General features: G+C 36.4%; 2 protein-coding genes across 3 annotated transcripts in view; both read right to left on the bottom strand.

Moving 5' to 3' along the window:
- The window catches only part of LOC113521068 (apolipophorins), a 49,287-nt gene extending 30,840 nt beyond the window's left edge, over positions 1 to 18,447 (bottom strand). For both annotated transcript variants that reach the window (XM_026906503.3, XM_026906504.3), the window contains exons 1-10: positions 18,262 to 18,447; positions 6,375 to 6,401; positions 5,140 to 5,336; positions 4,621 to 4,785; positions 4,018 to 4,167; positions 2,441 to 2,633; positions 1,204 to 1,364; positions 710 to 780; positions 186 to 351; positions 1 to 103 (exon numbers count right to left, since the gene is read on the bottom strand). The exon at positions 1 to 103 is cut by the window's left edge and continues 80 nt beyond it. In XM_026906503.3, the coding sequence (XP_026762304.2) occupies positions 1 to 103; positions 186 to 351; positions 710 to 780; positions 1,204 to 1,364; positions 2,441 to 2,633; positions 4,018 to 4,167; positions 4,621 to 4,785; positions 5,140 to 5,336; positions 6,375 to 6,401; positions 18,262 to 18,340 (1,312 nt within the window). In that variant the 5' untranslated portion in view covers positions 18,341 to 18,447. The remainder of the gene's footprint in view (positions 104 to 185; positions 352 to 709; positions 781 to 1,203; positions 1,365 to 2,440; positions 2,634 to 4,017; positions 4,168 to 4,620; positions 4,786 to 5,139; positions 5,337 to 6,374; positions 6,402 to 18,261) is intronic.
- Positions 18,448 to 38,198: 19,751 nt separating this feature from the next.
- Positions 38,199 to 142,828, bottom strand: LOC128201243 (uncharacterized). Its single transcript, XM_052897627.1, has 7 exons — positions 142,642 to 142,828; positions 67,231 to 67,417; positions 65,227 to 65,386; positions 62,524 to 62,563; positions 61,936 to 62,033; positions 41,260 to 41,321; positions 38,199 to 38,374 (listed from the first exon to the last, which is right to left on the bottom strand). The coding sequence occupies exons 2-5, from the start codon at positions 67,348 to 67,350 to the stop codon at positions 62,024 to 62,026; spliced, it is 330 nt and encodes a 109-aa protein (XP_052753587.1). The 5' UTR covers positions 67,351 to 67,417; positions 142,642 to 142,828; the 3' UTR covers positions 38,199 to 38,374; positions 41,260 to 41,321; positions 61,936 to 62,023.
- Positions 142,829 to 144,179: the final 1,351 nt, after the last annotated feature.

The raw sequence follows: 144,179 nt of genomic DNA, 5'->3' as shown, positions 1-144,179 counted from the left end.
CAGACTTTACTGTATGGCAGTTGTGTTCCCTGCAGTACGCACCAGCAAGTGCACCAATTCCAAGATAGACTTCTTTAGGAATACGTGGATTGTCCAATAAACCCTACAAGAGAAAAATGTCATTAATTGCAACAATATGGTGACAAAATAGTAGAATTTAAAACATTAATGGGATTTATACTAACAGTGGCGGCTTTAATAGCTTCGCTATTGACGTGTCTGGCGTTTCCTAGAGAGAGATACACCAATTGTTCAGCCACAGGACTTAGCTCTTTGCTCTTGAGGATAGACACGGAGGCCTCAATGCTGTAGCCAGTGCCAGCTCGTAATAGAGCATCCAAATATACTTGTCTGAAAAAGTGAAATAAGTCATCTGTTACGCATCTTTTTGAGTTGCAATTTTAAAATGTTCAATAATTTCTGTTGCTAGAGTTTAATCATGCCATATTTTCTCTATTATATCTATTAATATAATTGAGGAAATATGGCATGTACAAATATACTCTTTTAATAATAATCCATTTAATACAGGTTTGAATCTGTCTATAGTATCGTAGTTTTCAACAAAATGATCAATTTCAATGAAGCTGTTTAAATTGGATATTTAATGATTATAGTTTAAAATTATATTTCATCAAGTTGTATTATTCTCCGATGGGGTTTTTTCTGATTAAATATTAATTTGTTGAATAAAAAATTGCATACTCACTTCTCCAAATTGTTGCCCTTGACTTGATTGTATACCTTCAGTAAATCTTCTTTGTTCGTGTTGCGGAAAATCTAAAATAAAATAAAAAATTAATATTAGTGTGCAATTTATTAAAATTCATTTTTCCAGCATATTAAATCAAATTAATATGTTTCGCTATTATAAGTGCCTTCACAAGTTTTCTCCAAATTTTTTTTTTTATTTAGTTATCTAAATATCTAATTTAATAAAAATCTTAATAGTTTAATACATTTATTTTTAATGTAAAACTTACAAAATGTTATTATTTTGCTTTAGATACTAGTAATCTACTTTTACAATGAGATACAATATGCAGTTTTAAATTTTTAATTTGGAAATTAAAATATTATAACAATTTTAATTGAATCATTACGTATTGATTTCACTTGAATCATTACTTATATTTTAAGAGATACACATAAAATTATTAACAATAAAATGTTATACGTTAAAAATATTATATTTATGCATACCCTGACTAGTTGAGCGAACAGTCCAGCTGATTTGGAGTTAGCCTCATTGGCGAGGTTCTTAGCTGTTTCCTTGACGCCAGCCACGGCGGCATCGGCATTACTGTCTACGGCAGCACCATGGGGATTCTCGAAGATGATAGTTCGACTACGTGTGCATTTGTCTACAAAAGTAAATTTTATAAATTTACAACTAATATTTGTTTTACTAGTTGTTTTCTCCAACTTTGTATGCATAATGTTGTGTTTCCCCTTTGTACTAAATTTTTAAAATCCCTCATTAGCAGATACTTACCTTATGAAATAGATTTATGTTCAAAATTTTAACTTTCTAGATTTAGTAGTTTTGGTTGATAATTTAATTTAATGATTTGGTTTTAATTCTGATTGTAAACAATTTTGTAAGTATAAATTTAAAAATATCAAGTAGTTTGATAAAAGATAAAGTTGAAAGAAAGTTGCAAATAGCATAAACGTCTCTGACACGAGAGTGGCTCTTAAATATTGAACGAAAAATAATGAATGAAAGAAAGGATATAATTAAGAAATTTGTTTTATACAAATTTCCAATGAACAGTCGACAACATTTTTTACTAACAAAGATAATCACAAACAAAGACGTACAAGATTTGTACGAGCGGTCATGTAATATTCAATAAAAATTTATTAATACGACCACGCTTACTGATAAACTGGAGATAGTATAGAATACTGCTTTCTATTGCTTTTAGCCCCTTATCGTTTTCAGCGATAGCGTCCATATTTTTTACTATTCTAATGTAATCTTTTGGAGGAAACATAATGTATCCTGTCTGTCTGTTGTGTTCTGACTCATGACATTTATTATTCATTCTATTATGAAAAATGTGTACAAACGCCGAGCTCAGTTCCTTATGGCATATCGTAATCGATGCCATGTTGCATTATGGTAGTATTAACATTTTGGTTAGAGAACTATCAGCTAATTACAATAACAACATTTTTACTGCAGTAGTCTGTTACTACTATATGCTTATTATATTTTTTAAATTCGTAATATAATATTATCATTGTTTATATAGATATAAAGCAAACCATATGATGGTTTATACATGTTTTTAAGGTCATTACAATATTGAGAGAGGAAAAGTGTCTTCGAAACTGGTGTTTAAAATAATACGATATTTTAGCAGAATTGACACTGTTCTCTCTACCCACGCTGTAAAGAACAGTGATGAATATATAGAAGAATAATACATACTGGATGCACCGCCAGCCTTAGTTTTGCCAGTCAGTGTCAGTTTGGTGAACACCTTCGCTTTAGCACCATTGTCGCCAACCGAAAATGGTCTGTACAGGTACTCCTCAGTTGCGGCCACTTTTTCTGGGACACCATGGTTCACCTTCGATTCCACGTTCAATATGGAGCGGAGGACTTGACTGTTCTTGATTTCCTGCCATAAAATATGGTACACTAAAGTTTTACTCTACATAAATTAAAATAAAATAAAAATATTTCAATGAACGGAAAAAACAACATTGTACCTATAGTTGAAATTCCAATATTTTAGTAAATTATAATATAGAATTTACGAGTACTAAACCAAATAATAATTCAAAATTGTGGCCCACAAAAACCAATTGCAATTGTGACAAAATCGGTTTTTTTTTTTATCAAAAAACTAAACTATTAAACTGATTTTAGTAAAATTTCTACGCAACCAATATATAAATACATACTTTCAGATAAAGAAAGAATTTTCCAAATTAATTTAAAACTGACAGAGTTATTAAGTAAAAAACATAAAATAATACAATAAAATTGAAAACTTTCTTCTTTTTTGAAAATTTTTTCTTTGAAAATAGTTTTAATGTAGTATTTTTATTAAAATTAATAAAATTAACAAATAAATAACTGACTCAGGCATAAGACAGTCTACTATTTGTACTATTATTGCATTTGAATAATAGTAACAACAATTGATTAATTAAATGCGTATTTTCATTTATTGCTACTCGTAATTTGATTTACAGATCATTTCTTTCATAATTTCAACAAAACTTGGTTACTGCAGTTCTTTTTTTAAACTACAAACATGCATGCAGCCCGTCTGATGGTAAACGATCACTGTTGCCTATAGACGCCTGCAATACTAGGAGTGTCACGTGCGCGCCGACCTAGTTCCAATCTATTTTGATCGGGGGGAAAAGAGATTATTAGGAATGGGATTAGCAATTATTACTAGCAATATACCCTATCAGGTCGACCTCCTCGCGGTTTCTCTAGGAAACGTGATTGATTCATTGATGAATTTATTCCGACGAGCTAACTGACCTGCTTTATTTTCACTTATCATCCCTCACTGGTGCCCCGCCAGCGTATACCGATAGCGCAGGCGGGGTAACCATTCCATTATCATTCTTTAAAAAAATCTATTTTGATCACGTTCTTTATACCAGTAAAATGTGATTGGTTGAAAAACGTACAATGAAGGACTATGTTAAGGAGTACCAGAGGGAGACTTTGTACAAAAGTCATTTGCTTGGGTTGTCCCATTCGTGTTTCAACCGTGAAGCAGTTGTGTTTGGAGGGCTTTGTTTCGGTTTGAAGGGTGAGATATGGCGTGAGTTTACTGGGTACAGAGGAATAACACCCGAGTCCTCAGGAATGGCAACGCATGGGGGGTATCATGGGCGAAACTGTATACTCTGTTATGTCCATGGTACTGCTCATGTCTATACGCGACGGTTACCACTTTCCATCAGGTGGGCCGTCAGCTTGTTTGCCATTCTAAGTTGTATAAAAAAAAAGAATAGATTAGTTTTTACTGTACTTACAGCGGTAGGGTTGTAGACAGCTGTGATAAGTTCATTCTTGCCCTGTTCACGGTATGCACATCGAGACAGATCCCTGTTTCTGTGAAGAAGTACGGAACCGCCTTCTTGCGATGACACGGCCTCCGTGGGGCATGTACCGAAGATGTCCGTCTGGAAGCCAAGGGACATTTCATTGTAATTATACTTTGTAAACCTGGTAATAGAGTCAGAAAACCTGTTATTATTCCTTTCTACTCTTATCCGCAGAATGTCATACAAATCGGGACTGTTAGATGCAATTTTTGATCTCCGCACAAATTTAAAAATATTTATTTCTTCAAAAAGAAATGACATTTAAACAAAGAAGTAAATACTATTACCGATGACGAATAAATATCTCTAGGAGATAGATTTTTATCTGGAATTGTAAAAAAATGGTCCATCTGCAATCGATAATGGCGCTACATACTCGTACAGGAAAATGTATTTTCCAGTTTTTTTCTTTTACAATAGTGTATTCGTATTGTGCTTTATTATTTTAGTCAATGACCAATATTGTAAAGTATGACTAATAGTCAACTAGGAATGAAAATGCCAGATTATGGGATTTTAAGAATATATTACCTGAACCGAAGCTTTGTTTTCTGTCTGCAGCAGAGAAATAATAGCCCTCTTGATGTTCAGAGCTCGACGGCTGTCGTCTTCCTCTACACAGATCTCAGGGCCAACTCTGCCATCCTGAATGGTGAAACGGACTGGTTTCTCTATGCCAGTGGGGCATGGATATTTCTGTAACAAAATTGTAAGATTTTAGATATTGTCGACTCTTCTGAAACTGCACTGTATGCGACCATTTAGGTTCCAGCGCATGAGAACAAATTTCCTGTAATAAAAGGTAGCTGTGGTATCATTTCGAACATTTTCTCAAAACACAATTTATTATACAAGCGATAGAATATACAAAGGAACACAAAGTTTCGCCTTAAACTTAAAGATCCGATATTGGCTGTGATTTTAGAATGGTCGACGGATTGCTTCTCACAGAAATATTTTTGAGATTATTTTTTTTTACTTGAAAATAACTTCTTAAATTATAAAGAGTTTCCAAAGAAAAATAATGAAATACTTCTAAATTATACTGACCTTGCCGTTAGGACCGGAAATTGCCAAGTTCTGTACAGTGAGCTCATTGACGCAGTTGCCGATGGCAGTGACAGAGACCTGTCCCAGGAGCCTCACGCTAGTTTCCTGTTTGTCAGCGCCAGAGAGGAATATGGAGACTGTACCCTCCACGCCATAGTTGTATTTATGTCCATTCAGAAATGTCGGTGCCGTAGCAGCTGTTGGGAAATTATGAGCTGCTAAATTATTCATAAACATTTTATCTTACTATACAAAAAAACATTGATTTATTTAACTCCTTATTGCACCAAAAACACAAATAAACGATGTAATATAAACAATTTAACAGTAGGAAAGGCGGTCTTATCGCTAGGGGAGCTATCTCTTACAGACAACCTTTGGTTAAAGGAGAACATATAGAAATCGCTATAAGATCTCGGTATAAAGTGAATCACCCCTTTCTTTTCTGTAGGTGTTTGAAAAGACGGTTAAGGGAACTTAATCAAAGAATGGGTAACAGCGTCTCTGTTAAAACATCACTAAAGCTTAACTGCGGTTGCAAACTCGCCTGCCAAGCATGGCAACTACTGGCGAAACTTCCCAAGGGGAGACCTATGTTCAGCAGTGGACAGTTAACGGTCAATATGATGGTATGCTGCCCAGTCTTTATAAATTATGAAACTAATTAGTATTTCATGGAATTTGTAACATGATAGTTCTCATTTCCATACATTTACTATTACAGAAATGGGGCTCTTTAAATGGGGTGTAAATAGATATATTCGGGGGGAAAGGGATTGTTAGTAATGGAGACTGAGAATCCTATTGCTAGCAATATACCCAACCAGGTCGACCTCCACGCGGTTCCCCCGGAAACTATCTTGATTTATTCCAGATGAATTCATCATGATGGGCTAACTGGCCTGTTTTCATCCTCATCGATCACCATTCACTGGTGCCCCGCCAGCGTATCCCGTTAGCGCAGGCAGGGTTACCATTCCATTTCCATCCAATAAAAAAAAAGTTATAGTCAGGGTCGGCAACGCGCGCGTAACACCTATGGTATTTCAGGCGTTTATAGCCTACGGTAACTACTTACCATCAGGTGGGCCGTATGCTTGTTTGCCACCTCAGCGGTATAAAAAAATATATAAGTTTATTTATGGTTATAAAAATTCATGACTTCTTGACTATCGATTCGCGGAGAGAAAACACAGGAGCTATTAAAGGAGAACGAACGTCTTTATGATACTTACATCCTTTGCATCCTATCGAACACTTATCTGTAACAAACAAAGTAATTATGTTAATTAATTAAGTAAACAATTAAGGCATTAATAATACTGAGTGCATCGCGTACAATAAACAAGTGAGTTGGCCACACGTAGTATCAGATAATAAATAAGTCATGTTATACAAGAGACATATCAATTGACACAAATAATAAACTAATTTATTATTAAATTAAAACTTGTATTAATTTTTAGGGTCCCGTACGTACAAAGGTAAAAACGGAACCTTTATGGGATTACTTTATTTAATTATTACTGCTACCCTACTAATATTATAAATTTAAAAGTTTGTAAATTGAAATTTAAAAAAAAAAAAACGACTGTACAGTACAAAATGTGTGGGCGGAAAGGGATTGTTAGCAATGGAGTTTGACAGCCCCATTGCTAGCAATATGCCTTATTAGGTCGACCTCTACGTGGTTCCCCCTAGAAACCATCGTGAACAATTCCTGTTGAATTCGTCACGATGAGTTAACTGATCTGCTTCATCCTCACCTATCATACAACGTTATAATTTTATTTTCTCATTGCTTTCTTGATTTAATTGATTAATTTTAGAAATATGAAAGCGTAGCGGTTTTTTGTATTAATTGCCGCATGCATTCTTATGTAAAATGTGAATACTATAACTATCAGATGGCAATTGTGAGTAGCTTTGACGTGGTCTAGTGTTTTGAGTAGTCATGCTCACTAAAATGTCCAGACTTGTGGCGGCGTGGTGGGCCGGGTCATTGGGCTCCAAAATATGGTCGAGCGCAGTGATGGCTGGCTCATCCGTCATACTCGTGAACGGGTGCTGCTTGTAGGGACTGGTCTGCTCTAATCACTATGACTGATTTCCTCTTATTAATTGTTTAACCAGTTGGTTATGTATTCAATTTTTTTTTTCTTTTTGAGTATTTAATTGAATTAGTGCTAATTGGTGGTTTGTATTCACACAATTAAACTTAAAAATGTAAAATAATAATAAAATTATTTAAAAGAGCATCACGCAAGTTTCTTGCTCGTTCTTCTTGTGATGAGACAGCTTTCCGAACGAGCGGTAAATTAAAAAAAATGTAATGACTTTTCAAAAGTGCTTCAATGTAAGTTTATTTGAATAAATGATTTCTATTCTATTCTATTCTATTCTATCATCCTTCACTGGTGCCCCGCCGGTGTATACCGATAGCGCGGGCGGGGTTACTATTCCATTATCATCCATTAAAAAAAAAGTGCAAAATGTGTTTGTGTTTGTTTAGATTCAACACGTGTGTGTGTGTGCGTGTGTGTGTATTTGTATGAGTGTGTGTGTGTGTGTGCGGTCGCTTGCATGTGTGTGTGTGTTTTGTGTATATTGTTGTAAACAATATACAAGTGCATATTTAGGTTAATTATCATTTTATTTCCATAATATTTTCCATTTATTGATAACTAAGAGAACTCAAACATTGGAATAACTTTCTCTTAAATACATATTTATTGGTATTGTATGTGTTAATTATTTTATTTATATTATTATATATTTTACCTGTATAGTAATATAATAATTTTTGAGCAAAAGTTGTCTTCATCGAGATAGACTCACCTTTTCCACATGTGTGTATACGTAATCTTGTATGATTTTTTTTGTATGAAATATTTACACGCAAACTTTTTATCCTAATTTAACATATAAAGTACTTTATATACTAATTCAGGCGGACAAAGAAGCGGGAAACTGCTATTTGTTTATATTTGAAAAGAGCTCAGATTTTCGAGAGATTTATTATAAATATTTGAAAAATGATGACGGATAATATATACGAGATTAGTTACCACAAATGATTGTTATGGCTTAATTTGCGTCATTTAAAGCAGAATTTTTAATCTATACCAATAATTACCAATAATTTTAAAACCGCCATTAAGAAATAATTATAACTAAAATAAACTAAATGACTAGTTAGATGACAAACGTCCATAATGTTACGCATGGACTTTAATTTTTTTTTTTTTTTATTTATTTAACACAAAAATCCACAGCTCTCACAAAACAACTTACATGCTATGTCTCTTATGAATACAGCCAATAACGGATTTTATTTATACAAACAAAAATTATAATTCCAAAGCGAGGCAGGCAAGTAGAGTGGGTGTATGCAAGTAATATAAGTGCATGTATGAAAGATACCATTTATAATAATGAGTGTCCATAAAGACAGGTAAATACCAGAGGGAGACTTTATACAAAAGTCGATTGCCTGGGTACCTCTGTCCCATTCGTGTTTCTACCGTGAAGCAGTTGTGTTTGCATGGCTGTGTTTCGGTTTGAAGGGTGGGATATGGCGTGAATTTACTGGGTACACAGGAATAACACCTGAGTCCTCAGGAATGGCAACGCATGGGGGGTATCATGGGCGAAACAGTACACTCTGTTATGTCCATGGTACTGCTCATGTCTATAGGCGACGGTTACCACTTTTCATCAGGCGGACCGTCAGGTTGTTTGCCATTCTATGTTGTATAAAAAAAAATACAAAATAATTAAAATCCATGCTGCTACAGTTCAGATATTGATAGCAATGATTAAGTAATACAATTTCATTGTAACCAATTGTAAAAAGGTATAAATGTATAAGTGGTATTAATGTATGAGAGGTACAAATGTATGATCATGTTATAGAGATAGTACATTTAAATAAATACCCATAATGTTAACAGAGATTTAAAAGAGTAACTGTTAATTTACAGGTTCTTCTTAAAAAATAACAGCTTTCCGAACTCTGGAGTAGAATTATAAAGCGACGACTTTGAAGAGTCAATAAACAAGACTATTTTGAATAAAGATGATTATTCTATCTCATTCTATTAAAAAAAAAAGTTATAATTTTGTCATCACGAGACTTTAAAAAAAATACTTAAGGTATGAAACAGAAAATTATCAGATACGAACTAGAAACATTACACTAAAATTAAAAAGAGTTTTGGATAAATCCAAGAAGAACTATGGACGAAGCCACGGAAATTAGCTAGTGACGATATAAGTCTCGAATCTAGGTACAGTTGAACGAGTTATCGGTAAGGTCAAAAAGATGTTAATTATTTCACCAGTATAAGTATTGAGACCTAAAAATACTTAGAAAATTATCAAACGTGATTACAGTTCAAGGCGCAATATTATCGCGTTAGTTACATACACACACACACACAATATTGTGGATCCGGATCGACCCGGGTCAAATGATTCCTAACATTATCAAATAGATGTGCAAACACTATGAATCAGCTGTTGTTATCAATTATAGGCCATTTGATTGTTTGGAATTCTAAATGCATCAATAGTCAATTATTATTCGACGAATGGAAAATTTATTCGACGAAACGGATGGAGATGTCGGTGGGGGCAGCCCTAGATGGATGTATGTCGACCAAATAGGTGAAGTACTGAAAAAAGGCCAAATTAAAAGTACCCGTAATCGGCGAGCAATGTATGCAAAGATTGATGAATGTGGAGGAAGCGAAGAAGGTTTGTTTGAATCGAAGCATTTGGCGTTCCATTGTTTTTGTCTACCCTAATGAGAGATAACCGTGACAGATATGTATGTATGTAAATATGTATGTATGGAAAATTTGAAAGATAATATCCAATTAAATTACATTATCTACCATTACCTACCACAATTACCATCCCCAGTAAAATAATTAAACAATCACAATACCTAATTTAGATCATATTTTTCTTGGATCGCATAAATTTTATGACACGAATTTTAAAGTTCTCTCTAGTTATGAGGGACATGAAAATGAAAATAACAATCATTGTGATGATGACAGTATAATTCTGGATCTAGCTCGTGCATTTAGATGAAAAATCATTCCAGTGGGAGACGAATTCAGGAACTCTGTATAACTTGTTTGGATACCGTACAATAGAGGTGTATTATACAGTATTTCATAAAGAATTAAAAGGTTAAGAGAAGTTTAACATATTTAAAATTGTTGTTCTAGATTTAATTATTTGTTTTAGGTAGTCTGTAAAGTTTTCCGAGCAAAGGTTTCCTACATTCAGTTAGTTGCACTGACGGATAAAAATCTACTAGATCTAAGTCGAAATTAAAAATACGAGTAAACCAGTTTAAAAGAGTTTTACTGAACTATATGTTATTTTGCAGAATTCCATATCAATGGATATATTATTGTTTTATTAGTTTAAAAGAAAACAGAAGGAAACCAAGATATATTTAATGCACTTATGTTTAAACATCTTTTAAAGACATAACATTGTCATGTGCCCATTATTTCATAACTTTTAACTCAGGGTGATCTGTCTCAAAGATCAGATGATTGATAGGATTATGTGATATTTACTATTATGAATTAGGTCAATTAAAAAAATTTGATTTTTTTTAAAGGAATTCTTGAAAAAACGTTTTAATTATATATTGTAAGAAATTTAGCTCAAATGCTTCAAAGAAAGCGTACCCATCTATCAAAAACTGATGTCAAATTGAATAATCGCCATTTCTTTCCCTTCTCATCGGGCATCATGTGGCCGGTACCTCCGGTCGTATCAAACGACAATTACCCAATTTGTCTAAAGGGGACTCTTGTGTCTTTGGGGTCCCTTTGTCTGTAGCTGTCTGACAAACTACGCTTTTCATATATGAGATTTCAATTCTGGGATATTATAAAAATGATAATCTTTCTATTTAGACAAATAGTACTGTCTAATATTTTTTATATAGATTTTTAGTTTATCTGTTTCTAATATTTCGTAGTAGATAAATCAAAGTGGCAGCTACTCCTTCTTATCGAGTTAATGATTTTTTTTAAAGAAATGCATTTTAAAACCTTATCTGATGGAGCGAGTAAAATAATAAGATGGTTTGTGCGGTATATAAGGACCTGCATAATTTTACAAACTTTTAAAATCAAATTCATATTTTTTTTTTAAGAAAATGCGATGCATGCTTTAGATATTATTTTACTATAGAATAGTACATTATAGACGATCATAATGATTGCACTGACGTTCAGATCATCAATTAGAGTGCGACAGCATCCCGCTGTGTACGGATGTATCTGTTAGTGGGATGATGCTGCATCATTCATGAAATAAATTACACGGTTTGTAGAGTTGTTGGGTTTTAAGAGTTCACTTATACTAGCGGTGTCCTGCAGCTTCGTTTGTGATCGTATTGTGATGTTAAATTGCATATAACCTTTCTTTAGTCCCAGGCTATCAAATGTATAAAGATATTTTTCAAAAGGGGTCTGGTAGTTCTAAATGTTGGCACATTCAATTTCCTTCTTTATTATATTAGTACAGATTAAGTATACCGTGGGTCCCCGCATAGAATCCCCACCTTTTCCTGTGTGACAGAGACTGCTATTATATAAGCCACAATTTTAATTTCATATAGAACACTATTCTCACTTGTAGGTGAGAATTCCTCGATAATAGCTTTTGATTCAGAGGCGTGCTGCGAGAATTATTGACCTCAAGTTACAAGTGAAACTCCTTAAAGCACTTCCTTAAGACGAGTATTTGTTTCTCTTTGCATCTTCTACCGCCTGTATAACGGATTGTGTTCTAAAGTACTCTTCGATATGCTGCTTACATTCACCTTTATCATTGCACCGCTCGCCATCGGCAAAGAATCCATCCTTACACCCCAGAACTAGCATTGTCACGTACAGTGCGATTTTAGAAGAGCTTCCTCCGCAAATATTCAGGAGGTGGATTTCTTTTCCTGTCGAGGATTTTCCTGGATACTACAGCATGTGGTTCTTCAAAAAGGGCATATTAAAAAGTTTGTTAAGTGCCGGAAATGCGCGCGTGACATCTCTAGTGTTAAGGGCGTTCTAAAGCTACCGTAACTTTGTTTACGATCACACGGGTTGTATTCTTATTTGCTACTATAATAGTTTTAAAAAAAAATCTGCATCACTGTAAACCTATGTATTTAACAACACACAATTTCATAGAAGTTTTTATAATCTAAACATTACGATGTGTTACAGGATTTTCGTCTAAGTTCATGTTATCAATTTTAATCAGTAGTTTTTCCATGTTGTTTTGTTAAATTTCTATCTACCGTCCAATTTATAGTGGTAACAATTGACGTTTTGTGAGCAAGTAAATGCAAACATTTGTTGATAACAGGGTCATAGTTCAACTACGCTGATAACAGCATTATCGTGTTTTCTACGACTGTTATCTTGCGAGTTCATTAACAAATTCCATTGTCTCCGGCTGGTCACTGTCAAGGCGACATGAATTGGGTTTGTTTGATAGAATCGTTTTCTTTATTGAGAATAACATTAATAAATAACAGTATTGTGCCTTTTTTATTATTTATTTCTAATCAGCAACCCATGCCGGATCCGCAGTTTCTTTTTTTTTTATATAAAATATAGTTCGTGTCGCCTTCTGATAAGGCAGCTTTCTATAAGTGAAATAATTTTTAAATTCCTTTAAGTATTTTTTAAGTTTATCAATTACAAATAAAAGTTTAAAACCTTCTTCTGAATAATATTAATTTAAAGCAAGCAACTGAATTGGCTCCCAATAATGTACTGATGTAATATGCACATCTTGTCCTTCTGTACAGGATTTTGTTTTACCATTATTGATGGCCCCAGATTACCTCCATAAGAAATTTTCCTTTAGAATCCCTGATCCCCATGAACGTTGTCTAAAACAGTTTACAGTGGGATTACCTATCCACAACTCTCACATCTACACCAAATTTTTTACAGTGCAAGCTGCTGGACTTTGGAATTTTCTCCCAAATGATACCAAAATGGCGCGGACCATTTATGTCTTCAAAGCTCAAACAAAAAGATTTTGCAATACAATTGACAGTTGAGTTACTTATATGTATAATAGTTATTGTATGTCTATACGTATAATGATTTATATTTAAAATAAAAAAAAATAAGCAATAAACTAAAAAAGAGCATTTTCCGAATTCTACGTATAAGAGATTGCTCTCTGATGACAAATGTGAAAGTGAGTTTGTTTATTTGTTATTTCTTGGCGCCTGAACGGCTCGACCGATCGTCATAAATTTTGGTGTATAACATAGTATTTGAAATGAAAATAAACAGACTACTTTTTATAATAGTCAGTCAACATATTCCGCTTGAACGGATCAAGTTGTAAATAGGTGATTTGTATATAAATGAGAAATTGCGTTAAATAAATCATTTAATGAAATTTCCTCAGGGGCCATTATGAGAAATTTCATTAAATTTCATTAAATTCGGGGTTTATTTATTTATGTGTTTGGATTGACTTTTAGATAAAGGATTCAGTGCTTTGCAATCATTATACTATTACCATTGCTTTCCATGGGTTTTCTTCATATAATTGTATTAAATATCTTATATGTTAAGTTCCCATGTGGTCCCGGCATATAATAGTCCGTAATAACCGTCGCCTATAGACATGAGCAGTACCATGGACATAACAGAGTATACTGTTTCGCCCATGTGACCCCCCATGCGTTGCCATTCCTGAGGACTCAGGTGTTATTCCTCTGTATCCAGTAAATTCACTGTCATACCTCACCCTTCAAACCGCAACACAGCCATGCAAACACAACCGCTTCACGCTTTAAATACGAATGGGCTTTCAGCTTGTTTGCCATTCAAATGCATTAAAAAAAAACAAATATTTTTTTAACCTATTAATTATTAAAGGAAACTATATCTTTATTATTATTCAAGTATTACAAATTATGTAACTGTGTTATGTATTTTTATTTTAAAAGGAAAATAGGTATCTAATTAATTGATTTTTTATTATTATGCATGGCGACAGAACGATAGTACACTATCAAAAAGGGCAGAGTTGAGAAATTATCAGTGATTGTTGCAAGCTATAAATATACACCTACAGTTACATTCTTCGCTCCCTCCAATTTTAAACATATAGCCGATTGTGAGGTCTCGTGTTTTGTGACCTCCCTGCGTGATAAGTGTTAAAAAATACGACGACTTCGTCTTGTTGACAATAGCGTGAAAAATTCCTGTTTTGTAATATTAGCTTATCAACAGTTCAATGGAACTGGTAGTCGTTATTTGGACCAGAATTATTTAAGATACGGTAGTGGCAAATACGTATACGACCCGCCTGATGGTGTCACTACGGATGTTGGATTTTTTTAACATAATAATTTTATAGTTAGACCATTCCTTTACATCAGGTATATAGTATGCTAACGTAACTGCGTGGGTAATGGTAAACTATTTCTGAACCCATGTTTTTTCTTGAAAGCCTATTTCCAGAGCTCACAATTGTCCTGATATCATATTAAAAACAAAAAAAAAAGCAGTGAATAAGGTTATATTTTCTATTACATATCAAAAATTATATTAACACCATAGGGGGAGAAGTGATTGTTAGTAATGCGGATAATCAGTTCCATTGCTAATAATATACCCTAACAGGTCGACCTCCCCGTGGTTTCCCCTGGAAACCATCGTGCTGAATTCCAAGAGTATTCATCACGGTGGGCTAACTGACCTGCCTTTTCATCCTCACCTATCATCTATCACTGGTGCCCCGCCAGCGTATACCGTTAGCGCATGCGGGGTTATCATACCATTATTATCCATTAAAAATTATATTAACACCACAGCAATCATACAAAGTCTCCCTCTGGTGAGTTAAGTAAGCTAAAAGATCACCGGCCAAACGTTCCTGTTGAAAGCGATCACAGATCAGCCGGTGCTCTTCTAGGTACCAGAGCAGTTAACGGTTAATAATGGATTACATAACCTTTGAGAATAAGGAAGTGATAGCTATGGGCCTATAGTAAGCTAGATCTGAGCGATCTCCCTTTTTAAGGATCGGATGTACTAGAGCAGTCTTCCAAAACTTTGGGACTATACCTGATGAGTAACACAGCCGAAATAGACGCAGGGGGAATCTGTTTGTTAGTGATGGGAATCTAACAGCTCCATTGCTGGCAATATACTTTATCAGAGTAACCTCCAAAAGGTTTCCCCTGGAAACCATCATAGTTACTCCTTTATGGATTTGTCATTATGGGCCAACAAGCCGTTTCATCATCACCTATCATCCCTCACTGGTGCCCTGTCAGCGAATACCAATAGCGCAGGATTACCATCCATTACCACTCATTAAATTACCAGAGGGAGACTTTGTACAAAAGTCGATTGCTTGGACACCTCTGTCCCTGTGTTGTGTTTGCATGGCTGTGTTTCGGTTTGAAGGGTGGGATATGGCGTGAATTTACTGGGTACAGAGGAATAACATCCGAGTCCTCAGGAATGGCAACGCATGGGGGTATCATGGGCGAAACAGTATACTCTGTTATGTCCATGGTACTGCTCATGTCTGTAGGTGACGGTTACCACTTTCCATCAGGTGGGCCGTCAGCTTGTATGCCATTCTAAGTTGCATAAAAAAAAATTAATAAAGAAAAGATCATAGACTCAGATACAAAGTTACACGAACGTTTAATAACTAACTGGAAGCGCTTCTATAACAAATTTATCATTGCAAGTGAATGAATGAATGAATTCGCTTCTTTGTTCCCTTCAAAGAATGATACAGATTATAAAGATTGTCAAGAGAGTTTGTAACAAGTCCCTCTATTCTCAACTTTTATTGTGGTCTCTGACACTTTTCGGTTGCTATCTTCGTTGCCAGATATGCTTTATTAGATTAGACGTTTCATTTGTTCAAGTTATTTACAGACAGTACTGATTCCGGATGTTTTGGACAACATTTGACAATTAATTTTATGCATCAAATAGAATTAAATTACTATTTATGTTAATTTTTTTGTAAAAATTATTCTTCGGTGCAGAATATTATATAGTTATTTTTTCTTGCACTTGAAAGCAAGATACAGCGATTAGTTTAACAACTTGTTAGCAACGGAGGGCTTATCTATAAAAGAGATCTCTTCCAGCCAACCCAGTGCAGTTAGAGAGAAAAAAAATAGTTAGCTGGTAATCTTTTGCAGGAAAGGTACAGGTACAAAAATAATACAACTAAAACAAACATATACGAATTGTAAATATACGAATTGTAAAAAAATATTCAGATAAAATCAAGAATTTTTAAAAAAATACAAAAAAAAAGTACAACCAAATTGACAATCTCCTTCTTTTTAAAATAGATTAGAAATAATAAAAAAAATGTGGATTTTCAGTCAAATTGACTTAAAAATTGCAAAATAAAATGTATGCCTTAATAAACTCTGTTGATAATAAACCTAAAGCATATACTTCTCGATCGGTCATACACATTTTAAACATACCATAGTTTTGATGTAACTGTATAAGTAAGTCTTATCTACTCATTTTTCAGAGTGTAATTGTTAAGTATTACATTTAAAAAGTCTCTGAGTAAATTGAAGCACGGAATAAATCTGTGAATTGTATTTTAATTCATAATAATAATATCATTAAATTACAATTTATTTAATTTTTGTATGAATACAGGGTACCTGTAATTATTATGTAAAATATCGTATGGGTAGTTCGAAAAATAAACTACTTCAATTATAGATAATATTTTATGACAGTTATGAAAATGTCTTATTTGCAAATTAATTTAAGAATTAATAATGTTACATTTTTTTTAATCAATCACTTTATATAAAACATTATAACAATTAATATTCCCAATTATTTTGTATATTTTGTTTAAATGTCGTTTCGGTTTAAATTAATATTTATTTTCTCAAGCAGTTCTTGATATTTAATTAAGATAAAATTCGGTGTACCGATGTGTTATGTTTTAAGTATACTGGCAAGAAAAATCCTAAAATAAATTGTAAATAATGTATTTGTATGATGACAAACGATGTGTCCTGGGTCCCGACAATTCTCTCAGGATGCGTAAGAGGCGACTAAATAAAATATAACACCATAAACCGCTGTACGAGAAAGAATTAACCAAATACATATAGCTTTATACTGAGCCGCGTTGAAATAGGAGATTTAGACAGAATATTGGGACATCAATGGGTTGTAAAATGCTTGTTGTTGTAATATACCATACATATATGGTATATTACAACAACAAGCATATGCAATGACCATAATCATTCCAGGATATATTTAGGAAAAAATAGTATTGACTTTCAACTGTTTAAAATTTTTGGCAATTTCTATTCTAATATATTTTTATAGATGACTATAATATAATTTATTTATATATTTATACTTTATTGTATACACTAATAATAGATAAAAATAGGACAGTGGTAAGTAAATGTACAAAGGCGAGCCTAAGCTCTGAAGAGAACTCTTTTAGAGCTAACTCTAAAAGAGTTCTCTTCCAGCAACATCCAAAATGGAAAGGAGCATTAATGTCAATAAATTTAAATATTTAATCTACCAATATAATAAAATATTTATATAAATGATATCACAAAGTCCTTTTGTTGATTTAAGAACAATATCTACAATAAATACAAACTATTAATATTATAAGTGTAAATACGTTGCATGAGAATAGTGTTATATGTAATAATGTACACAATACAGCCAAATTTGTCGTATTTATTCGTATGTTTATTTATATAAAATATTTTTATATTTAATTAGTTCCTGGCTTCACTAATGGTCACTCACATTAATTTAATTTGTGTTATAATTTACGTTATCAGATACAAAAATAAACATTACATTAAATATTGTAAAATTCTTGATATATCACATTAAATTAAATTTGTCTAGTAATATGTTTAAAAAAAACAATACATAAAAAAAAAAACATTTCAATTAAATTATCAATAATATTAAAGACAATACGATAATATATTAAATGAATTAAATAAACAAAAAATAAAAATTATTATTTTGAGCAAAATAAACAAAAAATAAAATAAAACGAACTCACCATCTGTATAGGCTGGTTTCCATAAAACGGAAATTAATAAAACACTAAAAAATGTTAACCTAATACTACTCGTCCCCATTTTGACAGGGGCTAAAGTAACACTAATTCAGTCTGTTTATATGTACTTAATGCTACAATACTATGACGTGTTGCTTGTACCTCCCCAAGAAGGCAAATGCGAAACGAATCCGTGCGCACTCCCTTATATGCATGCTGTCCGGACAATCAACCAATAAAATTCGAGCTATATAAAATTTAATAAGACCGTTTGTCAGTTGATAATGTTTGCTTTTGTAGAAACAAAGGTTGTGGAATTTGTTTCTTGAATTGAAAAGTTTGCTGTTGCAACAATGGTCTGTACAGAGTTAGCGATAGACTTGAGAGTTAGCGATAGTAAATTCATTTCAGCTGTAACCGATCCATACTTTTTACAGGTTTTCAATTGATCGATTAATGTCTAAACTAAGAAAGGAAAATAATAGTAGCGTAGATCTAGTAATGTCAGTTGATTCGAATATATATATATATATATATATATATATATATATATATATATATATATATATATATATATATATATATATATATATATATATATATATATATATATATATATATATATATATCCATCATATCTATTGGGGGTTCTACCACTGGTTGCCATACTTGGCAGGCGTTTTGGCAATTGCTATTATATTTTGGTGATGTTTTAAGAGATTTAAATAAGAGAAGTGAGAGAGATTCTTTTTATTAAGTTCCCTTAGTCACCTCTTATGACACCCAGAGTGAAAAAGGGGTGGCCCATTCTATGCCGGGACCACACAGAAATAAGTCAAGACATTTTTATATGTATATACCTTTATATGCTCACGACTATAATTCTTGAAGGGGTAGTCAGAGGTATTAGTCGAATGTTGCCATTATAACGATATATTTCGTTACATTTGTGCTTTTATTAGCTAATAGTTTTTTTCTATTATTTACTTGTAAAAGGTGCAATTTTAATAAATTAAAATGAAACAACAATATCAGAGACAGATTATAGGTGAAGGTGAAGTCACATCAGCCTGTTTAATGCCATGAATCCACGAGAAATTAACCGCGATGGTGGAAAAGGGGGACGAGGAAGTATGTAGACGTCGATCTAGTAAGATTGTTAGCAGTGGAGACATTAGTCCCCATTTCTAACTATCCTCTCTATTTTCACAAAAGGTATTAGAAAATTTATTAGAAAAAAAAACACTCGACTGTGAGACGATTCAGTGGCAAATCAATAGTTTAAATGACAACAATATAAGTACATTAATATGGACTAAGTTACATCAAGTTACGCTATGTACAACTAAGTTATTATTGTCATTATCTTATCCAATGTAGTGCTTTTTTTGGTTTTATTTTGTTATCAGTTTGTTTTTACCTAATTTAGAAGTAGGTTGTCCATGTCTCTGCTAAAACAAAGGAAAATTTTGTTATGAAATATTCCATTCTACTCTCCTATCATAATGGCATACAGCGAATGGACAGGCTTGGAGATATAGCAAACTAAGGAAGCACTCGGTTGATGAGTTCATAGTTAGCAGTTTATTTGATGACTAGCCTATGCCTGCGGACTCATTCGCGTGGAATTCAGTAGTCTTTATTTGAATTTGTAAATATACTTAGGGTAAATCATAATTTCTATATAGCATTTTTATTTTTAAATAACAATTTAATCCACTTGAAAAGGTTTGCTGGAAGAAATCTCTTATTAGAGGTAAAGCTCGCCTTTGTACATTACGTTTAAAATTAACTGTTCTTAACATTATGTTGGGACACTTGATACGACACGACGAACTTATGAACATTATAATAGAAGGTAAGATAGAAGGAAGAAGGGGAAGAGGGAGACCGAGACATAGTTACATCAGGCAGGTCAAGGAAGGAGTTGGCGTCGTGTCGTATCAAGAGGTGAAGAGACTCGCTGTAAATCGTAGCGAGTGGCAAGAGCTCCACCGACAAGAACGCAACTCTTATAAAGGATAGATAGAACATTATGTTTGTGTACAATAAAGAATGAAGAAAGAAAGAAAGTATTATAAATTCCATTTAAAAAATACGCCGGTTTTTAATTTTTACCTTACCTTACCTTTTAACTTTACTTGTATTAATACAAATGTACAGAAATACAAAATCCCTCTGTTTTTTGTCCAATAACTATGTACAAAAGTCATCTGCTTCTCAACCGTCTTTAAAGAAAGGAGGAGATCTTCAATTTGTTGTGTTTTTTATGTTTTTCTGTTTGTTACCTCACTACTTCGTCATTTATAAATCAATTTGGAAAATTCAATTTTCTTCTGAAAGGATATATTTTCAAACAAATAAACGCAATTTCACAATTATGATATTAATAAGGATTTGTATTCTTTCAGATTAGTATCATAAAATTTTTATCAAAATCGGTCCAGTAGTTTATTTTTTAAACCAAAATAATAGTTTTACCATAAATAAAGTCGATGTTACTTTTGTGAAACAAAATCTTAAATTATACAATATGTGGGTATATATCTGTTCCACTCGTGTTTTTTCCATCAAGAAGCTGTACTCGTGTCTATTTTTAGGCCAGTTCCACATGCCCCTACCAACTATCTCCCTTGTATTTTTTTTTGATGGGTGAAAATGGTATGGTTACCCCGCCTGCGCTAACGGGATAAGCTGGCGGAGTACCACTGAAAGGTGATAGATGAGGGTGATAATAGGTCAGTTAGCCCATCATGATGAATCCATCAGGAATTAACCATGATACTTTCCAGGGGGAACCATAAGGAGGTAGACCTGTTTAGGTATATTGCTAGCAATAGAATTCTCAGTCTCCATTACTAACAATCCCTTTAATTCCTAATAAACTGTAATTCCTAATAAGTTGTTTTTTAAGCAATGAAAATGGTATGGTAACCCCGTTTGCGTTATCGGTACACGTAAGCAACAGTGAATTATGATATGCGAGTATAAAATCGTGAAGTGAATGGTGAATGTGAAGAAATAACCGCGATGATTACCAGGGAGGAAGACGAGGAGATCGATCTAACAGAGTTTATAAAAAAAAAATGCTAAAAATACCCCTTTAAACTCCCTAACTAGTAATCTACGATAAGGTGGCCAGTGGCATTTACTTTGTCGACAATTTCCGTTGTGGTAAACGTGACATTCGACATGTCCACCCACAATTCGTCGAATATTTGATATTTTTATGGATGTACTACTCAAATTACTCTAGTACTTTCTGTATTCAAATTCAAATCATGTTTATAAGCACTTTAAAATCGTCAATTATTTTACAATCTACTGCAGGCTTCGGAAAATTGTTATCTGCCTGCAAGAAACTCAATTACTCTTTTACAACTACTTAACAATTACTGTTTGTATAAGCTCTTACGAAAGACCAATTTGTTAGTGAGCCGTAAAGACTCCCGAGACATGCTGAATAAGAGCTTTTTTAGAGACAAAACTTTGTTTTTATCGTAAACTTTTGTAATGTCTATATAAAATATGTTAGTAAATATAGTATTTTTATTTCTTTCAAATTTACACTTTCCAGGCCTGTTTTTTTATACAACTTAGAATGGCAAACAAGCTGACGGCCCACCTGATTGAAAGTGGTAATTGTCGCCTATAGACATGAGCAGTGTCATGTACATAACAGAGTATACTGTTTCGCCCACGACACGCCCCATGCGTTGCCATTCCTGAGGACTCAGGTGTTATTCCTCTGTACCCTGTAAATTCACGCCATATCCCACCCTTCAAACCGAAACACAGCCATGCAAACACAACTGCTTCACGGTAGAAACACGAATGGGACAGAGGTACCCAAGCAATCGACTTTTGTACAAAGTCTCCATCTGGTAAAATTATTATTAGTTTTATTACGAGTACGTATATTATGTTGTGTGTAGAAATATTATATATATATATATATTATATATATATATATATATATATATATATATATATATATATATATATATTTTTTAGATAACCCCAGCGCTTTTGGGTGGAAAGAAACAATAGTAATAAGTAATTGTCTTATCATTTGTCCATGCTGATTTATTATATGTTTATAACAACAGTAATAATGTAGATGAAAGGTCGCAGGAGAAATGTTATATAGAATAAATAGAGGAAGGAATACACGTGTTAATTGATAAGGAGGCGATTTTGTTGGTCAGGTAATGATAATAGGTATTTTGAATCTACCTTTTAATAAGTTTAAAACTGGTAAAAAACATTTATTGAACAAAGCTTATTACACACTAAACGATTACTTGAATGACAAGCGTGCATGGGGTTGATTGATCATGCAAGAGCTTTCAACGACCATGTAATTTTAGACATAGTACATTTAAATAAATACACATAATGTTAACAGTGATTTAAAAGAGTAACTGTTGAGTTTCTTGCGGGCTCTTCCCAACAGAACTTTACGAAGCCTGCAGTAAATTAAAAAAAATATTAACGATTTAAAAGTCTATTTGAATAAAGATTATTTACCAGAGTTTGCTTGGTTACCTTTGTCCCATTCGTGTTTCTACCGTGAAGCAGTTGTGTTTGCATGGCTGTGTTTTGGTTTGAAGGGTGCGATATGGCAGTGAATTTACAGGATATAGTGGAATAACACCTGAGTCCTCAGGAATGGCAACGCATGGGGGGTATCATGGGCGAAACGGTATACTCTATTATGTCCATGGTATTGCTCATGTCTATAGGCGACTGTTACCACTTTCCATCAGGTGGACAATCAACTTGTTTGCCATTCTAAGTTGCATAAAAAAAAGACGATTTGAAATTGAAATGAATGGTCACGTGAGCAGGTGCTTTGCCTTTGCGAATTTTTCGTTGTATTATTTAAAAAATAAAGAAGAGATTTTGTTAGTCAGGTACGAGAATGATAATAAATGACAAGCTTGTTTTACAATAACGTGTTATCTTTAAAGATTTCCTATTAGTGGGGTTTAAAAGATTGCTTATTACTTTAGTCATGTATCTAGCTCGGGCCGTCCAGATAACCCTCTTTATTTCATATTTTATTTACCTCAATACTTATTGCATAGATAAACACTTAGTCATCAACTACCTACCTTTATCCTAATTTTTTATTCAGGGTCGGTGCGGTGTAATATTTATTTTAAAAGGTACATATAAATAAAATAAACACAGATTTTTTTTTACACCACTGAGGTGGCAAACAAGCATACGGCTCACCTGATGGTAAGCGGTTACCATAGCCTATGAACGCCTGCAATACCAGAGGTATTACGCGTGCGTTGCCGACCCTGAAGAAACCTCTTTACTCCCCCTTTTGAAGATTTTATTTTATTAATATTAATTTATATATAAGCCTTTAATTCTTGCATTTAGACCAATTGTTGTTGTGGGTGATCATGGGCGGCGGTAGTCACTTACCATCAGGTGAGCCGCATGCTCGTTTGCCCCCTGTGTTGTAAAAACAAATTACAGGCGCACACAACATTCTCTTAAGACATCGATATGATAACATTAGAATAGTAAGGAGTAGATTTTTTTTTATACAACTTAGAATGGCAAACAAGCTGACGGCCCACCTGATGGAAAGTGGTAACCGTCGCCTATAAACATGAGCAGTACCATGGACATAACAGAGTATACTGTTTCGCCCATGATACCCCCATGCGTTGCCATTTCTGAGGACTCAGGTGTAATTCCTCTGTACCCAGTAAATTCACGCCATATCCCACCCTTCAAACCGAAACACAGCCATGCAAACACAACTGCTTCACGGTTGAATCAGGTAAATATTGTATTAATTATAAAATTAATGGTAAATATTACGGTAGATATTCCACTAGATGGAGTGACGACCTCAAATGTGTCCTCAATATATATATATATATATATATATATATATATATATATATATATCATCATTTCAGCCACTATCCGTCCACTGCTGGACACAAGCCTCCCCATAGACTGCCATAAAGAACGGTCCTGAGCCACCTGCATCCACTGACTCCCTGCAACGCATTTGAGGTCGTCACTCCATCTAGTAGAATATCTACCGTAATATTTACCATTAATTTTATAATTAATACAATATTTACCTGATTCAACCGTGAAGCAGATGTGTTTGCATGGCTGTGTTTCAGTTTGAAGGGTAGGATATGACGTGAATTTATTGGGTACAGAGGAATAACACCTGAGTCCTCAGGAATGGCAACGCAGGGGGGATATGAGGGGCGAAACAGTATACTCTGTTATGTCCATGATACTGCTCATGTCTATAGGCGACGGTTACCACTTTCCATCGGGTGGACATTTTTACAACATTTTAAAAAGTGGTTATTGTGACATAACAATAACAGTTGGACATATAGTATCGGGAAGTGTTTTGTAGATATTGATATTTTCTTCAATATTGTAGAACAAACTTTTGTCCTATCACCAATAGTTTCCGCAGCGCACGCGACCAAAGATATTTTATAGCATTTTTTTTACACCTTGAGTTACGTTACTAAAATTTTAGTAAGGATCCCTAATCTTTTCTAGCAATAAATGTAGCCTGTTACTCAGAGTGAATATAGCTTTCTAATAGTGAAAGAATTTTTGAAATTGGCAAAGTAGTTTTTGAGTTTATTCATTACAAACATATATACACACAAAAATACAAATCTTTCCTCATAATATAATATTAGTGTAGATTTCGAAGTATTATTATTATTATTATATTTTGTAAGAGATTTACTATATATTTTTTTGTACCAGTGTGGTGGTGGAGTGGTTATTCATTATGGGGTGTTTTTATTTTTTGTTCTCAATAAGTAGTTTTTTGCTCCGTAAAAAAGTGGCAACAGTCGCATTGTCGCATTGTGCACGTAGTCTATTGTCTATCTCTCGAACATTGCTGTATCTGAGAGCAAGGTGATTTTTAATGGAATGGAAATAACCAGCATTGTTTCACTACAGGCTATGGGTGGTGACGACGATAAGACGCTGTACTCGTATTTATTTCACTGCCATGTGCCATCCTTCGCACCAAAATCAAAGTGGCCGAAGGCAAAGCAACCTGTAGTGGTTACGAGCTGGTCATATAACTCGAAAAAATGAGAATTGATGGGGAAGAAAAGTTCTTGAGTGGCGATCCCGTAGAGGCAAACGTAGTGTTTTGTTTTATACAACTTAGAATAGCAAAACAAGCTGACAATGAATTCAATAAATGGCGGATCATTTTGTTAATGGGGATTTTTGTGTCAAATTCAAACTCTTTTTTAAGATGGGGATTGTGCTGTCGAATTGAAACTTTTTTCAGTGTTGACAGTACAAGTATGTTGTTATGTCATTCATGCGGTCATTTAATTTTTTTTATTATTTCACTTTACACGTAGCGAAGCACGTACCGGGCCGCTAGTAAATATATATGACTATCTATGCAAGCTACATCTTAGAGTAACTTATCGCTTACATAAAATATGATTACGGCTATTCAATGTAATATAGTGGTATAATGTCTTTGGGAGTGTTGGCCTTCTATATCAGGTGCTGATAGGAGCAATGTCCTGCTTTTATAAACAATGTTTATCGACGAATTACAAACGTATTGACAGTGTTATTCATATTACTTCTATCGATTATTTAGCATCGATCTATATATTTTTAAACAACTTCAATGAATGAGTAATTTAAACTACCACAGGGAGAGTTTGTACAAAAGTCGTTTGTATGCGCACCTCTTTCCCATTCGTGTTTCCACCGTGAAGCAGTTGTATTTTTTTTTTATGGGTGAAAATGGTATGGTAACCCCGCCTGTGCTAACGGGATACGCTGGCGGAGCACCAGTGAAGGGTGATAGATGAGAATGAAAACAGGCCAGTTAGCCCATCATGATGAATTCATCAGGTATTAACCATGATAGATTCCACGGGGAACCGCGAGGAGGTTGACCTAGTTGGGTATATTGCTAGCAATGGGATTCTCAGTCTCCATTACTAACAATTCCTTACCCCCCAAAAAGCAGTTGTGTTTGCATGGCTGTGTTTCGGTTTGAAGGGTGGGATATGGCAGTGAATTTACAGGGTACAGAGGAATAACACCTGAGTACTAAGGAACGGCAACGTATGGAGGATATCATGGACGAAACAGTATACTCTGTTATGTCCATGGTACTGCTCATGTCTATAGGCGACGGTTACCACTTTCCCTCAGGTGGGCCGTCAGCTTGTTTGCCATTCTAAGTTGTATAAAAACAAATAATCTAAGATTTTTTAAGTGACTTCCAAAACAAGAACGTCGTAAACGTCCTTGTTAAATTCGTTTAACCTTCGAACGACCTTCGTTTGTTCTGACAAAAGCGACTTGTACAATTTTTTTTTGCATACATAATATTTACTCCCGTGTCACTGTTTGCGGAGCAAAAATCGACTCGATTCGAAGCGAAATCAATAAAATACTAGCGGTATCTCACTGCTTTATTACAATCACTGTCACAGGAACTGTACAAGCCGTCGAAAGACCGAGTATAGACCCCTTATTGGCGTCGAGTGTACGTTTGAACGTAACTCTGTTACTTTTTTGATTTGATAAATTGATAAATGGTAAATTGTTGACTGCATGTAGCATTTTTTTTGATGGGTGAAAATGGTATGGTAACCCCGCCTGCGTTAACGGGATACGCTGGCGGAGCACCAGTGAAGGGTGATAGATGAGAATGAAAACAGGCCAGTTAGCCCATCCTGACGAATTCAATTAGAATTAACCACGATGGTTTCCAGAGGGAACCGCGTGGAGGTCGACCTGACAGGGTATATTGCTAGCAGTGGAACTGATAGCTCTCATTACTAACAATCCCTTCCCCCCTGTATGTAGCATTAAGATTATTACCTATCTTTGTTTATGTAAACTATGCGATTGCTTTGACCTACTCTTTAAACTAAGGGGTGAAGGGATTGTTAGTAAAGGGCAGGTTAGTCCCTATTGCTATCAACATATCCTATCAGATCGACCTCCACGCGGTTCCCCCTGGAAACTAACGTGACTAATTTATCATCGAATTCGTCACAATGTACTAACTGACCTACTTCTTCATCCTCACCTATCACCTCTCACTGGTACCCCGCCAGTGTATACCGATAGCGCAGGCGGGGTTACCATGCCATTTTCACCTATAAAAAACCCTTTAAACTAAATTCTAAGTAAATTGCTAAAAAATTAAACACGCAATATTTACAACTAGCTGACCCGGCGAACTTCGTTCCGCCTAACAGTCGATTCTTTAATTTTTTAGTTTTTTTTTTTTATTATGACACCTACTTAATTTCATTTTATTTTTACTTATTCCAAGTTGAGTTATATTTTTATTGACAATAGCTGTATCCGCGACATCGTCCGCGTGGCATGCGCGTGAGCTGCGCGCGGTACTGGACAGTACTTGGACATTGCAATATTACTTTATTTTTCTAAAATAAAACAATTTTTCTAAAATAAACGTAGCCTAAGTTACTCCTTATTACATCAGCCACCTGCCAATAAAAGTCCCATCAAAATCGATCCAGCCATTTCAGGTATTAGCCGGAACAAACACACAGACAGACAAAAATTGTAAAAAATGTTATTTTGGTGTACTATGTATCGTATATATATTCATATACATGTAGTATGAGAGCGTGTATGACAAGATTGATGAATGTGGAGGAAGCGAAAGAGGTTAGTTTGAATCGAAGCATTTGGCGTTCCATTGTTTCTGCCAACTCTAATGGGAGACAGGCGTGACAGATATGTATGTATGTATACATGTAGTAAAAAACGATTATTACAATATTACAAACAGACACTCCAATTTTATTTATATGTATAGATGTAGGGTATTTATAAAACAAGTCGTTGTAGGGCGTCTACGGTACGTCTCAATATCTGTCGCTGCGTTCACGATTAAAGTTGCTTATTTTGCAGAGAAATATCAGAGTTTGGTTGTTACTGAGTCTCTCCATAGAAAAGCTAAAAAGGGGGGTAAAGAGGTTTCTTCAGGGTCGGCAACGCGCGCGTAATACCTCTGGTATTGCAGGTGTTCATAGGCTACGGTAACCACTTACCATCAGGTGGGCCGTATGCTTGTTTGCCACCTCAGTGGCATAAAAAAAAGCTATATTATCAGTTAAGAAAATTGTCAATCAACCACTGACGTCATTAATCTTGACGTAGCTCGAGTATTCTGTACCTAATTTTGCAAAACACAGTCGGCAAAATTGTACTTTGATCTGTGTCATTCAATAACATCCGCTAATGGAATGATAGTGATTCTTGGAAATCATGCAACACTATTTTATCCTGAACTAGCTTCTAGTCTGCGACTTCGCTTGACGTTGACTACAATTTTTTTATATTTACCTATACATATACAGAGTATCTGGATATATTTTCTTTGAATTTATTATGGAATTACAGTGTTGCTGTTAGAAGCATTATTATATTATTTCATGCAAGGCAAACAATTTGACAGTTCTCTACCATTTTTACCAGAGGGAGACTTTGTACAAAAGTCGATTGCTTGGGTACCTCTGTCCCATTCGTGTTTCAACCGTGAAGCAGTTGTGTTTGCATGGCTTTGTTTCGGTTTGAAGGGTGGGATATGGCAGTGAATTTACAGGGTACAGAGGAATAACACCTGAGTCCCCAGGAATGGCAACGCATGGGGGGTATCATGGACGAAACAGTATACTCTGTTATGTACATGGTACTGCTCATGTCTATAGGCGACGGTTACCACTTTCCATCAGGTGGGCCGTCAGCTTGTTTGCCGTTCTAAGTTGTATAAAAAAAAAACCATGCACCATTTATCTTGAACTTCCACGTTATTATCGTAGAGAATGCTTAAAAGCGTCTCCATATAAACGAATTTTTCTCATTTTGCTCTTTTATTGTATCGTGATACAATAAAAGGACAGGTTATGGAATGAGCTCCCTGCCGAGGTTTTCCCAAGAGACTACAGCATGGGGTTCTTCAATAGGGGGGTAAATAGGTTTCTTCAGGGTCGGCAACGCGCGCGTAATACCTCTGGTATTGCAAGCGTTCATAGGCTACGGTAACCGTTTACCATCAGGTGGGCCGTATGCTTATTTGCCACCTCAGTGGTATAAAAAAAATCGTGGAGTTCCAGGGAAAAGTATCATCAATCATATCAGCCTTTATCTGTCCACTGCTGAACATAATCGGGGAGGATTATGTTCAGATTGGGAGATTTTGCCAATAGTTGCCACGCTTGGCAGGCCTAGTGGCGACCACAGTTAGGCTTTGGATATGTTTTAAGAGGGACGTTGCTGCCCATCCCTCGCTCTCCCTTAGTCGGCTCTTACGACATCCACGGAAAAGGACGGGGTGGCACATTCTATGCCTGGGTACGTTATAATAAAATGTAATAGAACTAGGGTACTCCCTTAAATTTCTTTAATTCTCTAAATGCAGTTTTTATCACAACTTTGTGTATTTGCTAGGTACGTTACTAAGTGACATCACCATGATCTTCCTACCCTTGCCCCAATTATTATTTGGGGTCGGCGTAATATGGTTATATCCATATTGCTAAAGGTTTTGGCTTATAGTTTTACGACCGGCCGCCTGCCTGACGTCAACCCTTTTTGGAAATGCTTTTGTTGGTGGTTTCCGCCACCTACGGTTTGGAGGAAAGGATTGAATAAAAAAGGAAGTGAACCTTGAAAATGCGTAAAGGAAATTAACAAATGGAGGAGCAACTCAGGAGGTCGGGATCGCATACCCGTATGCTCTTAGTTTAGAATCGGACAGATTTCTAGAGAGGAACACCACTGACTCGTTGTGTATCTGTTATCACAACTTTGTGTACTTGCTAGGTATGTTACTAAGTGGCATATTATATCTAATTAATACAGGTCATGGATTATCATTAGACCTCGTACTTCCAACCTTTCAACTCAGTGTAATAATGATAGCATTCTATCAGGTTGACTTCGTGTTTAATTCTTGATGGGTCAACTGACCTACTTTCATTCGCACCTATCATCTCTTCCCAGAGTACACTGTTCCTGTAGGCGGGGTTAATATTTGACATTATTTTACCATATATGATTGCTTTACGCTTGAACATATCTGATGGCAAGGAATTAGATCGGCCCCCTGCCAGCACCGGCCCACGTAGTAGCATGGGGGGTATCATGGGCGAAACAGAATACTCTGTTATGTCCAGGGTTCTGTTAATGTCTATAGGCGACGGTTACCACTTTCCATCAGGTAGGCTGTCAGCTTGTTTGCCATTCTAAGTTGTATAAAAAAAAGCCACAGACCTCCCAAGCGGGGTTAATATTCTAATATCATCCATGTCATCAGCCTAGCATAGGGTCCTTTGTTCTATAACATAGTGGAGTAAACGAGCATGCGGCTTACCTGATGGTAAGTCATTACCACAGTCCATACCCACCCGCAATACAGGAGGAATTGCAGTCGTGCTGCCGGCCTTTTAAAAAGGAATATACGCTTTTCTTGAAGGTTTTTTTTACAACACAGGGGGAATCAAGCATGCGGCTCACCTGATGCTATGTGACTACCGCCGCCCATAATCACCCACAACACCAACAGCATTGCAGGTGTGCTGCCGGCCTTTTAAAAGGGAATATGCTCTTTTCTTGAAGGTTATGTTGTCGTATCGGTTACGATATTATCTACAAACATGTTTTCCTTTCTAGCTAGTTCTTGGTCTCGTTTCTGCGATCATATCGTCATAGTCGTAGAATACTGACGGATCTGACAAAGATTACATATAAAGATCCGTCAGTATTCTACCACTATGACGATATGAGTTCTACACCCATCATCCTATCTACTCATCCTCTATTCATGCACTGTCACTTTGCCTTTCAACATAATTATCACTGGGAGGGAGAAGGGGGGAGTTTTTTAGTAATGCTAACTACTAGTCCCATTGCTAGCAATATACCCTGTCAGATCGACCTCCACGTGGTTTCCCATGGAAACCATCGTGCTGAATTCCAGATGTATTCATCGTGAACAATTCTTGTTGGATTCGTCACGATGGGCTAACTGATCTGCTTCATCCTTACCTATCATTTCTCACTGGTGCCCCGCCGATGTATACCGATAGCACAGGCGGTTGGGCGGTTACCATTCCATTATCACCCATTAAAAAAAGACCTGTCTTTTCATCCTCACCTATCGTCCCTCACTGGTATCTTGCACGTGTATACTGTTAGCTCAGGCGGGGTTACTATTCCATTATCATCTATTAAAAAAAAACATAGTTATAACTAGGCCGATGTGTTTGACTTCAGTGTGCTTTCAAATTGCTGGTTGCAATGCCATTCTATAGGGGGAAAAGGGATTGTTAGTAATGGAGACTGAGAATCCCATTGCTAGCAATATACCCAACCAGGTCGACCTCCTCGCGGTTCTCCCTGGAAACTATCATGGTTTGTTTTGATGGGTGAAAATGATATGGTAATCCCCGCCTGCGCTAACGGGATACGTTGGCGGAGCACCAGTGGTTTTATACTTTCTAGTTAGTTAATTAATGTACTCATATAGAGTTGTAGATATTGCTAATGGTGCATATAGAAAGAATACTTGCTTCAATACAGTTACATAGTTATACGGTAACTAGTAACGTTATCAGCATTCTTGGACTTCAGGTTATCTCTCATTTATTTATAATTTCAGTTCGTTGCTTAGCTGAGATCTCGAATGCAAGGTCGACGTGATCTACATGCTGGGAGAGTCAGGTACTTGCATAATTATATGTTTCATTATCATGTATCATCATTTCAAATCAAATTCATGGGAATAAGGGTTTATTATTATGTCAAAACACAGCCATGAAAGTACAGTTGTTTCATGGCTAATAAATAAATTAGGACAGTGGTATGAATAACATGTAGGCGTTTTGTACAAACTGTTGAAACTTATCTGATGATTCTTGTATAATGTGTCTTTTGGGTAAAACTGTTGCTTTAACTGATGACTTTTGTACAAAGTCTCTCTCGGGTAAAACTGTTACAATTTTAACTGACGACTTTTGCACAAAGTCTCCTTCGGGTAAAACTGTTGCAATTTTAATTGACGACTTAAGTACAAAGTCTCCCTCGGGTACAACTATTACAATTTTAACTGACGACTTTTGCACAAAGTCTCCTTCGGGTAAAACTGTTGCAGTTTTAATTGACGACTTAAGTACAAAGTCTCCCTCGGGTACAACTATTACAATTTTAACTGACGACTTTTGTACAAAGTCTCCTTCGGGTAAAACTGTTACAATTTTAACTAACGACTTTTGTACAAAGTCAATATAGCACAACTGTATTACTGTTATGCTCGTGTCTATATGGTGGGCCGTCAGCTTGTTTGCCATTGTAAGTAGCATAACAAAAAACTTAAGTCGGTTTTTTTTTTCTGGAATACAATTTATTATTATTTTAAATTTCACTAAAATTCTCATCTCCCCTCTTAAGGAGAGGAGATGGCAACTAACCCCCGGCAGAAGCACAGTCGGCCGGGGTTCAGGGCCCCAGGGAGAGAAACCGGCGTACAATGCGTCTAAGAGCACCGCTTTCTGCATCTTTCCCGGAAGTGAACCGCCTCTGAATCCCAACCGTCTGAGATGTTGTTCGAGACTGGTTGGGATAAGACCGTTCACCGACATAACGATTGGGATGATTTCGGTAGATGTCACACATTTCGGTCACCTCGTGAGCCAGGTCGAGATATTTTCTCTTCTTCTCGGTTTCGGCTTTCACGAGGTTCTCGTCATGCGGTATGGTGACATCTCTCCATTTATCGAAGTTCCATCACCACGATATCAGGTTTGTTCGCAAGAACGGTCCTGTCCGTGATGATGGATCGGTCCCAGCCTTACGCTGTCGCTTTCGAGGACCGGCTGGGGCTCGTACTTAATACAATTCGCGAGGCCGTACTTCAGAGCTAGTCTTGATGGAGTATTTTGGCTACCTGGTTGTGTCTGAGAGTCAACCCGAAAGCACATGTCTGATTCTCCGGGATGGCGACATAAGATTCCTCATACCATCCTTCAGAATGTGCTTTCGGTAATTGTTCGTCTTAACCACCTGATCCTGTATTGCACAGACAAAACCCTCGGTCTCTCCGAAGAGATCACCGAACTGTAGCCAGTGCACGGAGGTCTTCGTGTTTACGTACGGCCCGTGAAGGGCTTTGAAGAACCTTCCGTGCAACTCCTTCTCTTTCCATACGGCCTCCCGCTGAATAAAAACTTCGAGTTTTCGCCAGTCCTCTTTAGCCAGAGAAAGAGGGGTGAATCCTTTGTCACATTCTATGACCTCTCTATGCAAAACTATTTTCTCCAGAAAATATGTCCTTCATGGTCTTAACACTTAACAAGCCTCGACCACCAGCCTTCCGCGGGATATACAGCCTCATGACTGACGATTTCGGGTGATGCATTCTATGGAGGGTCATAGTTGTGCACTTTCCGATCCAGGGCTTCGAGATCGGTTTGAGACCATCTGAGCACGCCAAAAGTGTAAAGGAGTACGGGTATGACCCAGCCGTTATAAGCTCGGATTTTATTGGCGCCCGACAAAGAACTTTTCAGTACTCTTGTAAGGCGCGCAAAAAATTCCTCGCGGACTGACTGTTTCATATCCGTCTCCTTCACACCGATGTTTTGTGACAAAGATACCGGTATGTTTCAGCCTCGGAGAGGTTTTAAATTAGAGGGATCTGTGGCGATCCCTTCAGTTGCCCGTCCCCTCTGCACATGGAGGACCGCGCACTTGATCCTAATAGAGCTGCTATAATCGTTTACGATATTTAGCAGCTCCGTCAAGTCTCTTTCAAGTCATCCATGTACAGAAGGTGAGACACTCGTGTACCTCCTCTCCGATACTGAAATCCAGTCCCCGAATTCTCCAGTAAAGTACTGAGTGGATTCAGGGACAGGCAAAACCAAAGTGGACTCAAACAATCGCCCTGGAATATTCCCCTCTTTATCTCTATCCGATCAGCGGTATCCGTCAATCGCTCGCCCTGGATAAGGATCGTCGTCCACTGCCCCATGCATGCCTCCAAGAACACTCGAACTGTACCGTCGATATTTTACAGCTCGAGTATCCTCCGGAGACGGAATCGAACGCCTTTTTATAATCTATCCAGGCGGCGGAGAAATTCCGACGGTTCCGCTTGACCACGTGGCCAGCGACAACATCAATGAGGAGCTTCGATCCGCGGCAATCCGTTCTGAGCGCTAGATAGGATCTTATTCTCGTACACATGACGAGAGATCTTAGCGCTCAGAACGGATGTTAACGTCTTATATATTGTCGTAAGACAAGTGATGGGGCGATATTTAGATGGATCCGCGGTATCGTCCGTCTTAGGAGCTAAATGAGTGATCCCGGTTGTAAGGAAGTTCGGGAGCGTCCTGTTTTCGAAACGGCTAAGGTCGCATGGCTGGCCGAGAACGCCTTTTAATCCCCGGAGTTTTCCAGTTCGGACGACGGATCGCGGCAACCACGTCTTCCTCCGTAATGGCAATGGCGTTCATCGGCGTTATTCGAGCACATGCTTCCTCAACATCGTGCATCCATGCGCCCTATGTTCCACAGGTTCAGACCACAGCTTAGAAGGCGACGAAATTGGCTGTTTCGGGTCTTTGTCCTGTGGGCTGTAGTTTTGGGCGCTCCAAGTTCCTATAAAACTTCCGTTGATCACTCATAAAGAGGCGATTCTGTTGATACCTCTCAACCCTCTCAGAGTACCGTCGGAGTCGCTTCCCCCATGCAGCGATCTTCTGCTTCAGTTCATCTATGCGCTCCGTAAGTTTGTGCCCGAAGTCCGGCTGGAACAGACGTACACCTGTCCCAGCAAAGGCCTCTTTTACGGAGCGCATAATTCTCGGGCGTGTGTTGCCCTCCCTGAAGCAGAGCAGTCTACCAATGAGGACTCTGGCCTGGGCGATCCGTCGTTCAATCCTTCTTTTCCAGGCTGGTTTCATATTATCCCTTTGGATATTACGTCCAGCCCGGGGCATTTTTGCGCCGGTATATCGGCATACTGCCAACGCAGCGCCAAACAGGATTGAACTCGTCTCTCCCAAGTCACCGCTGCCCTCAAGGTACTGAGGCAGCAGTCCATTTGTGGCCTCAATGGCATCCCGCGTCGCCACATTTAGATATATCCGGGGAAGCTTCGGTCTCTCTTCGAGGGGAGTTCTTCGGATCTCTAGAATCGCCTCGTCTAGTATGCTCCTCATATGCTCTATATCCTGGGAAGTTGTTCCATCCGCATCCGCTTCTGAAAGCGTTTCGGCAACCACCTCTACGCTAGGTAGCACGTCTGAGATGGGTTGCTCTACGGTCGCGGAGTTTGCTTCTGGAACAACTTCACTTCGCAATCGTTCGAGTTCGGTCGCGCTAAACATACCAGAGCGCTGTATGTACCGAACTCTGTCGGCTAGGTTCTGTTCCGAGACGGTTAGATCCGGTAAAAGACGCAGAAACTCGCGGTGCATTACTGCCCGGTATCCTGTTCTGCCTGTTTCTGTCCCTGTAGCCCTGAAAAACGTACGCATGAGGTCCTCATTCATGGCTCTTGTCCACCTCATGCGACGTGTACCACCAGTGGCGGGCACCGATTGCTGGGCCTGTGACGGCCCTGCCGGCGCCAAGCCAGCTGATGTCGATGGCGAGGGGTCGGACCGGCCAGGTGGTGGGGCCGGTCGGCTGGCTCGCATTCTGCCGCGCCTACCGCCAGTTGTAGACGCGCCCCGGCGACCCCCGGGCAGCGACCCTATACTGTCTCCATTATAGTTATTCACCATCTTTATTTTTGCCATTGCCCCTTTAGCCGCGTAGGTTTTATTTATACGCGTGACCGCCTTCCACGTGAGCTAGATGGTGAGCTCGGACGCGGGGTTGGACTTTGGAAGGCTTATTATTATTATTATTATTATTTTATTTAAACTGCTATATTGGTCCCATGCAAATTTAGACGCGATTGATGTCACTTGTTTTTTTGTGTTACATCTTAGTATAGGTAATTTTATACATTTGTTGATAAAATACGGTAACAGGGTTCATTGCCGGTCGTTTCTCTGTGATATCGTAGTAGTGTAGAAGCATGATAACGGTATAGGCATTATACAGGGCGAAACTGTATTCATTAGTTGTATGTCAAACTAAAAATATGCTATAAAATATACTAGCCGTATCCTGTGGCTTCGTCCGTGAATTTGTATGTTACCTATCAACATCTAAACGGCTTAACAGTTATTATGGAATTTAGTATATACGTATTATATACCAGAGGCTTACCGAAGGCTTTGTACAAAAGATGCTTGTTTGGGCACCTCTATCCTATTCGTGTTTCTACCGTGAAGCAGTTGTGTTTGCATGGCTGTGTTTCGGTTTGAAGGGTGGGATGTGGCAGTGAACTTACAGGGTACAGGGGAATTACACCTGAGTCCTCAGGAATGGCAACGCATGGGGGGTATCATGAGCTACGTAGCTCCATTAAGTGAGCCGTCAGGTTGTTTGTAAGTTGCAATATATTGCCATACCTTGGTGGCCTCTTACGACACCCATGGGAAAGAAAGAGGTGTTCTATTCTATGCCGGGACCACAAGGCTTGTATATAAAATGACATTTTGTACAGTAATACAAGGTAAGTCGAGTCACTTATTAAGTTATCATTACAGTAAATTTTATCAAAAGCTTGTGTCTGAAGTCGAAATAACGTTAGCTAGGGTCTCTGATTAGGAACAACTTCACATAATTCAGTTTAACCCCGCTAAGACACAAGCTTGCGCTTTCACCGCTAAAAAAAACTATTTTCTATGGCTCAACAATTTCAAGGCATGTCTCTTAATATCTCTAAAACTATTGGGTTCCTTAGTTTTTTTTACAACACTGGAGGCAAACGAGCATGCGGCTTACCTGATAGTAAGTAACTACCGCCGCCCATGATCACCCATAACACCAACGGCATTGCAGGTGCGCTGCCGGCCTTTTCAAAAGGAATATACTCTTTTCTTGATGGTTATGTTGTCGTATCGGTTCGGAAATACTGCTGCTGGAAGTTAATTCCAAAGAGTGGTTGTGCGTGGAAGAAAGTGCCTTCAAAAACGCACGGTGGAAGACCGCCATTCGTGCAGATGGTTGGGATGAAATTTTATCGATAAAATAGTGTCGACATCTCTAGCTGAACTCTTTTTAATTTAGAGTAAAGCATGATTATTGTATGGGGTTGGTTTACCATCTTCACTCCTTAAGAGGGGAGATGTGAATTTTGTATAAAAAATAACATTGTTCTGTCTTCCACCAGTATCATTCCAAAGACACTAAGTAACAGCTTACAAATAGGAAATATCCACAGTAATCAAATATAACTGCTACAAAAGGCCACTATCTTAGACACCTCATCATTCTCATCATTTCAGCCACTATCCGTCCACTGTTGGACATAAGCCTCCCCCATAGACTGCCATAAAGAACATCCCTGGGCCACCTGTATCCACTGACTCTCTGCAACGCATTTCAGGTCGTCACCCCATCTAGTGGGGGTCGTCCTACACTGCATTTGCCCATATGCGGTCGCCACTCAAGAATCTTCCTCCCCCATCGGTCGTCCGTTCTTCGAGCTTATCTTAAATCGAGCGCATTTTAAACCCCTGCCATATTATAAATTCCTCACCACGTCTACCATTACACTCTCCTTCCCTGAAACCTCTCCCACATTTTGTTACAGCCCGCTTAAGTGAGTACACCTTCTTCCATATGAAGAAGGAAAAGAAGAATGAAAAAAAAAAAATTGTCAGGTAAGAATGAAAAAATAACATCACAATGAAATAATGTTAATAAGTATAAATAAATACTCACGATAGATAAATTAATCTACGCGCTGTAATAATAGAACTATATCTATACTCATTTACACTTTATTTATTAGTAAAATTGTATTTACAATACTTACAGCATACATTTGTTGTTAAAAATAGACATTCTAAATGTAATATACAGTTTAAAATATCTAATAATACTACATTTCAGAGACGAAACCTCGGTCAATTGGACGGCGTGTCGAAGTCCACGGTAACTGAAACAAAAAAATTTACACTTTGTTATTTTACATAATTTTATTAAACCATTTTTACTTCTTTTGCTTCTCTGCGTGTTCTACCGCTTGTACAACGGATTGTGCTCAGAGGAATTGTTCAATATGATGCCCACGGCCACATTCTACCATCGTACGGCTCGCCATCGACAGGAAGTTCACCTCTATACCTTAGAGTCTAGGTAGTCGAGTACAGCGCGGTTTCAGATATATTTCCTCCCACAAACGCTCAAGTTATGAAGTAAGCTCCCTTTTTTTTATACCACTGAGGTGGTAAACAAGCATACGGCCCACCTGATGGTAAGCGGTTACCGTAGCCTATGAACACCTGCAATACCAGAGGTATTACGCGCGCGTTGCCGACTCTGGAAACCCTGTGGACGTTTTAACAAGAGACTACAGTATAGGGTTCTTTAAAAAAGGGATAAAAAGGTTTCGTCAGGGACGGCAGCGCGCGCAATGCCTCTGGTATTGCAGGCGTTCATATGCTACGGTAACCGCTTACCATCAGGTAAGCCGTATACTTTTTTGCTATCTCAGTGGTATAAAAAAATAGGTATAATATATTTTAATAGAACTTATAGGAAATGTAAATAAACGATCAATTGTCCCGGCCATAAGATAGCCTATTGATGTCCAACAGTAGTATAAATAAAAAATCTATTAATTGCTTGTATGCTTCGATTTGTTAGTAGTTATTTTCAGTGAATGTTTTTGTGGAAATATCAATAAAAATTGCTCACCGTTTCATTACTATACTTCTAAAGTGAAAACATCACAACATACAGTCTATGTAGTAAAATTTAGTACTGCATATCAATAGTAGATGGCGCTGTCAAAAATTTAGACGGCGCTATCGTTTCATTTGCGACGCAGGTGGATTTTTTTTTTTTTTTATTCAACAATCTATTTTTATTATTTCAACACCAGAGGTCGCTCGCTCATAGTTTAGTCCTGGATTGCGTAAGATAGTAATGGACAGAAGCCTAAAATAAATGGCAAATATTTTTTTCTTAAATATCTTAAGGTAATTAAAACATATAATAACAAGATATTTCGAGATCAAAGGACACGTAACGCCACGTCAGAGGTATTCGTGTATAACGAATGCTTAAAGGGGGAAAGGGATTGTTTTATATATATATATATAAGATAGGCTTTGTAGTAATGGGGAGATTAGTCCCCATTGCTATCAATATACCCTATCAGATCGATCTCCACGTGGTTCCTGGAAACCATCCTGACTAATTTTTCGTTGAATTTGTCACGATGGGCTAACTGACCTGCCTTTTCATCTTCACCAATCATCCATCACCGCCAGTGTATACCGATAGAGCAGGCGGGGTACCATTCCATTATCATCCATTAAAAAAACTAATGCTTAAAAACTCTTGAGACTAGAGGGCGCCACCTTCATACGAGTAGTAGTAGGTAACCTATTATACCAGTGTTACTATATATTTACTATATTTACTCCTTTTTACTACATAACAATCTAAAGAATTACATATAAAATGTTATAAAATAACTGATCAGTTGAACTGGCTGAAACCTTTTTTTTTATTATTTGTATCGATTTTCGAAAATTCTGTCTACTCGTGCGTTTCTAAGCATGGAGGGGTCGCTAGTTAATTATAAAAGTGAACGAACTTAGATTTGTACAAATAAGTGTGGACCTAAGGGTACACAAATATTGGAACATATCGAGGCATGTTGTTTGCGAGATAACACGTGTGACGTCACCATACAAACAAACACATTTGCGCCAACAGGGTACCACAAACACCAATTAGATATAATTATCTGCTTATTACTAATTTAATTAGGCGTCAATGTTAGAAAACAGTTATTATGTATCACGTATGAATAATGATTCGTCATCGTCATCATTTCAGCCATTACTTGGCCACTGCTGGACATAGGCCTCCCCCATAGACTGCCATAAGGAACGGTACTGAGCTACCTGCATCCACTCCATCTAGTAGCGGGTCGTCGTACACTCCACACTCAAGAAGCTTTCGTCCCAATCTGTTCGATTCTTCGAGCTACGTGACCAGCCCATTGCCACTTTACCTCGCTTACCGTTCAAGCTATGTCGGTTATTTTGGTTCTTTTGCGGATATTTTTTTTATGCAACTTAGAATGGTAAACAAGCTGACGGCCCACCTGAAGGAAAGTGGTAACCGTCGCCTACAAACATGAGCAGTACCATGGATATAACACAGTATTCTGTTTTACCCATGATACCTCCCAAGCGTTGCCATTCCTGAGGACTCAGGTGTTATTTCTCTGTACCCTGTAAATTCACTGTAATAACTCACCCTTCAAATCGAAACACAGTCATGCAAACACAACTGCTTCACGGTAGAAACACGAATGGGACAGAGGTACCCAAGCAAACGACTTTTATACTAAGTCTCCCTCTGCTTAATTATCGCGTTACTGTAAATTGCCGAGTTTATCCCCGTCTTTTATAAAACATAAACCGTGCCACGGAAAATTTTGGTTAATATCTCCATCTAAGCTTAAGGCTTACTTATAACACAGTGTCTACTCTATTTGTCTGGGGGGGGGGAAGGGATTGTTACTAATGAGATTTAACAGCCCCATTGCTATCAATACTCAGGTCGATCTCCACGCGGTTCCCCCTGGAAACCATAGTGGTTAATTCTTGTTCAATTGGTTACTATGAGCCAACTGACCTGCCTTGTTACCCTTCACTGGTACTCCGCCAGTGTATATCGATAGCGCAGACTGGGTTACCATTCCATCTTCACCCATTAAAAAAATCTATTTGCCTTATTTATTTGTGAATATATCATTGGTGTATCTTCTTTAAATAAATTAATAACATTTCTATTACATACCATTATTCCCATAGTTCACTATGGGTACCATCGGTCCACTTAATCCATTCTTGTGTCTCCACCTGAAAAGTTAAAATCACAAAATTAAAATCACTTCTCCTTCTCCATCTGTCGCAGTCAGAGAAGTTCATTAAATTAACACTAATGAGATACTGTTTAATGGTATTCAAAATTATTAATTGTTATTATTAATGAAATTAGTAATTGCCATTGACAGGGGGGATAGGGGTTGTTAGTAATGGAGACTGGTCTGGAACCAGGTCGACCTCTTCGCGGTTCCCCCTGGAAACTAACATGGTTAATTCCTGATGAATTCATCATGATGGGCTAACTGGCCTGTTTTCATTCTCATCTATCGCCCTTTACTGGTGCTCCGCCAGCGTATCCCGTTAGCGTAGGCGGGGTTACGATACCATTTTCACCCATCAAAAAAAAAATTGCCATTAACAGCCCATAATGAATCATTAACTGATCCTAAAACGGCCTTTTTTATTTATTTATACTTTTGCATACATTAAAATATGTGTACAAGGCAGACTTAAGCCTGATGACATTCTCCACCAGTCAACCGTTACGCTAAACAGGGAGAGCAAATCGCGGTGTATTGATGTAACAAAATCAATATATAAAAGAAATAAATATTATTATTTTTAAATCTATAATAAGTTATTCCAGCAAATATTAATCGACTCTTGAGTACAACAACGCCGCAGGAAATTGCTAGTTTTTTTTTTTTTTTTTTTTTTTTTATGCCACTTAGAATGGCAAACAAGCTGATGGCCCACATGGAAAGTGGTAATGGCCTATAGACATGAGCAGTACTATGGACATGTTTCATTAAACTATCCTGAGGACTCAGATATTCTGTAATAAATTCACGCCATATCCCACCCTTCAAAGAAACACAGTCATGCCAACACAACTGCTTCACGGTTGAAACACGAATGGGACAGAGGTAATAATCGACTTTTGTAATAAATATTTATTTCATTTACAAATTGATTTTGTTACATCAATGCTCCGCCACTTACTCTCCCTGTTTAGCGTAACGGTTGACTGATAGAGAATGCCATCAGGCATTAAGTCCACCCTGTAGACATATTTTAATGTGTGCAAAGGTATAAATAAATAAAAAAATTACCAAAACAACAAATAAATGTAACGATACAATTGATAACTGTCTATTATTGAACATAGGCCTCCCCCATAAAGCAATAGTTGCCACGCTTGGCATGCGGGTTGGCAATCGAAATTAGGCTATGGTGGTATTTAAAGAGGGTCGTTGCTGTTTTCTTGTATAACTAATCTAAATACATATCTAATTTGTTAATTCACTATACAAGTTAATTGGAAAATGGTTACCAAGAGTATGAAGTATAAGCCATGTATATTATTTATAGTTTTTTTTTATTATTAACAAAATTTGAAATGGACAGGTCTTTCTATTGTTTTCTTTTAGCTCTCCATTACGGCCTTAGTTTTCTAAGTTCCTTTTATCAATATATTTTGTAAAATAGGTCTTTCATTAATTTTGATATACCTAATAGATTGACAAAATCTTAAACTATCATTAAGTGGCTGGAATGACAACGCACGGAGGGATATCATGGGCGAAACACTATACTCTGTTATGTCCATGGTACTGCTCATGTCTATAGGCGACGGTTACCATTTTCCATTAGGTGGGCCGTCAGCTGGTTTGCCATTCTTAGTTGTATAAAAAAAAGGTAGTGGAAAAACGTTAGTCTGTTTAGCATTTTAAGTTACACAAAGAAATTACAATAATCACAGTAATGAATTGTATTTATCTTTACACTACAAGACCACAGAAATGCCCTCTGAGACTACCAAGTGACCTCACATTATACAAGCGTGACTTATTGGAAATCAATAGGGGATACGTAACAAACAAATCTCGAACTAGTACCTACACGTACACGTTAGATTTAGCGAAACAATTAGAACAGTACATAAAACTGGTACACTTGCGATCATAAAATCCGCAAACGACCGTGCAATCCAGCGACGTACAGTTTTCTTGCACGCCAGTGTTTATACATGAGATCTGTGGTGCAACTAGATTGATGTTTTTATTGACTGAAGGGACAGTGTTATGCGATACTGACCTATTTATTTATAAAAATATTCATTTATTGAAACTTTTTTGTCTTTTTGCATTAATTATTACAATGAAAAAAAGTAACAAAACTGTCTAATAATTGTAATTTAAAATTGTATTTAATAAAAAAAAATTGACTTCAATTATTGAAAACCCAATTATTTGAATTTAATAACTAAATTACTAAACTAATTTTGATGAAATTAAATCTATAAAACCAATCTGTAAGTATTCTATTTCGGACAAAAAAGAATTTTTCAAATCGGTTTATAATTAACGGAGTTATAAGGTTACAAACATAAAATATATAAAGATTGTCAAAAAATCGACTTCAAATGTGAAGAAACCAGTTTCTTTGTTTTAAAACTAAATTACTGAATCGCGATTATAATAAAATTTCTAAAAGATCAAACTGTAAGTATATCCTTTCAGGTAAAAAAAGAATTTTTCCAAATTAATTTATAAATGACTAGAGTTATGTGGTAACAAACATAAAAAAATACAACCGAATTGAGAGCATTCTTTTCGAAGTAAATTCGTTTAGTCAAAAAAGATTTGAACAATTAAATACACTTAATTTTTTTATATTTTATATTTTTTTATATTTTTTTTTTTATATTTATCATACTAATCATATAGCATACGTCTATAAAATGATTTTGAAGTTGCCGAAAATATCGCGTAAAAGTGAATTTGTTACCTCTTATTATTGTTACGGCTCAACTCAACTCATATGTATTATTTAGGATAGAGGTGGTCATAGATTGCCATTTATCCTGATTAATACAAATAAACTAAACTTGAAAGCAAATTCACAGATAAAAACTAAAATAAAAGAGAATTATCATATCAGGCTTTGATTGTCCACTGCTGAACATAAGTCTCTCCCTTGGGAAGTTTTGCCAATAATTGCTATCATTGTCCGGCGGATTGGCAACTGCAGTTAGACTTTACGGATGTTTTAAGAGGGACGCTGCTGCCTACCTTTCGCTCTCCCTTAGTCGATTCGATAGACGACACCCACGGGAAACGAAGGGTTGGCCTATTCTATGCCGGCTATATATTCTATATTCTATATAAAACAATAGTAAAATAATACAAATCTTTGTAAATGAGTATAAATATTAATATTTCAGAAATTGTAAATAATAAAATATCTACATTGCGCATTGTTGATGAACATCGTCCAAATAAGATTCGATAGTTCTTCAGTTCAGAGATCCACAGCAATAAAACATTTTAATAGCTTTATATGATAAGCTTAGTGGCAGTGGTTGTCCAAAACCGGTAGGACTGTCAACAGATTCGATGTAGGTACTATGTTTTTATTGTAAAATACAATTTTCTAATAGAAATGTCTGAAACCTTTACACTCAGTTATATCTGTCGGTTTTTTATTTATCTATCGTAAATATATTATATATAAATATATATACGTATTTATTAATTAATTTATACTTTTGCATACATTAGAAGTCTACAGGGCGTATGTCTACAGGGCGGACTCAATGCCTGATGGCATTCTCTACCAGTCAACCGTTACGCTAAACAGGGAGAGCAAATGGCGGTGCATTATAAAAGTTATTAAAAGTATATTAAGGTTTCTTCGGTGCGGGGTGCTGGGTCGGAAAACCTCCAAGAGTGTCCTGGTTCATTGTACGGTCACTTGTCCTGGTGCGGATACGTCCGGCGGGAACGGTGGCTGACAATGGCTGGGGCCTGGTGCATCCCGGGCAACGGCGGTAAGTGATTTCTCGCTATTTAGAGATCTCACTTACCGACGGCTAATATTCCGACACTGCAGGCAGTATATGCTCCTCGCTTTGTCGATCAAGTCGACAACTCTGGGGATGCATAAATTGCCTGCCCTTCTTCATTTACCCCCTTCTTTTATTTCTTCTTCATTGTTTTGTTTTGGTTCACTCTTGTTTTGTTTTTCTCTCTGTCCTTTCCTATCCTTTTGCCTGTTCTGTTGTTTTGTTTCTTTTCTGTTTCTTTTCTTGTTGCACGGAATGGCAGTTGCGGACCTATATGCCGCCGCTGCGAGGGACGAGGGTGCTCGCTCGGAAGTCTGTTAGGGCTCCAACAAATTGGGGCCACTGGGGGGTCGACGGGTCCGGTGGGTGCTTAACTGCGCAGCCGGACTGGCCTTGTGCTACCGTCGACAAACCCGTAATCTCTCACGGAGGTGTGGTCATGTTTTACACCCGAGTGGGGGAACGGGGGCCTTGGCTTAACCGCCTGGGCCGCGAGGAGACAACCTCTATAAAAAACCGGTTGTTTAAGCTCTGGTGCCTGGCGAGGGACAGCTTAAACCTGCGGAGCACGCCACTGGATACCTATTTCGGCTGACGTGTTCTGCAGGGTGGGCGGGTGAACATCGGCCGCAACCAACCTTTGGGCACCTGCCGCACCCAAAGAATAGTAGGCCGTGCATGGAAGCAGGGGGCTACCCCATGCACGAAACATATCCCCCATGCTCGTGGGAACATATATGGAACCAATTAAAAACCCAAAACAAAATGACGAAGTGTCCGCGAAGGACGGAGAGAAGGTAGTGTCCGCGAAGGACGGTGTTGAGGCGGTATCCGCGAAGGACGGAATGGATGCAATGCCTGCAAAGGGCACCCCTCGTGATAACGCTAGAAGCGCCATGAGACTAAGGAGTGCTGGTTGCAGCGCTGGGAGCAGTCTCTCCCGTTCGAGCTCGCGCTCGACGGTTGTGGACGAGGCTTACACCGGCATGTCTGTCGACCAGTACATAACTGAGCAGTATATGACTGGACGGAAGAGGCGTCGTTCGGGCTCGGAGACATCGGGATCAATGAGTTCAATGACCAAAAACTCTATGAAGCTTGGTGCCCTCAAAAGCAAAAACAACTCCCAGAAGCAGCATTCCGGGCCGAAAGAGGCGAGGGTTGCCGGCAAGAAAAATGACTTCCAGGGAGACACCAGTGAAGGGGCCACCTCCTCGGCAACAGAGAGACCGAGGAAAATTCAGTCAAAGAGCGGCATCAAGCAGCGGTCCATTAGGACCAATAACGCTGAGGACGAAATATCCAGGGTACGCAATACCATCCACCACAGGACCAGTAGGGTGCTAGACGTAATCAGGAAGTCTGGCAACCTGAAGGGAATATGTGATAACAAACAGATTAAAGGAATTATGGATGAAATGAACAAATTGGAGAGTGACCTAATTCCTCAATCGGTAACTCCACTGCTAACTAGGAACATAAGTCTAGAGCAGGAGGTGATGGACCTTAAGAACCAGTTAGCCGAACTGCGTACAACAAACTGCTCCTGTGATGGAGACCGACATCTTTGTGGCCCCCAAAGGTAGGCCTCCACGTGCTGTACCCCGAGTCGTCTCCCAGGCTGCAGCGATCAGTGGGGCTGATCTGGAGCTCTTTCGGGACCAAATAATGGTAGATGTGGGTGACATGGTCCAGAGACAGATGCGGGTCATGTTTGAGGAATACATGGGACGACCCGCTGCGGCCGATGCTTCCCATACTCCAGAACGTCAAGAGCCCCACGAGGTCTCACTGCGCCCGAAATGGCGTCCCCCTTTACAGGGTGATGCAAGATATGAAGAGCTCACCAAGCTCCCAGGGGCGGGCAGTCTTGGCTATAGAGGAAAACCACACGTGCTGTCAGTTCCACAGGGCACGCAACCTCCTCCTCCTCCTCCAACAACCTCCTCGGGCCTTAATGCTCAGTCGCGACCAGCGGCCAGTCGGCCACAGCGTGTGGAACCCCTGGCAGTACCGTCCTCCTCAAGGACGCCAGCCGATACGTGGGCCATGGTAGTACGGCGCGGCGGCAAGACACTTGCTGTGCCACAAACCGGCGGATCAAGCAAGAAAACGGCGGTACAAAAAGCGTCCCAGACCAAGAAGGCGGGACCGCCGTCACCGGCCAGACTCCGGGCCCCCCGGTCCTCAGCGGTTGTTATAACCCTACAACCGGAGGCAGAGGAGAGCGGAGTGGGTTATGCAGGAGTCTTACAAGAGGCGAGAGCCATAATTATACCTTGCCAACTTTGGCATTGAAACAGTTAAATTCATTTTATAGGGTTCTGGAAGTTCCAGGAGCCGCCAGCTCCGAGAAGGCTGATGCACTCGCCAGCAGGCTCCGAGAGTTGATTCCGGAGGGTGTAGCAAAGGTCTCCAGGCCCATTAAAACAGCGGAGATGAGAGTCACGGGCCTGGATGACTCCATAACACCCAACGAGGTCGCTGCAGCCGTCACCAGGTATGGGACGTGCACGGCTGACTCGGTGAAGGTGGGGGACATTAAAAGAAACCACTCCGGACTTGGCACATGCTGGATTCGTGCCCCGGTGATGTCTGTAAAAAAGATTACGACCGCCGGTTTTAGTGGGCTTTTAAAAGGCCACTGCGCTGTTATAGGTGCCTCCAAAGCGGGCACGTGAGGTCGCGGTGTTCGTACGAGGAGGACCGCAGCGGCCTTGACAGACAAGGCGGCGAATTGCGCTGCCCCTCCCCATTGTGTTGTATGCGCCACTTCAGGGCGTCCGGCGGACCAAAAAGTGAAAAGACAAAAAAGAAGTGCGGTCGCCATGGCCTCCCGGGCTTCCAATGACCGGGGTGTGGGGGAGACGATGGACACCGGTAAATAATGGCGGTCCGTCGCCTCCTTCAAACGAATCTAAACCACTGCTCGGGTGCTCAGGATCTTCTGATACAGAGCGCCGTGGAGTGGCAGATCGACTTGTTGGTAATCGCCGAACCATATAATATTTCCAATAGGAGAGGTTGGTTCGGCGACACGGACGGCCTCGTGGCCGTAGCCTGCACGGAGGTTCTGCCCCTCCGTTAGCCTCGGTCCTCTTCCGATTCGGGCGTCGTTGGTGTGATTCATCATCGGGGTGTACTTCTCCCCCAACAGAACCCTAAACTAACGGGTTGGACTGTCCACTCCAACCCGCTGGTAACATAAGTCTCTCTCTCACGACTAGCCTTGTGATACTCAATCAGGGGTCAGTCGCCACATGTGTGCGATGGCAGGGCGAGTCAATAGTGGATATCACGCTCGCTAGCCCGGCTATTGCGCACAGGGTGCAGGATTGGAGAGTTTTGGATGATGTGGAGTCCCTGTCAGACCACAGGTATATAAGGCTTGACATACTCCCCTCGTCAACGCTCCTGTACCCTGATCACCGGGGGAGAAGGAACACCTTGACGTTCCCCAGGTGGACATCGAAACGTCTGGATAAAGACGCTCTGATGGAAGCTTCGATCGTGCAGGCCTGGGTCTCCGAGGCAGGGTCAAGACCAGAGCCTGTTGAGGTCGAGGAGGAGGCATGCCGGTTCAGCGAGGCAATGTCGCACGCAGCGATGCCCAGAGCCGGTCCTCGACCTCCTCGGCGTCAAGTGTACTCCCTTTGCGCGTAGAGAGATTTGATAGACGACACCCGTCGAAGGCGGAGCCGTGATGCCGAGAAGGAGCTGTATGCGGTCTTCAGAGAAAAGAAGAAGACCCTACAGCTATTCAAAAGAGCCAAGGTATGCCAGAAAGGAACTCCTGGAGTCTCTCGATAGGGATCCATGGGGGCGCCCTTAAAAAGTCAGAGGCAAGCTTTGCTCCGGATATATATAATAACATCTGTTCCCTGAACAGCCGGATTATATATATAGCCAAAGACAAGAAGAGGGCAATGGCACTATGAGCGCTGGGGTGCCATTACCTTGGCAGAGTTCTCACTGGCCGTGGATAAGCTCCGGGGAAAAATACTCCCCCGGGCCTGATGGGGTTGGTCGTGTTCTGCCTTGGCTCTGGATGTCCTCGGGGAGATCTTTTCGACGCATGTTTGGAGTCGGAACGATTTCAATAAAACATTTTAATACCCGCTTTATTCCGCCCCATGTTTTATACGAGGTCTTTCGAGCGTGTTATAGTAGGTCGACTCGTCCAGCATTTGGTCCGTGAAGGTCCCGATTTGTCCCCGAATCAATACGGGTTCCGAGAGGGTCGCTCGACAATAGACGCGATTGCGCGCGTACGCGCCCTCTCTGACCAGGCGGTTTCCCAAGGCGGGGTGTCAACAGTCTCTCTAGTTAGGAACTATGTTTTTATTGTAAAATACAACGATTTTCGAGAGGGAAGTAAAGCGCGGCGTCCCACAAGGAGCTGTCTAAACGTCGGGTAGAAATGTCTGAAACCTTTACGACTCAGCCCAGGGGCAGGACTTAGAGAGGCAGCCCGTATCTGTCACTTGTCGTTTTTAGGGCTATTTATCTTCCATCGACGAGCGCCACCTAAATATATTATATATATATATACGACAGCAGGTAACTTTATTTATTAATTTATACTTGTCGTCGCCTATACATGGGGGTAGTACGGTCCATGGCCCTATACTCCAATCTGGGCGAAAGCCCTAAGTCTGTCTTAACAGGGCGTATGTCTCCAGGACGGACTTAATGCCTGGGATGGCAGGCCTGCGCGTCGCTCTACAACAGTCAGTTCCCCCGAAAGGGAAATTACGCTTCGGCGGTTAAGAAAGATGGGATGAGCACCCAAAATACTGGATGGATGAGCGCCGTATTATAAAGATACTGACCGGTCATATTGTGTCAAAGAGAGAGCCGATGACAAAGTGCCATATTAGAAGAATGCCCCGCATTCAGCGCGGAGCGCCGCGTTCTGGTCGCGGTCGGCAACGCTGCCGAATGTAGTTCGGAGAATGGTCAAGCGAGAGGTCGTGGAGACCTTCTGTGACGCGGTGATGTCGCAGAAGGAAGCAGCTGAGCGGGAGCGTGAGTGTCCACCGCTGCAGCGCCGCCGACGAGTCCATACTAGGGCCGGGGTGCAGCCTACACACCCCACTAAGTTCCCTAGAGGTATGCGCACGTACCCGTGTGCCTCCTGAGACCATCATCCTAAACACGACGGATCGCATCGCGTTGTCTTCAACTCGCCACCCGACATGTGAGGTGTCGTAGGTTTTAAAAAATCCCACACACCCCCCCCCCTCCGGCCTTCCCTCCGGCAGTTGGGAATGTCTTTTGAAGATTTCCTCACGTTAAAAAAAAAAAAAAAAAAAAAAAAAAAAAGGTTTCTTCGGTGTCAGCAACGACATCATATAGCCTATACGTCTGCAACGTTTGCAGGAGTCCATAATGACTCCATCAGACTGGCTACTTTTTTTGCCAAGTTTGTGGTATAAAAAAATATGTATCTTATTACGGCATTAGATTAAACATTGCGCCAAATATCAGACTATAAAGAGGATTGTTTGTATTTTTGTTGTATGTTTGTTTGTAATGAATAAACTCAAAAACTACTTAATTCTTTCATCTATAGAATGCTATATAATCAGCGTGTAATATAGGTTATGTGGTCCCGGCATAGAATGGACCACCTATTCCTTTCCCGTGGGTGTCATAAGAGACGACTAAAGGAACTTGATGATCAAGGAATGAGCAGCAAGATCCCTCTTAATACATCACCAATGCTAGGGGAAAGGGATTGTTAGTAATGGAGTTTGATATTGCTAGCAATATCAAACTCCATAGGGCATCAGGTCAACCTCCACGTGGTTCTCCCTGGAAGTCGTGAACAATTCTTGTTGAATTCGTCACGATAGGCTAACTGACCTGCTTCATCCTCAGCTATCATCCTTCACTGGTTCCCCACTGATGTATACCGGTAGCGCGGGTGGGGTTACCATTCCATTATCACCCATTAAAAAAAACCTCACCAAAGCTCTACTGCGGTTGCCAACCTATCTGTCAAACGTGACAAGTACCGGCAAAATACCTCCTTGTGGGGAAGGCCTTTGCTCAGCAGTGGGCAATGAACAATCGATACGATGTTACCCAATTAGAAATACAGTTGTGTGCATATTTATTTAGTTGATAATAGTTATTTAACTGAGACCACACAGGTTTATTTATCGGTGTATGTTTATCTGTGTCTCCTTGACCCCTGTCGCATTTCATAAACAATTATAATCATAAAGTGCTACGGGATAGATAATTGGATTGCAGGTTTTGTAACCGCAATTATAATTTCCTTCTACTGGGGCGAAAGGAATTGTTAGTAGAGGGAGACTTTGTACAAGTCATTTGCTTGGGTACCTCTGTCCCATTCGTGTTTCAACCGTGAAGCAGTTGTGTTTGCACGGCTGTGTTTCGGTTTGAAGGGTGGGATATGGCGTGAATTTACTGGGTTCAGAGGAATAACACCTGAGTCCTCAGGAATGGCAACGCATGGGGGGGGCGAAACAGTATACTATGTTATGTCCATGGTACTGCTCGTGTCTATAGGCTACGGTTACCACTTTCCATCAGGTGGGCCGTCAGCTTGTTTGCCATTCTAAGTCGTATAAAAAAAAATACAGTAATGGAAACTAAAAATCCCATTGTTAGCAATATACCCAACCAGGACGACCTCCACGCGGTTCCCCCTGGAAACTATCATGGTTAAATCCTGATGAATTCATCATGATGGTCTAACTGGCCTGTTTTCATTCTCATCTATCACCCTTCACTGGTGCTCCTCCAGTGTATACCGATAGCGCAGGCGGGGTCACTGTTTCATTTTCACATAATAAAAAATTCCTTCTACTTTAGGGGAAGGGATTGTTAGTAATGTAGACTACCAGTCCCATTGCTAGCAATATACCCTGTCAGGTCGACTTCCACGTGGTCCTGGAAGCCATCGCACTCCACTGAATTCCAGGTGTATTCATCACGATGGGCTAACTGACCTGCTTTTTCATTCTCATCTATCATCCTTCACTGGTACCTCGCCAGCGTTTACTGTTAGCGCAACTTAGAATGTTTACTTTAAAAAAAATTTTTATTTAAAAAAAAAACAATTAATTTTGCTGCTTGCTGGAGCCGCCTCAGCTGTTGCTATATATGTACAGCTCCAGCGAGATGTACCTATACAGCGCTGATTTTCAGACGGCCCCTTAACTCTTTTACCTTTAGCAAGCGTGCAGGTCGCCAATACCTTAATTTTAAATGTATGTACCCCGATTACTCGTAGACGCCTAAAATGTTTTGGAGAATTCTTTTTTTTCTGACTGGATATACTTTCAGATCGGTCTTATAAAATTTTTATCAAAATCGGTTCAGTATTTAAGTTTTTAAATGAAAATACCGATTGTTTAATTTAATTTTATATTACTATGGTAGGAGACAAGCATACGTTCTGTCTGAAGGTAAACAGAGTTAGGTTTTTATATAAATTCTAGGTATATTATCTATTTAGTTTATTAAGGTTTTTATTTGAATAAAAAAAATTAATTTTTATTATCGACGATCGAAATCAGTTTTCTATTTGTGGGCTACAATCTTGAATGATTATTTAAAGTAAGTCATAACATTTAGTATATATCTAGTCGTTGACCGCCGATATGTTAATTTTAGCCCGCAGCATTGCGTAATTCATTTCAAGGCAAAAAGATAAAGAGCAGGTAAACAGGTTTGTTTTTCAATGGGTAAAATTAGAATGGTACCCCGCCGCGCTATCGGTATACACTGGCGTGACACCAGTGAGGGTGAAAAATTCTTGATTGGCGTACGTGTCGTACGGTTAAACGCAGTGTAGAACAACCCCCGACTAGATAGAGTGACGACTTCAAATGCATTAGAGCGAGTTAACGGATGCAGGTGGCTCGGAACCGTTTTTATGGCAGTTTATTGGAGAAGCCTATGCCCAGAGTAGACAGATAAGATTAAGAAATACATTTAGTGAAATAGTTCCTGAAAATTGACCCCAGTTTCGTATTCAAATTTGGAACCGACAATGTAGTGTCTTCATGTAGAAACTTCACAAAAAAAAAATCAGTATAAATCAACATAAAATGACATATAACTATAATCCTATGAACGCAAAAAGTAATGTTGATATCGTATCAAAATTGGCAACATAATCGTGGAACACAGTCGCTAAAATATGCAGACGAATTAGTACGCTCCTCCCATTCAAAATCGTTTCGAAACGACAAGGAATTTTAGCTAGAACAGATCTCTTTTAAATATAAGTCCACCCTTGCACAGTCCATAATATTTGTAACTCTCCTATCTATGTAATTTATTAGTACAATAAAAATTTTTTTTTTTTATTTATATGCCGTAAACTGTCCACTGCTGAATATAGGCCTTCTCCATAAGGGAAGATTTTTCACCTCCATAAGGGAAGTAGTTTCCACGCTTGATAGGGGATTTGGCAACCGAAGTTAAGCTTTGAGATGTTTTGAGAGGGACGCTACTGCCTATCCCTTTACGATTAAGCTCCTTTAGTCGTCTCTTACGATACTCACAGGAAAGGAAGGGTTGGCCTATTCTATTCCGGGACCACACGGAAGCAATAAAGAAAAATTATTGTATTTAAAGAATTTTGTGTATTTGTCAATAATAAGAGTATCTGGGTTTTTAATTAATATTTAAAGATTAAATTTCTTTTTGTTTTCGACTAATACCTCTTTGGTAAAGATGTCCAGTTTTACTTCAAAGTTATTTTTTCTCAAATAGACTTGTTTACAAGCATTTTTAAATAGTTTTTTTTTTATAAATCTACTGTAGGGTTCGGAAAATTATCTGCTGAGAAGAGCCCGCAAGAACTCAATAGTTATTCTTTTAAATCACTGTTAACATTATGTGTATTTATTTAAATGTACTACGTCTAAAATTACATGGTCGTTAAAAGCCCGTGCATGATCGACTAACACCATACACGGGAGGGGGAAAGGGATTGTTTGTAATGGGGTCTAACTGCCCCATTGCTAGCAATATACTCTATCAGGTCAACCTCCACATGGTTCCCCCTGGAAACCATCGTGGTTAATTCTAGTGCAATTCAACACGATGGGCTAACTGACCTGCTTTTATCGTCACCTATCATCCTTCACTGGTGCCCTGCCAGCGTTTACCGATAGCGTGGGCAGGGTAACCATTTCATTATCATTCATTAAAAAAAAAAAACCATGCACGTTTGTCATTCAAGTAATCGTTTAGTGTGTAATAGGTTTTGTTCAAAAAGTGTTATTTTTAATAACAGTTTTAAATTTATTAAAAGGTAGATCGAAAATGTCCTTCGGTATCTTATTATAACATTTAATGCCCATTTAATACTTAGTCGAGATCTGTAAAAGGATTTTAATAAATATAGTTCTACCCTATATGGATAGGAGTTTTTGAGGTGCCAATGAATAATTTAGTTCACAAGTACTGGCCGACAGAAACTGATGCATTGAGGGCAATGGCCCGCTATCATAGGTCACACCTCCTGGAGTCAATGAGCTCATTACAGGACCTTGCTCTTATCCCATATTTCAACTACCTTTTGTTCACACACTAGCTGTGTACCGCGGCTCTCTCTATGTCCTTTTCTATCTCATATAATATCTATATATCAGGGGGGAAAGGGATTGTTAGTAATAGAGACTGAGAATCCCATTGCTAGCAATATACCCAACCAGGTCGACCTCCTGGAAACTATCATGGTTAATTCCTGATGAATTCATCATGATGGACTAACTGGCCTGTTTTCATTCTCATCTATCACCCTTCACTGGTGCCCCGCCAGCGTATCCCGTTAGCGCAGGCGGTAACCCCGTACCCCTTACAATTTTCACCCAAAAAAAATACCTGTATATCAAATTTTGTAGTGATTGTTTAAGGCTTTAATGCACCTAGCAGTAACAAACAAACTCACTTTCACATTTCACCAAAGGGAGACTTTGTACAAAAGTCGTTTGCTTGGGCACCTCTGTCCCATTTGTGTTGCTACCGTGAAGCAGTTATTTGCATGGCTGTGTCAGTTTGAAGGGTGGAATATGGCGTGAATTTACTGGGTACAGAGAAATAACACCTGAGTCCTCAGGAATGGCAACGCATGGGGGGTATCATGGGCGAAACAGTATACTCTGTTATGTCCATGGTACTGCTCCATCAGGTGCAGCTTGTTTGCCATTTTGAGTTGTAAAAAAAAAAGCCGATTTAAGATATTTTTTTTTACAAATATATATGTATATTAGGTACATAGATATACTAGTTATTCATTGTAAACCCTTTTGTCTCTTGCCTCGTCTATTTTCCTAACTCAACACATGCTTCCACCCCCGTTCCGCGGACACGTTCCCGCCCTCCGTATTATCGCAGGTTGATAAAATTCTTATTTGTCGATAGCATAATACGTTTGTGCTCGTAACGATAATTTTTTTATGTTGATTCATGTTATATTTATTGCTGATTTAAGATGCGATTGTGATTTAGGGACGCGGGATGCCCATTCTCTTATTACACTCGCTCCCGACAGATGTCGTGTTTTATGGAAAAGATATTTTTGCTAATCACTATGTAGTATAAAACAAAGTCGCGCTGTCGCTGTCTCTCCGTTCCTATGTATGCTTTAATCTTTAAAACTACGCAACGGATTTTGAAATACATGCATAATATTGTACAAATTTTAGATGTTTCTAATGTGATGTCGTAATGTAATGGGAGGCCGGTGACGCTATTTATGTAGTCTCAGCATTGCATCCGTGCGAAGCCGGGGCGGGTCGCTAGTTTTTTATAAGAGTACTTTATTGAAATTGGCGTTGTATTTATTTAACTCTTTATTGTATCAAAAACATAAAAAATAAACAATTCAAATAATTTTTTTTAATATGTCTATATTTTATTTATGTTATTTGAAATGAAACGAAAGAATATTAAATTTTGTTTGCCAGAATCGTTGTAAATAAGATGTTGCACTAAAGCAGTTTTGTGTTTGTCCCATTCGTGTTTCAACCGTAAAGCAGTTGTGTTTGTTGGCTGTGTTTCGGTTTGAAGGGTGGGATATGGCGCGAATCTACTGGGTACAGAGGAATAACACCTGAGCCCTCAGGAATGGCAACGTATGGGGGGTATCATGGGCGAAACAGTATACTCTGTTATGTCCATGGTACTGCTCATGTCTATAGGCGACGGTTACCACTTTCCATCAGGTGGGCCGTCAGCTTGTTTGCCATGGATAAGTTGTATAAAAAAAAACTTGTCAAGTTTACAAGATGTGCATTATGTTTGGCCACATCAAATGGCATGTAAATATTAACTACCGAATTTACATACATCTGAATTTGCATTTACTTGTTTCACGTTGTTTACTATATTAATATCTTTCTCATATATAATTAATAATTTAACACAATTTTGTAAACCACTTTAATCGTCCTGTATGCACATTTATTTGGGTCTCAATCTAGTTCATATTATTGTATTTTTATAAATATTTGTAACTTTAATCGACTGTAACATGTTTATTGTGCATGTCAAATATGTTAGATTAAAAAAAAAATTTAATCCCCTTAGAAGGCTGTCTGATTTGTAAAATCAAATATTTTCGGTGAGTAATCGACAAAAATAATGAATTTTACTTTTTTTTAAAAAAAATACTTACATATACGGATAATATTTGTTTGATATTTTTTTTTTTATATTGAATTTTAATTATTTTTTCATGACCTATAAGAAGGAGAGGTTAATTACATTTGAAAATTAGCAATAGTTACCGAATGTCATAAGGAAATAAGGATAAAGTTATTTGACGAGGTAATTAAATTCCTCGCCGTTGCATTATGAATAAAATTTGCTATTTGAATAAAGTGCGTTCATTTTTTAGATTGTAAATTTGAATTTTTTTACAACACAGGGGGCAAACGAGCTCACCTGATGGTAAGTGTCTACCGCCACCCATGGTCACCCACAACACCTACAGCATTGCAGGTGTGCTGCCGGCCTTTTAAAAAGGAATATGCTCTTTTCTTGAAGGTTATGATGTTGTATCGATTCGGAAATACTGCTGCTGGAAGTTGATTCCAAAGAGAGGTTGTGCGTGGAAGAAAGTGCATAAAAAAGTGTAAAAAGAAAGAATTCAAATCATTTTTCATTTATACTAATATTATAAATTATAAAGTGCTGTGTGGTTCCAGCATAGAATAGGCCACCCCTTCCTTTCCCGTGGGTGTCGTAAGAGCCGACTAAGAGACGGCGAGGGATGGACAGCAGCGTCCCGCATAAAACATCTGTAAAAACCTAACTGCGGTTGCCAACCCACCTGCCAAGCATGGCAACTACTGGCAAAACTCTACTTATGGGAAAGACTTATGTCCAGCAGTGGACAGTTAACGGCTGAAATAAAATATTATAAAGATTTTACTGAATGATAACTTGGAATGATAACTTTATTTTTTTAATGCTACTTAGAATGGCAAACAAGCATACGGCCCACCTGATGGTAAGCGGTTACCATTTTAAGTTACGTAAAAATAATATATATATATATATATATATATATATATATATATATATATATATATATATATATATATATATATATAATCCAGTGTACCATTGCCAGTTTCTAGAATGGCCTATTGCACTTAGATTACATTACATTTTGTGCGTTTGTATGTGTTATTTGTATTTATTTTCTCTGTACAATTCTTGGCGAGCGGACGACGCACTCAGAGTGCATTTTTGTGTTCTGAATATAAATTTATGGATGTGACATTTATTGTAATGCACGTACATTATAAAACGACTTGAAAATGGAGGTACTTTAATTTTTTTTATACATCCATGTATTTGTATATAGGTTAGATTTTTTGGCACAACATATCTTTTAGTCCTCGTCATCATCATTATTTCAGCCATTATCTGCCCACTACTGGACATAGAACTCCCCCATAGACTGCCATAAGGAACAGTCTTAAGCCACCTGCATCTACTTTAACATTTCAAAGGTAACGCTGACAATTTAGAAATCTTATCCTATGTGTTAATGTATGTATGAATGAATACACTTTATTTGCATTATACAATATAGGGAGATAAAGGATATTGCCTGGGATAGAGCTGGCTGGAGGAAGATGCATGAATTAGTTGCACCAACAAGAGGAAACTCTTAAATGAAAAAAATAGAGACAATATAGGGAATAAGCAAGACAATTTACAAACACAACGATACAGTTGTATAAGTACAGTAAGGCGGTCTTATTGCTGAGAGCAATCTTTTCACTTTTCACTTCTGTTAACTTAGGTAAATAACCTACTAGCGTACAGAATTTCATTAAAATTTGTCCAGTCTTTTAAGCGAAACATAAAATTTAAATATTTTTGGATATTAACACATTTATAATATTAGTAGAATAGGTTTTGTTGCTTCGTTGAATTATTTGGTCGCTTCTGCAAACAGGATATTGCAGTAACATGCAAGGCAATGATCGCTACGACAATCGATTAGTCGCTCAAAAAATTGTAGCCCGTGTGCGGTCAGCCTTAGTCAGTCGACGTTCGATTTACGAATTTTTTTATTTTTAATAAAATTTATGTCCTCCCCCAACTTACGGACATTTCTAGATAAAACAAAAAGGACACTGGAAACATTAAATCTAAGACCATTTTTTTTTTAAGTTGAACGTAAAGCAGGACGTAGTTGCATTCTGGCTAGCACCCAAATGTCAGTGGTTGCGGATACAAAACTAACAATTACATCATACCGCCCTTATGTGCTCGCGCATAAAGCTGAAAATCGTTCGACCGAGATTCACATTAAAAAATATAGAATTCACAATTTTAAGTTTAAAAATCAAACGCACAAAGTTGAATATTGTTTGGTACAGTTGCAGAGAAGACAGGATACGCAATCAGAGCGCAATGGTTGGAGAGATGTGGTTTTATACACTTTATTGCGTTCGCCTGTTTTATATAGCTACTGTATAAAGTTGGTGCGTCTTGTTCGCAGTTTTAATTGCATGTGACCTAATTAATCTGTCTGCAAGCACCCACTATTATCATATTTCGAGATTTTAAAAGAGACTGTACAAAAATCGTCTACTTGGGTAACTCTGTCCCATTCGTGTTTCAACCGTGAAGCAGTTGTGTTTGCATGGCTGTGTTTCGGTTTGATGGGTGGGATGTGGCGTGAATTTACTGGGTACAGAGAAATAACACCTGAGTCCTCAGGAATGTCAACGCATGGGGGGTATCATGGGCGAAACAGTATACTCTGTTATGTCCACGGTACTGCTCATGTTTATAGGCGACTGTTACCACTTTCCATTAGGTGTGCCGTTAGCTTGCTTGCCATTCTAAGTTGTATAAAAAAAATGTTGTTCACAAAAAAAAAACTGTTCGATTCATGACAAGTGTACTGTATGTAAATTAAAAATTCCTTAAAACTAGTGTTAGTATTCGTTAGTATTATGTAAATTACATATTGTATATTTATTTATTTTATCTAAATTATATTTTAAAAGAAATGTATCACTTTAATCGTATTAGAATACACAGATAGACGTCAAGTTTTTGAATATTTTTTAATTAAGTATGCAAATTAAAAAAAAAAAAGTTTATACGAAGTTTAACATTATTTATGAATAAAGGGGTTATTGTTTTAGGCTTACATCCTATATATTCTATTATTTTTTCAACTAGAGAGTGTATCTTTAAATATTTCGCCAAAAACAATTCACATTTTTAACCTACTTCAAAAACAAGAAGGTTATCAATCCCAGTTGCGTGTTTTTATGTTTGTCACCTCATAACTCCGTCAGTTCTAGACCGATTTCGAAAATTCTTCTCTTATCTGAAAGGATATATTTACAACTTGTTCTCGTAGAAATTTTATCAAAATCGGTCTAACAGTTTAGTTTTTAAATCGAAATAACTCGTAATAGCACAAATTTGAAGTCTATATTTCTGTGGAAGACAATCTTTAATTATTATTGTTATTCGAGAAAATTTATATCACACCGATTCGTTCATACGTACATACATCACGCCTGTCTCCTTTTGGATAAGGCAGAAACAGTAGAACGCCTAATACTCCGGTTGAAAAAACCTTTATTCGCTGCCCTCACATTGATCAATCTATTCATATACGTACGTCACTATTTTTCGTGCCGTCTAAAGCGACCCCTACCGACATCTCCACTCAATCGTGTTCGATAAATCTCATTCGCTAAACCTCATCGCTTCTTCCTCCGTCCTCTTCAATTGACCAAACCAACACAACATTCTCTTTACGATCTTTGGCACTGCATTATTTTTTAGTGTACACTTCTTTCTAATCACACTTTTTTTTATACAACTTAGAATGTCAAACAAGCTATCGGCCCACCTGATGGAAAGTGGTAACCGTCGCCTATAGACATGTAGCAGTACCATTGACACTATTTCTAACACTATCTTTTAATGTTTTAGTACAGAGATAAAATAAAACTTTATGTAAACAGTAGACATGGGTAATATAATATATACCAGAGGGAGGCTTTGTACAAAAGTCGATTGCTTGGGTACCTCTGTCCCATTCGTGTTTCAACCGTGTTTGCATGGCTGTGTTTCGGTTTGAAGGGTGGGATATGGCGTGAATTTACTGGGTACAGAGGAATAACACCTGAGTCCTCAGGAATGGCAACGCATGGGGGTATCATGGGTGAAATAGTATACTCTGTTATGTCCACGGTACTGCTCATGTCTATAGGCGACGGTTACCATTTTCCATCAGCTGGGCCATCAGCTTGTTTGACATTCTAAGTTGTATAAAAAAGCCACACTAAAATATGTCGTTTTTTACAAAAATTTTCACAATAAATAAACCAACCTCAAATGTGTCAAAATTTTCATAGGACCAATCTGTAAATATGCCCTTTTAAATAAAAAAAGAATTCCCCAAATCGGTTTACAACTGACGGAATTATAAAGTATTTACATCTACTCTAATATTATAAAGAGCAAAGATTTGTATTTTTGCGTGTATGTATGTTTGTAATGAATAAACTCAAAAACTACTTTGCTAATTTCAAAAATTCTTTCACCATTAGAAAGCTACATTCACCCTGAGTAACATATATATTTATTGCTAGAAAAGATTAGGGATCCTTACTAAAACTTTAGTAACGTAACTCAAGGTGTAAAAAATATGCTATAAAATATCTTTCGTCGCGTGCGCTGCGGAAACTATTGGTGATAGAACAAAAGTATGTTTTAAAATATTGAAGAAAATATCAATAACTACAAAAAACTTCGCAATACTATATGTCCAACTATTATCATTATGTCACATTAATTACTTTTTAAAATTTTGTATAAATGCCCATCCGTGCGAAGCCGGGACGGGCCGCTAGTTAAATATAAAAAAATACAAATTGAGAATCTTTTTTAAAGTCGCTTGAAAAATACACTGTAGCCATCGTTTTTGGTACATTTTAAGCTCATTTAACCCTTCACATGTGGGGGGGAAAGGGACTGTTAGTAATAGGATCTAATAGCCCCATTGCTAGCAATATACCCTCTAACGTCGGTTCTCTCTGGAAACCAACACAGGTAATTCTTGTCGAATCCATCATGGTGGGCCAACTGACCTGCATTCATTCTCACCTATCATTTCCCCGCCCACGCAATCGGAAGGATTGCGTGGGCGGGTTACCAATCATCCCCTCATGTATATGGATATGATCCGGATATATATATATATATATATATATATATATATATAAATATATATAATAAGCTTCATAAAGAACATACCTTGTATTAATCCGCCCGAAATCTTGTTCCCAAAGATTCAGTTTGACAGAAGTGAATTGAATCCCATATTTTTGAATGCGCCGTCTTCTCAAATAGACCTGAAAATATACATAAATAATACATGAATGAAAGGGATTGTTAGTAATGAAGACTGAGAATCCTATTGCTAGCAATATACCCCAACCAGGTCGACCTCCTCGCGGTTCTCCCTGGAAACTATCATGGTTAATTCCTGATGAATTCATCATGATGGGCTAACTGGCCTGTTTTCATTCTCATCTATCATCCTTCACTGGTGCTCCGCCAGCGTAGCCCGTTAGCGCTGGCGGAGTTACCATACCATTTTCACACATCAAAAAAAAATATATATATATACATATATATATATATATATATATATATATATATATATATATATATATATATATATATATATATATATATATATATAAAATAAAATATTAACATTTATCAATCCATTGACTGTCTATTAATAGTGATTTAGTAAAAAATCATATGTATTTGTATAAAATATAATTATGTAATCTAACAATAATATTGCTGTTTCAGTAATGCCACTGTACTTACATTATTTCATCGCCAGCATATGTTCCAATGTACCTATTTTCTGGAATCAAACTTGTAAGAAAATTATTGGACACATCCTTAAATATACCATGATAAAACATATACATAATTTTATGTTTAAAATTCAGATGGGTCATTTCAATCACTTAAAGAGTTTTCAACTATAATATTTTTTGAAAAATATATCTACATCAGAGTCCATTTTCTATTCAAAATCTAAGTAGCAGACATAATTAGTTGGTAAATGTAGGTATTTGAAAAAAAAAAAGTATTATGAGAGAGTATGTCACGTAATATTAAAAAAAAAATATTTAAAATAGTTGATATTAAAGTTTTATAAATAAAAAAATAACAATAATAGATACCAGATGAATTACCAGCCAATAATTCGAAAGGTATCGTTTAAACAAAAAAATAAAATAATTATAACATAAAATTAATAATTAAATAAATAAATAAAAAAAATTATAAAATATTCACAAAATTAACAGATAATCAAAATGTCTTTAAATATAATAAAAAATAAATGAAAAAAAAAGGTAATTTTTTTTTTATTTTCTTCACAATGTTTAGAGGACATATGTGTATGTGTGAGTGAGGCACGCTTTAATAAGGTTCCGTAACTTTATTTGAACATTTTCTCATATTATTTATGTTTTTATAAAACATTTTATATGTATAGACACTAATTATTAGAAAACTTTACATATGGGTATATTGTACGGTTATACCCTTATACATTCTACAGTTTTCTTTCAGCTTCTCAAAGGTTGACTGTAAGAAATCCCTTTATGGGATAAGTCCGCTATTGTATATTAAATCATTTACCAGTTTTAATCTGAGTTATGTACAATAAAGATTTTACAATACAATACAATGGGTGCTTAGTTAATGGGTATTGGCGACCTGCACGCATGCTAAAGTTAAAGGAGATAAAGATGCGCCTGAAAATCAGCGCTGTATAGGTACATCTCGCTGGAGGTGTGCATATATAGCAACAGCTGAGGCGGCTCCAGCAACCAGCAAAATTAATTGTTTTTTTTCTCTTTTTTATTGTTGTTTTTTTTAACTATTATTAGTGGTAATAAAGACTCTATTTATCTATCTAATAATTTAAGCTTTTATTCAAATATTAATAAGCATTATGTTTTTATAAAAAATACGTATATTAATTGCGAAAAAAAATCAAAAGGGGGGTAAAGAGGTTTCTTCAGGGTCGGCAACGCGCGCGTAATACCTCTGTTATTACAGGCGTTCATAGGCTACGGTAACCACTTACCATCAAGTGGGCCGTATGCTTGTTTGCCACCTCAGTGGTATAATAAAAAAAAATATAAAACCGATTCATATTAGAAAAAAAAGAAACCTAACTTTCATATCCAGGGGGAAAAGGATTGTTATCAATGGAATTTGACAGCCCGTCGTAAAATACATATGTGAGTAGGGGGGAAAGGGATTGTTAGTAATGGAGACTGAGAATCCCATTGCTAGCAATATACCTTATTAGGTCGACCTCCACGTGGTTCCCCCTGGAAACCATCGTGAACAATTCTTGTTGAATTCGTCACGATGGGCTAACTGACCTGCTTCATCCTCACCTATCATCCTTCACTGGTGCCCCGCCGGTGTATACCGATAGCGCGGGTGGGGTTACCATTTCATTATCATCAATTTAAAAAAAAAAAAGCTTTCTTGTTGTAACAATGTATTTACGTATTCTGTTCAGATTATTATAATATATCTATATGTGAAAATAATGTAGCGTCCAGACAATTGTGTATACAATATGTAAATGACGTGTGATTATTACAAATGTTGCCAAAAACATCCATCCCGTCAAAAATGGGTCAGACAACGACCAGACAGACAGCGGTGCGTTTTAAGCATTGATACGTAAATTGGCATAGTAGGCTGTATGGGCCGCCGGCAGACAATGTCTACTCAGACATAATATTGTAGACATTAAATCCCGCAAACGATCACTATTAACCGACTTTACTATAATGTATATTAGAAATAATAGTATTATCATCGTGCCTCCGGTCAAACTGTTTATAATTACTCCTCTCCATCCAAAGGTTGCCTGCAAGAGATCGCTCTTAGCGATAACTTCGCCTATTGTTTTCTCACTGTGATTATTTCTTATTTATTCGTCTTCTGATTATTCCTCTGTACCCAGTAAATTCACGCCATATCCCACCCTTCAAACCGAAACACAGCCATGCAAACACTACTACTTCACGGTTGAAACACGAATAGGACAGAGATACCCAACCATATCGTTATTACACAAAAAAATAATTTATTCTTCTATTTATTTATTTTTCACCAATAAATTTCATAATATAATATATTTCCGAACATAATAGCTACGGAACCTTATTATATGCGGGACACAATACACACTTTAAATTTTTTTATTTCGTTTTTGATTGGAGAGAATATTTTTATACATAATATAATAACTAATTAAATTTTGTATGAATAGATTAAAGGTCAATACAAAACATAAAATCTGAAGAGAAAGTGTTCTTTTTTGTTTGATAAAAAAATCTTTTTTTTTTCATTTGTGCTAAATGAAGAAAGAAGCGGGTCGCATGCAGCCCGCGGCCCGTGCTTTGGACAGCTCTGATATAGATAGTTTAACCCGTACGTTACTGAGGCGGGTCGCATAGTACATTATGAAAGTGAAACGAAATAAACCTCTATGTGCTATCGCTATGATCTCCCTCATAGCGTGCTCGGTGTCGTGGTGGGGGTCGGGCCGCGCCCGAGGCTGGGGGTCAGCGGCGCGCGCCAAGATCTGGCGCACCACGTCGTGTGGCGGCGCGCCCTGCGGCGTCGGCCGCGACGAGAGACCCAGCTGGAATAGGACATTACATGATTAAGCCATCGTCAATGACGCTATACACTGGCGAGTCACCAGTGAGGGAGGACAGGTGAGAATGAAAAGGCAGGTCAGTTAGCCCATCGTGATTAATACACCAGGAATTCAGCACGATGGTTTCCAAGGGCGGGGGTAGGGCACGCGAAGGTCGACTTTATAGGGTATTTTGCTGGCAATGGGACTGATAGTCCGCATTACTAACACTCTCTTCCCCCCAATCCTGGGTATTGACCCTACATCTTTATTGGGGGGGAAGGGATTGTTAGTAATCATGTCTCCAGCCCAATTGTCAATATATCCTATCAGGTCGACCTCCACCCGGTTCCCTCCGGAAACCATATTGGTTAATTCTTGTCCAATTGGTCACTATGTTAACTGACCTGCTTTCATCCTCATCTATTGTTCTTTTATTTTTTACAACTTAGAATGGCAAACAAGCTGACGGCCCACCTGATGGAAAGTGGTAACTGTTGCCTATAGACATGAGCAGTGCCATGGACATAACAGACTATACTGTTACGCCCATGATACCCCCCATGCGTTGCCATTCCTGAGGACTCAGATGTTATTTCCCTGTACCCTGTAAATTCACGCCATATCCCACCCTTCAAACCGAAACACAGCCACGCAAACATAACTGCTTCACGGTAGAAACACGAATAGGACAGAGGTATCCAAGCAATCGACTTTTGTACAAAGTCTCCCTCTGGTACTCCGCCAGTGGATACCGATAGCGCCGGCGAGGTTTCCATTCCATTGTCACCCATTAAAATATAATATAAATATAAATATAATAAAAATTGACAATTAGCCAATAAAAAGTTGACCCGTTTTTGAGTCTCGATGCTCTATCTGTATAATCTAAGAAAAAATCATTAGAAACCAGGGCAGGGTGAGAGTCTATCGCCATCACTTCGTAGTTATTTCTTGATAAAGTGTCACTGGTACCCTGCCAGCGCGTAACGATAGCGCCGTAGTCACCATCTTATAAAAAGAGAGTATGGCCATAAGGGCCTGTTCACCTTGGCAAATATCTGCGACTTGTAGCGCTCAAGGCGCGCTGTATCGCAGCGCTGATAGCGCAGGCGGAGTGACCATCCTATAAAAAGAGAGTATGCCTACAAGGGCCTGTTCACCTTGGCGAGTATCTGCGACTTGATGCGCTCGAGGCGCGCTGTATCACAGTTCTAATAGCGCAGGTGAAGTGACAATGCTATAAAAAGAGAGTATGGCCATAAGGGCCTGTTCACCTTGGCAAATATCTGCGACTTGTAGCGCTCGAGGCGCGCTGTATCGCAGCGCTGATAGCGCAGGCGGAGTGACCATCCTATAAAAAGAGAGTATGCCTACAAGGGCCTGTTCACCTTGGCGAGTATCTGCGACTTGATGCGCTCGAGGCGCGCTGTATCACAGTTCTAATAGCGCAGGTGAAGTGACAATGCTATAAAAAGAGAGTATGGCCATAAGGGCCTGTTCACCTTGGCAAATATCTGCGACTTGTAGCGCTCAAGGCGCGCTGTATCGCAGCGCTGATAGCGCAGGCGGAGTGACCATCCTATAAAAAGAGAGTATGCCTACAAGGGCCTGTTCACCTTGGCGAGTATCTGCGACTTGATGCGCTCGAGGCGCGCTGTATCACAGTTCTAATAGCGCAGGTGAAGTGACAATGCTATAAAAAGAGAGTATGGCCATAAGGGCCTGTTCACCTTGGCAAATATCTGCGACTTGTAGCGCTCGAGGCGCGCTGTATCGCAGCGCTGATAGCGCAGGCGGAGTGACCATCCTATAAAAAGAGAGTATGGCCATAAGGGCCTGTTCACCTTGGCGAGTATCTGCGACTTGATGCGCTCGAGGCGCGCTGTGTCTGCCTGTGGGTGCGCGGCGGTCGCTCGGCACGGCGCGAGCGCGAGCGCCGCACACACGAGGAGCCAGGCGCGCATGGGCGCCTAGCCGACACGCGCGCTCACCCGGCGCCATCGGACACGCGCCAACGCGACATTTCCGCGCCTGCGGCACACACAAATAACGTTACATTTCAATAGAAAAAAAAAACTTATCAAATAGATAGATAGATTATTAAAAAATATCTAGGTTCCCTCTGGAAACCATATTGGTTAATTCTTGTTCAATTGGTCACTATGTCAACTGACCTGCTTTCATCCTCACCTATTGTTCTTTTTTATTATACAACTTTGAATGGCAAACAAGCTGACGGCCCACCTGATGGAAAGTGGTAACCGTCGCCTATAGACATAAGCAGTACCATGGATATAACAGAGTATACTGTTACGCCCATGATACCCCCCATGGGTTGCCATTCCTCAGGACTCAGGTGCTATTCCTCTGTACCCAGTAAATTCACGCCATATCCCATCCTTCAAACTGAAACACAGCCATGCAAACACAACTACATCACGGTTGAAACACGAATGGGCACAGAGGTAGCCAAGCAATCGACTTTTGTACAAAGTCTCCCTGCGTAACATATATGGTCATAAATCATAATAATAAATAATGAACTTAAATTCTTGAATATTACTTATTCATAATCTTAATACTAGACATAAATATAAGCTGGCTACTCAAAAGAATCGCTCAGAAAAACTAAACAGATCTTTTGTGGGAATGGACGTTAAAATTTACAATGAAATTCCGAAGTATTCCGAAGCATTGTATTGGAACTACTTTTCATTCGATTTTATTAAGAAAAATGTAATGAATAAGGCTATAAATTAATTCATAAAAACGTCAAAACGTAAACATTTTTTAGCTATTAAATTATTTTGTCTCTTTCTTTTACGTTAATTTTTGTTAACTCCAATAGTTAAAAAAAAGGTTTTAAATTTTACGTTCACCTATTGTAAACGACATAGCCCGAAGGATAAGCATGTTCTGCTCTTAAATTGTTTTTACTAATATCAAGTCCAAAGCAATTGTTACTGCTACATGTATGTACACAGTTAGCAATAAAAAAAAATCTATTCATGCTAAAGTAAAACACTGCGTTTGCCCATACGAGTTCGCCACTCAAGAGCCTTTCTTCCCCATCGGTTGTCGGTTTTTCAAGCTTTATGACCCCATTGCCATTTTAACTTGCAGTTTAGTTACATTACAATGGGTGATAATGGAATGGCAACCCCACCCGCGCTATCGGTATACACCGGCGGGGCACCAGTGAAGGATGATAGGTGAGAATGAGGCAGGTCAGTTAGCCCATCGTGACAAATTCAACAAGAATTGTTCACGATGGTTTCCAAGGGGAACCACGTGGAGATCGACCTAATAGGGCATGTTTCTAGCAATGGGGCTATCAAACTCCATTGCTAACAACCCCTTTCTCCCCAGTTTAGTTACATCAGGCAGATCCAGGAAGGAGTTAGTGTCGTGTCGTTTTAAAAGGTGAAGAGACTCGCTGAAAATCGCAAGAGCTCCACCGACAAGAGCGCAGCTCTTAAATAGGATAGATAGATAGATACTTCACGCTATGTCGGTCACTTTGATTCTTCTGCGAGTATCCTCATTTTGGATTCTGACACGCAACGAAACTCCGAGCAAACACATCATAGCTCGCTAAGTAACATGAAGCTTTTACATGCATATTTTGTTTTAAACAATATTCATGGCCGCGTGGTCCCAGCATAGAATAGGCCACCCCTTCCTATCCCATAGGTATTGTAAGAGCCAACTAAAGGAGGGTGAAGGTTGGACAGTAGCGTCCCTTTTAAAACATCTCTAAATCCTGACTGCGGTTGACAGTCCGCCTGCCAAGCGTAGCACTACTGGCAAAACCCCCCAAGGGGTAAAGTGACAAAATGGTGAAAGTGATGATGATGCGTATTTACTTTCATTCTTAAGATGTCATAACATTTACCAGATGGAGACTTTGTACAAAAATCGATTGCTTGGGTACCTCTGTCCCATTCGTGTTTCAACCGTGAAGCAGATGTGTTTGCATGGCTGTATTTCGGTTTTAAGGGTGGGATATGTCGTGAATTTACTGGGTACAGAGGAATAACACCTGAGTCCTCAGGAATGGCAACGCATGGGGGGTATCATGGGCGAGACAGTATACTTTGTTATGTCCATACGTTCATGTCTATAGGCGACCGTTACCACTTTCCATCAGGTGGACCGTCAGCTTGTTTGCCATTCTAAGTTGTATAAAAAAAAACATAAGAAACTAGGAGAATAAAATAAAACATACATACATAGAAGCAACAGAAGGAAAACTCTGAAATAATCGTAATATTGACGTGTCCGGCTAACGTGATAATAGTATGCTAATGCAGCCCCTCTTATGGGGAAGGCCAATGCCTGGCGATGGGATGTTAAAGGGTTGTTATAGCGACGATAACGGGGGTTCGCACCACAAATACGAGTATTATGAACTTTTAGACTATCGCGCTGCATATTCCATGTTTTATGGGAGACGGGAGTAACGAGAACATTTATGGAAACTATGATAAATTATTTACCAGAGGGAGACTTTGTACAAAAGTCGTTTGCTTGGGCACCTCTGTTCCATTCGTGTTTCTATCGTAAAGCAGTTATGTGTGCATGGCTGTATTTCGGTTTGAAGGGTGGGATATGGCAGTGAATTTGCTGGGTGCAGAGGAATAACACCTGAGTCCTCAGGAATGGCAACGCATGGGGGTATCATGGGTGAAACAGTATACTCTGTTATGTCCATGATACTGCTCATGTCTATAGGCGACGGTTACCACTTTCCCTCAGGTGGGCCGTCACATTGTTTGCCATTCTAAGTTGCATAATAAAAAAGCTGCAGATTACGAGAAGTATTGGAGATTAAAAAAAAGTTACTAGTTTTTAAAATGAAAAAAAAAAACTATATGTATTAAGGGATCTGAATTAATAAAAAACAATGGAAATTAGCAAATTTATCACAAAATATCCAAATTCGAATACCACTCCAGGTAGCATGCCTTGTCGCTACGAATCGCGTTATAAAAACAACTTGGTCAATTCAAAATACAATTTAGTACTACGTAGTTCCGGCCCTTATTCAATGTCAGTATTAATTTATAGTAAACTACCGTCATATATAAAAAAAAAGCCGGTCAAGGGCGAGTCAGACTCGCGCAACGAAGGTTCCGTAGAAAATCATTAATTTTTTTGTGATATATTACGGTTTTTTTTTTATTTACAGTTTTTGAATTTTTTCCCTTTATTTTTGCTACATGACATTGCTTCTTGCCAAATTTCATAATTCTAGATCATCGGGAAGTACCTTATAGGTTTCGATTCCTTTTGCCAATGTCAAAATATGTGATATAAATGGAACATAAACGGCCTTATTTTTTGATCGCGTCGATTTAGAAGCTTGATTTTTTCACTGCTTTAAGAGATCGCAACCCTGAGTATATGATATTAATATCAACTTGATACCTCCACGCGTTCCTAAGAAAAATTGTCTTGAAAGACAGATGGACATCAGAGTGATCCTGAAAGGGTTCCGCTTTTTCCTTTGGAGGTACGGAACCCTAAACTAACTAAAATAAATTAGATAAATCTGTTAGATTATTAAAAAGAAACTACAAAGTAAGGCCTATTATCAAGTAAAAGAGTTTCTTACTGATGAAAATCTCAAGTCCTGTTCTGATAGGATGTCTATCTCTCTCGCTCCCACAGCAATGCCTAAAAGGTACATGTGTGACAAGTTGTACTATATTTATGTAGTGCGATTCCATATGAGAGTAATGTAGTAAATAAAATATTAGAAATTGAGCATTTCATTCAGATGCTGATGTAGTCGGCTGGCTCACATCTGAGCGAACTGCTTTAATTAAATTGCTTTTCTTTTCTACTAACATAATTTGTAAGAAAATTGTTACTAACAAAATGGAACACATAATAATAATAATAATAAGCATCACCCGAAATCGTCAGTCATGAGGCTGTATATCCCGCGGAAGGCTGGTGGTCGAGGCTTGTTAAGTGTTAAGACCATGCACAACCGCGAGGTTGACAGCCTCAGGACATATTTTCTGGAGAAAATAGACGAGGCTTTGCATAGAGAGGTCATAGAATGTGACAAAGGATTCACCCCTCTTTCTCTGGCTAAAGAGGACTGGCGAAAACCCGAAGTTTTAAGTACCTCTCAGCGGGAGGCCGTATGGAAAGAGAAGGAGTTGCACGGAAGGTTCTTCAAAGCCCTTCACGGGCCGTACGTAAACACGAAGACCTCCGTGCACTGGCTACAGTTCGGTGATCTCTTCGGAGAGACCGAGGGTTTTGTCTGTGCAATACAGGATCAGGTGGTTAAGACGAACAATTACCGAAAGCACATTCTGAAGGATGGCACTGAGGACATCTGTCGGGCATGTCGCCATCCCGGAGAGTCACTCAGACATGTGCTTTCGGGTTGTTCAGCTCTTGCCAACACTGAGTACTTGCACAGACACAACCAGGTAGCCAAAATACTCCATCAAGAGCTAGCTCTGAAGTACGGCCTCGCGAATGAGAGGTTGCCGTACTATAAGTACGAGCCCCAGCCGGTCCTCGAAAGCGACAGCGTAAGGCTCTACTGGGACCGATCCATCATCACGGACAGGACCGTTCTTGCGAACAAACCTGATATCGTGGTGATGGATCGGGCACTCTCGAGGGTGTTTTTGGTGGATGTCACCATACCGCATGACGAGAACCTCGTGAAAGCCGAAACCGAGAAGAAGAGAAAATATCTCGACCTGGCTCACGAGGTGACCGAAATGTGGGGGGTGACATCTACCGAAATCATCCCAATCGTTATGTCGGTGAACGGTCTTATCCCAACCAGTCTGGAACAACATCTCAGACGGTTGGCATTCCGAGGCGGCTCACTCCCGGGAAAGATGCAGAAAGCGGTGCTCTTAGATTCTGCCCGCATTGTACGCCGGTTTCTCTCCCTGGGGCCCTGAACCCCGGCCGACTGTGCTTCTGCCGGGGGTTAGTTGCCATCTCCTCTCCTTAAGAGGGGAGATGAGAATTTTAGTGAAATTTAAAAAATAATAATAATAATATTTATTTAATCAGACTACATAAGGCCCATTTTGTTAGTTACAAATTGACTTAACCTATGTTAGTAAATGAGCGGTCATAACGCTCTTACATTGATAACCTGTCCCACCCAATATTATAGTCTGAATAATAAAGTATATTGTTATTATTATAATTAATACTAGACAGCTGCTAACATACTGTCTCCAAATTGATTATCTCAAGTAACTGAGATGATTTTTTTTTCTTTTTTTTTAATGGATGATGATGGAATGGTAACCCCGCTTGCGCTAATGGCAGGGCACCAGTGAGGGATGATAGGTGACGATAAAAAGACAGATCTGTTGGTAGATGTTGCTAGAAGGTATCCAAGAAGGACCACGTGGAGATCGACCCGGTTGGATATATAGCAATGGGGCCCTTAGTCTCCATTATTAACAATCCCTAACTGAGATATATTATAGCACAATTTAGCATACTTATAGCGGTTTTTTTTATATTAATTTTATCTATTGCTTCCATCGCTATGTTTTAATGCGACAATCTTCATATGTTTGTTATATTGATTGTCAAACACATTTTTATCACTTTTGAAAATAATCCACATATATTTTAAATGCTTCACCGTTTGCAACCCTTCGATATTTGCGTCCGTACCAAATTTAACGGTCACGAGAACTGGGCCAAACCTATCAATCGTTCATTAGCGTAATTGAAAAGTTCTTTATTGATTCGGTCATAACGTCCCGCCGGTCGTCGGACGCGTCCCGATTAAAGTTTCAACATGTTTACACTCAAGATTTGCAGACGCACTCGGAAATATGCTAAATCGAGCACTATTAAAGGCCTGTTATAATAATATACTTTACCAGAGGGAGACTTTGTACAAATGTCGATTGCTTGGGTACCTCTGTCCCATTCGTGTTTAAACCGTGAAGCAACTGTGTTTGCATGGCTGTGTTTCGGTTTGAAGGGTGGGATATGGCGTGAATTTACAGGGTACAGATGAATAACATCTGAGTCCTCAGGAATGACAACGCATGGGGGGTATCGTGGGCGAAGCAGTATACTCTGTTATGTACATAATACTGCTCATGTCTGTAGGCGACGGTTATCACTTTCCATCAGGTGGGCCGTCAGCAAGTTCTGCCATTCAAAGTTGTAAAAAAAAGTATATAAAAAAAATGAAGTTTTCAAAAAGGGGGTAAAGAGGTTTCTTCAGGGTCGGCAACGCGCGCGTAATACCCCTGGTATTGAAGGCGTTCATAGGCTACGGTAACCGCTTACCATCAGGTAGGCCATATGCTTGTTTGCCACTTTAGTGGTACAAAAAAACAAGCTACAATTAATAATAATGGTAACTGTGTTTAGTGCTGTAATATCATAATTTACACGTGTCTTTGTTTGTTCCTTTTATAAACAATTTAATAGTTTCCTTTGAAGTGTTCAATTATAATTAAAGCTTGATAAGTAAGGTATTAAACTTTAGTTAATTTGTACTTTGTTTTGTGACTTTAGGATAACTAATCGATGTAGTCGTATTAATAGAGGCAATTATACTATAGGAAAGAACATATTTATACATATTTTATTGCTGTAAATCTTTACTTATATTTTAATTGTGAAGGTGTTTGTTTGTTACTTCTTGGCACCGCAACGGTTTAATAAAACATTTTATTCATTCATTTAAACTTTAATGCACAATTATCACGGAAAATTAAGGATTGTTAAAAAAAGTATAGTAACTTATACAGCTTAGTACACAATCTACTTAAGTAAAGACCTAAAGCAAAGAGTGAGAACGACACATCGTTTATTAATTTTGGTCCGGTATTCCCGGACTTAATAAATAAGTAGGTAAATACGTCGATACATACTAAACAGGAATAACAAATACCACGCGGACAAAGTCGGAGGCATCGGCTAGTATAAGTAAGAATACGTATGGTGGCGGACTTAACACCTAATGGCATTCTCTACCAGTCAACCAGATAATTAAGTAGGCGGTGAATTTACTATTAATATATGGTTTTTTTTTTTATACAACTTAGAATGGCAAACAAGCTGACGGCCCACCTGATGGAAAGTGGTAACCGTCGCCTATAGACATGAGCAGTACCATAGACATAACAGAGTATACTGTTTCGCCCATGATACCTCTCATGCGTTGCCATTCCTGAGGACTCAGGTGTTATTCCTCTGTACCCAGTAAATTCACGCCATATCCCACCCTTCAAACCGAAACACAGCCATGCAAACACAACTGCTTCACGGTTGAAACACGAATGGGACAGAGGTACCCAAGCAATTAATATATGGTACTGTTACTATATTGTTACTACATATTATATCATGATGAAATTTAAGATAGACCAAGTACAGTATAACCAAATATAACCAGGCGTATACCGTATAATCGAAAATCCGGATAATCGGGTTTATTCATACATACACATATATTACTTACATACACCCACTCTCTACCTTGCTTTAGAATTATAATTTTCGTTTATATAATTAAAATCCGTTATTGGCTATATTTATAAGAGACTTAGCATGTAAGTTAGTATTAAAGAGCTGTGGATTTTTGTTATAAAATAATTTATTCTCAAAGTGGGCAGTTGACAAAATAAGTTTGGGAACCCCTGCTCTAAAACATCTCCAAAGCCTGACTAATAAGGATTAATAGCCAAATGCTAACAATATACCTTGTCCCGTCGACCTCCTCATGGTTCCCCCTGGAAACCTTTGTGATATTATTGTTAGATTAGTTACGGGCTAACTGACCTGCTTCATCTTCACCTATCATCCCTCACTGGTGCCCCGCCAGCGTATACCGATAGCGCAGACGGGGTTACCATTCCATTGTCATCCATTAAAATAGAAAAAAGCCTGACTGCGGTTGCCAATCCGCCCGCCAAGCGTGGCAACTACTGGTAAAGTCCCCAAGGGGAAGTCTTATGTTCAGCTGTGGACAGTCAAAGCCTGATATGATTATTGTATCCCTCTTTTACATAATTTGTATAATTTTTTTTATACATCAAAATGTTTGTGAAAACCAATCTGTACAATATAGAATGCCATCGATGATTTATTTATAGTCTTAATAAAGACAGATAGATAGATAGATATTCTTTATTGTTTCCTCCAAAAGATTACATTACAAACAAATTACAAGAAATAATCACAGTGAGAAAACAAATGGGTGACCTTATCGCTAAAAGCGATTTCTTCCAGGCAACCCACGGATGGAGAGTAATTTTTTTTTTAATGGATGATAATGGAATGGTAACCCCACCCGCGCTATCGGTATACACCGGCGGGGCACCAGTGAAGGATGATAGGTGACGATGAAGTAGGTCAGCTAGCCCATCGTGACGAATTCAACAAGAATTGTTCACGATAGTTTCCAACAGGAACCACGTGGAAGTAGATCTAATAAGGCATATTGCTAACAATGGGGCTGTCAAACTCCATTACTAACAATCCCTTTCCCCCTCGGAGAGAAGTAATTATAAACAGTTTGAAGTTAAATTAATTAATTAAATTAAAATAATCGATTCTATAATTCGATTGGTCAAGTTTTAGATTATGTAGACAGAATGTCACCACACAAATGCCCCGAAGAGAAAAAAAAGAAGCGAAACGACGATAAAGAGGAACGACTGCATCAGACATACATTATTTTGTTACATTTCAGCGTTTTCGATGAACGCTCTCAGTTGATTTGATTTCTTCCGACATCTTGATTCAAGATTCAAGATTTCATTTATTTGTAAAACATGCGTATAAATAAATACATGCGGGAGTTTGACAATATAATAACGTTCGACATGTTTAGCCTGTACGCCATACAACAATATGTAGTTACACAGATAGTTCACGTTGTACATCATGCCCATTTTATACCATTAATCGTCATCACATTACAATTTTAAATACATTTACATAAATAATAATTGTCAGGCAAGAACAAAAGAACGATGTCACAATGATGTTGATAAATATAAATGAATATTCGTTTTGTCAAATTTTATCATTAAAGAATTCACATGCATTATAATTTACATACATTTATCGATTAAGGACAATGACATGTTTTCTTTTAAGGGAAATGTTAAGTTTCTCTATTGTTTTTAATAGTTTTTTTTTTTTTTAATGGATGATAATGTATTGGTAGCCCCACCCGTGAAGGATGATAGATGAGGATGAAGCAGGTCAGTTAGCCCATCGTGACGAATTCAACAAGAATTGTTCACGATGGTTTCCAGGGGGTACCACGTGGAGGTTGATCTAATAAGGCATATTGCTAGCAATAGGGCTGTCAAACTCCATTACTAACAATCCCTTTCCCTCTCTGTTTTTAATAGTATTAAAATGGAATGGTAACCCGGCCTGCGATATCGGTATACGCTGGTGGGACACAAGTGAGGGATGATAGGTGAGGATGAAAGGTCAGTTGGCCCAACCTGACTTATTTATTAATAATTAACCATGATGAGTTTTAAAGGAAACTGTGTGGAGGTCAACCTAATAATAGGCTTATAATGGGAGTGGATGCCCCCGTTACAGACAATCCCTTCCGCAGATTTTTTTTATACAACTTAGAATATGCATAGAAGTTACCGGCCCACCTAATGGTAAGTGGTAACCGTCGCCTATAGACATGAGCAATACCATGGACATAACAGAGTATATTGTTTCGCCAATGATACTCCCCATGCATTGCCTTTCCTGAGGACTCGGGTATTATTCCTCTATACCCTGTAAATTCACTGCCATGTCTCACCCTTCAAACCGAAACACAGGCATGCAAACACAACTGCTTCACAGTAGAAACACGAATGGGAGAGAGGTACCGAAGCAAACGATTTTTATACAAAGTCTCCCTCTGGTAAAAGAAGTTTTACAGGAACATTCTCCTAGAAGAATTATTAATCATTTCAATTTCATTATATATTCGTGAGAATATTTATTAAAATAATTTTAATAAAAAAAATTACCACTGAATAAAAAATACAGCGCCATCTAGGTCCAAACTAAACAAACCTTGTATTATGGATATTAAACAAGAGACAAAAATACTTTAAAAAAAATTTTAGTTAAATATATACATATTAGAAAATAGAATAACTACTAGAAACTAAATAGAAAGTACCACGGGCGACACAGAATACTCTGTTATGTCCATGGTACTGCTCATGTCTATAGACGATGGTTACCACTTACCATCAGGTGGCCCGTCAGCTTGTTTGCCATTTAAAGTTGCATAAAAAAAACAGTTATAAATACATTGACTGTATTATACGGGAATCGAACTCGCAACCATAAGATAAGGCGATGTGTTAAATAACTTAGACCTCACAGGTCGTAAGCTAATATGTCATTAACAATAAAATAATTCAGTAACTTACATGAAATCCAATTTGTTTTAAATAATGGTAGACACTGTATATTATTGTAGATATCTAATTTAATATCTGACTACCCCCACTAAAGTACGTACACCGGGGACCAACTACTACTAGGCGACTGCTACCTTCTCGGCGAGTTCCGAAGTTGCTACTGACTGGATTTCGACCTAAACTCTCAATTTATACCCAAAGATTCCTTTACGGCCCTTAAATTGTACATAAAGCTAAGCGAATTTCCCAGAATACAAAGATATAAAACTGTACTGGATGGTGTAATATTTAAAGTCATTGAGATGGCTAATCGACAAGGAACCATCGATGCCTACGTCTAGTTATATGTCACTTATAAATTATATATATATATATATATATATATATATATATATATATATATATATATATATATATATATATATATATATATATATATATATTTAAATTTACTAGTATCTTTCAAACTTAAGCAGCAGTATTTCCGAACCGATACGACATTATAACCTTCAAGGAAAGAGCATATTCCTTTTTAAAAGGCCGGCAGCGCACCTGCAACGCCTTTGGTGTTGTGGGTAATCATGGGCGGCGGTAGTCACTTATCATCAAGTGAGATGCATGCTCGTTTACCTTCTGTGTTATAAAAAAAAACCTACCTGTTTTCTTTTCTATATAATATTAATTTGCATTAAAACTAATTATTTTACTTTTTACTTTCCTTGAATGTAATCTAACATTGTATTAAGAAAAAAGATTTGATTTTTCGTTTGTAATTCCAAAAAAAACTACGCCTGAGCCGTTTCGATTGATACTAAAATACCGTGTCTGATCGACCACCACATGGTCCTCTTAGAAGTCATCATGGTGAATTCGTGACGATATGCCAACTAGACTGACTTCAACCCTCATTAGTATCTCGCCACCGTGTACCTATTGGTACCTGCGCTATTGCGCAGACGGGGTTACCGATCTATTTTCATCTGTTTATATGAACTACGCCCGTGTCGCTTCCATTGATCTTTATATCCTACTGCCATCAATCGTGGGCGACATTTATTTGGGTACTCATATTAATACACACTGCTGACGTCTGTTTGTATTTCTATCAAGATTTAAGTAGTGTTGTTAAAAAAATTTGATGCACAGTTTTTTTTTTTATACCACAAAGTTGGCAAACAAGCATACAGCCCGTCTGATGGTAAACGGTCACTGTAGCCTATGGACGCCTACAACACTAGGGGTGAGTCTGAAGAAACCTTAATATACTTTTTATTATTTATCATACTGATGGAATTGCCGTGTGGTCCCGGCATAGAATGGACCACACCTCCCTTTCCCGTGGGTGTCGTGAGGGGCGATTAAGGGATTTAATATTCAAGGAATGAGCAGCAGTGTTTCTTTTAAAACATCACCAGAGGGAGACTTTGTACAAAAGTCGTTTGCTTGGCCACCTCTGTCCCATTCGTGTTTCTACCGTGAAACAATTGTTTGCATGGTTGTGTTTCGGTTTGAAGGGTGGGATATGGCAGTCAATTTACAGGGTACAGAGAAATAACACCTGAGTCCTCAGGAATGGCAACGCGTTTAAGGTATCATGGGCGAAACAGTATACTCTGTTATGTCCATGGTACTGCTCATGTCTATAGGCGATGGTTACCACTTTCCATCAGGTGGGCCGTCAGCTTGTTTGCCATTGTAAGTTGCATGAAAAAATTACCAAACATTAACTGCGGTTGCCAACTCACTTGCCAAGCGTGGCAGCTAGTGGCAAAAATCTAGGAGAAAACCTATATTCAGCATTGGACTGTTACCGGCTGGTAAAATGTTTATGAATAACTTAGAATTTAAAGTCTCTGTTTTGGTGGAGTAAAATCTACTTGTATCTCGTTATATTTAATCAAAATGCAAGTAAACCCACATCAAAACTATAGTATAGGCAATACAAATTTCTAATATTTCAGATAAGCCTGTTATAAATGAAACACGCCCACACCGGGTACGCTCAGAGTACATAATGAACCGGGGCCATGACGTTACAGCTAGTAAATAGGTGCTCGTACCCGATACACAATTATGATAACTCTACATATATATATATATATATATATATATATATATATATATAGATACATAAATACCGTTCAAATATAGTATCAATTTATTTAAACTTTTAATAACTTCGCGTATAATAGTCGACGCTTAACTGAACGAATTAAAATGTAACTTTAAACTCCCACTCAAAAGATCTATTTTTAAACGAATTTGCGAAAGTTCTTAATTAGCTTGTTTAAACGATATATTTAAATTTTTAGGCCCATTTTGCAAATCTTATGTTTTTTATGCAATTTAGAATGGCGAACAAGCTGATGGCTCACCTGATGGAAAGTGGTAACCGTCGCCTATAGACATGAGCAATACCATGGACATAACAGAGTATACTGTTACGCCCATGATACCGCCTATGCGTTGCCATTCCTGAGGAATCAGGTGTTATTCCTCTGTACTCTATGAATTTACTGCTCATGTCTATAGGCGACGGTTACAACTTTTCATCAGATGGGCCGTCAGCTTGTTTGCCATTCTAAGTTGTATAAAAAAACTGAGACGAGAGTAAATCCTACAGATTGAAAAAAAATTATCAATGCAGATTCAAAATAACGGGAAATTTATCACAAAAACTACAGACGTGTAGAGAAATTTGTCATTTTATACGTCACTAAAAAAGAATAACCGGGGAGTGCTAATTTTCCAAATATAACATTTATTCCACACTGCGTCCCAGTTACTGCAATTTTAAATGACTTCATGACAAATAGCCGGAGTTTTGTCAGTTCGCCCATAAAGAATTCAGAATGGAGGGAAATAATAGATACAAACAAACTATACGCATTCTGATAGCGACGCTACGAGTCCTTACTGTCCCACTCATATTTTACATTTGAATGCTTGTAATGATGTATGGATGTTTGTTACTCAATTAGACTTGAACATTTTGATTTACATCTAATTTTGGGCAGAAAGGGAGTGTTAGCAATCCGGTCAAATTGCCCCATTACTAACAATATACCCTGTCAGGTCGATCTCCACGTGGTTCCCCCTGGAAACCATTCTACCAGAGGGAGACTTTGTACAAAAGTCGATTGCTTGGGTACCTCTGTCTCATTCGTGTTTCAACCGTGAAGCAGTTGTGTTTGCATGGCTGTGTTTCGATTTGAAGGGTGGGATATGGCGTGAATTTACTGAGTACAGAGGAATAACACCTGAGTCCTCGGGAATGACAACGCATGGGGGGTATCATGAGCGAAACAGTATACTCTGTTATGTCCATGGTACTGCTCATGTCTATAGGCGACGGTTACCACTTTCCATCAGGTAGTCCGTCAGCTTGTTTGCCATTCTAAGTTGTATAAAAGAAAAAAAAGCTACATTGAATTTTACGAAAAATATCAGCAGGTATGAAAGGGAATAAGTTCTTGACAAATTCCCCGAGCGTGGGATTTGCTAAATATAACCTATTGATATTATAAATGTTAAAATGTATTAAATGTTTAAGTTGAAGTCTGAATTATTGTATTCATTTAATAAATTTTCTGCCCTCTTCTAAGTTGGATCTACTTAGTTTATTTATTACTAGATTCGTTGCCCGGCTTTGTCCACATAAATTAAGATAAAAAATATCTTAAATTTTATACAAATTATATCTGCATATATTTGCTTTCAAATCCGTTTCCGTTTGGGTCAAAGACCAATTTTTTTTTTTATTTTCTCATTAAACCTTTGGGTCGGGTACGGATCATGAATAAGACTGATCATTAATTTAATTTTTTTTTGTGATAGAAACTAAATTTTCCCATTTATAATATTGTCAATAAATTTATTATATTTTATTTTCCTCTTAAAACATCTCCAAAGCCTAACTGCGGTTGCCAACCCGCTTGCCAAGCGTGACAATTACTGGCAAAACCCCTCAAGGGGGAGGCTTATGTTCAGCAGTGGACAGTTAAAGGCTGATGTGATGATGAGAGTGATTTGTTAAGTCGTTAAGGTATAATAAAGTAACAAACAAACAAACTTTTACATCTATAATATTAGTAAGGATTAGTAAGGATGATCTAATTGTATATAATACTTATATTACTAAAATATCTTGACTGTAGAATTCTTTTTTTTATACAACTTAGAATGGCAAACAAGCTGACGGCCTACCTGATGGACAGTGGTAACCGTCGCCTGTAGACATGAGCAGTATCATGGATATAACAGAGTATACTGTTTCGCCCATGATACCCCCCATGCGTTGCCATTCCTGAGGACTCAGTAGAGAATAAGTATAGTAAAGAAAATAATTACTACGTATTAGTATTTCTAGTAACTATCATAGTTAGTGAAGATATGGCATAACATCATCATCTTTTCAACCATTTTTCCTCCACTGCTGGACATAAGTCCATCTCCCATAGACTACCATAAAGAACAGTTCTGAGCCACCTGCATTCACTGACTTCTTGCAATGCATTTCAGGTCGTCACTCCATCTAGTGGGGGGTCGTCCTACACTGCGTTTGCTTATACGCGGTCGCCACTCAAAAACCTTTCTTCCCCGTCGATTGTCGGTTCTTCGAGTTATGTGACCAGCCCATAGCTACTTCAGGATAAGGATGGCATAACATACTAACGGAAATATATGAAATATAAATCTAGACCAGTCATACCTTAGTAGATGATTTTTATAATAAAAAGACTACAAAAGGAATTTGTATATTTTGCCTTTCAAAAAAATAGCTACCTCAATCGTCGCAGAATATACTGAGAACCAACGAGATATTTTATAGATACATTGAATGACAAACAAATTTAGAATACCGAAACATGTGTCTACATGTAGATTACGCTGAGCAACAACCAGTTACCTGAAAGAAGAATGGAAGCTCCAATGGTTTTAGATTTAAGATGAGACCAAGTTGGGGTAAAGGTCTTTACATATGACCAACATTGAATATAAATAATAGAAACAAATACAATATGAACCTCTGCCTCAGTCTGATGACAATAAAATAGGTATATATAAAAATGTTAAATTAATATTAACAATAGAAAATCAGTTATATTTATTTAATAAGTTCTGATTATATCGTATACTTAAGAGAATGTTATATTCAAATAAAAAGAAAGTCTAAGGAGGTTAATAAAAAGAAAAACATACAGAAATGATGATGTAATCACAGGTTTTTTTTATACAACTTAGAATGGCAAACAAGCTGACGGCCTACCTGATGGAAAGTGGTAACCGTCGCCTATAGACATTAGCAGTACTATGGACATAACAGAGTATACTGTTTCCTCCATGATACTCCCCATACGTTGCCATTCCTAAGGACTCAGGTGTTATTCCTCTGTACCCAGTAAATTCACGCAATATCCCACCCTTCAAACTGAAACACAGCCATGCAAACACAACTGCTTCACGGTTGAAACACGAATCTGACAGAGGTACCCAAGCAATCGACTTTTGTACAAAGTCTCCCTCTGGTAGGTTTTCTTAGTTCAGTCATCAGTTTCCACAATACATACAGTACAGTAATGTGAAGCATGAATAAATAATTTTGAATCTAAATTTTAAATATCGTATATCCAAGAGAATGTTATATTGAAATAAAAACTAAGTCTAAAGGTGTTAATAAAAAGAAAAGAATTACAGAGAATTGATGATGTAATCGGTCACAAAATGAAAAAAAAGTGGACGAAACGAGACCCTCCAGACTACCATTTGGTTGTCAGATAAAAAGAATATTAAACAAGTCTAAATAGTTTCTTTACTTCAGCCTATTTATGAATGTCATATAAATTTTGACTTATTGTCTTATACCAAGGCAACTTCTATTTATCTAGAGAATATCCCATTACTTTCTGTTTTAATGCACGGCTGGTTTCAGTACAATAATTGAGAAGTTCGTGAAACAATGATGGAGCACTGTTCCGAGTTATTTAATTGCTTTACTATTTAATATTCCGTTCAGCTTTTTATGTTCTGACAAAAAAAAATAGGGCAAATATATTTTAAGGCCTCTTTGTATGTAACTAGTGACCCGTCACGGCTTTGCACTTTTTTCTATATAATATAGACTATGTAGTAGTATTTTTTGAGTTTATTCATTACAAACAAAAAATCAAGTCTTTTTTATTATTAGTTTAGATAATAGATTGATATTTTACTAAAACTATGCATAAAAGTCGTCTTCATGAGTCCTATTAGTGTTTTTGATGCCAAGCAGGCGTGTTAGCGTGGATGTTTCGGTTTGAAAGGTAAGAAGATATGGCAGTGAAATTCAATTTTACAGCAATATCCTATACTTTAAAGCGCATCTCGTGATGTGCTGTGTATCAGTTTTTTATCTGATGTAGTTTATATTAAATTTTAGATTTAAAGAAATAAAAATAGTTGATAATTAAGATAAAAAAATAGGAAGTAAAAACGAATAGAACTAACCAAAAAGCACTTGATATTTTGACTTTTATGCTATTCCAAAAGAAAAATGTCCTAGTACGTATGAATTTTATCTGTTTTTTAATAAGATTGGTTCAATTTTAGTAATTATTATGACAATCAATAGGGTTACGTAAGTAAACCCTTAGTTGTTTAAAACCCATTAATTTTGTGACGATTGAAGTCGACTTTTTTTCGATTTTCGATATTTATTTATTACCGTTTTTCTACGTAGAGCAAAAATTGTTTGTTGCGAATGAAATTGATCTGTGAGCAAGCATTCTAAAAATAAATAATTCAATCTACTGTGTCTGCGAAACGTATCGTTTATAAGAAAGTATGTGTGTGTTCAGTAATGAATTTTGTAATTTTTTTTTACTAACTGTCCTGAACCTAACATTGAAAATTTGCAGATAAACTGTTTATATAAGTGAACAATAATAAAGGTGTTTTAAAAATACAACCTCTAAGAGAGTAAACGAGAGTTAAAACTTGTATAAAATCTCGCCAATTTAGAAGTTAGACACATAAAATTTTATACAACAAGTAATCAAATACCAAACATGAACGAAGCCGCGGGCAAAAGTCCTATATTCTGAATATTCCAAAAGGACTAAGCTCCCTAAGTACTACATTTACTTCGTAAAAATGCCTATTTATAAATATAATAAAGTACTTAACAGTGTAATGGGGGCTGAAACTTTTCCCTTAATGCCTATGGGTCCCGCCCGCAATAACTTAACGAGGTAACATATGGCCATAGTGTATATGAGAAAGTTTATATTTAATACATATAAGTTAGTAGTTGATTGAATAAATACATTGATTGAAATTAATGACTACAGTTTTCAAATGTCTCAAAAGGAAAAAAGTCTCATTTTATCAGTAATGCCTTTTTTAAGGCAATTTACGCAATTTCACTGTCATTTCTGAATTGAACATAATAATTATTTTTCAATAGATAGAGTTTACTACTATATTAATTTTGTGAAGTTAGTATACGTCATTTTTCTTTATAAAGTAAAAGTACTGTATGTTGTAAAGTAAAATCTACATGTAGACACATGATGTCGTATTCTAAATTCAAACATGTTTAATTTAACATGTGGGTATCTGAGAAAAATGTTGCCATTTTGATTACTGTTTATTTACACTGTATATTAAAATTCTGTCAGTATAAATTATGTCACGAATTAAGACTTTTATTTATTTGTAGAGCTAAATTTGTTTGTTTAGTCATAATTGCATAAGTGTTCGGGTAATTATAATATGTTTATTAAGTGGAATAAAAAGAACCTAGCTAATGTTCTTTCCTAACCCATATACTATATGTATAACAAATCCTATAATGATAGGTTAAAAAATAAATTTATTTAATTTTATTTTTTTACAACTTAGCAAACAAGCTGACGGACCACCTGATGGAAAGTGGTAACCGTCGCCTATAGACATGAGCAGTATCATGGACATAACAGAGTATACTGTTTCGCCCATGATACCCCCTATGCGTTACCATTCCTGAGGACTCAGGTGTTATTCCTCTGTACTCTGTAATTCCACTACCATATCCTACCCTTCAAACCGAAACACAGCCATGCAAACACAACTGCTTCACAGTTGAAACACGAATGAAACAGAGATACTTACCCAAGCAAACGATTTTTGTTCAAAGTCCCCCACTAGTTATGTTATTTATGTTAGTATTTCAAACACGTTTTTTTTACAACACAGGGGGCAAACGAGCATACGGTTCACCTGGTGGTAAGTGACTACCGCCGCCCATGATCACCGACAACACTAAAGGCATTGCAGGTGTGCTGCCGGCCTTTTAAAAAGGAATATGCTCTTTTCGTGAAGATTCATTTATTAGTCAATCATTTATAGTAATAATTCTAACATTCTTTAACGAAGACAATTTCTAATTCCTGTAACTTACTTTCATTTGACAACGCCTCAAACTTGTTAAATACATAATTTCGATATACTCGAAGACTTGTCGTCCCTAAAAACTACATAGTCGTAATGTCTCCCAACATTATGTATCTTATGTCGAAAGCAATAGAGAGTAATTTCCCACTTCTTAAAATTATAATAGAAGGAAAATACATCATAACGGCAGAGAAATGACTGTAATTAACAAATTTAAGGACGGGGGAGTGGTAATTATTGGCTTTTATTAGTTCAGGTATTTCAAACATGGGGCTTACGAGAGAAAGAAATGAATTTAATGTTTGAATGACGAGTAAAGGAGATAGATATGGTTTTTTTTTTTTTCTTTTTTTTTATAATAATTAAAAGTGCAACTCATTCACATGCATACAATATAACATTTAATTAGAATTTAATTAAATTGATGAAATTAAAATTAGACAGCCTTTATTTATAAATTAAATTAAATTCTAATAAATATTTGAATTAAAAATTAATTATAATAAAGTGAAAATAAATAACATTATTAATCAAATTAATAAAAATAAACTTAATATCGTTAGATTTTATTTATTAAATAAAGTTTATTGAAATCATTATGAAAATTAAAAAAAAAATTATTGTCTATATGTCTGTCTTTAATATTATTTGTCTATAGTCTTACTGAATGTCGAACATAATTATAATAAATTCATTTATTACAATATATGTTATGGCCGAATTTCGACCACGGGGCGACCTCTAGTGAGTAATAAATGTAAATTATCCACATACACACGGATATAAAAAGTTTCTAGCGAAGCATGTGTATAGAAGCACTCTATCTATGCAATCTAGGTAATTAATTATTGAAGTCACTAATTAAATATCCTTACAACATTCACGACTTCAATCCAATGAGTAGATAAATTCACTGGTACCGGTTGGTAAATGTATGTATGTATTCACGTATAGACAGACAGATCGATAACTGTTTTATATTTAGAAAGAAGGTCTAGTTACAGTAAATCAAATAGGTATGTTGATTAGTAGGAAGCAGTTTAGACTATTAATTATATAACTACATAATTATTGAATTTAAATCCACTGTTGTTAACATACTTTCAATAGAAGGAATTTAATTGGTAAGATTTTTTTTCTTTGCACTATAATTATAAAGCGGAATGATTTAATGAATAAACTTAAAAATTACTCAGTCAATTTTAAAAATTATTTCACCAATATAAAGATGTTTATATAAAAGTATAAAGTTTGCTTAGGCACTTCTGTCCCATTCGTGTTTCTACCGTGAAGCAGTTGTGTTTGCGTGGCTGTGTTTCGGTTTGAAGGGTATGATATGGCAGTGAATTAACAGGGTGCAGAGGAATAACACCTGAGTCCTCAGGAATGGTAACGCATGGGGGGTATACGGAGCAAAAGAGTATACTTTGCTAGATTTATGGTACTGCTCATGTCTATAGGCGACGGTTACCACTTTCCATCAGGTGGGCCGTCAGCTTGTTTGCCATTCTAAGTTGCAAAAAAAAAAAGATTTGACATGGTTATTACTCTAAGCAAACTAGCTTTTACTGGTTACTCTGTTTGAGTCTTAGATTGTTATTTGCTCTTTCTATTAAAGTTAATTGTTTTATACAGTAATAGGTATTTTATGTATTTATTTATGTATGTATTTAGTATATATATATATATATATATATATATATATATATATATATATATATATATATTAGACTATTTCTATAGTGAAAAAAGTGTTGTCCTCCTCTCTCCTACTTGCTGTGCCCAACACGGTCCATAATTGAAATGTTATCTACAAATTATATTATGGAATGCAATAAGAAATAAATAAATATATTAAAATGTATTATATGTATGTTTATATGAGTCTCATTATATGTTATATGTTTATAATATATGAACATATCAAGTATTGTTTTATTTTCCCTCTATTTCATAATGCACCGCCTACGTATTTCTCTGTTCGCCCAATGGTTGACTGGTAGAGAACACCGTCCGGTGTTAAGTCCTCCAAATGTACATAGAATTTTACTGTGCATTAAAGTTTAAATAAATAAAAAATAATAAAGCTATATTATCAAAGAGTAATGTAGGCTAATGTATTATTTTCGAAAGTTCTATTTGCCCGTGTGAAGTCAGGCCGAATTGCTAGTCTTATATAAAGAAATTGGTTCGTTAATTCAATGCGTATGTATCACGAGATCATTCTACGCTCTATATTTCCGTGATAATTGTGTACATCGTTATTTCTGTTCATATCTCATTATTTGTATGATATCATTCAAAATTTATTTGAATTTCTATAAAAAAAAACAGTTAAATGTCGACTGAGGTAAATATAATTCGTTTAGAGGTAAAACCAATGTTGTAAAACGTACGTGAAAGAAATAACAGTCGGAGATTGATGTTTTTTTTTGATGGGTGAAAATGGTATGGTAACCCCGCCTGAGCTAACGAGATACGCTGGCGGAGCACCAGTGAAGGGTGACAGATGAGAATGAAAACAGGCCAGTTAGCCCATCATGATGAATTCATCAAAATTAACCATGATAGTTTCCAGGGAGAACCGCGAGTAGGTCGACCTGGTTGGGTATATTGCTAGCAATAGAATTCTCAGTCTCCGTTACTAACAATCCCTTTCCCCCGGGGATTGATGCTTAATATGGAATGTTGTGGACTTTCTAGTGATATTAATATATGTATTTGTGTATATTATATATATATATATATATATATATATATATATATATATATATATATATATATATATATATATATATATATATATAATTATAATATTCGATAAATTTATCAAAAACCATAAAATGTTTTCTTTTTTTATACAACTTAGAATGACAAACAAGCTGACGGCCCACCTGATGGAAAGTGGTAACCGTCGCCTATAGACATGAGCAGTACCATGGACATAACAGAGTATACTGTTTCGCCCATGATACCTCCCATGTGTTGCGATTCCTGAGGACTCAAGTGTTATTCCTCTGTACCCTGTAAATTCACTACCATATCCCACCCTACAAACCGAAACACAGCCGTGCAAACACAACTGCTTCACGGTAGAAACACGAATGGGACAGAGGTGGCCAAGCAAACGACTTTTGTACAAAGTCTCCCTTTGGTTTTTGTGGTACACGATCTTAAATTCTTATATTAATTATATTATTATATTAACATTAATTATGATTAAATAATTACACTAAATAATAACGTGACATTCAAAGGAAAAGTGCGTGTCCAGTATTCTTATACTTTCATATTGCATACCATATACATTCACGACTGTAAACCGAGGTGAGATAGTCAGAAGTGTAAATCGACTATTACCGTTATGGACGTAACACTTGACTCGACCATTTTGAACTAAATATATTTAAAAAAAACAATTATAAAATAAAGAAAATGGTATTACGTATCATTCAGTAGATAATGTTTAGGTAAAATAGAATTCTATGACAAGGTTAAGCTGACGTATTTATGTCCTGGCAGCATGCTTTGTTGGCATGCGAAATGCTGATTCAAGATATCTGTAAGTTTTAGAATAAAGTTCACTCAAGGTTGGGTTCAGTCAGTTTAAATCAAAAGCAGCCTAGGTTTTATTTTTTACAACACAGGGGGCAAACGAGCATGCGGCTCACCTGATGGTAAGTGACTACCGCCGCCCATGGTCACCCACAACACCTACGGCATTGCAGGTGTGCTGCCAGCCTTTTAAAAAGGAATATGCTCTTTTCTTGTATTGTATTGATAAAGAGTATAATATACACATTGACAAACAATTTTTTTATGGCATTCAATGACAAACAAACTGACACACATCAGATAGTTTTATTAATCGCCTATAAACTTGATTAGCAAATTAATCCATACATGTGTATTGGTGGTGAGATCTAAATGAAATAATTGCATTATACAAATTAGTTACACAATTGTCAGTACTGCTAAAAAGCCTATGTTTAATATTTATATGCATGTATATGAAAAAACGAGTTCTACTTCCTACAGGACAGGCTCAGCCTAGTGTAGGAAGCAATGATAAATTCTGTACTTATTCAAACATACTTTGTTAAATAAATATATCTTTATATCTTATATTCGCTGTAATATCCTTTGTACTCGTCATGCGTTGTCGTTCCTGAGATTCATCATCATCGTCATCAACTTTGGGGTTATGCCAGTAGTTGCCACGCTTGGCAAGCAGATTGGCAATCGCAGTCAGGCTTTAGAGATGTTGTAAGTGGTACGCTGCTGCCCGTCCCTCGCCATCTGCTAGTTGGTTCTTACGACACACACGGGAAAGGAGCAGGTGGCCTATTCTATGCCGGGACCATACGGCTATTCTTGATTTCTGAGATTATGCTGTTATATATGTTCTTACTGTCATATCCCACCTTTCTAACCACGCCCATACAAGTATAAGACATATAAGACATATCAATAAGTACGTGTGGGACAGAGGTATGCAGGCGACTTTTTTAGTCTCAAGCTTTACAAATACTTTTTAGAAAAATGTTTTTAATCACTTTAATATTATATTAATATAAAATTTTACTGATTCACGTTATATCCATAACCAAATGTTCCTAATTAAAGTTCCAAACATGCATTCAAGCAAATTGATTATCGAATAATGACTTTTGTTTTATACAACTTAGAATGGCAAACAAGCTGACGGCTCACCTGATGGAAAGTGGTAACCGTCGCCTATAGACATGAGCCACGGACATAACAGACTATACTGTTTCGCCCATGATACCCCCCATTCCTGAGGACTCAGGTGTTATTCCTCTGTACCCAGTAAATTCACGCCATATCCCACCCTTTAAACCGAAACACAGCCATGCAAACACAGCTGCTTCACGGTTGAAATACGAATGGGACAGAGGTACCCAAGCAATCGACTTTTGTACAAAGTCTCCCTCTGGTGAGTGACTATCGTGAGTTATACTGTATTATAATTATTGATATCGGATTTAGTCGTATTTTATATTCCGAAACAACCGACCGGTTTCGAACTTGATAAAAAAAAAATAAAAAAAAAAATAACAGAAATAAATTATACCAAAAACAAAAGTTATAAGTATTATGTTAATAATTATTTATAGTCGGCCCCAACAATATTCTGAGAATGATAGGGGACAGAGAGGATGCTCCCTATATCCTTAACTGCGGCAAACTGCACTTGCCCTGCAATTAATGTTTTCTGATTCACTGACATCTCACAATAAGCTACTAACAGAACGGATCACTGTAATTTGAAGTTATAAATAAATAATAATTATGTAAACTGCCGATTGGTTCCGGGATAGAATGGGCCACTCCTTCCTTTTCTATGGTTGTCGTAAGAGGCTAAGGGAGACTAAGGGAACTTAATAGCAAGGGATGGGCAGCAGTATTACTCTTAAAACATCACCAAAAGCCAAACTACAGTTGCCAATCCACCTGCCAAACGTGGCAACTACTTGCCCTTCATTATGGGGAAGGCCATGTTCAACAGTGGACAGTTAACGGTTTATACAGTAACATCGACAATGTACATTATAGAAATTTTCAAAAATTATATATATATTTTTTTATACAATATAGAATGGCAAACAAACTAACGGCCCACCTGATATATATATATATATATATATATATATATATATATATATATATATATATATATATATATATATATATATATATATATATATATATATATTGTTAAGTATTTTCTATGTATGTCGACCAAATAGGCGATGTGCTGAAGAAGGGCCACATTAAAAGTACCCGTAACCGGGCGAGCGTGTATGAAAAAGATCGTGATGAAACTTTACGCGCGAAAGAAGTCGCAGGTATTTCTAGTGTATCATATTAGTAAGGTTAATAGTATTGAATTAGCTTATTTATTTTTATTTACACGTGTAACCGTAATTATATCCCAAGGTCAAGGTCACAAAGGTCGAGGACACGGAGCTAGTAACGTGACGCGTGTTTGCGAGTAAACACACGATAGCTGTTTCACTTACGATTTTGGTTACACATTTATTCAAATTACAAAAATAAATGTTTTTTATGCAATATCCCATGTATGCATATTGTTGTATCAACAGTAATTTTTATTTTTTTACAACTTAGAATGGCAAACAGGCTGACGGCCCACCTGATGGAAAGTGGTAACCGTCGCCTGTAGACATGAGTGGTACCATGGACATAACAGAGTATACTGTTTCGCCCATGATACCCCCCATGCGTTGCCATTCGTGAGGACTCAGGTGTTATTCCTTTGTACCATGTAAATTCACTGCCATGATCATATATGATTATATATAAAGCCGTGTGGTCCCGGCATAGAATAGGCCACCCCTTCCTTTCCCGTGGGTGTCGTGAGCCGACTAAGAAGAGCTAAAGAAGGGCAACAGCGTCCGTCTAAAAACATCTTTAAAACCTAACTGCGATTGCCAACCCGCCTGCCAAGCGTGGCAACTACTGGCAAGACCCCCCCAAGGGAGAGTCTTATGTTCCACAGTGGACAAATAATGGCGGATATGGCAATGATGATTGTACCATTCAAACCGTAGCCACGCAAACACACAATCTATACTTATAATAAATCTGTAGAGAGGCCAATTCTGTACATGAAATATATTTGCAAAATAACTATCAGCGAGTGATTAGTGATCGATACTGTTGCCAAAAATGCAATCAGTAAAATTTTTGTCTTTCTGTCTGTATGTTTGTTATACAAACAAAAACTACTCGACGGATTTTAACGAAACTTGGTACAATTATTCTTCCTACTGCTGGGCAGGTTATAGTACTTTTCATCACGCTACGATCAATAGGAGCAGAGCAGTTAAGGGAAATGTTGAGAAAACGGAAGAAGTTACTCCATTTTTAAGCTGCCGTCGCGTGTGCAGCTTTAATGGCCACTTTTTTAAATATAAAAATATCCACCCGTGCGAAGCCGGGACGGGCAGCTAGTCATACTTAAGGGAAGAAATGGGAATAAGATAGACATATAAGCATGTAGAAAACATAATTTAATTGTGTGTTTAATAAAAACACCCAACTTAATAGTAAAACCAGTTATTTTAATTTAAAACTACACTATTGATACCGATTGTGATAAAAATTTCTATGCCTAAAACATTCAATCGTTCAACATTTAATATATAAAAATATATTAGGCAAATGTATGTATGTATCAACGTATCAAAAATTCTATGTATCAAATTATATCCCTTTAAATAAAAAAAGGAATTTTCCAAATCGGTTTATAAATTTCGTAACTAGGAGGTAACAACCGTGAAGCAGTTGTGTTTGCATGGCTGTGTTTTGGTTTGAAGGGTGGGATATGGCGTGAATTTACTGGATATAGAGGAATAACACCTGAGTCCTCAGGAATGGTAACGCATGGGGGGTATCATGGGCGAAACAGTATACTCCGTTATGTCCATGGTACTGCTCATGTCTATAGGCGACGGTTACCACTTTCCATCTGGTGGGCCGTCAGCTTGTTTGCCATTCTAAGTTGTATAAAAAAAATATAACCTAATTGAAAAAGTCCTTTTTTCTCAAATCTCCTTTTAATTCTTACTTCGACCATAGTAAGCAGAGAGTACAGGATACGCCATTTACTCTTATACGACTTCTACCTTTGCTCCACTTTTGTCAGTATAAAGAATTATATATTCCAAGACATAGTTTCAAAACATCTATATGTTTTGATTCTAAAATATTCTCAAAATTTCATCTTTTCAAAAGATGTTTTGAAACGTGATATTTTACGATTTTTATATCTTGATATATGTGTGGTATGAGCGACATATCTTATTATTCGGTTTGTTTTGAGACTAAACTTATTTTTTGTATATATGTGTATATGTTACGCGATATATTCGTCAATTGTACACCTATTTTAGTGTAATATAGCTTAAGAACATAAATATTGAACGCAACTTTTTTGTTATTGGTATATGAATAACGTCATTACAGTGAAATAAACTCTATCTTTTTAATTTCAAATTTTTTTCTGAATGTGCATTGTTTACAACGAACTAAAAATCAGAGAACAATCGTCGACTGTTCAAATACAAATTCTCCAGTACTTGAGCCATATCATCCGGAAAGAAAACTGTATGGAACGTCTAATTGTCCAAAGATCGGTACAAGATGAACATTCTCGAGATAGATCACCAACCCGATGGCCTGACCTCATCAAAACGGCCACACAGCAGTCTATTGTGGAATGCTCTCGCTCGGCGGCGAACAGAAGTAGATGGAGACGCATTGCGAGGACCTCAATCGCGAAGGAGGGCCTCATCAACGATCCACTATAATCATAAAACCAACGACCACTCTATCAAGAGTGTACGACTGATAAGAGATTGTCTACAAAAAGCAGCATATATTTTCAAGGCCATAAATTTTATATTAACACATAAGGGTTAAAAGGATATTGTAATTAAATGTTAGATAGAGATGTAATATCTATGTAACACGTCACCCCCACCAATCACTTTTTCAATATGCTGTAGGTATATGGTATTCGTAATTTCGCGTGCAAAATCAATTTTTAAAAGTGTAATAAGAGATTTTATAATTACTATTTCCTAAGCTAAGGGTTCTATACTTGTTTGCCACCTTTATGATATATATAAAAAAAAATTATATAACCATCACTCTGTCTAAAGATCGGGCTCGGGGCCGGTTTGACCAACGTGTCAAAGGGACACTTTGACACGTTGGTCAAACCGGCCCCGTGAAACACATTTTAAACACGTTTACCATCTGTGTACAAAATTTAATTGAAGTGTGTTAAAATTTTAAAACGGTATTAAATATGACATATTGACATAAGTAAATATTGACATTTGAGAACAAAATGTAAAGTATCACACACGAGCCTAAGAGGTTTAACTGGTACTAAAATTCCATAGTTTTTTTTTAATGTATTTGTATGCTAATTAAATAAATAAAAATAATGAAACATCTAAATAGCTGAACATTTGTTTTTTTATAAATTTTCACAAATTTCAAGATTTTATAGTCAATTACAATTAGAGTAACGGGCGGGTAAGAACGGCAAGAAGAGAGTTTTAATTAACTAGAAGCAAACACCAGTGCTTCACTCTCTGCTTATCCCACAAAAAACTGATATGAGGAATTAAAAAAGTTATTCTACCGGCTTTATTTTTATCACGTAAGCACAAAATTTTGTACTATAAGTATATCATTACTTCAGCGTGAAAATTGATTTAAAAAATTGCAACAAGAGTATTAAATTTGCATTTGCACATTAACATCACCATGTCCGAAGATCAGGGTCGCGGCCGGTCACGCTGTAAGTACATTAATCATCTATTTGTACAACAAACTTCATAGAAATCTGTTCAGACGTTAAAGCGTGTCTGAGTAAGACACATTCAAATTGCTGAAATCTAAATGTTTTAGAAACATTTACTTTTATTATATTTAATAATATTGAACAAATTTTCGAGATTAATTGATTAGCAAATGTTCATTATGTCAAGTTTATATTCCTTTTCTTTTATATTAATACCCGTCCATTATGTATTTTTTATTGTAACAGATTTTGAATTGTTAATCTTTGTAGGGTGTTCACGATACAGGTTCACCTAGTGTGGGGCCCACTGTATTTTGTGATTGTATCTTTGTGTTTTTATCAAGTAATAATTTCTATTTTTTTAATATTAGTAGACAGTTACCAAAATGTACTGAAATCATGATGATACCATTATTAGCATTTAGATTCTCATTTATAGACAGAAGGGATGGCGATACTCAGTCTCTTTGCTAACCTAATAAGAGTTTCAACGTGATGAATGAAAAAAAAAGTGCTTCTACTAACTTTATTTTGATTCAGCGAGTTAAAAATCCTATTTCATAACTAAATCACTATATAACTACGCGTGCGAATCGATTAAAAAACTTGCAATGAGAGTATTAAAATTGCAATTGTGCATAACAATCACCGTGTCCGAAGGTCGGGGTCGGGGCCGGTCCGACTGACGTGTCGCCGTGTCCGTGAGTCACGCTGTAAACACGTTCGCTAGACGCAGACATACCTACCACCGGTTACATAAAACCGGTAACTTTCCCCGCTTACAGTCACGCACTATTATTTTTTATAGATTTTGATTTTATACTCTCTAAATTCCGCTGAACGTTTTCACCGTTGAACTTGGATAGGTTTCGGGTCGTTTTGTCCTCTACTAAAATATATCTAAAAATGTCTTATGTTGACAACATGTATTTTAAGCGACAATTTTTTTTTTTTATAAATACATTTTGATTTTGCAGAAACATTACATGGGAAATATTTGAAGTTGTAATATGGAATTTTATGTCCATAAGAATATTTTTCCTCACCGTCCAAAGGTTACCTGAGAGAGATCGCTTTTAGCGATATGGCCACCCATTCATTTCTATATTTGATCTTTTATTTTATTTATTTTTGTGTATGATAAGTTTGCTAAAGTAATCTTTGGGAAGGAATAATATATCTATCTATGTTGTTTCACAAAATGCAGTTTTTTGCTCCGTAAAGAAAAAAACAACAGCGTCAGGAGTAAAATCTATCGATTTCAAACAATATTAGGTATATAAAAAAAAATCGGACGATTTTAAAATTTCCAAGAATTGGTATTCATTAAAATATGATACATATACCTGCTGTACATTTTTATTTAATACAAATTATAATTTTTGTGCGCGATAAAGTATAAATATTAAATACAAATACTTTAGAAATATTATACACATATATAAGTCTAATGTATATTTGGTAGAACTGTGATTGTTTCTAGATTTGAACCATGCTGTCTCACAGTAATTTCAATAGTTTAATAACTTCACACGTGTTATGGTAAACTGTCATTCGAGTCGAGAAATTTTAATAAAAAATAAAATAAAACTAAATCCCTGGAATATTGCTTAATACATTAATTTATTAAGTCGCGTAACTTGTCGAAATTTCATATGTCATGTAAGGAAATAAAATAAAATTGTCCCTAAAAAGTAGCCAAATTGTTGAATCGCCATCATAATAATACCTTTATATATTTAGTCATCTTACTGGTAAGGCAAAATTTTACTAAGGCGTTTTCACTAAGGCGTTAATATTTTGAACTAAAAATGATTTTAACATACATGTTTAATTTAAATAAAGCTCTTAAAGCACATGTAGTCTTAAAACTTACAGATTTGAAACGACTAAAAGAAAAAGAAGTGTTTATAAAAAATTGTAACGGAATGGAAAACAACTGATTCCCTCATTCAAACTACAATAGTAAGTGGCAAAAAATTATCAAATAAACGGACTAAGCTAGCGCCGTCGAATGTCGAAAGTTGTTCTAACGATTGGAACTAAAATTCGCTGGAGTGTGGACGAGTTGACGAATTTATAGCAACATCACCCCTGTAGTGGTGTTAGGATAAAATCAATCTGAGGATCTGAACCGTTTGTAAGTCCTTAACCTTTGATTTCAGACAGCCTTGGGCGGCGCCGTCCAGTCTCGGCGGGTGGGCGCTCGGGGGGTGAGCGGTGAGGGGTGAGCCGTCTGCTCTTATCTTATAACTAGGCCGGGGAACTGGTGTTTGGGTGTGCAATACTATGATAAATGCCTTGTACATAGTTTTTTTATAGTACTTTCTGGCTTATATTACCTTATTAACGTTTTGTGGCTTATTATGAGCTTGCAGGTTGGATTTTTAAGAGAGATACCATATAATTATAAGTAGAACGGTAACGTTCTGGAAAGTTCGAGATGACATTTCGTATTGAGTTTTGTAGATTATGTTGGACTTATTTTTACCGGTGATTTCTTCTGTATGACCGGGATAAAAGGTAGCCTATATTCTTCTCTATCTGATTACTATCTATTATTATCTACTATTACTATCTACTGATTACTATTAGGGGGAAAAGGATTGTTAGCAATAGAGTTTGACAGCCCCATTGCTAGCAATATACCTTATTAGGTCGACCTCCACGTGGTTCCCCCTGGAAATCATCGTGAACAATTGTTGTTGAATTCGTCACGATGGGCTAACTGACCTGCTTCATCCTCACCTATCATCCTTCACTGGTGCCCCGCTGGTGTATACCGATAGCACGGGTAGGGTTACCATTCCATTATCATCCATTTAAAAAAAACTGATTACTATTATTATTATTATTGAGATTCAGGCTTTTTCAGGTAGAAAACCCTATGACTGTGTGACCTTTCTATATTCTTTGGCGATCGTTTTTTTTTAAAGTTCGCTGCTAATTCATATCAGTGATGGGAATGTTAAAATGTTCTTTGTAGCGATGCTAGGCAGAGAGAATACTACTATGTGACTCTTATATACTCTCAAGAGGCGCCTGCTTTCCTAAAAAAGGCATATTATGTACTTTAAGACATGTCTTAGTGTATATTAAAAATTGCGCTCGTTGCCTGGGGTGGACAATAGACAATTCTGGGGTAGGCACAACCCACTCCCCCTAATTTAATACAAGTACGCATATCTACCTCTCTAATCAGTATTCTTATTTTAAAACGAAAAGAATACATTAATGAACGAGATATTTCTCAGATACTTTAGATTTAAAGTGGTAACCGTCGCCTATAGACATGAGCAGTACCATGGACATAACAGAGTATACTGTTTCGCCCATGATACCCTCCATGCGTTGCCATTCCTGAGGACTCAGGTGTTATTCCTCTGTACCCAGTAAATTCACGCCATATCCCATAAATTAAATAATTTGTATTTAGCACACGAAGTATCATGTATCTATAAATACTTATAATGTACATGACACTGCATGCTGAAAAAAGTATATACGCCTTGTCTGCATTAAGTAAAATTTTATATCGTAAAGGAAAACAGTGGATTTGCTTATAACAAAAATATGGTAGTAAACGTATTTTTGTTATAAGCAACGTAAAAAAGTAACGTCATGAGTTACTTTTTTTAACTATCAAAAACTAACAATCGCATTTCGTGCAACAGAGGGCGCTTATAGTTATACAGCATGAATAGGGAGGGAGTTTTACAAGAAATTATCGATTCTCTAACAAAATCTATTGATTGTAAAAGGACTTATCAAAATCGGCACTGTATTGGCGAACATGGTCTTCAGACATACTCATAATAAATAAAGAAAAAAATAAAGATGTACTTAAAACGCCTCGTCTTTAAAAGTCGCCTTAAAATTAGTTTTCTTAAATTAGTCTCAGTCTAGAATTGAATTAGTTTCCACATTAACTCAAAGAACACGCCTAAAGCTACACGAAAGAGGTCCTTACAATAACATATCCTGAAAAATGTGACCAATTCTCGCAAGGGGAAGCCAATAAAGTGCGTAATACTTCTTAAGTTGTAAAAGATCCTTTAGCAAACACACAAATAAATGTATACCCAACAACATTATTGCACAGTTGTGCACATAAACCCTCGTTACTGTCCCTTACCCGCAACGCTGTAAGCTTGTAAACTTGTTACTGAGGATTAAGATTTAATGCAAGTGAATGTTGCAAGGGAAAAAAATACTAAAACACAACAATAAAAGACGAGACATTACGCAGATATTAAATTGAAACATTCTTACAAGAAAAAGGTTAAACTTGCAATAGACAGGTGTTCAACACGTATCTTGTTGCAAATGTGTACCTAAAATCTGTTTATGTGAAACGTGTTTAAAGTGATAAATTTTATTAAGGTTGCCTGTAAGAAATCGCTATTTAGCGATAAGGCCGTCCATTGTTGCCTCTTTATCTTGCTTTTTCGTAATTAAATTAATTATTATTTTATGTATATTGTTCAACTTTGTAATCTGTATCATTATTTGAAGAGAACAGTAATGTTTTTTTTTTTATTCATTAATTAATGTATTTTTGATATTTTAAATTACACAGAAACATTGTCATTCTAGTTCATATTTAATCACTTAGTTTTATTATACACTGTTTAGATGAACAGTATTTTAAATATTTTTGGTTGTTTACGCAATATTATATGCTTCAATATGTCTAAATATTGTTTTTATATTCAGTTCAATTAATCATAAATTATTCCAAATAGTCATAGACTATAAGAAACTAGAATCCTCCTAGTTTCTTATAGTCTATGATCTAGTAAAAAAATGTAACTAGAATTGTCGATGATTCTCTCTCTTTCGTTCGGCGTTTAGACAATTAGACAATTGGACGAGCAAGCGTGTCTCTGCGATTATATTTCAGTTATTCAGTAAATGATCCTCGGGTCGCAGTCAGACCATTCTCTATCACCGCTATCATTTGCTTACGCGTGGAGTACAGTGAGTATCACTGTATATTCTGTTACGTCCATGGTGCTTTTTATGTCTATAAGTGACGGTTACCACTTTCCATCAGGTGGGCTGTCAGTTTTTTTTACTATTCTAAGTTGTATAAAAAGAATCTTCTATCAAGAATAATCGTAACAGGTTCATAGGAAAGATAGAATCAGATAGAGAGAGCCACTTTCTTAGTAAAAAGTCGTAGCCAAGTAATTCGATATTCCACGTTATATATTTGGACAATTCTATCAGTTTCCATAAAATTACGCGTAAAATCTACATTCAGATCTAATGTGGACGGACGATGTCTTCTGTGAACTAGTTTTAAACTTGCGAAACTTAATTTTGTTGGGAATCCAGTTACACATATCTATGTCAAATATAATTTACTGTGAAAACTATTTTATTACTGAAAATCCACACTTAGATCACGCTCTGAGCTGTGAAACGAAACGTTGCAGTATTTTCAAACGACCTCAGAAAGAGGGAGGTTGTATTTTTTTTATATTTGTTACCTCATAACTCCTTTTTTTCTTTTTTATCTGAATTATATATACTTACAGATTACTTACATATACTTACAGAGTGGTCCCATAGAAATTTTGTAAAAATCGATTCTGTAACTAGTTTTAGATCGAAATAATTTTTTTGCCACAATTGACGATGTTTTTTTTATATAATACAATATTGAACTATTACTATTTTCGATATCAAAATCTTGACAAAACACAAATTGTGTACAAAAAATTAGGTAAGTTTTGAAATTTTGAATTTAGAACGGGGCAGTGATTTACGATTACTTAAACTCAATGGTTTCTTAAATAAAAACAGCAACATCAATAATATAAATTACAATATGTTTTGATCCCATATTAATTTCATAATTTTTTTTTATGTAACTCAGAATGACAATGAAGCTGTTAGAATGTGGTAACCATCTCCTGTAGACTACATTATTGTTATATATTTCCATATTAAATTCAATAATAAAAAAATAATCAAAATCGTCTACAACATTTCATGTTTAATATAAGAAAAAAGAGAATACAAGAAAAAATACGCAAAAAAGAGAATACAATTAAATTGAAAATATCTTTCCGGATAACGTTTAAAAATAAAAATAAATAGTACCCCATTGTACATAAACAGTTGTAACAGCAACATTGTGTTGCAGCGAGGTTGCAATTAGTTTAATGAAACATGTTTTTATGTTTCATTAAACGGATCATGTTTATTGCTGAGATTGAATAGTATCATTCGAACTAAGCACTTTAATAATTTCATCCTATTTTGATACAGTATCACAATAAATGCTTTTTCTTGTAATTGTTTGTATTTATAATAAGTTTACTATTGTAATCTAACGGAGGAAATAATTAAAGGTATCTATCTATAAATGCTAAGGTCACATATTGATGTTTTCTCTAATTTAATTAAATGGTTATAATTTCCCAAATAAATTTAATTTCTGGCAAACAAAATTTATTTCATTTCACACTTTGGAAATGGCTGTTGTACACCTATATTTTTTTATTGTTTTTATATTAAATATTTAATTACATGTTTTAAACAAATAAAATAAAAATAAACACCCATATTTCTTACGTTAAGCAAACGGTTTATGACTAAATCTAATTGCCATGCTAATGACTTTATATTTTATTCTAATAAATTATTAATTTACATAGGAATTATTGTTAATTGGACAATTAATTGTGGATTTTGATTACTTTGTTCATAAATCGTGTACAGTTTTTTTTTTTTATTTATTTAGGATAACTAACAGTGACAAAATAAAGAATAATACATAATATTAATCAAAGAATACATTGAATAAATTTGCCACCAACACCGTTTACCACAGTTTCGATTCAAATATAATACAAATAGCTGAAGCAAACAAGAACAGTTAAAAATTACGTGAATCTTTTAAAGAGTTTACTAAACTTTTAAAGAGTTAACTAACATAGTAAAATAGTAATTAGGCAATGTTTATTTATAAACTAATATTATACACAGCAAAGATACATAGATAGATACTCTTTATTGTTTCCTCCAAAACATTACAATTGTAAACTTATTATAAATACAAACAATTACAAGAAATAATCACAATGAGAAAACAATGGGCGGCCTTATCGCTAAGAGCGATCTCTTGCAGGCAACCTTTGGATGGAGAGGAGTAATTATAAACAATTTGATTGGAGGCACGATTTAATTTTTAGCCGACTTCAAAAATGTGTATGTTATCGATTTCTCCGTCAATTGTGTACTGATTTCAAAAATTGTTTTTTTTCTGTTTGTTTGTTTATTAAACTCAAAAACTACTTAACCAATTTAATTTTTTTCACCTGAATAAGTTATATAATTGAAGAGTAAGTGGGCTATATAACAGAGGGAGACTTTGTACAAAAGTCGATTGCTTGGGTACCTCTGTCCCATTCGTGTTTCTACCGTGAAGCAGTTGTGTTTGCATGGCTGTGTTTCGGTTTAAAGAGTGGGATATGGCGTGAATTTACAGGGTACAGAGAAATAACATGTGAGTCTTCAGGAATGACAACGCATGGGGGGTATCATGAGCGAAACAGTATACTCTGTTATGTCCATGGTACTGCTCATGTCTATAGGCGACGGTTACCACTTCCCATCAGGTGGGCCGTCAGCTTGTTTGCCATTCTAAGTTGTATAAAAAAATGTTATTTTTGTGAAAAATAAAAATCTCTGTGTAAATTACAATAATATAGTGCAAGGTATTAAAATACTTGCATATAAAATTCATTATTTGGCGTGCGCTGCGAAAGCTATTGATGATGCATGAAATAATGCACTTTATGTTAATAGTACTTATATGTCTCTTTTCATTTAAGAGTTTCCTCTTGTCGGTGCTTATTACTTATCATTACCCATAAAAAAGTTCGGGAGATTATATATCTAACTATTATAGTTAAGTCACAATAACCAATTTTTATATATTTTTAATTTGCAAAAGATGCTTTTTTAATTATAAAGCACTATCATGCCTACTTGTACAACAATTAGTCCATTACCCTAAGGTCGTCTTGAAAAGATTGCTCTCAGCAATAAGACCGCCTTACTGTACTTATACAATTGTATCGTTGTGTTTGTAAATTGTCTTGTTTATTTCCTATATTGTATAATGCAAATAAAGTATACTCATTCATCCATTCATTCATTCGCTTTTTCATTTTCATAGCCGTATGGTCCCGGCATAGAGTAAACCACCCCTTCCTTTCCCGTGAATGTCGAATTTTTTATAAGTAAAAGGGAATATTATAAAAACAGAGACACTTCTTGTTCATTTATATCTGTCTACCCTACACAGGGTAGAACACTAGTGTTTTTTTTTTATACAACTTAGAATGAAGATACAAAGATAATTTTACATAACGACACGGCGGTAGTATTTTATAAATAAAGAAAAAATCATGTAACATTGGGTCGTAAACCGGGACGAACCATAAACTTCACAGCGCGTACAAATTATGTGGCATAACTTATTTTATAGGCTTCGCTCATTTTTTTATAGTTTATCACTTGTCCTCTTTACTAATATTGTAAATGTGACAGTTTGTTCGTTTGTTAACTTATAGCCCCTTAACGGCTCGACCAATCTCTATAAAGTTTGGCGTGCATGTACTATATGGGATAAAGAAGGCTAAAGACTACATTTTATCTATCTATCTTAGATTATACGGATCGATCATCGAGCCTCAAAAACGGGTCAATTTGTTGTCAGCTAATTTTCAAGTTAGCACTTTTTTATCAGTATTCTATACTTTCATGCATATAAATGTATTTTGATGTATTATTTAATAAATTAAATAAGTATTTATACATTAAAAAGATACAGAAATTATAAGATAAAACAATTATAGGAGTTATAAAGGAATCACTCATAACTATTTGTCACGCAAAATTGTTTGAAAAAGTTGACACGTTTTTCTCGAAGCATATCTATGGGAACACTCTATCTTTATATAATCAAAGCTTTTTACCTATTAGATTCATTTTTAAGTGACTTCAAAAAGAAGTTCACAATTCGGTTTTTTTTTTATGTTCATTACTTCGTAATTTCATCAGTTATAAACCTATATGCAAAAATATATTTTTCATTAAAACAAACATACTTTTTTATACAACTAATAATGGCAAACAAGCTGACGGCCCACCTGATGGAAAGTGGTAACCGTCGCCTATAGACATGATCAGTACCATGGACATAACAGAGTATACTGTTTCGCCCACGATACCCCTCATGCGTTGCCATTCCTGAGGACTCAGGTGTTATTCCTCTATACCCAGTAAATTCACTGCCATATCCCACTCTTCAAACCGAAACACAGCCATGCAAACACAACTGCTTCACGGTAGAAACACGAATGGGACAGAGGTACAGATTAGTCTTACTGAGAATTTATCTAAATCTCTAAAATCTCAAAGATTTTCAATTTAAATATTTAATTCATTTAATAAATCAAACTAGTTATTTTGATTTAATAGAAAAACCAGTTGTTTTTTCTACAATTGAAGCCGGTTTTTTTTTACAACAATCTTATTTTGTTGTCGGAAAACTGTGTTATCTTTCAAATCGGAGATCGTGATTATCTTCTTAGAAAGCATTGTAGTTAATTCCTGAGGAATCAGTCACGATGAGTCGGCTGATTTGCTTTCATCATTATTAGTCATCTTTGATGCTCTACCAGTACCATATCTCTAATTTTTATTATATCAGCCGCCTCTTCCTTTCCCGTGGTTATCACGAGAGGCGACTAAAACTCAATGGTCGAGGGAAATGCAGCAGCACCCTTCTTAAAACAGCTCCAAACCCTAACTACGATTGCCAATCCGCTCGCCAAGCGTGGCAACTACTAGCAAAATACTCCAAGGGCAGGCTGATGTTCAGCAGTGGACAGTTAAAGGCTGTAAGGATGATGATGATGACACTCTTGATTATCTTTTCAATAAGTTATAGTGAGATGGAGTATAGCCAATATTATTGAGTATCCAGGCGCTCCCCCCCCTCCCCCCCCTAATCGTACATAGAAAGCCACTATACCATCCCGACAAATATAAAAAGAAGGTTATATATGCATTCGCTGGCAGCCATTCTGCTTTATTGCCACGCGACCTTACTTTGATGTATCTTTGCGGATATAACGGCTCGGACTGTCTGTAAAACGTATATTTTAAACTTGGCGTATTTCCACTCTAACATTACTGTTACTGGCCCATCTCTTTTTAGTGATCCGCAGCCAAATACGAGAGCGGAACACTCATAATTTTGTCTTTCGATTGGGAGAGAATGGTTTATGGAATTGAAGCGTAATCATGGGAGACAAGATGTGTTTATAGTATAGAAATACATATTGGTCTGTTCTCTTGAACTTGTATATATATATATATATATATATATATATATATCAGCCTTTAACAGTCCACTACTGAACATAAGCCAAAACTTTATAGAGGATTTTGCCAGTAGTTGCCACGCTTGACAGGCGGACTTGGTAACCATCTGCTGCCCATCCCTCGCCCTCCTTAGTGGTTTCTTACGACACCCACAGGTAAGGAAGGGTTGGCCTATACTATGCCGGGACCACACGGCGAAAAAATTGCTTTATAGAAAGTAATAGGTAAACAGTTATCAATACCAATAGAAAGCCTGTGTTAATTTAATTTACCAGAGGGAGACTTTGTACAGAAGTTGTTTTCTTGGGCACCTCTGTCCCATTCGTGTTTCTATCGTGAAGCAGTTGTGTTTGCATGGCTGTGTTTCGGTTTGAAGGGTGGAATTTGGCAGTCCATTTACAGGGTACAGAGGAATAACACCTGAGTCCTCAGGAATGGTAACGCATGGGGGGTATCATGGGCAAAAGAGTATACTCTGTTATGTCCATGGTACTGCTCTGTCTATATTTATAGGCGACGGTTACCACTTTCCATCAGGTGGGCCGTCAGCTTGTTTGCCATTCTAAGTTGCATAAAAAATCTTAGTAGCCGTCTATTATTATTTTGTTTTTAATTTGTTAAGCAGATTTTGCGTAATAGAGTAACAAACCTCCATCTATCTATTTATCCCTCCACCGTTACAAACATTCGCATTTGCAATATTAATAGAATATAATATAAAAAATAAATAAATAATGTACACAATTTGCCATGTGGTCCCGGAATAGAATAGGCCACCCCTTCCTTCTCCGTGGGTGTCGTGAGAGGCGAATAAGAGAGCTTAATATTTGATGGATGAACAGCAATGTCTCTCTTATAATATTACCAAAGGCTAACTGTGGTTGCCAACCCTCCTGCCAGGGGGAAAGGCTTTGTTAGCAATGGAGTTCGACATTGCTAGCAATATGCCCTATCAGGTCGACCTCCACGTGGTTCCCCCTGGAAACCATCGTGAACAATTCTTGTTGAATTCGTCACGATGGGCTAACTGACCTGCTTCATCCTCACCTATCATCCCTCACTGGTGCCCCGCCGGTGTATACCAATAGCGCGGGTGGGGTTACCATTCCATTATCCCCATTAAAAAAAACCCTCCTGCCAAGCGTGGCAATTACTGACAAATCTACCCCCCCCCCCCTTCTGCCCCTTTAGAATGAGGCCTATATATAATGATGATGATTGTACATATATAATTTTTATACTATTTGCCTATCCCATAAGAGAACTGGCGTGAAGATTCAAATAACTAGAGTCACTTCCATTCCAGTCTCCCTGTCAACCAATCAGACGGTCAAAGGCAAACTTCAAGCGAAACTTATATCCGGTTATGCGGAAATTGGGGGAATTCGTTAGTCAATAGCATATTTACCCGGTCCGGTGGTGCCCCACAAACTTTACATAGTCGACGTGTTATGTAAAGCGGAGTCGCGGGACTCGGTTAGTGTGCGAACAGTTGAAAGTTCCCTTATACATTTTTGTTAGGTTGTTTGTTTTTCTTAAATATTATAGTTTCGGATCGCGACCGACGCGGGCCGTGGCTACTAACTTGTTCTTTACGACATTGAGTTTATTTTTTGATTACATTTATTTTATGTATCCCGTGACTTTGTTAATTTGAACCAGTGAGTACATAAAGTATCCTGTGTATTAAAATAGGATTATTTTAAAATCATGACATTAGTTTGGTAATAACTTTGTAAAGAAAAGAGATAGCAAGACATGTGAAATGCGTCGTTAAAACATCAGATGATTCGCCACGTCGGCAACCATTTTAGTTACTCCAGCGACGGCGGTTGAGTGGCTGTATGCACGTTGCTGTCAAAACATCACGTAAGTAAATTTTTTTGGGTTTAAACTATTTGGTCTATCTCTGTTTATTATGAACCTATTTATGCATAACTTTCCTAAATTGTAGTGACATTAGTAAGGTATCTTAGTACTTAGGTATTGTTTTTATTGATTTTATTTTTGCCGGTAAGTCAGTGTTCATATATAAATGTAATTTGGGGTTATAAGTTCCCTTTTGGCGGGGCTGGTTGTTCCCGGAACAATTTACCCCAATTGATTTTAAGTCGTACTTATGACGTTTTTTTCTTTTATTTTAAGGATGCGAAACTACAAGCGCAAGACAGAGAGAGGTAAAACCTCCGAGACATTATTGCGTCGAGCTGCAGATGCTGTCATCAAGGATGGAAAACCTGTTAAAACTGTAGCAAGAGAATTTGAAATTTGCCACATGACGTTACATCGATTTGTTGTATTGAAAGCTTAAAATAAACAGGCTAGTGTTTACCTCAGAACAGGAAAAAGAGTTAGCAAACTATATTTTAAAATGCTCCTCAATTTATTTTGGTCTTCTGCCTGGAGAAGTTTTGAATGTGCAGTAAAATTTTCTTTAGAAAACATTCCCCCGTCATGGCACAAGAATGTTTGGTTCACTGGATTTATAAAGAAATTTTATCATAAGAACCCCCGAAGCGACTAGTGTCATCTGCATTTGATAAACGAATTTTTCTCGAAGCTTATTGCTGAAATATAAATTGACACCATATATATATATATATAACGCGGTGCTTTGGTATGTGGGCTAGCAGCCATAAATACGATACCACCAATGTTCGTTATATATATACTGGAAATAGCTCAGGATGGATGACTACTGCTGAATTTTTATGGACCATTTCATAAAGTTCACTAAACCCTCTCTAGAAGAACCGGTGTAATTATTAGACAATCAATCACACATTAATATTAGCGTAGTTGAAAAAGCTAAAGCCAATTCCATCATTATGTTGTCATTTCCCCCTCACTGCATTTTTGTTGGCATTAACGGTTTTAAAACATACTGTGCCAAAGCCCAAGATAACTGGCTCCGAAACAATCAAAAAATTCCTGGGATTGTTAAAACAGCATGGCCATTAGCAGCGACCCCTACAAATATTATGAACGCATTCAAAAAAACTGGAATATGTCCTTATAATCCCGATATTTTTACAGATCAAGATTTTGCTCCATCTTTTGTGACAGATCGGCCTTTGTCAAATAAAGAGCCTTCTCAGTCTTCTACCAACTCAACTTTGGCAGAATATGACCAACCAGGACCATCCAATATGATGAAATCAATCTGAGGTAACTCAGAATGATTTGCAAGCTTCAACATGATCTTCAATTAACGCCAGTTAGGAAAAATTGTGTGTTTAACCCTGAAATTGTAAAGCCTTTGCCTAAAGCACCATTAGCCGGTTTTCGTAAACGTCGTTTACGAAAGACGACTTTTTTAACTGTGAGTCAGACGAAGACATTTTAAGATTACTAATGAATAAAAATGGAGATTGCCAAAGTTAATTACAACTGATTAAAATAAGACTGATGATTAAAATTAGTGTTAATTAAAATTTATCTCAATAGAAAAGTTGTCTAGAGGTTACAACTTAAATTTTGTTGATTTTGAAAGTATATATAGTTATATGTACCAGTAACATTTAGTTTTTTTAGTATAGTTTTGAATATAATAAACTTAAGATTAATATATTTATAGATAAGTTGTTTTAATTAAGAAAACCTTTATTATTCTACCGCAATATTGTTATAATCTAAGCGGAACAATTTGCCTCAAAGGTGGAACAACTTGCCCCAGAACAGGGGTTGAATGTTCCGCTCCGAAATTTGTTAGAAATTTGCTTCTGTAAAAAGAATTGTTAAGATATTAGTAGAAGCGACTACAATATTACAAATAACGATAAACAGCCGTTTTACTGATGTTGAAAATGAAATCCTTTATTTTTATGATAAAATTTCATGTTATTAGAAAATCGGAACTTCCAGCCCCGCGCTCCCCTACTGTGAAATTTTATATCACCGGTCATTTGATTAGGTCATTGATAAATTATATATATATATATATATATATATATATATATATATATATATATATATATATATATATATATATATATATATATACTATTTCCACTAGTACACTAGGGGAAAAAATTAAGGGATCAGAAAAAAATGCAAATTTTTTTAGGTTTTTCAAGTATGTTTGTCTGTATTTTCTTCAAAAATGGATGTATTGGAAACTAAAAAAAAGGATTTTAAAGCTCAAAGTTTCTAGTTTTGAGATTTTATGATGAAAAAAATTTTAAGCAACATGTAATTATCGAAACAGAAATTTTTTCAAAATTTTTTTGGATCTTTTTTATGAAAAAATTTTTCTAACTTAACTAATATATGAATCGGATAGCATGAGCTGCTGCATTCAGCTTTCATTTGCTTTTTGCAAAATTAGATACAACTACTTTTCGCTGAGATATCGAACTTTGAATGAAAAAGGATCTTTTTGTCTTTAACTATTAATATCGCAGCAACCGCTGATCACAAAAGCAAATTAAAGAGGGTTTTGAAATCTTGAATAAATTTACGACAATTTAAAAAATTATGAAAAAATTAATTTAAAAAATTAAGAAAAAAAGGGCTTTTGGTGGCATTTTGGATAATCAGGCGCTAAGATGGAAATACCGAGAAAACCAGTAATGTTGAGTGTGCCTTTTACAGTTCAATATACCCACAAAAACCTCACAAAGTTTCGATTCAATCCACGTGGATCCCCCTGGAAACCATCGTGGCTAATTCTATTTGAATTCGACGAGATGAGCTAACTGACCTGCTTTCATCCTCATCAGTCATCTATCACTGGTGCCCCGCCAGTGTATACCGATAGCGCAGACGGGGTTACCATACCATTTTCACCCATTAAAAAAAATAATTATTTTTAATGATTCTACTGCCCATTCGGAATGCAATTTTGGATAAGGAGTACTGAAGCAATGAGCAAGAAACTAAGCTGTTGCTTTTTTTCCAAAACCTGAATTTAATACATTACACCATTTGTGTGATTACAAACTATTAATTTTCAAAATTCTGTCTATTCGTGCAAATCTAGCCCGGATCGCTAGTCAAGTAATACAATCGCAAGAAAACGAATCGAATTCCTCTCTTTTTTGGACTTCTCTTAAAAAATAAAGTTAATAACTTCCACCTATTTAAAGTCAGTTAAAAACACATTAGTAATCCACTTAAAATGCCCTCTGGACGTCACCCCAACCGAAATAAGCACAGTTTTGCTCCCCCACCTGTTTACATGAATATGGCGCTTCCCTTAAATTTCTTTCTTTCCATTCTTAGGCCACGATAATCTGTTGTACGACATAAGAAAAAATATAAAGGGAACAAGTGATGTTTCTATTTATTTGTGAATACTGCAGTACCAACAAATTTTTTTATACGATTTAGAATGGCAAACAAGCTGACGACCCACCTGATGGAAAGTGGTAACTGTCGCCTATAGACATCAGCTGTACCATGGACATAACAGAGTATATTGTTTCACCCATGATACCCCCCATGCGTTGCCATTCCTAAGGACTCAGATGTTATTCCTCTGTACCCAGTAAATTCACGCCATATCCCACCCTGCAAACCGAAACACAGCCATGCAAACATGACTGTTTAAAGGTAGAAACACGAATGGGACAGAGGTATCCAAGCAATCAACTTTTGTATAAAGTCTCCCTCTGGTGATACATCCTTCCCTTCAGATCACAGATAAGTTGGGAGGTCACAAAATTCAAATTTAAAAAGTAATTTTACAAAATCGCCGTGTGATCCCACTATACAATGGGCCACGTCTTTCTTTCTCGTACTTGTCGTAAGAGACGACTAAGAGAACTTAATGGGCGAGGAATGGGCAGCAGCGTCCCTCTTAAAACATCACCAAAGCCTAACTGCAGTTACCAACCTGCCTGCCAAGAGTGGCAACTACTCTTATGGTCTATGTTCAGCAGTGGACGAAATAAATATTTATTTTACAAAAACACTTTACATTTTTTTTTTTACAACACAGGGGGCAAACGTGCATGCGGCTCACCTGATAGTAAGTGACTACCGCCGCCCATGATCACACGCAACACCAACGGCATTGCAGGTGTGCTGACGGCCTTTTAAAAGGGAATATGCTTTTTTCTTGAAGGTTATCGTAGATGATTAACTGTACGAATTACACACTAGGGCATCGAAGCCTGTATTTTTATTTATCTAGCTTTATTTAATGTTTTTGGACTCGATAGAGTTTACTTCGGCGTTGATCTTATACTTCTTACGATTTATAGATAATTAGTTCATGAATTTATGTCTTGTAGGGGGCACCATATTCGATTTTATGTCACGTCACATATCCGATAACCAGCGGGCGATCAAAATGCTTCCAAAGTATACCTCATTTGTCAAATTATGATAAATAGTTTAGAAGTTATAACCCAATAGATGAACATACATACATCACAAGCCCCTTTTTCCTTCACTGTAATCGGGTAAAATAGATGTACTGAACTTTTTAGCTATTTAAATGCCTATTTACCCTTTTATTGACAAAGTTTCAAGAGCACCCATTACACTTTATTATAATAACTACCGGTTTAACTTATGTGTAATTAGATAAAAAAACTCGACTAGTTTCAGGGCCAACACGTGATCCTTACTTATGAGCGGCTAAGACGACACCGCAAGCGAGCGAGCGAGACATGTAAGTTAAACCGGTAGTTATTACATTAAAATGTTTAATCTTTTATTTAGTAAGCAGTTTCGTTTCCAAGAAAAACTGACAAGTAATTCGATTGTCGATCTATGATGAAGAGCCCAGCGTTGCCAGATGTAAATTTTAACTTTTACCCAAATATCGAATATTTTTTATCCAAATCGATCAATACGACTCCCGGTAACAACTTATGCACCAAATTAAATACACTTTCCACTGCTGTACTCCTGAAAGTCTGACTTAAATCTGGTGTATGTTTCATTTTCATACCGCATCTGGAAGTGATTCATTTATTTCATTCATTCAATCATTCTATTTCATTCGGTTTTTTTACTTCTAAAATCCACGCGTCGATTTCCTTTACTTTTACCCAATCTTTTAATCTTGTATCGTTTTTCACTACGTTCTGTCATGAATCACAGAGCTCGTCCCATCTTTTGTTTAACCACCATCACTCATATATTTTATATACCAAAAACGATTTAAAGTACCAAAACTACCAAAAAATTTATCCAAACTTCTCCAAGAATATCAAGAAATTAATTACAAAAAAAAAGTTTACCCAAAATTGCGAATAAAATACCCAATCTGGCAACACTGAAAGACTGAAATACGAGCAAAATATTACACGGAATCAAAGTTGATGCACAAAGCTTACAATCCCTTCATGAATCAGAATAATAATGAGAAGCTGTCGTTAGTCGTAATATCGATGAAAGGGGTGAATGCTGACATTCGATTTAGCTTCTGTATATGTGTGCCATAATTTTTGTTACGAGAAATGAAATATTCACTGCCCTGCTACGTTGGATTCAAGTGTTGTGCACGACAAAATAAGAGCAAATCGTGCTTTATTCACTTAAACTATAAATTCTTAACATTTTACTAATATGTAATTAAATTGTGACTAAAGGATGGGAGATATTTAAAAAAAATTAATATATCGGGTCTTAATAAGACCAGTATCTGTATGCCAAAATAATATTTATTAGAAATTTTATCTGTCTGTCTGTACGTTTGTTCCGGCACCGATTACTGCTCCAAATTAGACGAGGTTTTCAATTTACACAGCCATGCATGTTATCACATTGTTCCTTTTTTACTTCAAATCCATATATACAAAGTAAAAGTTGATATTTGATGTTTTTAACCATTTCATTTGACACCTCGAATATGTTTTTTAGACATCTCTCATATATAGACATTGTAAGAAAAGAAAGAAAAAAAATTTTTTTTCAATCAATAACAATTACAACTAAAACATAAACAATTATAAACTTAAAGAAAAAGGAAATACAAAAATAAACTTATACCTAATTAGGAATTACACGACCCAAAATGGTCACCACTCAGCTAAGTGGCTAAGTATTCATACATAACGCCTAAACGCTGATTTTCTTTGAGAGTGGTAGATGGAGCTACTGAGTAGCCATATTACTACATGAATATAGATGTATATAGATGAATATTACCTTGGCTAGTTACAATTTTATTATATTAATAATTAATAAGATAAGATAATAAATGAATGAATAAATTTTAGCGTGTGTTTATTTGAAACGTGTTCCTCAAAATATATTTGATAACTTTAACCTGATAATACTATGTGAAGGTGTCGCCATCTAGTGTCAGTAGTTACTAAGGTATCTTCATTATACAATAAGGACTCTTAGGTTAGCTAATCGACTTTTCTACGATAATTGTGAGGTAAGAGACACATATAAGCAAATATAAATATGAAATATAGAGAGATTTATTCTGAGATTTGATCTTAGGGTTCCTAACTTAGAAAATAACCCTTATATATTGCCATTTCCAAAAAGAAGGGCTCTTTGTGCATAATAATGGAATAGTAACCCCGCTTGCGCTATCGGTATATACTGGCAGGATATTAGTGAGTGGTGATAGAACCAGATCAATTAGCTTATTGTGATTGATTCTAGAGCAATTAACCACAATGGTTTCCAAGACCACGTGGAGGTTGACCTGATAAGGTATATTATTAGTAATAGGAATTAATTTCCTCATTACTAACATAAAAAGTAGGGTGTTACGTCCATGTACTCTGGAATTACTACCATAACTCATTTCCCATGACGAAACATCATGCAAGCATCAAGCAGAAAGTCTAGTAAGACAAACGTATGCATACGATTTAGCATGAAGTCTCCCCTCGGTAAATAATTCAATTTTCGACAATCCAATTGTGTCAATTCTAACGCAGAACCCCATTTCATCGCCACTTAGTCAAAAATCGGTCAAACTTATACACACTTTAAGTTTCACACAAAAATAAAAATAGGTTGGATAGCTACATAGGATATATATTTGAGAGTTTGCCAAGAGGTGGGGGCGCAACTCACCCCCTCTGGCGGGACGTAGGATAGGGTTGCTCGGAAAACTGTTTGGGGTCTCTTTTTGTGATTGAAAGTGTGTTCGTTAAAAGTTGCTAGCCCATCAAAAAGTTGGTGGCTCGATTCTGTGATACATTTAAAAAGGTAATTATTGTAAGTAGAGTTTTGTCCGGACAAGAAATCGTCTCGCACCCACCCCACACGTTTTTGTTGATCTTATTTATAATACTTAAAGAGTACAAGTTTATACATATATAATATATATACATATTCCATTGCCAATATATATCGTACTGTAGGTATCCACATTCAATAGACTAGCCCTTCTTTTTCCGTGGGTATTGTAAGAGGTAAAAACATCTGTAAAAGGCCTGACAAACTTATTTTATTTTATATATATTTAATGTATAAAACATAAAATAAAAAAAAAAACAATGGTGGAGGGATGGGAGATTTCAGCATCCCTCTTAAAACGTCTGTATATATATATATATATATATATATATATATATATATATATATATATATATATATATATATATATTCTTTATTGCCTAACTTACATAGTTAATGCATTTAAATGTTGTGAGCAAGGGTGGACTTATCTCTGACAGAGATCTGTTCCAGTCAACCCAATACAGTGAGAAAGCAGCGGGAAACTACAGTGCTACAACTATTTCATTCTGATTCTTATGATAAGCAAAACTGGGGGATGCAACTAGTAAATTGTAAAAGTCATTTCGAAATATTAGGTAGGTATTGTGTGGTATAAATATTAATGATTGTAAACGTTATCAGTAGGTGATAAGCTCTGTTGTTTTTATTCGCCGATAACATATTTACGTACGCTCAACACACTGTCACATATTGTTATTTAATCTATACCTACATATTATGTAGCTACAATTATATTTTGTCCCAAAAAATAACGACTACAAAGGTTGACTGCGAGAGAATGCTATATAGCATTAAGTCTGCCTTTTTTACCAGACATTTTTTTATAATGTGGTTAATATAGGATAAATAAATGTATTTTGTAATTAACTTCGCCTAAGTTATATATAAGTTATAATTATTAGAAATAAGTTTTAATGTTAAGTTTATTCTTGCACTCTATATCTCATTGTTGTTATCTGTGTATTGTAACACTAATCGGTTGCTTGTATTTGTGTAGTCCATGGAGATGGGGCACTGGTGACTTGTAACACAGGCTCTTCTAAACCTACCGCAAGCACCAGTCTCTCACAAAATTGGGCTTCATATCGAATTGTACCTCGAGTTGTCACTTTATACTACCTTTTGCAAAGAGAAAGTACACCATTAATTAATTCATTCAATAAATAAAAATAAACAAATGGTGAGAAAATTAATATAAACTAGTAATAAATGGTTATTTTAAAAATAACTTTTACCGGCGACTTTATGCGTGTAAACAATAAAAAATATACTAAACCCATCTCTGTCTATAATAAAATTAAAAGAACTTAATAATATAAAAGAAAAAAGATATGTCAATAAATAAATTCAAAAAAACTCAATCAATTTTAAAAATAATGTTACCGACAGAATATATTATATATATATATATATATATATATATATATATATATATATATATATATATATACTTTTTATCGTAACAAAGTTAATTTGAAAAACTTTGGTCGAGAGATGGGCAGCGGCATTCCTTATGAAACATGTCCAAACCCTAACTGCGGTTGCTAACTCACCTACAAAGATTCGCAATTACTGGAAAAAACCCTCCAAAAAGAGGAAACCTATGTTCAGCAGTGAACAGTTAACGACAAATATGACGATTGGACAAAATCTTATTTTATATAGTGCATGATTTTTTTTAAACAACTAATGATGCACGAAAAAAAGTTTTTAATTACCAAGTAAGTTGATGGCCAGCCATAAACACCATGCATTACTATCCTAAGAAGCATGGTTTATTTATAGAGTAAAAATAATATGGTAACCCTGCGCTAACAGTTTATACTGGTAAGGCACCAGTAGGTATGATACGTGAAGATAAAATAATGGTAAAGGATAAAGGTGGGATATGGCGTGAATTTACTGAATACAGAGGAATAACACCTAAATCCTCAGGAATGGCAACACATGGGGGGTATCATGGGCGAAACAGTATACTCTGTTATGTCCATGGTACTGCTCATGTCTATAGGCGACGGTTACCACTTTCCATCAGATGGGCTGTCAGCTTGTTTGCTATTCTAAGTTGTATAAAAAAAAAAAGATAAAGTATGTCGGTTAGCCCATCGTGACAAACACAAAATTGATCACAATGGTTTCCGACCTCCTGGAAACCGCGTAGAAGTCGATCTGATAGGGTATATTGCTAACAATGGGACAGTTAAACGTCATTACTGACAGTCTCTTGCCTCCCCAGAACTATGGTGCTATGCCTCCGTCTGTAATGTTATTGCTACGTCCCATTCCTTAATCCAAAATAGTCATGCAAGCATAGCTTGTACGCGGTACCACACAAGTTGGACAAAAGTGCATACACAAATAAATCTTCTAGTAAAAAAAATTACAATATGCTAAAATATAGTATACATGAAGACCTTCAAATATTTCTTTATTATATTACTAGAGGGGAACTTTTTACAAAAGACGTTTGCTCGTGCACCTCTGTCCTATTCGTATTTCTACCGTGAAGCAGTCATATTTGCATGGCTGTGTGTCGATTTGAACGGTGGGATATGGCAGTGAATTTACAGGGTACAGAGGAATAACACCTGAGTCTTCAGGAATGGCAACGCGTGGGTAGATCATGAGAGAAACACTATACTCTGTTATGTCCATAGTACTGCTCATGTCTATAGGCGACGGTTACCACTTTCCATCAGGTGGGCTGCCAGTTTGTTTGCCATTCTAAGTTGTATAAAAAAAAAAAAACTTTATGATACTCATTTAAATCCCTATCACCCGACTATATGAAGGAAGAGGTTTCGTATTCGAGTGTGTTTTTGCTCAATTGCAATATACTATTTTATAATCTTAAATCAATGATACCCCAATTTGACTGTCTGTCCGTATATCATAAATTCATCCTACACTCAATACTATTTTTTTTTAACTCAATACTGTTGAAATATTGCATTGTATAACACATAAGAATGTTCCCACGTATTACACGAATCAAACAAAACCTAATCCACATAAATAGGATAATTCTTTAAAGCTTTCAAATTTTAAACTACATGTTGCAATATATCCGGTCATACAATCGAAAACATCACCTAAACTCTTTTTTCTCGCAGTCGGATAACAAACCCATTTAAAGCTTATTCTTATGTAGTGATATTTTAGCTCAGGGAAAAAAATTAGCTACAATACTCCGCTGGGACATTGAATAGTAATATATGGAAGCTTTACGAGCAACATTAATAAAGCAACAATTTGGCGCGAATGCAATAAAGTACACCAGCGCTGCCAACATCACAACAGATCGATGCCGGGTGCTGCAATGTGTACTATTGTAGCCAACATAATGACCTCAGAGGGAACTCAGTACATCGAATCACCAGAAACTTGTTCAATACATGCTACGTGCACTTAGTAAAACAGAATATTTTGCAAATGTTTTACTGAATTAGGTGTTATCTTGCAGAAGTCCATTTAACTGGTTATTCAATTAGCATCATTTTGTTTAATTCCGCTGTCATTAGTATGTGTGTGATTACCAACAATCGAAGACTGACCACCACTATTACTACCACAAGTTCAACAACCTTCCATATTAGCCATCAATCTCCAACTGCCATTTTGTCTGCGCACGTTTTGCAATGTGTTTCACTTCTAAACAAGACGTCTTCAGGCAAATTTCTAAATCGCTACTCGGAGCCGAATGTTAAACGTTCGCCACCTAAACTGCAAATGAATGGATGTGAAAACACTTTGTCTTTGGTCTTGCTGGAAGTATGATATAAAAAAAAATAGATGAAGTTATTTTAATAAGATAAATTGTATTGCTGTGATTCGAGCACTTTGGGAGAAAGGCAGATGAAATATTGACGAAACCTATATACAATGCAAAAATGGAAGGAAGCAATCATGCGAGGAATATTTAACCAATAAAAAGCAGGGAAATTGTACTCAATCTGATGCAAAAATCTCATCCAGAATTTTTCTATGCATGAGACGAGTGGATGAAGCAAGAGATATATTTAAGAATTTGGCATTCGGGTTTTCTCTACCGACCCCGCAAATGACTTAGCGTAATAACAAATAAACATGTTTTACACTTTGCTAGATCGTTTGAGAACAAAACAAGAACCTTCCTCACCGTAAGCTGAAATATTTACGGGTCGTAAAAGGCGACCAAATCTAGGAGCAAATATGTTTATTAACAGTAATACAAGTGAGGTAGCATTAACTTTGTTAGTATATCCTTTATAACCTGGTTTAGTGCTAATTTCCGGGGAAGATCGACGTCTGATTGATAGGTGGTTGTAAAAGAGCAATGTGAAATGTTACGAACATTTTACGAAGAAACCAATGTAATAGAACATCTTGGCTTTTTTTTTATATAACTTAGAATGGCAAACAAGCTGACGGCTCACCTGATGGAAACTGGTAACCATCGCCTTTAGACATGAGCAGTACCATGGACATAACAGAGTATACTGTTTCACCCATGATACCCCCCATACGTTGCCATTCCTGAGGACTCAGGTGTTATTCCTCTGTACCCTGTAAGTTCACGCCATATCCCACCCTTCAAACTGAAACACAGCCATGCAAACACAACTGCTTCACGGTTGAAACACGAATAGGACAGAGGTATCCAAGTAATCGACTTTTGTACAAAGTCAAAATAAACAGTGTACTTAAACGGTGTACTTAAACTTAAGATCTTATATCGTCATAGTCGTAGAATACTGACGGATCTGTCAAAGATTACATGTAAAGATTCGTCAGTATTCTACGACTATGACGATATGTGGAATTTACAAAACTCCTATAAAACAATGAATAAATATCTAATTCAGAACATATAGTGTAAATAACAGTCAATATTAGGTACAGAAACTATCATAAGGTCAAAAATCTTCATTGCTAGCATTCTTATCACGTCGACCTCCACGTGGTTCCATTTAGAAACCATCGTGGTTAATTCTTGTTAAATTCGTCACGATGGACCAACTGGCCTGCTTTCATTCTCATCTATCATTCCTCACAGATGCTCTGCCAGCGTATACCGATAGCGTAGGCAATGTTACCATTCCATTTTTACCAATTAAAAAAAATTATGCACTTTCAGATTGGGCTTTTATGGTGTACTATTTTTTTCTCTTTCTCTCTGTCTCGTTTCGTTTATGTAGGAACAGATCTTTTAGTTCTCATGCACCAGACCTATTTATTTAAATTTTAATACGCTGTGAAATGCACATTTTGCGGACTTAACATCGGACGGTGTTCTCTACCAGTTAACCATTGGGTAAACTGAGAAATAAGTATCTTGTCTGTTCTTGGTAGATTTCCTGGCTTATTAAAGTTAAAAAAAAAACAAACTATCGGGACAGTGCTTATTACGCATCTTTGTCGCAAAATGTTTTACATACTCGTATTATAACCAGGTAACCAAACCAAGAGGACGAAATAACATTTCATGTTTTGCCAAAATATTTGAGCATAGACGATCAATTGGCACAAATCCTATTATAATTTTCTTCTCAAAGACCTGCCATAAACCCGTCATATCGCCTTAATTACGATAGTGCATTTAAAATATGAGCCAACATTGAGAAAGTTCAAAATTAATTGTCTACTCGTCAGAAGCTAATGCGATAATACACAAATTACTCCATGTACTCTCGCTTCCTCAAACATTCCTGATAGAATGATATGGGGAATGGACAGCCCCATCAGTATCTATACCGAAAAGTTGACATACAATTTGGCTCGAGTATAGTTCCCATCATTATTGCCAACCCTGAAATAATTCGATGCAAATCCGTTGCACTATAGCCAACATAATGGTTTCAACAAAAACATTATATCGTCTGCTACAGTTGGAATAACGCAGCAAGAGTTTAACCATTCGCATGGATCTATCTTATTTGAATACGTACATAAAATTTCTGGATTTAATTACTTCGGTTGGATAATTATGTTAATCATTAACAATATAATTAAATTCTAACTATATGATGTTTCTACATATATGAAATATGTTCAATAAAAAATAATATAAAAGATCTTAGGACCAATAGATGTTAAAATAATATTTTTTAGAATTTTTGTTTGTCTGTATGTCTGTATTTTTGCTCTGATATCAAGTAAAAATTAATTGATTTTTATTTCTGTACAGACAGAATACGTTTTTTTCTTATTCCGTTCAAGAATACAAGCATTAGTTTAATAAATAAATATTCTAACAAAATAATTGTACATCGACTAGTAAATACTAAAATAAAAATGAAAATCAATTACAGAATGATATGACACTGTGGTGATTACAGTGCATTATTAGCATATGTTGGATTTACTTGTCATTAAAATATATCGTCATAGTGGTAGAATACTGACGGATCTTTATATGTAATATTTGTCAGATCCGTCAGTATTCTACGACTATGACGATATAATACAGAAAATTTTCACATTTCACGTGTACATTTTATAAGTTTTTTTTTTATACAACTTAGAATGGCAAACAAGCTGACAGCCCACCTGATGGAAAGTAGTAACCGTCGCCTATAGACATGAGCAGTACCATGGACATAACAGAGTATACTGGTTCGCCCATGATACCCCCCATGCGTTGCCATTCCTGAGGACTCAGGTATTATTCCTCTGTACCCAGTAAATTCACGCCATATCCCACCCTACAAACCGAAACACAGCCGTGCAAACACAACTGCTTCACGGTTGAAACACGAATGGGATAGGATGGGAATAATATTTATAATATTAGTAACGTATATTAATCTATCAATTTATTTATTGCATTTTACAATATTATTATAAAAGATGTTAGTAATTGATACAGTACATTGTAGACCGTGTCGGGCGCAGCGATTAGAAGCGACGAGGGCGACGATCCTTAAATGTTCATAAAGATTTCAATAATTAAATCATTCATTTTAATTAAATTATAATTAAATTCCAAATTAATTTAATGATTTTAACGATTTTTTTTTATTTCCGTATGTTTTATTTTAATTCTATTTTAATGCAATTTAATATTATAATCATAATTAGATTTAGCATGTTCTATTTGAAAGAGGAGTTGCAAATCTTTGAAACTTGTTTACATCCATAAGACAAGTTAAGAAAGTGCATTTTCGGCACGTGCCACTCTGTTATCTCTGTCTAAGCGGCAAAAGATTTAGAACTTATATGTATATATAAGTACTAAATCCTTTGCATATAGGTATATTTTTCTATATATATATATATATATATATATATATATATATATATATATATATATATATATATATATATATATATATCAGCTTAATTAATCGTTGAATAATCTTATTTTTCAATATATATATAAAAAATTTAAAAAAAATATATTTTGGGGAGGGTCCTTTCATATTCATTCATTTTTAAACGTATTAACAAACACCGTGACACGAGAATTTTATATATAAGATGATATTCATTCATTTTAAAACATATTAATGTTATTATCTTGCAAATTATTTATTTCATTTATAATTTGATTTTATCAGTCCAATGCACTGCCATTAACTCTCTCTGTTTAATGTAACGGTTAACTGTTAGAGAATGCCATCAGGCATTATGTCCGCCCTGTAGACATATTTCAAATGTGAGTAAAAGAATAAATAACCAAATTATATTGATTAATAAAATTATAACAATCATAAAAAAAAAACAGAGATAATCTAAAGAAATGTTTTAACGGGGGAGGGGGGGGGGAGGGATTGTTAGTATGGAGTCTAGCAACCCCCTTGCTAGCAATATCAGGTCGACTTCCACGCGGTTTACCCTGGAAACTATTGTGGTTAATTCTTGTAGATTCATCACGATGGGCTAACTGACCTGCTTTCATCCTCACCTATCATTTATCACCGTTGCCCTGCCAGTGTATACCGATAACGCAATTGGGATTACTATTTCATTTCCATCCATTAAAAACAATTGTTTCAACGTAAAATCCAAAATCTCATTTACCAGAGGGAGACTTTGTACAAAAGTCGATTGCTTGGGTGCCTCTGTCCCATTCGTGTTTTTACCGTGAAGCAGTTATATTTGCATGGCTGTGTTTCGGTTTGAAGAGTGGGATATGGCGTGAATTTACTGGGTACAGAGTAATAACACCTGAGTCCTCAGGAATGGTAACGCATGGGAGGTATCATGGGCGAAACAGTATACTCTGTTATGTGCATGGTACTGCTAATGTCTATAGGCGACGGTTACCACTTTCCATCAGGTGGGCCGTCAGCTTGTTTGCCATTCTAAGTTGTATAAAAAAAAATTCAAAAACATGCATCTTACATGTACTAAATATAAAATACTAAAAATGTAACAGAAACTAAACACAAATTGATATAACAATGGTATCTCATATACAATACTATATGAAGACAGAATTCATGAAAATAAACCATGGAAGTGACAGGTACCATGTATGTACATACAAACGACGAGAGCTCATGAATATTTCAACAGAAGGTTGTATAATAAATAAATAATACACTATTTTGTATGATATAGGTAACACAGTTGATGTAAGATGCTTAGATTATATAAACAGGGTGTCTCCATACAAATGTTTCGAGAAAACCGGGTCGACTTTTTCATACGATATTGCGTGATAAATAGTTATCAATGTTTCCTTTATAACTTTTATATTTATTTTTGCATCTTTTTAATTAGTAAAAACACATTTTATTTATTAAATAATAATAATAATAAATAATTAAATATAGAATAAATTTACATAGATATACGTTATATTATGTGCGTAAGTATATAGAACACAGACAAAAAAAAGGAATCAGCTAATTTTTTTTTTATACAACTTAGAATGGCAAACAAGCTGACGGCCCACCTGATGGAAAGTGGTAACCGTCGCCTATAGACATGAGCAGTACTGTGGACATAACAGAGTATACCGTTTCGCCCATGACACCCCCCATGCGTTGCCATCCCCGAGGACTCAGATGTTATTCCTCTGTACCCTGTAAATTCACGCCATAATAATAGCCATGCAAACATAACTGCTTGACGGTTGAAACACGAATGGGACAGAGGTAACGCAACGACTTTTGTACAGTCTCCCTCGGGTCCCCTAGGGGGAGGCTTATGTTCAGCAGTGGACAGTTATGGTATGATGCTGATGTAAAATTAATTCACCAATTACATAAGTGTAATGGTATTAAATCATCTGCATTGACGATGATAACCCATGTGTGAAATAAGATAGCACTTGGATTGATTGCCTATTATCTCTTGTCACAGTTGATAACGTTAAATGCCTATTACATTACTAATTAGCTGGATATTCCTTCAAGATGGAATATCACTAGATTATGAACGAATGAACGGCAAACCTTTGACCCGTACACAAACAATAAACAAAATAAATATTTAAATAATGTACTATATCACTACATATTATAAAAGCAAAGTTCTCCGCCGCGTCTGTCTGTCTGTTCGCGATAAACTCATAAACTACTGCACTGATTGTCATGCTTTTGCCACTAATGGATAGAGTGGTTTCCGAGGATTTATTAAGATTTTTTTTTCTACATGGGCTAAAATATTATTTGTTGGAGGTGTCAGAAAAAAAATAAGCCGTCTGCGAGCTTTCGATGAAAACGTGCCCGGGCCGCGCGGGCGCCTCATGATTCCGCGCGTAAAAAACTCCCACAAAGCCGGGGTAGGTTGCCAGTTTAACGTAAAATAGTAAAACATGTAATGAAAGAAATTAAGTGTCTAATATGCGAAATACGGAATATTTGAAAAAAAAATGTTTATATATATGTATATTTAGTGAAAATGTTTATACATATCTATAGTTCTGAGATAGGTTTTTGTGTTATTTACTTTATATGATCACAAATCTGCAAGCGTCAGTCTGTATGTCAAACTATACTCTACTCGGTTGAAAAATTTCAAACACGATCCGAAAAACCTTAACAGCATCTTTTAACTATTTAGCCCTAGTGCGTTACTATATAATTACACAAAGGAATATCATCAGATGGCATATTCCTTAACATTTTTTTCATTTTTAAAAATAACTTAACTTTTTAATATGATCTATCTTAAAAATATGCTTTTGAAGTATCTATATATCACTATAGCTTTACCCACATATTTTATAATATAAAATATTCTATTGAGAGATGTTTTATGCAAACATATACTAGTTGAGTTTATGTGTTAGGGATATTGTCCTCTATTTTTTTTACATCACTGAGTTAGCAAATAATCATACGACTCACTTGATGGTAAGCAGTTATCGTAGCCTAATAACGCCTGCAATACCAGGAGTATTACTCGTGCATTGCCGACCCTGAAGAAACACATGCTATAGTCTTTTAGGAAAACCTCGGCAGGGAGCTCAATTCATTCTCATTTCCATTCCATTCTATTGATCAGTCCAGTTCTTATTCGGTAAGGGTACATGAGTACGCGACCCCGGCCTGTCAAACTGCTGCAGTTTCTAACTAGTATTTCCTGTAATCCTACTGGAGGCTATTTAAAAATTTTAAGAATTTAAAAATATTAGTTTGTGTCACTAAAGACTGACCTATTCGACATTTGCTTTTACTGCTAAATTACAGGAGACTTCCATTTTATCTTAAAAACTGTCAGGTCGTAAGTACTCATAATAAGTCTTCTATAGTCAGTGGTGGCAACATTATCATTTGTCAAAAATAGAGAGGTACATAACAAATTTAAACAAAAGAAAAATCAGAGTAAACTGAACAGAAAAAAAAGGAGAATAATAAACTCGTTGAAATAACAAAAATATTTTTCATATGCCAGTACGAATAGCTAATCCGTGTGAAAGTACAGATTACAGAGATAGTACAAATGTACAAAAGTCTAAATTACATGAGTAAAGTAAGAAACGCCGAAGCCAGCATAAGCAGAAACCATAAACAATCCTATTAGCTGACGAGCGTAGATTGGAATTAAAGAATTTCGTTTACCGTCAAGCGCGTCAAGACGAGATATTTTTGCTAATAAAAAACTCAAACTAATTTGAAACAGTCACATGTCATATGGGGAAAGTCATAGGGGTCACCTTGATACTAGTACAAGAATTACAAAATGTCAACTTAGATAAGATTGTTAAGATAATGCAATCTAATAATAGAAATATAGAGAAATATTTATAAATGTCACTGCTGGTGTTTGAATTAAAAAAAATATATAATTTTTCTTGTTAAATTTGTACCCGTAGTAGGTTCCTGACTCAGCGGTAAATAGATAAATTTGGATATATCATCCAACGCTATCCAGTCTTCAAGTTTATTCCTTTCCAGAGTCTATTAAAGTCGAAGTGATTGTAACTCCAGCTTGCAACATAGTTTTATTGTGAATTTTAACTGCCGAGAGTAGATTTAATCTACGTTGGAGACTAGGCGTGCTCGTCTCATAAAAAAGATGCTTGATAAAAAAAACAAAAATACAAAACAAGAAGACGGTTTGGTATGCATGAGATTTTTTTATTAAGATAAAGATTAACAACTTTTTAATGCAATAATGAGCGTATTGCTTTATGTAAATAAAGTCCGGATTTTGATTTTCTATACCATGTATTATTGACTCATGATACCCCACTGCTAAGCTAAGGTCTCGCCCATTTCCTTTCAAAATTTCCTGATCTGCATCATCTCGATTCTCATTTGGGCTAATTTAGGAAATGGACTCCGAGTGTTCTAGGCTGTGCTCTTATATGTTCACTATAACATAAGGTGATGGAATACGTCCTAGCTGGAGCATCAGAACATGAGTGATCATATTAAATTTGACACAAAAGCCTTCTGTACTAATTTTGAACGTTAACTTATTTTATTATATATTATAGTATTTTTTTTATACAACTTAGAATGGCAAACAAGCTGACGGCCCACCTGATGGAAAGTGGTAACCGTCGCCTACAGACAATGAGCAGTACCATGGACATAACATAGTATACTGTTTCGCCCATGATCTACCCATGCGTTGCCATTCCTGAGGACTCAGCTATTATTTCTCTGTACCCTGTAAATTCACACCATATCCCACCTTTCCAACCGAAACACAGCCATGCAAACACAAATGCTTCACGGTAGAAACACGAATGGCACAGAGGTATCCAAGCAATCGACTTTTGTACAAAGTCTCTCTACTGGATATACACTAATAATATAAAATCATTTCATCTCGACGAAATATTAAAACTTGTAAATACTTTTCGAATTAATATAGTAAATTAAACAGTAAATCGCCTTAATACCGGACCCCTCGCGATCATAACGGTATCCATTCATGTAGCAATTATATTTATCATAAAGATAATTGACTAAATGCAAAACAAAGCAGCAATAAATGCAAGGGGTTGAAAAACGTTACTGTTGTTGAGTTACGAGGGTCGTTCTGAACAGTTAAACTGTATAAATTAGATGTCTTTGCCTTATTATAATAATACGTTTAGATAAAATATTAAAACAATATTTTATAACATACAATATATAAATATTTGACAATTAAACGGTGCCCCGTGTAGGTGCAAACTGAAAATTAGCACATTAGTCCAGCAAAAGCTGAGTTTGTACCTATTGCCAGGCATACGGATACTGCACAATGTATTTATTTATTTATTAATATATGTACATTACAATGTTTCCAATAAAACTATTGAAAATATTTTTTTTTTATACAACTTAGAATGGCAAACAAGCTGACGGTAGAAATGTTTTAAGAGGGACGTTGCTACCCATTCCTCGAACATAAGTTTCCTTAGTCGCCTCTTACGGTACTCACGGGAAAAGAAGGGGCTGCCTATTCTATGCTGGGACCACACGGTCCGGAATTAATTGTAATTCAAGTTAATTACTTAGATCATGTCAACTTTTGAAACTAGTCTCATAAAAATCTATGATAGTAAAGTTATAATTACGATCGTATCAGTATAAAAGTTTCACGACATTAGTTTCAAGTTACGCCTGTAAAATAAGTAGTTTACTAGTTTTATTAAAAATAAGTTAAAATTGTCATCCGCAAAAACATCGCCTTCAGTTAAGTGGCAAAATCAGTTTTTTTTTTTTACTTATTGAAGAGCCTCGCGATTGGTCACGATCTCACGTGATGGAAAACATTGAGGTGGTCTAAAATGGGACTCGCGGACCCACGAATAGTTTATTCACATTTTTTTTATACAACTTAGAATGGCAAACAAGCTGACGGTCCACCTGATGGAAAGTGGTAACCGTCGCCTATAGGCATGAGCAGTACCATGGACATAACAGAGTATACAGTTTCGCCTATGATACCCCCCATGCATTGCCATTCCTGACTCAGATGTTATTCCACTGTACCCTGTAAATTCACGCCATATCCCACCCTTCAAACCGAAACACAGCCATGCAAACACAATTGCTTCACGGTAGAAACACGAATGGGACATTTGTCATAAATTTAGATATTTTGATTGGTAATTAAGGTAGTAATAGAAGCATTATCAATTCCTATATAACTGTCTTACTTTAAATCGACGCCAGGGCCGTAGCTAGACCCATGTTTAAGGTAGGGCAAAACAACTTTTTGTTAGGGCAGAAGCCATAATTGACTTACAAAAAGCGATCTAAAAGATCTATCTAATTTTCTTGGGGTTTTTCATTTTAAGTTAGGGCATTGGGCCTTTTAAGGTAGGGCATCCCCCCCCCCCCCCCACCATCTACGGCCATAATCGCCGCTTATATTTTATTTTAAATTTAACTATTGTATCATCTTTGAATGTGTTAATATACATACGTTGTTGTGATAGTTTAATAAATAAATTATAAAAATTTATGTATTCCTTGTCTTGTAATGTTGAGTGGCGATCACGTAAGGGTAAACGCAGTGTAGGACGACGCCCCACTAGATGGAGTGACGACCTGAAATGCGTTGCAGGGAGTCGGTGGATGCAGGTGGCTCAGGACCGTTCTTTATGACAGTTGATGGGGGAGACTTATGTCCAGCAGTGGACGGATATTGACTGAAATGATGATGACAAATGTTTTCTCTTAACCCAAAGGTTTTCTATAAGAGATCGCCCTAGCGATAAGACTGCCTTCTGTACCTTTGTATGTATATTTTAATCTGTACTCCATGCTAGTGTATTTCATTTGAAATGTTTAAAAATCATTGTTTAATTTGAATATAAAACATATACCAGAGGGAGACTTTGTACAAAATTCGATTGCTTGGGTACCCTTGTCCCATTCGTGTTTTAACCGTTAAGCAATTGTGTTTGCATGGCTGTGTTTCGGTTTGAAGGGTAGGATATGGCATGAATTTACTGGGTACAGAGGAATAACAGCTGAGTCCTCAGGAATGGCAACGCATGTGGGGTATCATGGGCGAAACAGTATACTCTGTTATGTCCACGGTACTGCTCATGTCTATAGGCGACGGTTACCACTTTCCATCAGGTGGACCGTCAGCTTGCTTGCCATTCTAAGTTGTATAAAAAAAATATTTCTGGTGCAATAAAGAATTTAAGATAAACAAATATTTGTTTTTAGAAATAGAAACATTACTCATGTACTTGGTACATTCAAATAAGAATAATGATATTCTGAAGACGGAAAACATTGCATTATCGAACTGAGCGGCCCTAGCAAAACTAGTTATAGTCCGTAGCGAATTTCAGTTCTATTCATACTAGTATTAGAGTTGAAAGTTACATGTCGTGTGCGGAACTCATGAATGTTGGAAAGGTAGGTAATGAAGTAAGTTTGCTGACTTTGAAACTTCATCAAGTTACCTTTTCGATGTTACATGATAAACATTACATTAAGTACGAACATTGGACCCATTAACTTGTTTTATTTAAATACTCACTTCCAACCCTGACTTTACAGGGGGGAAAGGGATTGTTAGTAATAGAGACTAAAAATCCCATTGCTAACAATATACCTAACCAGGTCGATCTCCACGCGGTTCCCCCTGGAAACTATCATGGTTAATTCCTGATGAATTCATCGTGATGGGCTAACTGGCCTGTTTTCATTCTCATCTATCACCCTTCACTGGTGCTCCGTCAGCGTATCCCGTTAGCGCAGGCAGAGTTACCAATCCATTTTCATCCAACAAAAAAAAAGCCCTGAATTTACACTTTTTTTTTTTTAAGTAAGAAAAGACTTCTGTTGTAACAAAATCAGTTACTTTGATTTCTGAACTAAACTGCTGAAGCGATTTTATTAAAACTTCTTTGGAATCAAATTGTAAGTATATCCTTTCAGATAAAATATAAATTTTTATATATTTTTAATTTGCAAAAGATATTTTCTTAATTGTACAATACTATCATACCTACTTGTACAACAATTAGACCCATTACCTTAAGGTTGTCTTGAAAAGATTGCTCTCAGCAATAAGACCGTCTCACTGTACTTATACAATTGTATCGTTGTGTTTGTAAATTGTCTCGCTTATTTCCTATATTGTATAATGCAAATCAATTATACTTATTCATACTCATTCATACAAAACGAATTTTCCAAATCGGTTTAAAACTGACGGAATTGTGAGGTATTTATTATTATTGAAAAACAGGCTCTTTCCAGGTAGAAAAAGCTATAACATTGCGACCTTTCCAAGATCTTTTGTGCTCGCCCTTTTTTTTTAAAGTTCGCTGCCAACTCCTAACATTGATAGGAATTTTAACATGTTTTTTTTTTATAGCGATGTTTTTTATCTCCTCCGAATATAAAGTATATTTTCCAAAGGACATATATCGTTTATGTATGAGTGAGCTGCAACCACAAATCAAATGCCGCGGCTTTTCTTCCTCGTTGTGACAAAATCTGCAAACACATTTTGGGTATAAGCCTAGTTGGGCCATGTGCTTGTTCAGTTTGCAGTATCCAGTGAGGGCTCTTGTTTATACACACATATTACGTTTACTCGAAAGAACATTTTTTTAATTTTTTGAAAACCAAAACTTTCGAGTGATTTAACCCTGGCAAAAAGAGCGAGCTATTAGTTTCTGCTTCTAACCTTTCAAGTTTAAAGTGTCTGATCTTTAGGCATCGAGGTTTGCGAGTTATAAGGTAACAAATACAAAGAAATACAACCGAATTGAGACCCTCTTTTTTTTACACAATACACTTTAAGCACACCACTGTGTTAGTCAAATTTATCCAAAATTTATTATTATTATTATTAGGACCCTGCGGGTTGGCGAGGCTCGTGCTGAAAATCAGCGCTATAGTGCCCCTGACACTACAGCAAAATGCTGAGCACGCACCACATTTTGCAGGCATTGCGTTGCACACACACACACACACACACACACATTTTGGATGAAACTATTATAATACGAATTGTTTTTTTTTCTTCTTTAATTTTATTTTCTTTATATATAAATATTTTGTGTGTAGTTTCGTTATTATAATTCTTAATATTTTTTTTTAACCCCAGTGTGGTGACTACACCCACACTGGGGTTAAAAAAAATTATTATACATATTTCTGTAAAATAAAATTTCTTTCTTTCTTTCTTTTTGAAGTCGATGGAAAACAATGGGTATTTTACTAATTATATGTAGATAAAAAATCTCTATACATATCAATTCAATGTAGACAAGAGAGTCACTGAATTTATATTTCCAGAAGCCACCCAAATGAGTCAGCAGCGTAGTACCGATGTCAGAGCGTCTAGACTTGCAGAAGGCACAGTCTTTTGACGGTAACCCCGTTTATCTCTTACAATCGACTATCAATATAAAAAGATATAGCGATTCCGTAGCTATTGACCGTGTAAGTAATTATACGTATTTTTATACGTAAGTTCACCAGAGGGAGACTTTGTACAAAAGTCGATTGCTTGAGTACTTCTGTCCAATTCGTGTTTAAACCATGAAGCAGCTGTGTTTGCATGGCTGTGTTTCGATTTGAAGGGTGGGATATGGCGTGAATTTACTGGGTACAGAGGAATAATACCTCAGGAATGGCAACGTATGGGGGGTATCATGGGCGAAACAGTATACTCTGTTATGTCCATGGCACTGCTCATGTCTATAGGCAACGGTTATCACTTTCCATCCAGTGGGCCGTCAGTTTGTTTGCCATTCTAAGTGGTATAAAAAAAAAGTATTTTTAAGTATTTTTTTTTTATTTTATGTGTTTGCTTTTCACGAATTACTCTAGCACATAATGTAATTAGATTATAACCTAGCCGAATCACAAATGTAATTAGTACTTAAGTTTTTTTTTTATGGTTGTGATCTGTTTTATGTGCCAATAAAATAAATAAATACGCATTTATTAGCATGTTTATTTATTTATACTTTATTGTATACACTAAAATATATAAACGACAGAGAGGTAGAGGTGAGCTTAACTTTACAGAAATACTTTTTCCAGACAACCCAAATTGGGAAGGAGCATCAGTGTTGGTTTATTTAGTAACACACGATTCCGAGTAACGAATTTAAATTTTTAAATAACAATAATAATATAGAATCATTTATGTAGCTACAAAACATTAATTACTACTTTATAAATTAAAATTCTGTAGTAGCAACTGAAATGGTCCCCACTCGGCAAGCTGCAGCGTGGTGCTGCAGCGTTGATTTACAGTGCTCATCATGCAATCATGTTTGTGCAACAATTAGACAACATTTTGTTGTTTATTGGTGCGTATCCCAAAAAAAAACCAACTTCAATTATGACAAAATAAGTTATTTTATTTTAAAAACACAACCACCCTTTGGAATCAACTTCCAGCAGCAGTATTTCCGAACCGATACGACAACATAACCTTCAAGAAAAGAGCATATTCCTTTTTAAAAGGCCGGCAGCATGCCTGCAATGCTGTAGGTGTTGTGGGTGACCATGGGCGGCGGTAGTCACTTACCATCAGGTGAGCCGCATGCTCGTTTGGCCCCTGTGTTGTAAAAAAAAAACAACTACGGAACCGAGCATGTTGAAGTCTCTATGGGACCTGTAAGTATATCTTTTCAGATAAAAAAAGAATTTTCCAAATCGGTTTAGAACTAACGGAGTTATGGGGTAACAAACATAAAATAATACCACCGAATTGGCACGTCCTTTTTTTAATTCCGTTGAAAAAGTATTGTATATTAAAAATAGAACGAAAAGAACAGACACGGTATTGGACAGTATAACAGTCTAGATTTCTAGAAGTAAATATCTTGCAGAGAAAACAAAGAGTATTGAAAACTTTACTTTGACTAGCGGAATCCTGTGAAGTTCCTCATTAATCTGGATAAAAACATCCTGTATATTAATCCTGCACATGCTTTATCTACATACCAGATTTAATTCAAAATCTGTTGATAAAACACCCTGTATATTAATCCTAAACACGCTCTATCTATGCACTAGGTTTAATTCAAAATCTAACTATTTAAGCGTCAATTTAATAGTCGTAACAAACATCCAAACATCTTTACATTCATAATATTAATACAAGATTTACTCGCACACTAATAAACTACGTTAAAATCAATACGGCAAACCTTCGAACCCTATATAAGCTTTATTACCCGATTTTACGCTATATTCCTCAAATAAATCCGATTATATTTTCAAACGTAAAAGAAGTGAACCGAAACCGAACAATATTAAATAAACATGCAATAAACATGTTGCAACATGTCCGTTATGTCGCGTTGAAACGTCGCGCGTTCCGGTCGTTACTTCGGAACATAAATGTGGGTGACCCATCCTCGTTCTCCGATCGAGAGATGCGCCTCCGACCGCCTATCGTGATATATACCGCTAGTATATGTACATATACAATATATTTGATAACACACTGCCAGTAATTTGTTAACCGATATAGAATAATTTTTATCTATAACGTATTAATAAAAAAAAAAAACTTACTAAAATGTACCTAAAAATAAATGACGAACAATTAAAAATAAAAATTTTATCGTTTTTGAATAGTCTTTTCTTGTGATTCTGCCGCCCATTCGAATTTTTTTTTTGTTATACAACTTAGAATGGCAAACAAGCTGACGGCCCACCTGATGAAAAGTGGTAACCGTTGCCTATAGACATGAGCAGTACCATGGACATAACAGAGTATACTGTTTCGCCCATGATACCCCCATGCGTTGCCATTCCTGAGGACTCAGGTGTTATTCCTCTGTACCCAGTAAATTCACGCCATATCCCACCCTTCAAATCGAAACACAGCCATGCAAATACAACTGTTTCACGGTTGGAACACGAATGGGACAGAGGTACCCAAGCAATCGACTTTTGTACAAAGTGTTCCTCTGGTAAATGCAATTTGAATTAAAAAGAACGTGCAAAAAACACAGCTGTTGCTTTTTTTTTTTTTAAATATTAGAATTTTATAAATTAGGAATTTATATGACCACAAATTACTGGGCAGTATCAGATTGTAAATTTACCCCCTTATTCAGAAAAACTGAAACCTACAAGAAACGTATTTAAATTCTTAAACTATTTTGTCACTTTCTTTCACACTTGGAATGTAGCATAAAAGAAAGAGACAAAAAAGTTCAAACAGCAAAAACTTGTAAATATCAATACATCTAATATTTAAAATTCTCGTGTCGCGGTGTTTGTTACCAAACTCCTCTGAAACGGCTTTACCGGTTTTTATGAAATTTTGTATGCATATTGGGTAGGTTTGAGAATCGGCCAACATCTATTTTTCATACCCCTCAATGATAAGGGTGACCCACCCCTAAATATTGTTTATTTATTTTTTGACAAAATCTTTTATTTTTATTTTATTATAATTTTAACATTGAAAAATACATACAAATTCAAATTTTCACGCCTTTACGATCAACCCCTGTTTTTTAATCGCGATTTTTATATGCCGCAATAGGGTTTTAAGATGGCAATTGAATATAATAATTGTAGTACGATAAATTTTATGTATAGTTCTCGAAATAATGTATATGGTAAAACAACGTTTGCCGAGTCAGCTGGTATTATATAAATTACTAACAGTCCTCAGAATAAACCAGCCTTTATACCAGCACCCGTTCACGAGTATGACGAATGAGCCAGCCATTATTGCGTTCAATAATATTTTAGGGAAATCAGTAACAAAAAAATCCTTTTTCCAATACAAATAGTTCCTATGCTGTAAATCGAACCCGAGACCTCGTTTGTCATATAATGCCCCAATATTACGTTATGGAGATCGTCAATGGAAAACATTCATTTTTTCGCCTCGTAAACTTTCAACATAGCGTCTATATTTATTGTGATCATACATTCAGAATGATCTACAATTATTAATATTTCTATTTATTATATAAAATACATATTATTTTTCAAACATTTTAATGTAGTTGTCATTGAATAAAACATATAAATTTTCAACCCATATTTTTTCGAGTGTTCACTTTAGATTAACTAATTTGGTTTCAGTTATTTTTTTTTATACAACTTAGAATGGCAAACAAGCTGACGGCCCGCCTGATGGAAAGTGGTAACCGTCGCCTATAGGCATGAGCAGTAACATGGACATGACAGAGTATACTGTTTCGCCCATGATACCCCCCATGCGTTGCCATTCCTGAGGACTCAGGTGTTATTCCTCTGTACCCAGTAAATTCACGCCAAATCCCACCCATCAAACCGAAACACAGCCATGCACACAACTGCTTCACGGTTGAAACACGAATGGGACAGAGGTACCCAAGCAATTGACTTTTGTACGAAGTCTCCCTCTGTTACCTTTCACATACCCTGTATAATTCTAATAGGTATAATGGAACTTATCTACTTAGGGTTATTTATTCGATTCATTAATAAACTTAAAAAGATATCAACTTATACCGATACAACGAAAACCTATAGAAATTATCAAAGAAACAAATGTCATTTCCATCCATTTGCTGGTACCCGGAAATAATTTACATCGGGGGGAAAAAAAGCCTACAAGGCGGGGGAGGGCTGCCGACGCAGCTGTCAAGTTATTAGCGGATTAAAAGGAGTGCTGTGTTTACTTTTACTATCATAAGCCCTCAAGATTGTAGTTTTGGAGATTGAAGAGTAATGTTGTAATGTTAATTCTGAATTCTGATGGGGAAGCGAGAGGGATTAGTAGACTGTTAGCATTTTGAGGGTAATAATATTCGACATACCATTTTAGGGAAATAATATTTGACTTACCATTTTGGGGAAATAATATTCGACATACCATTTTGGGGAAGGTAATATTCGACATACTATTTTAGGGAAATAATATTTGTCATACCATTTTGGGGAAGTAATATTCGACATACCATTTTGGGGAAGGTAATATTCGACATACTATTTTGGGGAAGGTAATATTTGACATACCATTTTGGAGAAGACAACATTCGACATTCCATTTTGGGGAAGGTAATATTCGACATACCATTTTAGGGAAATAATATTTGACATACCGTTTTGGGGAAATAATATTCGACATACCATTTTGGAGAAGACAATATTCGACATTCCATTTTGGGAAAGGTAATATTCGACATACCGTTTTGGAGGAAATAATATTCGACATACCATTTTAGGGAAGGTAATATTCGACGTACCATTTTAGGGGAGATAACATTTGACATAGTCGGTATGGCCCGGCCATAGAATAAGCCACCTCTTTCTTTCCTGTGGGTGTCGTATGAGGTGACTAAAGGAACTTAAAAGTAGAGGGATATACAGCAGCCTCTCTGTTAAAACATCTTTAAAAGCCTAACTAAGGTTGCTAACCCGCCTGCCAAGCATAACAACTACTGACAAAACTCCCCTTATGGGGCTTATGTTCGGCAGTGAAGAGTTAACTGTCTATGTTTCGAAGAATATATTTAATTCCAATGAAGCAAGAGATAAATCTGTCACAGTTTCTCGGATTTCATAATAATAATTTGAGTCACTTAATAGTTGAATTTTTTTTTTATATAGATCGTATTCAAGCTCAACGCCTCATCCTCTCACCGTCATCTAAAATTTGGCATAATAAATCTAAATAGAACACAATGCACTATTCTTTATGCTATTTATACCTATTTATGCTTTAATTCTTTCTACGCAAAGGTTGTCTGGAAGAGATTGCTTAGCAATAAGACCGCCTTTTGTACTACACTATACTTATTAAAAATTGTTTAAGAATACTTATTATGTTGGTGCAATAAAGTGTTAAATAAATAACAATAATAAATATTTTTATTGACTTTTTTATGCAATTTAGAATAGCAAACAAGCTGATGGTCAATGAAAAGTGGTAACCTTCGCCTATAGACATGACATGGTACTGCACCATGGAAATAACAGAGTTTACTGTGCCGCCCATGATAGCCCTAATGCGTTCCAATTTCCAAGGACTAAGGTGTAATGCCTCTGCATCCCATAATTTCATTGCCATATCCCATCCTTCAAACCGTCGTATTAAAAGAATTACCATATGTAAATGTGGTACTTCTATTACAAGACAAATTAACTGTTTTCTTTTTGTTTCTTTATTTTTTTGTGTATTTATTCCTTTATCTCTTTTTATTGTGTATATCTATCTATGTCTGTTGTTATTTGCGTGCTGTAAGTAACGCAAATAAATTATACATCTATTTATCTAATATTATATCTTATATCATCAAAAACATACAAAATAAAATAATTTTGACTAGTTCTAAACATGGTAACAAATAACCAGAGAATTTTGTACAAATTTTGTACAACTTTGTACAAAAGTCGATTGCTTGGGCACCTCTGTCCCATTCGTGTTTCTACCGTGAAGCAGTTGTGTTTGCATGGCTGAGTTTCGGTTTGAAGGGTGGGATATGGTGTGAATTTACAGGGTACAGAGTAGTGAGTACTCAGGAATGGCAACGCATGGGGGGTATCATGGGCGAAACAGTATACTCTGTTATGTCCATGGTACTCTGCTCATGTCTATAGGCGACTATTACCACTTTCCATCAGGTGGGCCGTCAGCTTGTTTGCCATTCTAAGTTGTATAAAACCAAAAAAAAAAACTAAATATGTTTGATATACTTGCAAATACTGTCACCAATAAACCGAACGATTAATCCGATCCAAAAGACAACCCTCTTATTAAAATCCAACTAACCATTTAAGCTGCAAATATCCGGTCATAAATTATACACGCCTAAAAACAGGGGCATCCTTCGGCCACCCGGTGAAAATACAAATAATTTGATTGACTCTTTCTGTTTGTTTTGATGATTAATCGTAGTAGTAAAAGGAAGGCAGAAAGTAAGTGATACGGTCTTTTCCAGGTAAGGCAAGCAGGAAAATGATTCCAAGTATTTATCAGCATTTATAAAAGATATTAATGAATTAGTACATTAAATATGAACACGCAGTAATCGGTAATGTCATTTTTTTAAACAAGCATACAGCCCGTCTGGTGGTAAGATCACTGTAGCCTATGTACACCTGCAACACTAGTGGTGTCGCGTGCTCATTGCAAACCCTAAAAAAACCGGTGGGAAAGGGATTGTTAGTAATGCAGTCTAACTACCCCATTGCTAGCAATATACCCTATCAGGTCGACCTCCACGTGGTTCGCCCTGAAAACCATCGTTGTTAATTCTAGTGCAATTCATTACGATGGGCTAACTGACCTGCCTGCTTTCATCGTCACCTATCATCACTCACTGGTGCCTCGCCAGCGTATACCGTTAGCGCAGGCGGGGTTACCATTCCATTATCATCCATTAAAAAAAACCTTTATACGCCCTTTTGAAAGAAGACATTTTTAAAGAAGCAGTTACGACAGGTTTAAAATTCTAACGGTTCTAAAGCCACCGAAATCTTTAACATCCAAGGATGTATATCCGAGACGTTCGAAATGGAATCCATAAGAGTACATATGAATTCTTTCTTTCCCTTTTGTTACTGGTAAGTTTCATAAATTGATTTTGGTTTTAGAATCTAGTCCCAAGTATTTATTTATTTATTTCTTATTACATTCCATAATATAATTAGTACATAACATTTCAATTATGGACCCTGTTGGGCACAGCAAGTAGGAGAGAGGAGGATAACACACTTTTTTCACTTTAGAAATAGTCTAAGGATCTGTTACAATATTATCCAGTCATTGATATGATATAAGTAATGCAGATTTTGCATAATTAAAACTAGTTATGCATAAAATTCCTATTGAGGCCTTTGTATAGCAATAGACAGATGACGTCTGATACGATGACGATGCAGGAAATAGTCACGTTACCTGGCTAGTCCATAAGTATTGGCTGTTTTCCGCATGACTAGTTTCAAATCAGAGTTTGAGGTTCTGCAATAACCATTATTATATAAATACAACGATTTTTTCTTTTTTTATGCAACTTAAAATGTCAAAAATAAGCTGACGGCCCACCTGATGGAAAGTGGTAACCGTCGCCTATAGACATGAGCAATACCATGGACTGGATGGACTGGACATGGATTCTATAGGCGTTATTAGAATTAAACTATGGAATCTAAATACTATATTACCAATTAAACTATGGAATCTATCTAAATAAATCAAAATGTATGGCTAAATATGTTCCTGAGCACAAAACTCGAGAACGGCTAGACTGATTAGACTAGTTTATTTTTTTTTTTACAAATATTTATTAAAATCTGAGGAAGGTTTTTATTAAGAAAAAAGTAGAAGAAACTAAAAACTTATTTTTAAATTGCCATAAAAACTACTCCTAGATGTTAATTCTTAACGGATTAACCAAAAGTAATGAAATTTTTGTCTATACGTACTATGTGGAATGGGGAACACAGACTACTATTTATTCCGGTCAATCGACATATTCCAGTCACGTAGACGAAGTCGCGGTTAAAGTTAGTATAGTTATAAAAGTGATAATTATGCAGATGAAGTTTCTTTGATCGTTATTCAACAAGCGCATACAATTAATAAGTTCATATTACTTTATTCACGACAGATTGTAGGAAGCAAATAACAGTTTCTTAATATGCAGTTAACTTCAGTTGATACAAGAAATAATTAGTTGATACAAGAAATAATTAGAAATAGTGATCAAGAAATAATTCATATAGTCAATACTGATCTGAAGTTAGTTCTCTAAATTACACTTGGCAATTTATTGACTACTCTAGTCAAAAATGAAAAGTTTGAAAAATCCTAATGTGAAGTTACTTAGCGTTAAAGAAAATTTACAGAGGAAATAAAATTGGTAAGGTCTGACGTAGTTTTTTTATGTTATTACATATAACATATAAAATTTATAAAACTCTCGTTTTAAAATGAAATTTGGTGTGTCCATTTATTCCAATAAAAAAACCATTTAAAGACTTCGAAAATTTAACTAAAAAATCAATTCAGCCGAGAATGAGAAAAGAAAGAAACTCTGCTGTTGATTTTTATATTTTTTTTTAAGCAGCAACGGAATTTATATATTATGTCAGTTTACAATTTACTAGATTTATTAGGATAGACTTATATCTCTGACTTTTGAAGGGCAAAAAAATATTTAACAAATTTTAAAAACTATATAACATATTTTTTTAATGTACCCAATAGTGGAACATTTATCAGGCTATATATATAAACTATCATTTAAAAACCATGATATCCAGTTATTATTTTTAACAGAAGAATTCAATTTATACAGTCATAATTCGTAAATTACTGAATACTAAAATCATATGTATCGTAAATTATCAGGGCGGGTAATATAAGATTTTTTTATTTATAAGCATAGTACTTATTCCTTAGTACATGGTATCACCTATACTCGTACTATGCCCAAAAATAGAAAGTAATTTACTGTACTAGAAACAACCTTGCATATTTAAATATAATCTCCCATCAATTTAACATCAAATTATTTATTCTTGTAATATCACCATGCAATCGGTAACTAGCCAGCGGTGAATGGTATTAAGTGCAGAGTAATGGAAAAAGAGAGATTACAAAATCATAGACGGTTTCATCACAAAATGCAGACTGTAGCGGACTTTATAACTGTCTGTGAGCAGGGGGTCATCTGGAGGCATCCGGGGCGGGGGGGCGCGACCGCCAGTCGCACGCAAATGATACGCGGGCGACGCGCTCCGCATCGATCCACCATGTGCCCGGTACTGGTCCGCAGCCCCCCCCAACACCCGGACCAACCCCCACCGCCCGGCTCAACCCCCTCGCCCAGACACAAACACCCGTACGCATAGATAGACGCAAAGACGCACACCGCAATATAATGTGTTCTGCCAAATGAGCCGTTCCGAATATTAAGTCGTCTATGTTCAGAAAACCGATAGTCATTGAAACGAGAAATTATTGGGTACGGAACACTCATTAAGTATCGGCAACGGACCGATTGATTGATTTATAACTCAATCATTTGTATTTAATACATAACATGACTACATTTATTTCGACGACATATATATATTTAATATACGTTTAATATATTTTCAAAATTATCCTACCCACAATTACTATATAAGACATTAAATTTAACATATGAACACCAAATGTCAAAACTTATACTAGAAATTATAGTCAAGTTCAACAAAAAATATAATATAATTAGTATATTTCTACTCTACTCACATTTGATGAAATGCATCGTCCGTGTCCAATTACAGCAAATTAAACAAACTATTTCAAATCCTTAAATAATTTACAATTCATATAAAAAAAAGTAACATGAATGCAACAATTATTAATAACGACAAGCGATGGTTTTTCATTAGTTAAAGCGTGCGCTACCCCTCATGGGGGCGGTTAATTGAGTTCCAGCCACGTGGCACCAATTATTTACCTTCAGGTGAACCACGTGCGTTTGCCTTTATCGCGAACACCCCGCAATACTGTCGTGAACCAGAAAATTTCACTACCCCATACAAGTACATTGTTGCCATTGTACATATAGCAAAATACCGTATAAAATTATTGGCGAAGCGTTGTGGAGGAGCTAACTAAAAATGAAGAAATAAAATGGTGAATTTACAGACATTCGGATTTAATGCTTCTAGTTTGCACTTTACAGTGGATATTAAGCTCTACAGCTCGGGCATAAAGTTCAAATTGCATCACCTACCGCGACTGTACAGTACTAACGAAATAAATACGTACATGACGTTGCTGTGATTTTAGTTAACGTCACACAAATTTTTAGGACTCAACGTTAAAGTACGGAATGTTCCGCCTGAAAATTTTAGCTCAGCGTAAAATATTGGTCGGGACAAGCAAATTTGAGTGGTAAATCGCAAATGCTTTGCGGGATCGCTCGCGGTCAATACAGATGACATAAAATTTTACGAGACAACACAAAATTTAATGTCAGTACTAAATATGTACTTTATTATCTAAGAGTAAGCACTACAACTACTAATACTAAATCTACAGAAGCATTGCCTGGTAGTAAATAAACGAAAAATGTAGCATTCGAGCGTTCCAGTGACGACACCCCAAAATCTAGGGCACGTGATCTGCAGACACGCGACCGCAAGATTTCAACTCACATTAGGCACAAACGGGATACAGTCCAAGGAAATCTTATACCTAGAAGTTGGAGAAATTCAAACACAGTCAACAGTAACTTGCTGGTAATATTTTTTTCGTGTACGCTCGCGAATTCAGGTTCCGCGGAGTCCTCATTTGGTTAGTTCTATAGCGCCATTACACGTCCGTCACGCGCGGTGGCCACGGCTCGACTGAGGCGCCGGTGGTCCTCTCCCCCCGCCGGCGTCTCGCCGCCCCCTTGCTGCATCCTTCAAATGCTCCCTGATAATTGGGAGAAAATACTACATATAGTTGCAATTCGTGCCGCATGCCCTTTTTTCAGCGTGACTCAAACGTAATTGCAGTTATTGGGAGATCTTTGAACTCACAAGCGGTATTGCTATGCGCGACCACGTTGCCTTTTAAATGATTTTTGCTACAATGTTTTTTTTTTTTTCAGTTTCGCGTCAAAGTCACTTCGGTTGCTCGTATTTTAGAGAAGTAAAGACTATGAATATAAATGCTCCATTTATATGGCTGGCACGTTTTCATGTTAAAACACTGTCATTTGAGACGAGACGAGACGAAACGAAAAATTATCGTACATTCGTCCTGTCCTATGATGTCAATTTGGAGTCACAGAAATCGTCAAGTGTCACAGTATTATAATATTTTAAACATAATATGACTGGACATCTTTTTCTGCGTCAGTTACTAATATAGTATCTGTACTATAAATATTATACAAATGTTTTGCTAGATGTGAATAGTTTTTATTTATTAACTTCTCTAGTGTTGAGTGGTTCGACTCGAACGACCTCAGATATAGTGGATTCGATTTTGTTTGCAGACAGAAACGTTTATTAAATTTCTGTTTCACGTTACAGTAATAGTAGACATAATTAATAAAGTCATTTAATTAAGAAAAAAACAAGCCATGAAATAACCTCCATTAACACAGTTTGATCCAATTTAATAATTAAAATACGAGCAATGTGAACGCCACTCTTTCGCCATGATGTAGATAATTTAAAATTAAAACAACCATCAAAAGTAGACCTTTCTTTAATTAAAAGTTAATCATCGAAATCGGTTACATATTGACGAAAATATTACGTAACACCTCTAAGATAGGTTTAATCGAAAACCTCCTTTTAGAAAAACGGTTGAAAATGTAATAATTTTACTAGAATTATAATAAAAAAAAAGATTTCTAATAATTGCTTTACCCTAGTGATGTAATAAATAAATGCATAAATATGCAAATATGCACTTGTAAGCCTGAATTAACGTCAACACAAATACGGATTCAAATTCTAAGTCGAACTTACATCCCATAGTTGGAACTATAGGTCCATAGTATTTATTGCCATATGGCTCTATAATTCCTCCCTCACAATAACGATGCAGCCAAAACATGAATTTATTCTTTGCATTTAAAATTATCGTCTAGTTAAATAACGTAGCGGGAGCTACGATCTTCGTAGCGACTAGCTACGCCGTAGCGGCGTGTTGTGATAAATTTTATCGCATGTACTTGTAATTTTACACTATAACT

Source organism: Galleria mellonella, unplaced genomic scaffold (genome assembly GCF_026898425.1).
Source record: "Galleria mellonella isolate WM207_F2 unplaced genomic scaffold, CSIRO_AGI_GalMel_v1 utg377, whole genome shotgun sequence".
In the NCBI taxonomy this organism is placed as follows: domain Eukaryota; kingdom Metazoa; phylum Arthropoda; class Insecta; order Lepidoptera; family Pyralidae; genus Galleria; species Galleria mellonella.
Note: the sequence above shows the minus strand (reverse complement) of the source record. Positions and strands in the feature narration are given on the sequence as shown.

Coding starts and splice junctions, on each gene's coding strand:
- LOC128201243 (XM_052897627.1), bottom strand. CDS start 67,350: ATGCGCGCCTGGCTCCTCGTGTGTGCGGCGCTCGCGCTCGCGCCGTGC. Junction 65,387..67,230: donor AGTCGCAGATACTCGCCAAG/GTGAACAGGCCC, acceptor GTCCTATTCCAG/CTGGGTCTCTCGTCGCGGCC. Junction 62,564..65,226: donor CATAGCGATAGCACATAGAG/GTTTATTTCGTT, acceptor GTTTGATTCCAG/AAAATAGGTACATTGGAACA.